General features: G+C 35.9%; 2 protein-coding genes and 1 non-coding gene across 3 annotated transcripts; 2 read left to right on the forward strand and 1 right to left on the reverse strand.

The window, feature by feature from the left end:
• The first annotated feature begins 32,098 nt into the window (after window positions 1-32,098).
• On the forward strand, window positions 32,099-113,139 carry RANBP9 (RAN binding protein 9). The gene is made up of 14 exons (XM_039857802.1): window positions 32,099-32,991; window positions 45,267-45,378; window positions 78,731-78,783; window positions 79,722-79,889; window positions 84,465-84,487; window positions 91,625-91,809; window positions 94,239-94,351; window positions 95,865-95,973; window positions 97,146-97,336; window positions 98,469-98,613; window positions 101,904-102,025; window positions 103,719-103,870; window positions 109,107-109,218; window positions 112,143-113,139. The coding sequence occupies exons 1-14, from the start codon at window positions 32,418-32,420 to the stop codon at window positions 112,271-112,273; spliced, it is 2,190 nt and encodes a 729-aa protein (XP_039713736.1). The 5' UTR covers window positions 32,099-32,417; the 3' UTR covers window positions 112,274-113,139.
• On the forward strand, window positions 94,647-94,779 carry LOC120599222 (small nucleolar RNA U109). Its single transcript, XR_005651832.1, has one exon. It is a non-coding gene; the product is annotated as a small nucleolar RNA U109 (small nucleolar RNA).
• A 714-nt stretch (window positions 113,140-113,853) lies between the features above and the next one.
• On the reverse strand, window positions 113,854-117,959 carry NOL7 (nucleolar protein 7). The gene is made up of 8 exons (XM_039857808.1): window positions 117,574-117,959; window positions 117,435-117,495; window positions 116,744-116,805; window positions 115,263-115,294; window positions 114,921-115,008; window positions 114,480-114,601; window positions 114,325-114,402; window positions 113,854-114,037 (listed from the first exon to the last, which is right to left on the reverse strand). The coding sequence occupies exons 1-8, from the start codon at window positions 117,954-117,956 to the stop codon at window positions 113,961-113,963; spliced, it is 903 nt and encodes a 300-aa protein (XP_039713742.1). The 5' UTR covers window positions 117,957-117,959; the 3' UTR covers window positions 113,854-113,960.
• Window positions 117,960-118,912: the final 953 nt, after the last annotated feature.

The raw sequence follows: 118,912 nt of genomic DNA on the forward strand, positions 1-118,912 counted from the left end.
AATGATTGTATTCTGGTTGTAACTAGCCTGGGAACTTAAACTTTTTTTCAATTACAATTGACATACAATATTATATAGTTTCAGGTGTACAACAGAGTGATTAGACATTTCTATAAGTCTAGTATCCATCTGATACCATCCACAGTTATTACAATTTTATTGACTATACTCTTTATGCATACTTTACATCTCTGTGACTGTTTATTTAACTGGCAATTTGTACTTCTTAATCTTTTCACCTTTTTTCTTCCATTTCTCTGATTCATATCCCTGATTCATGTAATTGGCAATCATCAATTTGTTCTCTGTATCCATGAGTTTGTTTCTGTTTTGTTTGTTCATTTTTTCATTTTTTAGATTTTACTTCTGAGTATTTAAAGAAATCCGAAACACTAATTTGAAAAGCTATATTCGCCCCTGTATTCATTGCATCATTATTTATAATAGCCAAGATATGGAAGCAACCTAAGTGTCCATCAATAGACGAATGGATAAAGAAGATGTAGTACATATATACAATGGAATATTACTCAGCATAAAAAAAAAAAGAATGAAATCTTGCCATTGTGACAACATGGATGGATCTAATTGGTACTATGCTAAGTGAAATAAGTCAGAAAGAGGAGGTTAAACTTTTTAATTTTCTAGTCCCACGTCAATGCCTGGATATACATCAGCTTGTTGTGCATTGCTACCTGGACATACACCAGACCTCCAGGTAACCCTCTGATCACGCCCCTGAAGGACTCACATATCTAAACCACCTGAGATCCACCTGACATTTATCATACAAAGCCCCTGACATCTGACCGATAATCATCCTGTTTCAATCCTAGGGCTAGGAATGCAGGACTGATCATTCTCAAGAATATACTTTTTACCATAAGAACTCAACTTTTCTTTCTTCTTTGGAACACTTCTGGGGTTTTTTTTACCTAGCTGTGTTCCCAGTTTGCAAACTTTAAGACCCTTGAGTAAATCTTTATTAATTTTTAACCAAAGCCTCCAGACTCAAAAGAGTTCATTTGACATAGACCTTGATAAAGACAGGCTTTTATTCTGCTTGAGGTGGGAAGCCATTGAAGGTTTTACGAAAGGAATGCTAAGCTCTAACTTATGTTTTAACCTGATCACTCTGGCTGATAAGTGGAATAGACTGTAGGTAAGGAAAGAAGGAAAGTGGGCAGAATCTTTAGGAGATAATTACAATAAAGAGGTAATGATGGTTTAGAGTAGACTGCACTGGTGGTGATTATGAAAAGTAGTTTGAACTGGATGTATTTTGAAGGTAGAGCCAATACGATTTGCTAATGGATTGATTGGATGTGGGGTGTGAGAGAAAGGAAAAACAGAAACAACACCAGAGTCCCTATGGAGTGACTGAAATGAAGGAGTCAGCACTCATTGACATGGAAAAACGTGTGTGTGTTAGCTTCCTATTGCTACTGTAACAAATTTCCATGAACTCGGTGGCTTAAAACAACATGAATTTATTATCTTATAGTTCTGGGGGTCAAAAGTCTAAAGTCAAAGTGTTGGCAGCATTATGTTGCTTCTGGAGGCTTCAGTGGGGAATCCATTTCTTTGCCTTTTCTAGCTTCTAGATGCTGCCTTTCTTCCTTGCCTCATGGACTTTTCCTCCATCTTCAAAGTGCATCATCCTAACTTCTGGTTCTGTTGTCATATCAACTTTTTCTATCTCTGACTCTGATCCTCCTGCCTCCATCTTATAAGGACCCCTTGTGATTACATCATGCATACCCACATAATCCAGGATAATCTCCTTGTCTCAAGATCCTTCACTTAATCATATCTGCAAAGTCCCTTTTGCCATGTAAGGTAATAAATTCATAGGTTCTAGGGATTAGACATAGACATATTTGAGAGGCCATTATTCACACTGTGCAAAGAGCCAGTTTTGCAAGGTGGAATCAGACCTCAGTTGTGGATTTGTTAAATTTGAGATATCTTGTTAAATATCCAAGTAGTGGCTTCAAGTCAGCAATTGGATAAATGAGGCTGGAGTTCAGAGAAGAAGTCCCAACTGAAATATGGATTTGGTAATTTTCACCATATATTTAAAACCACAGGAGCAAAGATATCACCTAGGGAGTGAATGAAGAGGGAAGAGAGAAGAAATCTGAGGATTGAATCTCAGAATATTCCAATGGTTGGGGGTTGGGGAAATAAGGAGGAACTAGCAAAGAATAACAAGTGAGGTGAGAGGAGAAGCATGAAAGAGTGGTGGTCCATCAAGTAAAGAAGGGGTTTCACAGCAGAGAGAATAATCAGCTACTGAGAGGTTGTGTAAGATGAGTGCCCATGAGATTTGGCTGGTGACCTTGACAAGAAGAGCAGTTTCAGAGGAGTGGTGGGGTAAAAGCCTGGTTCAATTGGGTTCAAGAGATGATGGGAGGGGAGGAATTGGAGACAATCAGTATAAACGACTTTCTGAAGAGTTTCCTCGGAAAAGGGAAGCAAAGAAATGAGACAGTAGCTGGAGTGGGTTTGGGATTAAGAGGCCAGTGAGCCAGGAAACTTCCAAAGGCAGCTCCGGTTTTTGAATCTGAGCTGGGTGGAGTCTATGTGTGAGCACGAAGAGGGCCCAACTGAAGGACAGAGATTACAGAGTTACAGGAAGGGGAAGCCAAGAAAATCTCAGTGTGGTTAAGTGGAGGGAGGGAGAAAGGAACAATACAGATGTGCCTGTTTTTATACAAGGAGGATCTTCCTACAGATGCTGAGAAGTTGGCTCTGAAATGAATTTTTAAAATTTTTGATCTTGTTCTAACTACAGTGTAGAAATTATTTACAGGAAAGTAGTGGTGATTTTCTAATGTGACAAATCCTTTCCGAATATAACTGGCTTATGAGAATTTCCATGCATTAGTTTTTCCAAAAACTGGGTACACCTATCATTACACTTTTGGTTCTCTGCTATATCTACTACGAAAGTAAATATAACTATATGATATTTTCTTCAAAAGATATTAAACTTTTCTTAAAAGCTGAGGCCATGAAAACATAACTGAGATTATAGAATGGCATGTAGTTATAAAAAGCTAAAGCATGGAGGAGGAAAGTCATTTTCCAGATGTCACTAAATAAGCCTGTGCATGCCTGGCAATGAAGCAGGAGAACGGGAATTCAGGGCCAGCAGGCTGGTCGCCCTCAGAGCCTAAGGGAGATAGATACACATCAGAAGCTATGAGGAGTAGTTTCAAGGCTTTGGGAAAGGCTTAAAAAATTAAAGGACCAGCATCTCATATAAGCAGGACCCTGAAGAGCAGCACAGGGCAGAGAGACAGAAAACACGTATATTCTAGAATACCTGCAGAGTGGATGGGGCTACCAGCTTTAGCTGGCACGAAGGAGAAGGTGCCCACCCTGTGCTTAGAGATGCAAAGCTGTAGAGTATGACCTTGGATGTAACATCTTCAAGTTGAGTGGGCCACTTCAGGGCCTTTGACAGCACGTTTACTCTGTTTAGACTACCCTGCCCTTCCCTCCACCCCAGCTGTCTCTTATTCATCCTATAGATCTCATCTGAAATGCCACTTTTCTGAATGCCAGCCTTTTCTGAATCCCCCAGCCAGCCTCATTCCACCAGATTCCAGTGGTGGGGCTAATTAATTTGAAAGCTACAAATATTCCTTCCAGCATAATTTTAGAAGACAATGAAAAAATTTTAAAAAGAATGTCAGCATCTCATTAATTAAGGTATCATTGAGGCCATGACAAGTGCTTTGTGAGCTATGCCAATTGTGTGATGCTAAAGCCCACAGTAATAGAAGTTTCTGGGCCCTTCTAGGCCTCCTGTGGTTATGGTCCAACATTTCTGCCTACAGCGCTTTTTCTACAGAGGTCTGCAGAACCCTTCCTCGAGGACTCTGCTACCCATTATCAGAGGCGGCATTCCTGAACACTCTATACAAAATAGCAAGTCTACCCAGGCCACACCATCTCCATCCCTCTTACCTTACTTTATGCTTCACCACAGTCTCTGATGACGTTTTCACACATTTATTTGCTTATTGGCCAACCTCCTCCTTCCTATGAGGGCAGGGAGTCTGTGTTGTTCACTGTTGTATCCTCAGAGCCTGGAAGAATGCCTGGCGAGTTGTCATGGCTTGATAAATACTTGTCAAATGAATGAGTGGATCAATCAATATCAGATGATGGAGAGGGCAGGCTGCCAAGGCACTGACCTGGCCCATCACATCCCAGCTCCAAACTAGGAAAAGCCTCCTGACTTCTCCCACCTCCTTTCATTTCTCTTTCTATAGTACAGATGGGATCGCCTGGCTTCTCTGTTTCTTGGTTTTGGTGCACCTGCCCTCCTGGTTGTCCTCTCACCTCGTGCTAGGTCTGATTTCCTGATTCCTCTTGGATTAATGCAAGCCCCTGACAAATAGCCTGTTCACACACTGTGGTATCCAGCTGCTCCCCTCTGCCTTGAGCTGCCCATTTGAGGTCAGTCCCAGTTGTTTTATGAGATAGAGCATCTCAGCAGCACTATATCTAGTTCCTGAAAAGATGCTCACTTGCTTGCTAGTTATGCAGGGGAGAATGTTTTAAGGAAGAAACTTCTCACTCTCCTGACTAAATAGTGATCACAAAAGGTTTTCCTGCAGAAAAATATTCCAAATAATCATTGAGAAGCACTTTGTTGTTTGTTTGTTCGTTTATTGAAGTATAACTAACATATAACATTATATTAGTTGCAAGTATATGACATAGTGATTCAGTATTTGTATATATTGCCAAATGATCACCACAAAAAATCTAGTTAACGTCCATTGCCATACATATCTACAAATGATTTTTTCTTGTGATGAGAAGCACTTTGATTTGTGTAGAGGTTGCCCTTAAAATTTCCCATTGTTTATGGAAACCTTCCTGTGTAGGATATTAGGTGACATATTTTCATGAGGCTTTGACTAAAGACCCAGCAGAGAATGAACATATGGGAAGACTTCCCAAGGTCCCACCTTGTTTACCAGTTCAAATGTTCAACCAGAAAGGGAAGGACAAGAGAGAAACAGAAAACCGGAGGTTACAGTATTGCCTTCTAAGGCTGCCCCATCAGTGCTGTTGGCTTTCCCTCTCCATAATCAGGTCAAGACACAGGCCATGTGCCTTCACAAGAAGAATGTCCTACTCTGGAAACAAAGCACAGGCACAAAACTTTTGTATGTTTGCTGAATTTCCACCATGCTTTTTTCTCCCAAAAGACAAACATGGCTAAGACACTTCGTACCCTACTGGCCAAAGACATTCCACGGTTTGGATTTGAAGTCCAAAGGCTGCTTCCTGGAATGCCAGGGACCACAGAAAGCCTTCACTCACCAAGACCACAGCCACTGTTTGCTATACCACTTTAGGTACAGGGCTCAAAATGCCAGCTGCTGCCAAGCCATCCTCTGTTTGCATTTTGAGAGCAACACCACCACAGATATAAGAACAGATGAAAATGCCCTTTCAGTTAATGAGGAATTAAGTTCCACCGTTACTTCTATATCTTTACACTGGTAGATGTCAGAAGCCTCTTTCCCAAAGACCTTTAATACAGTGCTATTTAGTCAGCATGGGACTTTTTTCTGAATGAGCCTCATCTGAGGACACAAACTCTCTTTATTCATTGTCATACATCCAGAACATTCAAGGATGTCAGACCCAGATAAATATTCTTTGAATGAATAAATCAATAAATAAAAATTTAAGGATGATGTTTGGGGATAGATAGGGCTGCAACTTACTAGGTGAGTGACTTCAGGATATTTACAGAGCCTCTTCAAGCCTCAGTACCCCAGTATGTCAATGAAGATGAGAATAGTACCTATTTCAAGGTTATTATTAGAGATTAAACAAGATTGGACAAATGGCAGATAACACACTGGACACAGTGCGTAGAGTATATGGTAAAATCTCAACACAACGTCCTTATGATTTCCTGTTTCACATTCAACCCTATTCTCCTCGTAAGGCCTAAAATTCTTGAATCATAGTTCAGGAACCAAACAAGAGGAACTACTCTTTTGTATTCTAGGCACTGTGTTCAGTATTATCTAAGTATTCCTTTTCAGTTTCTGTAGGTAGGAGCTTCTAAGATGTAGAATGGGATTTAGCTAATATAGTTTTTCAGTCATAAAGTACTTTCTGGTGGAAAATGATCCCTTGCTTATAAATTACTGCTATCTAATCAGTAAAGATCTTATAAACAAATTCAAATCAATGCATTAATGACTAGTGATAGTATTTGCACTTTGGGAAGCAGTGTAAATGGTGGAATTTTAGGCAGCTAAGCATGAGCTGTAGAATATTTTTCTAAGGCATTACTGTTTTCTAAGGCATCCTTGCACCAGCAGCATTGAGATTATTTAGGGCCTCGTTTCAAACACAGAAACTCAGGCCCTCGCATACTTACTGAATCAGAATCTGTAGTTTAACGAGGTCCTCAGGTGATTCATATGCATTGTAGTTAGAGAAGCACTGGTCTAGGGAACCATGAGATTGGAATTGCCGTTCTATCTATATGGAAAACACACTGTGTTAAAAAACTAAAAAGGGCAGGTGGATGTAGCAGAACTCCTACAGGTAAGCACCAATTCCCACCTGTTTCCATTGCTCTGCCTTCCTTCCTAGTCTAAAACATATCTGTTATCATTATCAAGCCCTTCCCTCCACACTACACACACACCTTACCTAACAATGCTGACAAAAACGCACTTCCACATACCATCAATGGTGAATATTGTGAACCTATTTATCTATTTTCACATTTTTATGGTTCATTTGTAAAAAAAAAAGTTGGATTAAAAAAGTCTGTTGCTGATTGGCTCTGATTTTTATAATAAAGGGAATAAACTCAATTATTCTATCATTCTAAATAAATGGGATTTATTTAGATTTTAGGATTGTCTTCTCTGAGTTGGCCTAAATTAAAACAACTCTAATTCCTGCATTTTTCACACATATATTATGGCAGAAATTGGTCAATACTCCTCACCCTGATACCCATAAAAAAACTGGGTGGGGGGCGGGAAGAACCAAAACCAAATTCACCATCATGCTACATAATGACAAAAAGAGAAATTATTAAACATTTTGGGGTTTTGTGATACCTGCAAAATCTGGAGGACAGGAGAGGGCTCACAGCTTTTCTGCAGAGTCACGAGGGGGACTTATAGTTCCTGAAGAATAAAATCGGTCATGCTCAATGGAGGAACATTCTTTCCTTGATATAGAATTTGATTGAGCTTGAACTCCAAGGAAAATTGTCTCTGTAGTATATCTACTTCATAGATAACTTAAGAAATAAGCCATCCATAGCTCATAGCCGGAAAAAGAAATTAAAATCAGGGGGCTCATATTTAGCTTCTATCATGGGAGCTGTATTAGGCAGGATTCTCCAGAAAAACAGAGCCAATAGGATGTGTGTGTGTGTGTGTGTGTGTGCGTGTGTATAGAAAGAGATTTATTATAAATAATTGGTTCACAAGATTAAGGAAGTAAGAAGTCTCGAGGTCTGCATTCAGCAACCTGGAGACTCAGGAAAACTGACAGTGTAAGTTCCAGTCAGAAAGCTGGCAGGCTCGAGACCCAAGGAATAGTCGATGTTTCAGTTTGAGTCTAGAGGCAAAAACCGATGTCCCAGCTCAAGGCAGTCAGACAGGAAGAGGTCTCTCTTCCTGACAAAAGGGCCAGCCTTTTTCTTCTACTCCAGAGTTCAAATGCTTGGATGAGGCCCACACACATTGGGGAGGACAATCTACTTTACTTAGTAGACTCAAATGTTAATCTCATCCAAAAACACCCTCATAGGATGTGAGAACGATCTGGCTGCCACATCTGTCGCCCCATTGATCATTAGGGTTGATTTGGCTGATCTGGCTGGCCAGGTGGGTGTCCTCTTCCTCCCTCACCACTCCATGTGAGTCCCTCACGAAGCTGTGCACTCGGTCAAAGAGAATGACCTTCCCCAACAGAAGAGAGGACCATTCTTCGGTCAAGGGCATACAAGTAGCTGTACTCCCTGCTAGAACCTCCAAACAAGCTCTCAAAAACGCCCTCATGGACATACACAGAATAATGTTTGGCAAAATATCTGGGTACCCCGTGGCCCAATCAAGTCAACATGTAGAATTAACCATCACAGAAGCATAGACTAACGATGAGCCAAAGAAGCATGTCGATGTTGGAGTCACTACTTGGATTTTCTGGATGACAAGAAACCTAAGAGGGAAATCTCTCCTTGTAAAAAGGAGTATGACTTTTGAGTCATGCCAGCTTTTTTTTTCCAATTAACTTTTACTAAGTAGACATGTTTTATGTCCAGGCTTCTCTTCTCCCCCTTTCCCCTCCCTTTACCCGCCATGTGTTTGTGCGTCACTTCCCTCCCATTTCCCCACCCTCCCTACCTTTTTCTGTTTTCCTCCCTCTGTTTCTCTATTTTTTTCTTTCTTGTGACTCAAAAGCCAATGTATTAACACTCCCCCAAACCTGCTCTACCAAAGGTCGCAGTGACCTACTTCCTCATTGCCTATTCCAAAGAACTCTTAAACATTCACCTTACCTGAACTGTGGGCCAAAGTCAACACTGTTAACCCCTCCGATTTAATAGAATTTGCAGCCCTTCACTTCTGAAACACCAATCTGTCTCATCCTGCCTCCCAGACTGCTTTGCCTCAGCCTCCTCTTTTTCTCTTCATCCTTTCCACAGAGATTGACAAATGTTTTCTGTAAAGGGCCAGATAGTAAATATTTCAGTTTTCATGGCCATATGTTCCCCATCACATATTCTTCTTTGTTTTTTGTTTGTTTGTTATATTAAACCCTTTCAAATGTAAAAGCCATTCTTAGATTGTTTGTGGATTTCCCTCTCAACATGTGAGTTCTTCCTGGGCCATTCTACCCACTGCCCTCACTCCAACACCCACCTGTAACCTAGCAGACTATACAGTGATGTCCTTTAAGTTTTACCTTTCCATGAGACAGGCGTTAAGGATGCTTTACTTTCTGCATTCCAGGAAAAATTGTAGCTGTGCAAATGAAAAAGGGCAAAGTACATGAACAGATGATTTCCAAAATAACAAATGTCAGTGGCTCTAAGCATATTAAGATTCTTAGCCTCATATGTTATAAAAGAAGGGCAAAGTAAAACCACGATGAGATGTGTTTTTTAATTTTTCAGAATAACAAAAATGTAAGAGTGATAACATAAGATGTTGAGGTATTAGAGAAATAAGCATCGTTCTTCTGGGTGGACAATTTAGCAATATCAATCACAATATCAAATGCACATGCCTTCAGAATCAGCAAGTCAATTTATAAATAGTTATATGAGAAAGGCAGAATGGAGAATACAAGTGTGGCATGTTACTTCTTGTATTAATAAGGCATGGGAAGAATACATGTATATACAACAGAATGTTAGGAGTGGTTAGGGTGGGGCAGAAACTAGAGTGCTGGAAGAGTAGGGAGAAACTTATTTTTTTCACTGTGCATCTTTTTATATTGTTAGAACATTTTTATTTTATTGAATTATTATATTGTATTTTTACCCCCAACATAACATTAATAAATGAATAGTTGGATAGACTAGATAGATTAGATAGATAGATAGATAGATAGATAGGAAGGAAAGTCTTATAAACAAAGGTGAGGAATGACTGAGATGAAAGGGGCATTAAATGTGTCTAATCCAACACCATCATTTGCTGATGAGGAAACCGAACCCAGAGCAGCTCTGTGACTTGACTGAGATGGAACTTCAGTCCAGGCCTCCAAATTCTCAGTCTGGCAGTTGTCTCTCTACATCAAGTTACATCACATCTCTTAGATGACCCCCTTGATGCAAGAAATTCATCTATATTTTTGATTTTGAGGAATAAATGAAGGCATTTATAAGATTGAATATTTGCAATGTATTTTCTTTTTTTAAAAAATGTCCATTCTTGTATTTTAAAATTACCAAAGTATTAGATGCTTTGGTGTCTAGAGAAGTTGTTACCTCAACGAACAATCCACCCCTCCCCTATTATAATTGATTTGCATGAGACCAACCCCATTCCCATCTCCAGAGGACACACTGATTAATCAGAATAGGCCTCCTTACCACAGTGATTTATTTAGAGTATATAGGTCCAAGACAATCAACAATCCTGGACACAGGGGTTCATTCACAGTTCATCCAATCAGTATTCGATCAGAAGACTTGCTGAGAATTATGAGATACAAACATGTCTCTGCTTCTGGATATCACGGAGATACATGTATGAAGCCTAGAACTGCTGTAACCTTTTTGCTACCATGAGGGAATCTTGCCTAAGAATTCAGCTGACACAACAAAAGACAGAGTATAGAGATGGAAAGAAGCCAACTCCTCGAAGACATTATTAAGTTGCCAATTCACACGAAATCTGGCATTGTCAAAATGACAAATCACAGCAGACCTCTGAACCTTCCAGTTATGTGAGCAAAAGCTCCCGTTTCGTATCTAAGCTAATTTGAGTTAGACTTTCTGTTACTTACTAGGTAAAAAGACCTAAATGATACATATTTAAAGTAGAAGTAGAAGTCTCTCCACCTCCACACCAAAGGAATAACCACTGTAAATAACTTGGTGTACATCCTTTTTTTACATACACATGTGCATGCATGTAGTATATATATATATATATATATATATATATATATATATATATATATATATATATATATTTAATAATCATCAATTACACTACTCACAAATTTTACAGCTTGCTTTTTTTCCCACTCAATTATATGGCATGAGTAGTTTCTCTATCAATACAAACAAAAGTACCTACTAGCTGCATAATAGCTACAGTAGGTCTTTAACTTATTTATCAAACCATCCTTCTAATTTTAGAATTTTAGATTTAGTCGCTGTATTATATATGTATATATCCTCATGCACGTTTGTGAGACATATTAAGGGAGTGATTATATGTATAGGCTCTGGAATCAGACTGCCTGGATTCAAATCCCAGTTTTCACTAGCTGTGAAAACTTACCTTCCCTAAGCCTCAGTCTCTCATAGAAAATGGAAGTAATCATAGGCCCACACTCAATAGGCCATCTTGTGAAGGAGGCTAGGTAGGTGTTCCATGTACTGTACCTGGCATGGAAACTGGCACATAATAAGTGCTCAGTTAAGGTTAACTGTTGTTATCATTGTAATCAATCTCTGGAATTATACTTTCTGGGTGCAAGCACGTTTACCTTTTAAATTTTGGTAAATGCAGTCAATTGCCTTCCAGAAATAAACCACGTTACCCTTTCCTCCCAGAGTGCCCTTCGAACCTTACCTTTACCAATACCAGGTTTTTGACAGTACAGTAGGTGAAAAAGTTACTCATTGCTGTTTTGGTCTGCATTACTTGGATTGCTAGCGAGTCCTTCGACTGTCTGTAAGCCACTTGTGTTGCTAATCCATGAATTGCTTGTTCATCTCCTTTGCCTCTTTTCATTTTGAGTTTTGAGTTTTTCCTCTCTGGCTCATTGTGTGGGTTTAGGATACTAAACCTCTGTCTAATATACAAGGTGCAAATATTTTATTCTAGCCTGTCATATGTTTTTTAATTTTATAAAATGTCTTTTTATTTTGAGAAGTTTATATATTTTTTTAATGTAGTTAAATCTGACCCCCGCCCCCTCCCCAGCAGGGGCTTCTGGATTATGTTCTTTTAGGATAGTTTTTGTTCAAGATTTCTGATGCACATTTGGCTTTTCTATTTAGATTAAGGTTGCTCCTGGGTTTGGCGCCTACTATTTTTTTTTTTTTTTCTTTTCTGGAATATTTTGGGCTTCGTGGACATTATTATAGGCTACTAAATCCTTGGTCTGAAAAAGGCTTATAAGGCCCATTCTTGGAACTGTGTCCACAGTGCCCTCTCCTGGGCACCATAGGACACCCACTCTAGAAAGGGATTCTTGATTTGAGGAATGTGGGATCTCTGGCCTTCAGTTCGTTTCGTATTTATTGAGTGTGGTATTTAGCAGTGAAATACAAGAATGATACAGGATATAGAAATGATATAGTTCCTGCCCTGGAAGTGCCTGGTGGGTAATGAAGAAAACCTACACAGAAACGTAATTTCGGCTTTTCTGCTATACTTGATGAACAGTCTACTCAGTCTTCATAAAACATTTCATAATTGGTAGTGATGTTAACTAGCTTACTTCATTTGGTATAATAGAATTCTACTCTTAAAAAAAAGTGGATCCAAGGAATTATGATCTAAGATTCAACAATAACCAAAACATTACCTTCTAAATGAGACTAATGAAAATAGCCTGGTGTAGATGGAAGCCACTTGAACAAGGGTCAGTTCCTTAAATTCTCACCTGGGTTGTGCCGGGAACAAGCCCTGTGATCCAGGGTACTCCCTAAACCTCTGGGCTTGGTCTTTTCCTAGTCAGCTCTCAAGATCTTAGGGTAAGGAGAGTTTTGGCAAGAGGAGGGCAAGGAAAGGCAGATTTGCATAAAGATTGTTTTGTTGCTGTTTTTGTTTTGATTTTTAAATATCACAGTGAAAAATCCTGGCCTTTAGATTAAACTCCTATTTGTTTTACAAAGTACTTTGTAATCTGCCCTTGTACCTACTCCAGCTTCATCTCACCCTCCTTTTCCTGTTCCCCAATAACCCTGTGTTCTCTAGTTTCTGTGAAGCCTTATCATGTACTTTCCTGGCCTTCTGCTCTGTTCTTCCTTTCATCACTTCTTCACTCACTGTTATGGAATGAATTGTGTTCCTCAAAATTCATATGTTGACATCCTAACCCCCAGTACCTCAGAATGTGGCCTTATTTGGAAAAAGGGTGTTACAGATGTAATTAGTTAAATTAAGATGAGGTCATACTGGATGGAGTAGGGTGGATCACTAATGCAGTAGGACTGGTGTCCTTACGAAGAGGAGGAAAGTTGGACACATACACAAGGAGAGCCCCATGTGAAGATAGGAGTTATCCTGCCACAAGTCAGAAGATGCCAAAGAGTGCCTGTAAACCACATGACGCTAAAGGAGGGGCCTGGAACAGATTCATCATCACAGCCTTCAGAAGAAACAAACTGTGCAACACCTTAATTTTGGACCTCTGACCTCCAAAATATATAGAGACGATAAATTCCTTTTGCGTAAGCCACTCAGATTGTGGTACTTTGTTACAGCAGCCCTCAGAAACAAATGCGCCCATTTCAGGGCTGTTCTCAGGCATCGCCTGAAGGCCTTTCTTGGCTCCCACAGTCTGGATGACCCAATGTTCCCAGGGTCTCACACATCACCCGTGGATTTTCTAAGACCTCAGGTGGACCTTTTCACTGCCCTTAGATGCCACACCCCACATCCTATTATATATATTAAAAGGCATCCATATCCCAAATTAAATATAATTTTATGGTGTGATGATTTTTGAAAGAATTTGTTTTATAATGTTAATTAGAAATTGATTAATTATTTTAATTTATAATATTTATATCAGCAATCATTGCATATATCTAGAAATTGTAGGAAACTGAAAAAATCTAGTTTACAAGTTGTTTTCAGATATAATAACTTTTTTAAATGACTAATTTGGATGTGCTTGACATAATGTTACATTTTGTAGACTTTCAATCACATATGTATTTGATATTGTCATTTTCTTTCCATATCTTGGACACTATATATTTTTTTTATTCAGGACTCAAACATTTTCATAGGTCCTGAGAAACTTACAGGCCTTAAGTTTTACCACCCATGGTGCCTAAACAATCCTGAGCTTATTTCTGTTGCAAGATCTAGCACCCTGGGGGTAACTGACATTTCCTTGTGTTTCTCTTGCAAGCCAATAAATTCCTTAAAGGCCAGTCTCCATCTATTTCTCTTTGTATCCCACCTAGCACAATGTCTAATATGCAGCTGGCTGTTCAGTTGACTCATTTAATGTAGGGGTCCCCAACCCCTGAGCCATGGACTGGTACCGGTCCATGGCCTGTTAGGAACAGGGCTGCACAGCAGCAAATGAGTGGCGGGCAAGGGAGCAAAGCTTCATCTGTATTTGTAGCTGTTTTCAAGCACTGGCATCACTTCCTCAGCTCCACCTCAGATCATCAGGCATTAGATTCTTATAGGACCATCAGTCCCTAGTGCCAAAAAGGTTGGGGACCGCTGATTTAATGAACAGATGAGCAATTTTTTTACAAATTCCACTTTTTAAAATTACTAAATACAGCAACAATATTTCAACTTTAAAGTTCAGAAGCAAAGAATAACTAAACATGATGCAAAGAAAAACCCAGGACACATTTTTATGTTTGAGTATATTTACATTATGATGACAAACTTGCATTTTACAGCATGAGGACAAAACGCCTGTCATTTTGCTAATCCTGAAGAGTTGATGCTAAGTGTTGGTGAGTAATCTAACTGGACTTCTGTCTGTCTTGGCCTTTTCCCAGGGCCTTGGTTCAAGGGGCTGAATCTTGCATTGGGTTCAGCTTAAGACTTTGAATAAATGCTGGACTTTAGAAAAGGCCAGAAGGAGAAAAACATCGACATCACAGTGGTGGGAATGAGTCACCTCTGGAAAGAAGTGGGCACGTGGGGACGTGGAAGGCAAAGTGGAAGGAGAAGGCGGTTGCCTGTATAATAATGATGCTGCTGATGATATCATAAGCAGGTGAGCAACCAAGCACGTGCTGAGGGTTTACTGTTGCCTCCCAACAGCTCTGCGATGCAGTTATCATTCTCCCCACTATGCTGATAAAGAAACTTGCGTTTAAAGAGATTAAGCTGAGGTGAAGGTGAAGGTCTTACAACTAGTGATGGCAGAGCTGGGACTTGGAGTTCATGTGGCCCCACACTTAACCGACCACCACCTCTCCAGCAAATTGTTTTTGTGTGTCCATCACTACGTTACGCACCCCTTGAAGGTGGAACTGTATGTCCATCTTGTATTACAAGTAGGTTTTCTGATTATTTTTAATGACAAGATATAATAATTGCTTACTGAATCAATTCATTTTGATTGAGGAAAGCACATAACACTCTCCAAATTAATTTTCTTATTGTTCATCACAATATTTATTTGAAATCAATAATTCCTTGAATCAAGACCTATTCTGTTAAAATTATCAGTGCTTATTCTTCACCGGGCACAGTTTCAATAGCCTTGTATATAGTAACTCATCCAATCCTCTCAGGAACCTTGCAAGCAGAGCAGCAGCCTACAGTTATGCAAGTTGTAACCAGTGCCCCCCAAAATTATGCAATTCCCCAAATCTGCACAACCACATGTGGTGACTATGCCAGTAACCCTTAATGTGCCCATTTTATAGGTGGAAAAACTGAGGCATAGAGATGTTCAGTGAAACTGTCTTAGGCTCAGGGTTTAATCAAACTTGTGGTAACTACATAACACGGTTCAAAATTTGGTAAGATAAATCTCACTAATTCAGTCCAGTTGCAAGGGAGGGTGTGAAAAGGTGGTAGAATTTACACTACTTTAAATGTATATGAATTACAGTTATTTCTAAGAAAATCAGTGTGAGTACATTAAATCATTTTCAACCAATTAGTTAAGCGCTACCAGATATCTATCAAGAAGCACTGTCATGTTCTGTTAACGAAGATTGCTATCTCATTTGCAATCAGGAATGATTAATGTACAAAAATCCTTAAAATTAAAAAGGGGCTGGCTTTAGTTAGTCAGTCAAATATGGCCCTTTACAATTCTATTGACTAGCTTGGCAATTTATTTACTAAATAATTTCTTCTTAAATTACCCAAGGACTTCACCATATTGCAAATGAATGTATTAAAATTTACAATTGAGTTTAACTTAGTAAGATTTAGTATATTGTTAAAGTTTGAGTTAGAAAGGCCTAAGCAGAAGCCTCAAGAGAAAAACATTTTTAACTTCTGACAGAATAACTCTTAAGCCAATGATAAGATAGAATATAAATCTGGCTCATGGCCAATTTAATATAGATTAATATTGATTTTGGAGGGTATAGTTTCTAGAATAAACTGTCCAGTTTAAAAAAAAAAGTCCATAGAATTTCTACGAAAGCTTCCCCATGCATATATTAATATTTGTTACTATTCTTATAAAACTGCCTTTAAGTATTGCATAGTAGTTTGGACTTCAGTCTTCCCAGTCTTCAGTGTGCACAAAATCCACTGGGGATCTTGTTATCCTGCAGATTCTGATCCAGTAGGTCTGGGGCAAGGCCAGAGAATCTGCATATTTAAATGCTCCCAGGTGAAGCAAATGCTGAAGAGTTTAGAACTCAGACTTTGGGAGCCAGATAGCTGGAGCTAGATGAAAATGCTAGCTCTACCACTTATTAGATCAGTGTCCTTGGCTAAAGAACTTAACTTTTTAGTTTCCTCGTTTGCAAAATAGGATAATGATAATAACATATACATCATAGGGTTTTGTGAAGATAAGGTTTGTTAATAAAAGTAATGCAATTCAAGCAGGAAAAAGAAAACAACTGGCTTTAGACTACACATACGATTGCAACTTGCTCTTTTCACTTAATACATCCTGAGCATCTTTCTATGTCAGTAGAAGAAAATCTACTCCATTCTTTCTAACAGCTACATATTATTCCACACTTGGATATATCTTGATTTGCTTCATGCCAATGGACTTTCTTATTTTTTAAATTGGGGTAAAATACATATAACATAAATTTATCCTTGTCACCATTTGTAAATGTACATTTCAGTGGCATTAAATACATTCACACTGTTGTGCAACCATCGCCACTGAAACTTATACCCATTAAGCCTTAACTTCCCATTATCCCTAACCCCTGGTAACCTCTATTCTACTTTCTGTCTCTATGAATTTACCTGTTTTAGTTTCCTTGTATAGTGGAGTCATTCAACATTTTCCTTTTGTATCTCCAGTAGATTTTGAAGGGCATATTTTCCAATGGCCCTTCCTGTGAATCCTGACTCTCTGTGGAGCTGGCGTTGTCCTTCTCCATGGCGGAGGCAGGAATTAGCTTTGATCTGCTGACTTTTAATCATGTGTACCCCCTGCAGGCTTCTGACTCTATAATTAACAAAAGTACCATCACTTCAATTCCCTTAGTACTGCAGAATGTTCTGTGAAGATGGAAAAATGACCCCCATTTTGCAGATGCAGAAACTGAAGATCAGGGAGGCTAAAGGACCTGCCTGCTGTTAGTTAGATAGGTACAGAAGTGGGTTATAGTTAGGCCCAGCTCCAAAGCCCATCCCCTTGCCAGGCAAACAAAAAAGCAATTGTTTCCAGGGTTTCTCAACAATATTCTGATTAATATAGGTGGAATATAAGTAAGCCTGATCATAGAAGATTCAGATATATAGCCAAAATAATTAGAATACTTACTAAACAAAAGAATTCATCACAGAACCTGTCTTGAACAAAAGCTTCCCAATTTTTACTCAGTTTTCCAGATAAGGAACATTTTCCCACTGTTTTTGTGTTTGATTAGATTTATACTGCCAGCTATTGTCCAGCCTCCTTTTTCAAGGGGTCTTTCCTCATCGTGAGAGTGTATTTATTTAGAATGGTAGTTAAACAAAGGACTAGGAGAACCTCAAGAACAGTTCCTTACACAGCTAATCCCATCTTAAAACACTGAAGCCTTTCTCTTCAGTGCTGCAAAAGGAACAAGAACACTCAGAGGCAACCACTGTGATCCCTGACACACATAACAAAAGTCAAAATGGGCAAGTGGTGTGTGTGTGTGTGTACACATGTGTATCCAATTACTTTATAGAACTGAACTCAAATATCTATTTTTTAAAAAGCAAAACATACTTTTAAATTCGTTGGAAAAAAATCCTCCCAAAATGGCTGTATCCATCCCATCTAAAAATTTCATTTTTTTTTTCCTGTGAGATGTCTTTTGTCTCTTGTTTTTGCCAAGAAGCAAGAGCGCTGTTTACATTTTGCATCACTCTCTTCACGTGCTCCAGTTTAGGATCCTCTTCGCCAGGCTCACATGTTGTTTTGGCAGTCCGCATGCATTCTTTCCTGCTTCCACCCCTTAAAGGAGCCATGTTCAGCCAAACAGAACTGGAGCCGTCACCCCAGCAGTGGCGGAATGGGTGTACTGCATGCTGTGATTGTGTGATGTTGTGCTTTGTGTCTGTTTTGATTAGCTGGGTTTTAGATCAGGGTGTTTAGAGAAGGCTTGATGATATCTCTTAAATCCAATGTACAATCCAAAGCCACTAAATTATCATTCATTGTGAACACACATACATATACACACAAATGACAACATCCACAAGGACTCTTGGAAGGTGTTCTGGTCAGAAGGTCAAGATTTTCCAGGTCTGATGCTTTTTAGTGACTTGGGTCAAACTCGTTAATATTTCTGTGATAATGACTCATATGCACCACCTACACAGTTAGTAAGGAATTTATTATAAGACAAACTTTTGATTTGTTATTATAAATAAGTCCGAAATTCAAATCACATGTAGCTCCATCCACTGAAAAGCTTTGAAGGATCCACAAGAAGCAGCTCCCATGGCTGTGACACATCTCACGCTAGGAAATTATTATTTTCTTATTGAAGCAAAGGCTGCCGCCTTTCTTAACTCACACTCTATACCAGAAAATGATCTTAATCTTTGATCCCACTCTTTCGATAGTTTGTAAATATAATTGTGCATCCACAGTCAGTGAAACTCCTCTAAATTATGGGGTTTGTATTATGTACAGGATCCAAAAAAACAGGAGTATAAATAAAGCTATCCCTCTACTTACCTATGCATGTCTTTGACCGTCCATTTGGGATAGGTGAAATATGATGCACATGGCTTCTGGGATCCATGTATTTTTGAGAGGTTGTGGTTACTGTATGTGCTAAATTATAACTTGGTATAATTTATCGAACATTTCGATGTTGTGCTTGACTTCAGTCAAGAGAACAAGAGATGAAATAGCTAGTGCCCACACTTCTGAAATGGTTCCTATCTTTCTCTCTCTACCTCAATATCATGTCCCCACACAGGGTGGCTAGTTTAAATCACTCAATAAGCAATGAAGTATATCTTTAAGGAATTTACTGTCTAGTTCAGGAGAAAAGATGCGTGTACATAAAAGAGCTAGAGATCAATACAAGGTCATAGAGAATCAAGCACTAGAATGTGGTAACAAAGACACAAGAATAGATTGGAATTTTAAAAGGGGATAAAATAGCTGGACTAAGGTTAGTGAGGGTCTTCTGTGGTAGAAGGAACCTTATGAGCTGGCCCTTGGATGAAGCGGGGAACCGACTAATGTAAAGAACAAAAAAGTGGACATTTTGAACTGGAAAATAGATGAGCTCAAGCAAAGCACAGAGGTAGAATGAAGACTGCACACGCATGTTTCCCTTTGTCCTTTATATTTTTTTTCACTGCTTCACACATTCGAGTTCCTTCAACTCCAGCTAATAGGCTGCAAATTTATAGAATAGCCACTTGCATTTTACACCATCTGTTCAGGGAATGTTTTGTACCTACTCTCCCATCTTTGGGGGAGGGGAGGAGAATTGTATTTAATGAGGAAAAAAACGGAATCATTAAAGAGAAATGAGCTCTTTTTCTTCCTTCTCTTTCTTCCCAGATTATTCAGTCTTAAAATGTTAGATGAGCAGAGTGAGGTGGACATCCATGGCGTGGAGAGAGAGGGTTCACTGTGGCGCGTCAGAACCCTAACGAGGTAAAGAGAGCCTCCATGAAATAGGAGACCCGACTTGGGAGTCAGAGTCAATAAGAGTGATGGAGTATCCATGTACAAGTGGCTCTATGTGTGTGTCAGAGTCTGAGCATGATGACCAAGCCATCCCCATGTGACCTCAGCCTGACTTGGGATGTCAGAGCTCCAGCAGAGAGGAAAGGAGGGGTAGCAGTGGAGATAGGAAATTGATCAAGTAAACAAATATATGAAGATTTCTCACTGTCAGAGACCAGACTTACAAAAATAGAAAGAGAAAAAGCTAAAACAATTAATATGAACCATGATTTTCAAGTTAGAAAGATAGATAAACAAGATAGAGTAGATGATAGAAACATGAAATTAGATGTACAAATGCACATATATATTGTAGCAGGCAGACTTGAACATAGCCCCCAATTATTCACTTAGGGAGGCCTGGATCTCCCTTGCCTCTGCCACTTGGAAAGGTGATTGCTATAAGACACTCCTAAGATGGTCCCCAGTGATCTACACCTCCTGTTATACATGCCCTTGTGTAATTCCCTTCCTTCAAGTGTGGCAGGATGTATGACTTGCTTCTAACCAATAGAATACAAAGCAAAGATAATAGAATGTGATTTCTGTTTTATATTACATAAGATTATAATGTAATCTTGCCTGGACACTCTCTCCCTTGCTAGCTTCAGTGAAGCAAGCTGCTATGTTGAGAGTTGCTCTGTGGAGAGGCCCACATGGCAAGGAACTAAGGGCAACCTCTAGTACACAGCCAATAAGAAACTGAAGCCTTCAGTCCAACAAATCCACAGGGAACTGAATTCTGCTACTACATAAGCTTGGAAGAGGGGTTTTTCCCCAGTTGAGCCGGGAGATAAAACCTCAGCCCCAGCTGATACTTTGTGAGACCCTGCAGCAGAGGAGCCCCCTAAGACATGCCAGGACTCCTAACCTCAAAAACCGTAAGAACGTAAATGTATGTTGTCTTAAAGGCTGCTAAATTTGTGGTGATCTGTTACGCAGCAATATATATAATACATGTACCTTAGCTCTCAGTGAGAAGGCCTAAGGGCGGCAATACTCCAATAGCAATAAGCACACCCAGTACCCAGATTTGGGTTTCAAATGTCATTCTCAACTAAAGGGAACCATGGCTCCTTGGAAAAATCACTGATTCCTAGGGTTGCAGCATGGAAAGTACAAGAGGAATCTGGAACATTTTGTTGCGTCAGAAAGTAAGGAAGTGCCCAAAGAATAATGGGGACATGTCAGAAGGACATAGAAGCCGAGCTTGAAAGGGCTCCCATAGGCCAAACCAGGGATAATTTCAGCATCAAAAATAAATGATAGTAGTATTAGATTATGAATTTATTGAATAAATTAGGAAGCCATGAGTCCATGGAGGTGTAAATAAATAATCAACTGAATAAATTGAAAGATTGATAAGAAACAAGATATTTAGATCATTTGAAAATATTTCTCCACGAAATATTTGTTAATTACAAAGAGGAAAAGGAGTAACTTTATAGTAGATTAACCTGGCAGATGTCACCTTTATTAAATAAAAAAAAGTCAACATCATCACTAATGGGATCATTAAAATTATGTGACACCTGATAGGATGTATTGAGACGAACACAGAGACATTTATATAATATTCCTGCCCAAGTTGCATACCTTGCATCTATTCATGAGAAAATATCGGACAAATCCACAGTGGGGGACACTCTAAAAAATAACTGACTCTTGATCTTCAAAAGTATTGAAGAGGAATTTCCCACTCAAATGGCTAACCTTGTAATCAGCTCTTTGTTCTGCTTCTGTAGACATGCTTACCGCATAGGCCGAAGGGCAGGGTGACCTGAAGATCAACTGAAGACTCACTCTTCCCTTTGCTTGTTCTGTCTGGATAACAGACGTGTCCCCTTTGCTTGTTAAGCTCTATGAAAATAAGGTTACCCTTGAGCTCGGGGCCCAGATCTTCAGAGAGCTGGCTTTTCTGAGACCGCTGGCATAATAAATTTGAGTTCTCTAACTCTCTGAGTGCTGCTTGCTTTCTCACCAGTCTGATTTTTTTGCAATAGTATCATGGTCATGAAAGTCAAGGAGAGACTAGGAACTGTTCCATGGCTACAGAAAAGATAACTAAATGTTATTGGGGTAATTTGAAATTTTCGAATAGGTTGTGAAGATTAAATGGTAGCAATGCATCAGTGTTCCTTTCCCGGTCATGATGGTCATACTTTGGTTACATAGAATATCTTTGTAGGAATCCCACACTAAACTATTAGAATTGTGATGGACATTATGTTGGCAACTTATTCTTAAACGGCTCAGTAAAATAAAAGTTCTTTTATTGTATTTCCAAATTTTCTGTAACTTTGTGATTGTTTCAAAATTTAAAAAATAAATTTAAAAAAGGAGAAATTCTGGTCCAGTGTTTCTCAGAGTTGTCCCCAGATTAGAAGTATCAGCTCTACCTAGGAATTTGTGGAAATGTAAATTCGTAGGCCCCACCCTGGATGTATCCTTCAGGTGATTCTGAAGCATTTTTAAAGTTTGAGAACCACTGTACTAGTCCATTTATTCAACACATAACATTCAAAAATCCATTTCTTAGCTAAGTGTAACTCCAGCTATTGAACACAAGTAATATTGGTCTTTTCGAATTGCTACCTCTGTTTCCATTGATGATCCATTATAAAGCTGACAAAATTGATACAAGAAAGTGGAATAATAGACTTTAAAACTATTTTTAAATTTTTCAAAAAAGAAGAAAGGAACTGCTTTTTATTGAAAGCATCATATGCCAGGTTTCATGTTAGGTTCTTTCTGGTGGGAAAGAAAATCCATAGATTTTTCAGGATATTCTCCAGAAATTTAAAACGTTAAATTGATCAGACTCCCCCACCTTAATTCACTGAATATTCTAGTTTTTTAGAAATCTATTTAACATTCATTCAACAAGCATTTATTGATCACCTACTATGTACCACACAGTGAGAGAAGCATCGAAAGTCATACCATAGTAGATTCACATGAATGATATTTGGTGGCTATGACATAAACCTTCATAGTACATATAATCTTTTTTTAAATAACAGCTTTATTGAGATATAATTCACATACCACATAATTTATCCATTTGAAGTGTACAATGGTTTTTAGTATATTCAGAAGTTGCGCAACCACCACACTGAATTTTAGAACATTTTTATCACCTTAGAAAGAACCCCTGTAACAGTCACTTCCCATCCCCTCCTCCTCTCAGCTCCTAGCAACCACTAATTTACTTCTGTCTCTATGGATTGGCCTACTCTGGACATTTCATATAAATGGAATCACAAAATACACGGTGTTTGCGACCGGCTTCCTTCACTTAGCATAATGTTTGTAAGGTTCATCCATGTTGTAGCATGTACCAGCATGTCATTCCTTTTTATTGTGAAAGGCTGTTCCTTTGTATGGGCATGCTATTTTATTTGTTCATCTATTAGTGGACATTTGGATTGTTTCCACCTTTTGACTATTATTAATAATGCTGCTATGAATATTTGTGCATAAGTTTTTTTGTGGACATATGTTTTCATTCCTCTTGGGAAAATACCTAGGAGAAGAATTGGTGGGTCATATGGTAACTGTTTAACCTTTTGAGGAACCACCATAGTGTTTTTCATAGTGGCTGCCATATTTTGCATTTCTACCAGCAGTGTATGAGGGTTCCGATTTCTCCACATCCTCGTCATCATGCTATTCATACATGTAATCATGGCATCATAATCAAACTGTGAAAAACAACATTCTTAGAATGAAAATCATGGGGTGGATTATAAAGATCCAGAATCAAGCATTATGAAACTAGCTTGTTCATAGCATCAGGAAGTATTTAAGGAGTGCCTACTAGATGTAGGGCACCACAATAAGAAATGGTCTCTTTTAAGGTGTTTCTCATGGTTGCATTAAGTAATGGGGCATCTATGACTCAGATTTCCCTGGCAAGACTGAAAGTATCTGAAAATCTCGAGGTCTGGTTCTACAGGCAGAGCAGCATGACTGAAAAAATTCAGTGCTTCTAATCATCCACTGTGGGCAGAGGCAAATAGTAACAGTTTGGGGCTCCTCAGTGAGCCAGGCAGAGATGTAAGACTGCAGAGCACATACAGGGCATCTGTATTTGGCCTTAATTCCAGCTCTGAGCTCAGACCAGTCTTTAGGCCACTAACTGGTGACCCATTAGCTAGATATGACCCATAGAAGTATTTTGTTTGGCTTGTGCTGTGTAGTGTTTCAAACATTCTGATGTGAATTCCTTTACACTCTCCAGTCTGTTACAGCTCCCACTGCTCTCTGTTGTTTTATACCTAACCTGGTTCACTCTTTTACATGATCTGTTTGGCTCCTGGAGATATATGAGCGTGTATGTCCTGCTTAGGATGATGCCTGAGTCATACGGTTAAAGCCTGGGCAATTATTAAGTAGAACATCACTGTCATCATCAAAAAGCAAACAGTCAGGTGTCTATACTGCATCACCAACAAGAAGTAGTTAGTTATTAAGCTGATAATTGTGCAATATTCTACATAGAAAACAATAAATGATTGTGACCTGTACCTGTTAGGACCTTACAGACTAAAATAAACCACACTGACACAGACAGACATTCATGGAACCAAGAGAGAATGGAAAAAGACATACAGAGCATGAAAATAAACAGGATGGAGGTCAGCTTTAAGCATGGCAGCACGGCAGCACAGCCAAACTTAGGGCTGTGCTCCTGCTTACATGTACATGCTGAAACTAGATTTCTTTACAAAAGACTCTCTTAGATTATTCCTATGAAAATTTGCAAGTATTTGCTGATTATAACTCCATAATATAATATGCAAGACTCGTGAAGTTCCAACTCTCTTTAGTAATGCAAACATTTTTTTCTTTCAGAAAATTCTCTTACGCAGAAGTATTCACTAAAATGATCACAGCTATGTGATTAGAAATGCCATTTGAAGCAGAGTCCGTTCATCCCTAAAGGCTATTGGTATCCTGACCAGTTCCCATTATCTGCCAGTTCACCCATTTCGGGCTGCTGTGTTAGCTGCCAATGCCTCATGCCATACCCTTCTCCAGAGGGATTGCTCTTGCCTGAAGGGAGCCTCTTTCCCCAGAGATGCCCAGAACGTTAAGCTCCCCCAAAGAGGTAGGTGGTCTGCAGCTAATGAATGATTAATACAGGTTATAAAAGTCCTGGACTCTTGCCTAAGCTGAGGCAATTCTGCAGTGCCATACACTCCAGAGCTTCCAGTGGGTTCCAACTGAAGCCAGACTTCACTGAACACTTATCTTTACCTGGCTTCTTACCCTGCACTACCCTGCTTCCCTTATTCTCTTATGGATTTCACTTAGGAGCACTCTCAAAAAAATCACTTATATCTGAAAAATCACCCTCATCTAAGGCTTTGCTGCTAGAAACTTGATGTGAGATACCTGAGCTATCCCACAAAGTTATCCTTACAGAGTCAGATTTTAAAGCATAACATACATGATATTAGGCGTGTAATGGTTAAAAAGTAACAGACTTGAGCTGTGGCAGCCAAGGTGACCCTCTAATAATATCCTTAAGGCAGTTTTATGGTATTTATGCTTCTGCCAAGTGGAAAAGCCATTTCAGTCATACTCAAATCGTAAAATTATTTTTCCATCAAACCAGAATGCTTATAATTCCTTCCTTTACTGAAGAGAGAGAGAGAGAGAGAGAGAGAGAGAGAGAGAGAGAGAGAGAGAGAGAGAGAGATATTGTTATACAGACAAGTAGTAAACCTAGATTTGCCCTACGGATGTATACAGTTTACATGACTCATGAGCTCTGAATGTTACAGAAAAGTACATTCAAATAAAAAGATTGCAATTTCGATGTGAGAGATGTGTTGATGCATTACTTTGGCTTCCAAAAAATATATTTAATCTTCTTAACTTCACACAACTTTTTTTTCCCTGATAACCTAAAAAAATTTGAAGTGTGACTATATGTACATTGGTTTTCTATGGCTGCCATACCAAATTACCACAAACTTGGTGGCCTAAAACACTGGAAATTTATCCTCTCATAGTTCTGGAAGCCAGAAGTCCAAGATCAAGCTGTCGAGAGGAGTGAACTCCCTTTAGTTCTGTAGGAGAGAATCCATTCTTTGCCTCTTCTAGCTTCTGGTGCTTGTTGGCATTCCTTGGCTTGTGGCTGCATCTCTCTCTCTCCTCTGTCTTCATCTGGTCTTCTCTGTGTGTGCCTTCTCATCTATCTCAAATCTCCCCCTGCCTCTCTTTATAAGGGCACTTTCCATTGGCTTTAGGGCACACCGGGATAATCCAGGATTATCTCATTTTGAGATCCTTAATTTAATCACATTTACAAAGAACCTCTTTCCAAATAAGGTCACATTCACAGGTTCACAGGTGGATATTTGGGGAGCCATTTTGGGGTCTACGACAGTGTTTAGATGTGTGTGCTTACACAACTACACCAAGATAAAGAGGGATGTACACATTAGAAGAATCTGATCAGGGCAGTACTTGCACACTTATATTCACATTGAATACCCAGTCTTGACTCCTTAGAAGCAGGCCAGAGGTTCTTGTCAAAACTCTTGTTCATAATTTTGCCAAGCACAAGTTGCATCACATATGTGATGAGGTTATTATACTTCATGGAAATATGCGCTTGGTCATTGAGAAGCCTAGCCAACCACTCAATATCCACATGTTACTATGGCTTTGTTAATTGTGTAGGTTTTCATTATGCTTATGGAATTATATAGGGTGGCATAACATGCTATGATGGGATTTGGGGTTTAAGAATTAGAAAGATTTTAAGCTTCTTCAGAATGCTGATGAAGATCAATTATCTATGAGAAGTTTTCAGATGGACAGTGGCGTAAGGCACATATGAGGGACTGAAACAGACCAGTAACCCCACAGCCAATGCTGCTCTTCTTTAAATTATTGATATCTATTTCAAAGTTAAATATTTGTAAGATAACTAATTATAGTCGAAGGCAGAAAAATACTAAAGAAGTCTTTCAAACAGTTTATGCTGCTTTTAAGATATAGATGTTCTGACATCTTTGAAATATGACAATTTGGAAAAGCCTCATATATTGCTGGGCATATTTTCTCTTGCATATCTCTAAAAGCACTTAGGGAAAACAAAAATGTTATAAAAATTAATAACCAAGCATAAAATGAAGAAAGTGAATTGTGACATGAATTGTTTCACTAAGTTACTTTCTTTTGATATTTACTTAGATTGAAAATTAGGCCTTGCACCTTCTTTAAGGACTATAATGATAAAAAAGGATGTGTGTGTGTGTTTGTATCTCCATGCTCTAACCTAAGTGCAAAGAAGATTAAATTGAAAAATTAATTCATTTTACCTATAATAATGGGTTAGAATGGAGAATTACTTTTCCTAGAATATGGTGCTTTTTGTCTCTATTATATAGTACTTTTCCCTCTACTCTGAGAAATTGGTTGTGTAAATAATATCCTTTCCCACAAAACTATAAACTTTTTGAGAGCAAGGACCTTAAGTTCCTCTTTTTCTTTTTCTTTTTTTTAATGTCCATCTGCTGCTTAGCACTATGTATTGCATATAGTAAGTACTCAGTAAACCATGACTGAAATGCAGCTCACATCTCAGAAAACACAAGGCGGCTAACCCCCAGTGGGTAGGCAAGTTATAACTTGCAGTAATGTCTAGCACTTTGGGGAACTAATTATCATTGTCATTTAAGGACATATCTTTTATTCCTCTCTCATATTTTCTATTTCCAACTTTTATCTTCCTTTTTCCTGTTTCTTCCCTAACTTTGTAGCTATAAACTAAAAATTTGTGTCCCTCCAAAATTCATAAGTTGAAACCCAATCCCCAATGTGATGGTATTTAGAGATGGGGCCTTTGAGAGGTGACTAGGTTATGAAGGTGGAGCCTCATAATGGGTTTAGTGCCCTTGTTAAAGAGATTCCAGAGAGACCCCAGTGAGAAGACAGCCATTTATGAACCAGGAAGCAGGTTCTCACCAGACACTAAAAGTTGCTGGCGCCTTGAGCTTGGACTTCCTAAGCCTCCAGATCTGTGAGAAATAAACATTTGTTGTTTATAAGCTAGACGGTCTATTTTATTTTGTTATAACAGCCTGAATGTACTAAAACCATGCCTTTGGCTGCTTGCACATTTTAGAATCCACTGAACCCACGGCCATTCCTAGGCCAGTAGGTGGCATTGCCTGGAACTCAGAGAAATTCTAGGGCAGCCTTTCCATTCCATGATTCCATCAAGAACCTTATCTGGCCTACCAACACTGACGGAGACAGCACAAAGGAAGTGAGTTTCTATTTGCTTCCTGTTGTTACTCCATTTTGGGTGCATTTTTTGTATTGCTATAAAGAAACAAGAAAGAGTGAACATAGAAATCAATATGAAAGAAAAAGAATGTGAGCTTTGGCAAATGAAAGAGTTACAGTGAACTAGAAAAAGCAGAAGGAAAAATTAAGAGGAAAATCGAGAGACCAAACATAGATTAACTAGTTAAATAATTGTTAGCTCAGGTTCTTTAAGCCAAAACTCCAATTTTTGTTCCAATTTTTCTAAAACAGATTAACAAATAGCTTTTTTTCTAAATTTAATAACTTTTGGATTTTCCACATGTATTTTATTAATACTGGGTTGTAGCCATTTTATTCACACATGAATATGGAATTGTGCTTTTGTATTATTCCATGTGAATCTGCAGATTCCTTTGCCCTGAACTCTAAGCCCCAGGAATACTATCTCTTTGTCTGTTTATAGCCAGCATCACCTTCCCAGACTGGCCAAGACAGCATGAAAGTCCTCCCTCGTTAGGCTTTGTCTATCTGGCTTTGGACTCTTTGAAGCCCTTGTTTCTAAAGAGCATTAACTGTTTCTCTAAGTCCTTGCTATTCAAAGAATGGTCCATGGCCAAGAAGCAGTGGCACCACCTGGAAGCTTGTGAGAAATGCAGAATCTTGGGTTCCACTCAGCAAATCCCCACTGCTCTAATTCATGTGTTCAGCTTTGTAATCCCTCTTTCCTCTTTTTCTTATTCCATGCCCAGAATCTAACGCAGGGTTCCCCTACGTAATAGGTACTTAATAAATGCGACAGTGCACTCCCAATTGGGACTCCCTCCTGCTGTAGTTTCTTAGCACTGTTCAGTCATTTGCCATGCATTTCAATTTACCACACATGAGCTGCCAAAATATCCTGACTCTATTCACACATGGTAGGCTTGTCCAGAACTCTAGGGTGCAGCACACATTCTTAAAATAAAGTGAACTTATTGAATGCTGGAATTTCATTGCCAGTGACTTGGTCTTGTCATTTAGTGTTGAGAATAGATTATAAGGGACATTATTAAATTGGTCTAGAACAGGGATCACAAACTATAGCCTGTAGGCCAAATCCAGCCTGCTATCTTTTTTTATAATAAAGTTTTATCTGAACACAGCCACATCTATTGGTTTACAAATTATCTATGGCTTCGTCCACAATGACAAAGTTGTGTAGTTGTGACAGGCACTATATGGCCTGTGCAGCCTAAAATATTTACTATCTGACCCATTACAGAAAAAAGTTTGACAATTCCTGGTCTAGAGCTATATTTGGTGTGTGTGTGTGGCAAGTCCAGTTCCCCTGGGTTCACCGGAAGTTGCCACAACTCTGTGATAGGCAGCTTTCAAAGATGGCCTGCAAGATCCCCACTTTTTGATATTCATGCCCTTTATTATCCCCTCCCCTTGAATGTGGGCTGGTTGTCCAGTTTTCCGGTCAATTCTGAGAATCATCCAATATCTTTCCAATAAGTTCCTACTATTTAAGAAAGCCAGAATCGTCTCCTATTGTTAACTACTGAGAACCTCAGCAGATATATATCAATATTATAGCAATACATAGTAAAGACCGAAAACAAAGGTGCAAAAAGAGTGTGAAGAAGTTCAAGGCGAATAGATTTTTACCACTTACATCTCTATGCACAAGTCTACTATTTCATAATTAAATTTTGGTTTTAATTATGTATCATAACCGTCCATTATAAAAATATTTTGGGATTTTCTTTCATGTCTTTTTGGTAACAATTTTAGCAATATATAACTATTGTATAGCCTTGTTCCATTTAGCACATCTAAATCACTTTTCCATGTATTCAAAGCCATTTTTTGAGGCCATATAATATTTCTTTCAGCCTGTGCCTGTGCAAGAGGCCTGGAGAGAGTGGGTCTGAAATAGAGTCCAATATCCACTAAGTCAAGAGGGAAGAGTGTCTTTTTCTAATTGGTTGGTCTCATTCTTTTGGCAATTCTGATTTCCAGAGAGGATGCATTAAAAAAAAAAAAAAAATTCAAACAAATGTGTTATATGTGCTCCTGCAGTCTTAATTCCATTGAGTGGTGTATACAATGCTTTCTTCCAATGGTCTCTTCATGTTGACCATTTAGTTTGCTTCCGTATTTCATCTATCAGTACTTCCTGTTGAACATTTTTAGGCCTAAATTTCTTCCACATTTTAGCTTTTCTTGCTTTGTTTTGATTTTTTTTTTGTAGGAATTAAGTCGAAAAACATGAACACCTTCACATCTTTTTATAAATATCACCAAATACATACCTTTCTAAAATGACATTATCAACGTTCTCTGACACCTTCAGTATGAGTGGTGCCCACTTCACAGCATCCTTCCCCAAACTGAAATCATTAATTTCTTGAGATTGTTTGTTTGGAGAACAACCAGCCACTCTTATAATAAAAGCTTCTGACAAAATGTCAGATACTTTTACTCTCCTAATCATTCTTAGAATATGCAGAGTTCTAAGTAGTTTCTAAGTAAAGCAAACAAAAAAAAGTACACCTTCATAAATAAAACCTTGACGATTTCAAGAAAGTTTGCTGAGGCTTGGAGCCCATTTATTCTACCTTGGCTAGCCAATATTTAAATAGAGATTGGCTTACATTTAACTCATTGTTATGGTAATATAAATGAAAGTTTTAGCACAATTAACTACAATGACATCCTGTAATTTAAAGCGCAATGGCTTGAAAGAGTCATCAAACAATAAGTTAGAATTATTGTATATTTTTATTAAAGGACAAATGGGCATCTAGTTGTCTGGGAAATTGAGGGAGAAATTAGACTATATGACTATTAGTTCTGGCCAGATATTGAGAGCCTTGAGTTAAATCACCATTTACCTACCGTCATCAAAACAAAATAAATCTCTATTCAGCAAATTGTTCCTTGCTTATTCGGCTAAACAATTACCATCATATTTTTAGAAGCAAACAAAATACCAGAATTTACATCGTGTAGTTTGCACGTGTGAAATTCAATTTTGCCAGCTAAGGAACAGATAACGTAAACATAGGGAAGTGGTGAAAACAAAATAGTAATGCTAGGATGGGTCAGAGAGCAACACTTGGCAAATTGTGCCCAAATAGTCGACCAAGCAAAGAACTCTTCTGGGAATTGCAAAGTAGGAAGTCCTATTTTTGACTCTGCTGACCTCAGTGAATATTCCCTGTTTAAAAAATGGGCATAATTCTTTGCTACCTAACAAAGAGGCCTGTTATGAAAATTAATGAGTCTATAAAACGTTCTGACGTCTCTAGCCCTTCCTAACTACACACTATAACTTTCTCTTCATACAGCTCACGTTCCTGCTCTTTGAAGATATGCCAGTCTTTATTAGTATTCCTGTTACACCTCCCACCACTATAAGTTCACTTTAAGTCCTCATAAAATTAATACAATGCTCACTATTTTAGGTGGGATATTTTGCCTCTTCGGAAATGGTTTCCACTCGTAGGATAACGTTAACGTATTAAATACTGTGAAGCAAGAACAGCAGGTTCAGGAAGAGGGAGGCAGCCAACAAGAACCTGTCCTGGGGAACCCGCGGGCACGCTCCAGACTGCTCACCTCGGGACCCGGTTTGGGCCCCCGGAGCCGGGCTCGCGGCGGCCCCAGCGGGACTCGATTACTTTCGTCTGGGCGAGGAGCAGCACCGACACTCCAAGGGGAACCCTACGGTGGGGAGGTGGGGCGCCGACAACAAAAAGAAGTAAAGTAGGAGGAGATTCTCCCGGGTAGGGTCGGGGCGAGCTGGGGGAGGCAGCCGGCTCGGGTAGGAGGAAAGGACCCCGCGCCCGGACCCGACGTCCCGTCCGCCAGCGGCTGGCGGGCCGGGAAGGGGACTCCGCCGTTCCGGCCGCGCGCGTCGCCCCCCGCGCTCCCCCGCCCACCGCACCGCTCGCGCGCCCCGTCCCCGCCTCCTCGCCCAGCGCCGCCCGCGCGCAGCGTCTCGCGCCGGCTCGGCCCGCCCGCCGGGAAACAGCCGCGAGAGCAGCGGCCGCGGCGGCTGCCACCGCGCCTCCTCCGCTCGCGCTCCCGCCTCGCCCCCGCCCTCGGCGCCTCGGCTCGCGCCCGCGCTCCGGCCAACGTTCTCTGGGGCCTCCCCGGGCCCGCAGCGCACTCCCGGTCTCCGAGCCCCCCAACCGTCGCGCTCTCCCTCGGCGCGCGGCCCGCCGCCTGCTTCCGGGGCGGGCGGACTGGGCGCCTGGTGCCGGCGGCCGCAGCGACAGCGCCCCCGGGACGCCGAGGAGGAAGGAGAAGAGGTGGAGGTGGCCGCAGGCTGAGTCGCGGCCGGGATGTCCGGGCAGCCGCCGCCGCAGCAGCAGCAACAGCAGCAGCTGCCGCCACCATCGCCGGCGGCCGTAGCCCCCGTCTCCGGAGTCGTCCTGCCCGCGCCCCCGGCAGTCAGCGCCGGCTCTTCTCCGGCCGGCTCGCCCGGCAGCGGCGGCGGCGCGGGCGGCGGCGGCGGCGGCTTGGGGGCCGCCGCGGCCGCCCTGCTCCTCCACCCGCCGCCGCCGCCGCCGCCGCCCCCGGCCACCGCGGCCCCGCCGCCGCCCCCGCCGCCCCCTCCTCCCTCCTCGGTCGCCGCCCCCGCCAGCGCGCCCCCCGCACCCTCGGGTCTCGCCACGGGCTCCGGCCCTGCAGGAGGCGCCCCGGCCCCGGCCCTGGCGGCGGGTTGCAGCGCCGCGGCCCCCTTCCCGCACGGGGACTCGGCCCTGAACGAGCAGGAGAAGGAGCTGCAGCGGCGGCTGAAGCGCCTCTACCCGGCCGTGGACGAGCAGGAGACGCCGCTGCCTCGGTCCTGGAGCCCGAAGGACAAGTTCAGCTACATCGGCCTTTCGCAGAACAACCTGCGGGTGCACTACAAAGGTACTGGGCGTTTGTCCTGCGGTGGGAATGGGGCCACTGACCCGAAGTGTCTCGCCCGCCACTGCCTACTCCCGACCTGCTCCCGACCCCCTCCCTCCCGGGGCTGGGTGCCCTCGGAGGTGACTCGCCGCCGGTGCTGCTTCTCCGAGGGTGGGATTGGGGTCGCGGTGAAAGGTGCGAGGGGAAGGGGCCAGATGCTTGGAAAAAGAAGGTGAGTATACTGCTCCTAGGTATAGTGGAGCGGGCAATCCTAGGCCAGGAGTAGGACACCTTGAGGGAATCCAGGATGACAGGACACAACTCGCTTTTGATTTCCCTTGAAGATAAATCTTAGAGCTTGGATGGAGGAATCCATGGACTCGGAGTTGGATTACATTGTTCTCCAGGTGGCGATGGGTCAGGCGTTCTCTTCTTACATGGGGAGGAAGAGAGGCACTATTCTGAGGTATAATTTCTCATTAAGGAAATATAGGGGGAGGTGTGATCAGTGGAAACTAGTAGGGCAGAGATTGTCAAGGGGGACAAAAGGACAAGTGACCCAAGTTTGCCATCGGTGTCTCTTATTAAAAGCAACTGGGAGGGTAAGAGGTGAAACCTCAGGAGTCCGCGTTTTCTTCGGGGAGCGGAAACCTACCACTACTGATTGGAAATGCCCTATATTTACATGTCGGCATTGTATGAAGTCTGGTTGAAAAACAAGGATTTTTTAAAATGTTATTTAGTATTTTAAAGAAAATTGGTATGTTTTACACCTGCAATTAAAAAGCCTTAGGCATGTCTCCCTCCTCCCTCACCTACCTCTGCTATGTTAAAACAAAGCTTTAAGCAGATCAGTTGAATGTAAAATTATAACTTGCTATGATAATTTCTGAGATGTAGCCCAGATTAATAGCATGCGTCAAGTTTACTTGTCTAGGGGGCGGGGGAGGGAAAGGAACAATCCAATGTATTGGTCTGTCTGGAAACATATCCAGGTTTTAGGCCCCAAACCTGAATCAGGAGCTTTTACATTCAAAGCAGCCTCATTTTGATTGGCTACAAAGGGAGGGTTTTCTTCAGGTCCTAGTGACAGAGCTATAGAGGGTATAAACAATCGTTGTGGTTAAATTCTTAAAGTGTACAGGACTGAAATTTGAGAAGAACCTTGATAAACAAGTTACTGTTTAATCAGAAAGGAGAATGGCGACAGAAATGTACCAAATAATTTGACACAAAAGTAGGCCTTGTTGAATATTCTTTTTATCCATAGATCCAGAGACCAACTGTCATATTTTAAATTTGCTCCTTAACCTAAATGGCTGAAAATTTCAAAATATCTAGCCTTTGATTTTTTTCTTAAGTTAGGACATTTTGTTAAAACCTGTGAAGACTGTTATTTAATTTTGTGTTTTAATTTGTGTGAACAGTGCTTACTTTTGACCTGGCCACCAAAAGCTTTTTGTTAGTCTTGACAAAACTTTATTTTAAATTTATGGTTGATGGTTAATAATTAGCTTATAAAATCAGAGGCAGAAAAAAATGAAAGATGATTGAACAAAGAGTCCTGCAAAATCATTTGTGATTTTAGGCATGTTACAAAACAGGGCCTCAATTTCTTCCTCTGAGTGATGAGGGAGCCGAGCTGGATTGTTGGGAAGGAAATTTCCAGGTCTGAATTTCCATGATACGTGATTAATGATTACAGTTGATTTAGCACTATAATGTGGCTTGATTAGTTTTACTACTTTTACATAAAATTGATGATTTAGGTCAGAGAAAAGTACATGCGAAATTGGTTGAAGTTTGAAATATTTATGACACTACTGTCTCAATTATTTTTCCTGTTGGCCTCTTCATTAGTTTCTGTTGTGTAATACTAGGATTCACTTTCTGGCAACCTCACTCTTATAAACATAAACCATTATTTCCGGAAAAACAGATTTTGTTGTTTGTCGTCCTTTTTCTGTCCCTCTCTTCTGTCTTTCTTTTGTCTCTCCCTTTCCCCTGTCACAAACACAGTCTCTTTTTCCCCTTTCTACAGCCTCTTCCTCTTATTTTAATGTGTTGGGTGGTTTTTTCCTGTTGTTTTTCTGTGTGCCTTCTGAGTGAACTACATCAAAAGTACTGGGCAACTCCGTCCCAGTAACAAGGGAAGGGAATAAAGGGGAAGTGTCATAGGTAGTGGGTAATAAAACTTTGAAGTCAACATAAGAAGGGTGAATTTTATTTAACCTGTCATTGCACTGCATTGTTTTTACCTGAGTATTTTGAGACACTTTTTTAACATTAAAAGCCACTGTTCACAAAGTATTTTTGCATATTACAGAATTTCAAAGGATTGATGATAATTATTTTCCAAAATGAGGATTTCCCTTACCTTTGAAATAGAAATAAATATCTTGGTTTCTTTTGCTCTGACCATATTCTGTTTTTAAGAGGTTATTCTAAGTTGAAATTACTGTTTTTAGAAGCAGTATGATTCTTTAAGTGATTTGAAGGGATTAATGTTAAACAATATGGGACAAGCAGAGTAGTTTGGATTGCAGGGGACTAGCAGTGTGTATACTAAAATTTTTAAAAAGACCTTTTGCTTAGCAGTCACACACCAACTGTTGAAACACTCAGGCATGTTTCTTTCTTTTTATTTTTAAAGTTCTTTTCAGCTTTGACTAAGTACAAATGTGACAAGTTTAGACTTAGTTATAAGGAGTTATGATAACTTTATTCTATCTTAAAGCATTTTAAGGAATATGAATTTAGATTAATCTAAATGTTTCAGTTACAGATTGCATTTTTTATATTTGTGAAGTTATCACTATTTGGATACTTTAGAAAGCATTTTGATACAAGTGGAAGTTGGACAAGATGGTGGAATTCTCATTTTAGATGTGAGAAAGTGGGAATACGTGGAGGTTAGGTTGTCCCCCATCACAAGCCAGGATTGAAAACTAATTTTCACTGATTCTAAATTTAGTGCTCTTTCCACTATACCGTATTGTTTATTTCAATTTGTGTGAGACTTAATTATCTCAAATAGGTAAAATCCATTGATCACATTTAGAACTTTTTGAAGAATAGTTGACATTAAAAGTACTTCCTTTGGGGGAAAAGTGTCACCTGGAACACACTAATGCTATGGAAAAGTCAAGACATCTTGATTATACTGATTTAGGGCGGCTTAAAACACAAGGTAAGTGAAGGTTGGGAATGATGGGAAGCAGTGAAATAGTGAATTGTACTTTTTAATTGAAGCATTATTAATAATAGTTATCTCATCAGATAGGTTGAACTTTTGGTATGCCTAACTCCCCTCTCCCTCCATATCACCAGTCATTAGACCTTTAACACTGATTTCTTGCACTTCTTAAGGTTGAACAGATATCTCAACAAATATTTGCCTGCCAGTACAAATGTCTTAAAAGAATTATGTGGGTGATCGCCTTTTGAGCCACGCTTCTCTTGCTCAGGCCCACTTCCATGTCTGGAAGTGTATTTTCCCTTCTAATAAAACTTTTCTACTGTAAAAAAAAAAAAAAATTATGGGGGTGATGTAATAATGCTCCTCAAAATCAAGGAATTTAAAAACCAAACAGCTTTTCTCAGGGATCCCTTTGCCAGAATTTTGGGAAATTTACCTATAAAAATGCCAGTTGGTAACTGCAAGAATCATGTGATCTAATAATCCTATTTAACAGAAAAATAGGCAATAGTAATGATAATTTATTGAGCAGTTGCTCTGGCACATGTTCTGCTAGATAATTTGTATATATGCCTTGCTCTCTATTTATTTATTCTTTCATTTATTTGACAAGTTTTTGGTGAATGTTTACTTCGTGCCAGGTTCTGGGTACTCAAAGGTCCATGAGATACTGTCTTTGAATTCAGAGAGATCAAAGAACATAAAACAGTGAGTGTAGTAAGGGAATTGTTACAAAGAGTACTGTGGAGGACAGGAGCATCTACACCAGGCTGACATAAGAAGGGATGAAGTTAGTGGATCAGGTACAGCTTTAGGAGAGGACGAGGCCAGTGGTAGTCTTAAAAGATAAGTGGTCTCCAGGGAAAGAGGAGGGGCTGGGCATTACAACTGAAAAGACGTAGAGAATTAAAGCATTTGTTTGGATCTACAAGCAGTTTGGGGTTGTTGAGATTTAAGTGTGTGACAAGGAGCAGCTGGAAAAAGATCGTGAGAGGCCTTATAGAATATTTCATTGAGCTTAGATATTTTTCTGTAAGAGATGAGGAATCATTAAAGGATTTTAAATAGGAAGCAACTGGCTTATTTTCATTTTTGCCAAGATTCTACAACTAATTAGAAGATAGATTCAGGGGGTACAAGACTGGAAAATAGCAAACTCATTTAAAGGCTGTTGAAACAGACCATATCAAAAAGGACTTGAACTTTGTCAGTGGTAAGGGCGGAGAAGAGCAGACTCTTTTGTGATGTTTTATGGTAACACTGTCAGGATGTGATAGAATGATGGAGAGAGAGATCAATGCTGATGCTTGTTTCTAGTCTGTTAGGTTCTTGCAATGAACCATGAATCAAATAATGATTGCAAGGAAGTATTACAATATATTTGGAGATGAGTAAAGATGGGAATTTTAGCCATGTGATAATCTGACTTCATGGAAACAAGAAGCAGCCAAAGAAGCAGGGTTTACGGAAAGAACAGAAACAGGTCTTGTGGAGTTAAGGTGGCTCCAAGTAATCACAACAGCTGGAGTTCATGACTTTTCACTTTATCCTCTTGCTAAAATGACTCAGCTACAGTCACTAGTGTCTGGTTTTCTTACTTTTCTTTTCGCCATTGACTGGCTTATCCTTTCCTTCCTAATTCAGATTCCTAAGAGACTTACCAAATTGGCCTCTACCTAATTGTCATCACTCTTACAGAGCTTTTTATTATATGCTACGGTGTGAATTGGTGGCCTGATGGCCTTTACGTCAGGTGCTGACCTTTGTCGAATCAGGTAAAGGGGTGTGAGATTAGTTATGAAATACAAAACATCCTCCTGGCACGAGGATGGTCTGGGCTCCACTTCTTTTCAGTAGGGACAGTGTGCGAGGCAGATTCTCCTAGGAAGATTGGCATGGACCATAATTGCCCTGAGCTTGGGAGATATCTAAATCATAACTGATTTGGGAGTCACCTCTAGGTCGTAGTTGAAACTCAGTGTACGAGAGCAGGTGAAGTGAGAAGAGCAGTGGGCCAAAGATGGAACCCTGAGCAACACCAACATCAAAAGACTAGATGGAACCCAGGAAGAAATAGTTAAGAGGAGAGTGTGGTGTCACAGAGGCTGAGCAGAGAAGTATCAGAAATGAGGAAGCGATCTTTAGTGTCAAGTGCAACAAATAGGTTTAGTGCTATAGGCACAAAAAAATTTTCCACTGGATTTGGAAATTAGATTATCATGACTTTAGAGAGAACAGTTTGAATTAAATAATGGGGCAAAAATCAGAATAAACAGAAGGAACCAAGCAGAGAGGATAGCGAATATAGATTACTCTTAATAAATATATGTGAGGAAAGAGATTAGGCAGTATCTAGAGGGGAATGGAGGTTAAGGCAGGATTTTTTTTTTTTTTTTTAAAGTGACTGGCTGAGAGTGGAGTTACATAGTACCTGGAAATTAGCTTTTAATGGCAGCATTTAAGATGAAAATCCACAGAAGCAAAATTATCCCTAAAAATCCATTTGGAAAGTACTGTGTTAGAGACTATTGTATGATTTCTAAGTAAGTCTCATTTTAATTCGGCTCTGTGGGTAAAACTGAAATGACAAGTTAGATGAGAGTATGCTGGTGTAAGGTATGGAGTCCTAATAAAAGTCTACAAAATTTAACATATTTTAACAAGCCAGGTAAATGTAACTATACCTGTTTTATTACCTTAAAGTTTTTTAAAAAGTTCATTATGCTTACCACCAACCACTGAAAAGTATACATTTTTGAGATACTGTGCTCTTATAGATTGAGGAGAAAGGATGAAAATACAAGCTTGGAAGACTGACAGTAAGGGCTTGGAGGGAGGAAAGCAGTTCAGGAGCATAGGATGGTCTTGGAGAGGAGAGTACATCTGTTTCTCTGATAATAGTGGTAGAGTGAAGATGGGTATGGACACAGACTAGTTTGTAGTAGAGTGGAGAGTAGAACGTGACCATATATAATGGTGGAGTCCCACTTAAGTCCCGTTTTATGATAAAGTAGGCAAGGTAGTTTACTCACTGAGTTCACGTAGAGGACTTAAAGCGAATGATGAAAATGTGGACCAGCCACCGAGGGGAATGGGAAACAAACTAAAGATTTCTGAGTGTATTGTTGATAATAGCAGTGTGACAACCCAACTGACATCATTAGTTCATAGTGGTGGCTATTTGCAAGATTGTTGGACTTTATTCATCAGAGGCCAACTGCTCAGCTCAGTGCAGGAGTAGGGAAGGTAGATTATGATATTGATCTAAGGCTGTCGTTTTGCTGGTTGGGTTGGATGAAAGGATAGGCATATGAGGGAAATCAAATTTATTTGGGAGCTTTAAAGTAATTACCAGGTAGCCCCTTCTGGATGAGGAAAAAGGAGAAAAAAAAACAAACCAAGAAAGGGTGCAGGGAATTGGAATTCCCTTGATGTTGAAGAGAAAGGGTAGAAGTGAAGTCTTTAGAAAGGGGAGAGGATAGGATGTTGCATCCTAGAGGAAGGTATAGGCATTTCTGCTATAATGCCAAAAATGTGTTGCTGGAAAAACCAAGTTTTCCACAAAATTGCACTCTAAAAGTTGCAAGGCTTATGGGAAAAATAGGGCTGGGCAGACCACTTAAACCTGTGGAACCTTGTAACCAGAGTGCTGCAAAAATAACAGCCCTCATAAAATACAAGCCCAGTTAAATTTCCACTGGCCTTTGTGCCCAATATTACAGGCTGCTGATTCTTCACATCCTTAAGCCCTGGGGTTTGGGCTTCCTTCTTAGAGATATGAGTGCTTGACAGTGCTAATCAAAAATAAAAATCTGATTCAACATTTAGCCCTTTTTCCGCTTCTTTTTAAACAGAGAGGAAATGCATACCTTTAGCTATTAGAATGGCTGAAATCCAAAGAAAACCTGACAATGCCAATTGCTGGTGAGGATGCCGAGCAACAGGAACTCTCAGACATTGCTGGTGGGAATGCAAAATGATACAGTCACTTTGGAAGATGGTTTGGCAGTTTCTAACAAAGCTAAACATAGTTTTAAACCATATGATCCAGCAGTTGAGCTCCTCAGTATTTACCCAACTGATTTGAAAATTTCATGCCCACACAAACACCTGCAGGTGAATGTTCATAGTAAGTTTTCTCCTAATTGCCCAAAACAACCAAGACGTCTTTCAAAAGGTGAATGGATAAACTGGTACATTCATACAGTAGAATATTACTCAGTGATAAAGAAATGACCTATCCACCCTTTCAAAGACAAAATGGGTCTTAAATACATATCGCTAAGTGAAAGAAGCCAGTCTGAAAAGATTATATACTGTATGATTTTAGTTATATCGAAACCATTATAATTGGCTTTATGGAAATTGACATTATGGAAAAGGCAAAACTATGGTAAAAAGATGAGTTGTTTTCAGGGGCTTGAGAGGAGAGAGGGTGGGATTGGCAAAGCAGGGGATCTTTTAGAGCAGTGAAAGTATTCTATATGATGCTGTAATTGTGGATACGTGACACTGTGTTTATTTATCAAACCCATAGAGTTTTATAGCCTGAAGAGTGAACCTTAACGTATACAAATTAAAAAATTACTTAGAAGAGAGGGGAAAATCCCAGGAGAGAATGCACATGTGACCACACTATCTTTTACAATTGTATGAAACAGCCTCAGAGAAGGCGAGGGGAAAGGTGCTGACCTAAGTAACTAGAAATCAGTGGAGTCTGTAAAACTAAAGGTAAAATAAACTACATAAGCACTGAACCCTTGTTGATAAAGTCATATTCCATGGGGATATGAGTTAACATTTCTGATACTGCTATGCAGTTATACCAGAACTGAACAATTAAATAAATGGATGGCAGCTGGTGGGAGCTGGGTCTCTTACCGTGGAGTGGAATTTTACAAATAAGGAAATTGAGGGTGGGGAGGAGGTTAGAATGATGCATATGATAATGGATTAGAGTTGGAGACAAAAGTATGAACTTGTATTTAGTTTAATATTGACACAGATGATTACATATGGAAATACAGATATGTGTATATAGAGGGGTTTAGTTTACATACATATATTTCCTTGCTTTTGTCAAAGAGAGGACCTAAAAGTAACAACAAGCACGCCTAGTACCTTGAGCATGCATTCTAATGCCACTTGGCAGTAAAAAGAGCCAGGGCTCCTTGGAGAAATGGCTGATTTTAGTACTGGGACAGGAAATATACAAGATGAGCCTCTGGGACAGGAAATATACAAGATGAGCCTCTAGCATCTTATAGTACCAGAAAGTAACAAACAAAAAAAACACATAATGGAAGTATGTTGGAGTGCCAGAGGAGCCAACTGAAAAAGCTTCCAGTAGCTTTTGAGCAACAAAATAAAGTAGTATTGAATTATAACTCAAAGTATAAAATAAATATGCATGAGATGCATGAGTCCATACTGATCTAAACAAAGATGAACTATCTTAGCACTTTTTGATCTGTACTGCATTTGAATTTTCCCCAGATGGCTTTAGATAGTGGTAGGTATAGCAGTTTCTGAAGCCACTAAACATTGGGCATTATAGGAATGTACTTCTGTAGGAATCCCAGCCTTTTTTGACTTAGAGCCTTTTATTTTATTGCTAAAATTTTCTCTTTAATTCATTAATGTATCGGGAAAAGTTGTGTTATCAACTAAATGACTTCTTTATTATGCTGACATCATTCCCGTATTTATCAAGTGCATATGAGCTAATTTGTATCAAGATACACAATTTGTATTCAAGTGTGTTTTGTAGCAGAACAGATTTTATGAGAATTTATTTCTGAGGTGGAATAGTTTCAGGTGATGTCAGAATTTAGAGTGTGGCTCCAGGAAGGAATGATTGAAGTTAGAGTGGATGTCAGTAGGAATTAAAATGCAAAAACAAAATCACAAGTATAAAGTGTGTTAATGTTTAATATAGGAAAGAAGCATTTTGCTATGAGAGCATATAAAAAAGAGGTTAGACCAAGGCTGAGAGGTTAGAGAATGAATAATTGAGGAGGTGAAGCTTGGGCTAAGATCTAAAGGATGAGTAGGACCTAACCAGGCTGAGAAGGAAGGGTAGAGCTCTCCAGTAGAGAGAATTGTTTGAGCAAAGACTGGCCCAGCAAATGTGGCTGGAACAGAAAGAGTTGGACAATGCAGGAGGATGGTGAGATCAAACAAGGTTTTCAGGAAGTTGATCTTTTTCGTAGGCTTTTAAGAAGGAATTGCAATTGTATTGAGGGATAGTAGTACAAGGAAGGCTGATTTATATCCCGAGAAAGGCACTTGGCTGCATGTTAGAGAGTGGAGAGGGATGGAAGGTGGGCTTTTTATTCAGATCATTTTCATTTCAGTGAAATGCAGTCTACAGGTTATTTGAATAGAAAGAGCTAACCTTGCTGGCCTTAGAGTTTTGAAACAATAAATGTATTTTCTTCTTGAGCCATGTAGAAAACACTTAAATTGAAGACTTCGTGTTTTAAAAGTTTACACTTTAGTAGTGTGAGGTTGTTTTTTGGTCACTACAGAATTTAAGGTAATAAACCTCCTGCTGATGAGCATTATTAGAAATAGGCCCCTCATTCTGATATTACTGGTCTCACCTGAGAAATAGTATGAGTCCTTTTAATCTGGCATCCAGACTTTTTCCTAAGTCTTTAAATTTAATTTAAAAATGAAACAAATCCTTTTAACATTTTTCTACAATGTCTTAGTAGAGCATAATAATGAATATAATAGAACCTTGAAGATTTATGATTGTGTAGTTTTTTACAGTTATTTTTGCGTAATGGAAAAATGTAGGGGATTTTAATTCGTACGTGGATTTAACACATGATTCTACTAATTTTGGGCGAGTTATATAACCTGTAAGAATCTTTCCATTTTTAAATATGAAGTTAATACCTATTTCATAGCTATCGAATGAGAAAAATCTGTACAGAAGCACCTAGTACTTTTGAGAGGCTGTTTACTCTAAATATTTTCTTTTCCTTTTTCCATAGAAGTAGCAAAGATAGGAGATGGGAATACATATGAAATGATCTCAACATCCTCATTGTAACTAAATCATGTGGGTTCAGAGCTGCACTGGATCAGGCTTCTTGAATTTAAATCCCAGCACAAATGCTGGTTTGGAATTCTCACACAGCAGTATGACCTTGGACAAGTTGTTTTATCTTCCTTTAGTTTCAACTGAAATAAAAATAAATAATACCTACTTAGTAAGTTGTTTTGAATACTAAATGAGTTAATAAATATAATTATCTTAAACAGTGCCTTTCACATAGTATTAAATGTATGTTAAATATCATTTGTTCTTATTGTTATTATTAAGTAGACCTTGAGTTTACCTTATCCCTAAAAATTTTGGTTACTTCCCTTCCAAAAAACCAAAACCAAATATAAAAGCTAGTTAGTTTAGGACTCCAGGGTTAATTAAGGTTTTCTTTGGATTTATATTTGACTGTCTAAATTTTTAAAATGCATTTAGTATACATGACCTTTCCCCAGGCTACTCAGTTATTTTAACATATTTTTACTGAAAAAGATGTTTTGCTGAAACCATGATTTATTAAATGTCTATTTTTAAAAAGTGACTGGTGTCATTCTGCAAATTTGTGCCGTTATTTTTATTTATTTTTTTACTTAGCTTGGCGTATATCTATTATCTGCATATTTTAAAGCAGTTTTAGGGGTATCTGTATATTGCTGTTTCCATTTTTATCTTCCTAGCCAGGTTTACTGCTTCCCAGTGAGTACTTACTTATGCTCATGGTACATGTACTTAAAACATCTATGAACACAAGTTTTCATGGTAATAGAAAGGAGTGGTTGAGTTCAGTCAGTTTCTTTTAGGCTATGTGAACATGCGCTTATTTCCATTGGAAGTGTACACTTAACCGTTTAATGATAGAGTATGCATTGGTAATTTGATAAAGTATATGGTAAGGGAAAATATGTCATTGGTTTGTGATAGTTATTATATGGATAAGACATAATTTTTGACTTAAAAGGTTTATTTTTGAAACAATCATGGTCGATTTTAAGGGCATTCGGCTACTTGTGAAGATATCGTTATAGTATGACTGAAAGATTAATGAAATCTTGGGTAAAACACATCTAACTAAAACACCTGAATAATGATTTAGAGAATTGTTTCTCATACAGCCTTTTTGGGAATTGTGGAGGCTTGTCTCATTCACTCTCTTTGAGTACTTTCTGACCAGCGACTTCAGCTTCTGTCTTTAATCTTCTGTGGTTATATGGGCATATTATCTCTCGTTTACTTGATTTTGATTACATGCTAGCTTTCAAGGTAATTTGTTGCTTGAGCAAAAGACAGGGAAGGTGATTTTGAGTGAAGGAAACCCTCTGGGATAAAAAGGAGGAATAGCTAATGTAAAAAGTTTAGAAGGCATTATCTAAGATTTCCTAAAGATGTCAGCAATGGTATGGTGTTATATTCTTTAAAAAGAAAGAAAATACAACTAGAGATCAGATATATTTCTCAGGCTACAATTGACCAAAGAAATTTTATGAATCAGGCTCTATATAGAATTAATGATGATATGTCAAAGAACAAAATTAAAAATTCTTAAAGTAAGAAAGCGGTGTTGCCAATTCAGTCTAATTGTATAAAATTTCACTTAAAAATATACTCTATGATACAGATTCTTCTGGCTTAAAAAGGCCATTGGGCAGAAGAGTGTTTAGGAATTTTATAATAATATGCAAATTTTGTTTTAATAAAATTAAGATCATATTCTCATCATGTTCTTCAAATGCAGCCTTTTTTCCTCTTAAAAATTTGTCTATTCTAAAATACTTTAATTTTCATAAAGGACTGCTAGGTTTGGTGTGTTCAGATTCTGAAATTTTATTAAAACTAGTAATGTGTGAAGAATTCCATGGCTCACTTGGGCTATTTTGCATATTGGTTTAATTGTGATGATAAATGTTTCATTAGTCTTTAATTATTTGTATTGATCGAAGCAGAAATGTATATATCATTGTAAAAACTATATTTGTTCCCGAATTATTTAAGATTTTCATTTGAATATCTCATTTAATTTTTTCCTTTCTGTTTTATATGCAGGTCATGGCAAAACTCCAAAAGATGCAGCATCAGTTCGTGCCACACACCCAATACCAGCAGCCTGTGGGATTTATTATTTTGAAGTAAAAATTGTCAGTAAGGGAAGAGATGGGTAAGTGTAAACTTTGGTGGGGAAAATTGTTGTTCTTGGGTGATTATTTTTGTTTTGATTCGTGATGTTTATGATGTAATTGGAAAATTGGAATCTTGGAAATTTTGGTAATTGGAAAAGTGGAATCTGAATATGCTAGTATAACAGGTTGGATCTGGTTTTGGTTATATACTAGTTGAAGCTAATGTTTGGTGACATTAACCAAGTTTTTTCTGGTAAATTTGTCAGTAAAATGGAGAATTGGAATTAGACAATAGACAGTGACTCATTTTCCATGCCTTTTCTTACACCGTCTTTTTTTCTGAAGTCTGCTGAGAAGTTAAATCTTCTTAAAGCCAGCTAAAGCCCAGAAATTCATGGCGTTTTACAGGGGTTGGGGTTTAGAATTTCAGGTTTAGATCAGGAAAATGTGTGTTTGTACACTCACAATTGGAGGCAGTTTCTGAGGGTTAGGATGTGGTTTAGAAGTTTCCAATTAGGACTCCTTATAGATCCTGGAACCAACTTTTATATCACTGCTTTATAACTTGTAATCAGTGTGTTGTCTTTGTATCTGTTAATGAGAATCACTTATGGGACTATTAAAAATAGTTTGGGCCTTACCCTCAACGTTCCTGGATCAGTATTTTTCAGAAGTAGAGCTTGGGCAAGATAGCCATTTTGAGAAAGCTCCTCAAGGAATTTTGGTACATATCTCTGGTTAGAACTAATTACCCAAAATCATTGGATCTATCCTGTGGTATTTCCTGATAACTTCATTGTGGGATTGGAGGTCCTTTGATTCCAGATGTAATTGGGGGATCAAAATTCTCTCCTCTGCCCAGGCTTCCACTGCATGACTTGCAGTTTTGTTCTGTTGTGTCTGAAAAACAATTCAGTATCTTGTTAAAAACAGGATAGGGTCAGTTTGAGCTAGTTCTACGATTACAGCTTTTTAGCAGGATTCTTCATGAAAACTAACTCCTTTCTAATTTTTCAGTCTTATCCCTTTGTTGCTGGGATCCTTTATTCTTTTTTTTCTTTAATTTTTAAAATTAGGTATATTTCACGTACAGTAAAATTTATCATTTTTAGCATGTAAGTCTGTGAGTTTTTTACACGTGTACAGTCATGTAACTGCCACTACAGTCAATATATAGAACAGTTCCATTATCCTGCCCCCACCCCAGATTCTTCCATAACCCTTTGTAAACAACTCTTTCCTATTTCTGGCCCCTGGCAACCACAGATTAGTTTTCTGTTTCTTTGGTTTTGCCATTTCTGGAATGGTTTATAAACGGAATCATATAGTATGTAACCTTTTAAGTCTGGCATCTTTCACTCAGTAGAACACATTTGAGATTAATCCCTGTTGTTAAATATATCTTGGTAGATCAGCCCTTTTTATTGCTGATTTGATGAACCAACCACAGTTTGCTTATCCAGTCTTCAGCTGAAGGACTGGGTTGTTTCCAGTTTTTGGCAATTAGGAATATAGCCACTATAAACATTTATAAACAGGTTTATATGTGAATGAGTTTCTATTTCACTTGGGTAAATATCTAGGAGTGGGATTACTGGATGCGTTGTTAGGTGCGATTTTAGCTTTACAAGAAACTGCCAAATTGTTTTGCAAAGTGTCTGTACTAGTTTGAATTCTCATCAGCAGTGTATGAGAGTTCCTGTTGCTCTGCCTCTTCAGTAGCACTTGCTATTGTCATGTTTTTGTGTTTTAAATTTTTAGCAATTATAATAAGTATCTAGTAGTTTCTTGTGGTTTTCATTTATATTTCCCCAATCAGTAATGATGTTGGAGAATCTTTAGTTTTTATTTACCCCCACCCGCCCTTTTTTCCCCAACAAACTCAGTAATTTGTTTTGATAGTAATCATTTGTTGACAACAGTGGAAATGGTTAAGAAATCACAATCTATACCTGCAAAAAATGCACCTGGTAGCTGACAGGTATGTGGTGCCATAAGGTCATGTTTGTAGTTCTCTGACCGGACATACTGGCTCATATTTCTGGTGCTACTTCTTATGTTCACCTTCTCTTGTCTCTTACTCCATTTGCCTAGCTTAACTACTCTTCGAGCCCTAGTGCAAAGGTACCTTTTTTGTGGCACCTTCTCCTCCCTAAAATAGGATTGTGCCTTTTTCTATGCTTCCTTTACATTTTGGGCAAGCTAATTATAACATCTGTATTGTTTTAATTGTCTGTCTTTTGGTGATATATAACTTCACAGATTCAATGGCAAGGGACTATTTTATATTTCTGTAACTCCAGTACTTAATTTATAGCTAGCATTCATATGAATGAATAAATGAATGGATGAGAAACAGTACCTACCTCCTGTATATTCTTGGAGAAGTCTGTTGTATTTCTTTGGTCAGATTTTATTTCTCTCTCTTGTAAACTTTTTGAAAAAAGTTCTAGGTCAAACCCAATGCTTTTGGAAGGGAAGGACAGTAAATGCGTAGAAGAAAAGCAAGTCCTTTCTCTAATTTTGGCCAAGTATATATTTCTGGAGATGTATTTAACTGTATCAAGAGGTATTTTGTAAAGAATGGACCAGAAAGAGCAACTGTTGGTCACCTTTCATTTGTAGTGGTGCATGCTTATCTGAGAGCTTATTATACTTAATTTACAATTGAATTTTCTTTTAGATAGTGTTTTTATCCAAGATGAGGACAGGTAAATATATATTTGGGTCCAAGATCTCAGTTTTTTAAAGAGAAATTGTCATTCCAGCAAATTTTCTCATGAAATAGCAAAATTTGTTTATGAATTGCCTCTTTTTTTTGATTATACCACATAAATTTTATGCTAAAAGAACAAAGTAGCATCTGCATTCTAGAGAACATTCATGCTGTACTTGCATCTACATACACATGCACACATATATATCATATGTACACTTATAAAACTATAGATATCGATTATATAAATATATAGATGGTACTATTCAGTATACTCTGTAAATACAGAGACTGAAGTGAAGTCAGGTAAAATTAAGTGACATACTGTCTAGGTTCTTACAGTGAGTAGTGGTAGAGCAGGACTACAATTATCTTCTGACACCCAGCCTAATGTTCTTTCTATAACCCCATGCTAACTTTAAAGGAAAGTGGAGAGCTTGCCCTTAACATTTTCCTTAAAATTTAGGATCCCGTTATGTCTCTGAATATGCTTATCATTAGGAGTGTTTATTTTTATTTTCATTTTTTTAATTAAATTGTTTTATTAGTTTCAGGTATACAGCACATTAGTTAGACATTTATATAGTTTATAAAACGATGCCCCTAAATTGCTCCTCCTCTCCTCTAGGTTTCCACCTAGCCAATATATTAATGCTAACTGCATTTCCTATGCCGTGCTCCCCATCCCCGTTACCATCTATCAACTACTAATTTGTACTTCTTTAACCCTTCACCCCGTTCTCCCCCACTACTCCCTTCCCCTCTGTCCGTCACCATATTGTCCTCTGTATTTGTGTTTCTAACTTTGATTAGTTGGCTCTTTTTGTTCCTTAGATTCTGCATATGAGTAAAATCATATGGTATTTTTCTTTTTCCGTCTGACTTATTTCACTCAGCATAATAACCTCTAGGTCCATGAATTGCCTCTTAATTTATCTGATATGCATTATTTCTAGGTCTGCCTTGGAAAATTAGGAATATAACTAATGATTGTTGCTTGTTTTTGTTTATTGCCTAAGAAATAAGGCTTGAAGGAAGTTGCTTTTGAGTGAGAGAAATAATGTTTTGTTTTCTGCCTTGAATTTTCATTTAACCTAAATGTAATTTTTGTATATATTTAGCAAAATAAGCTTAATTTTTTTAGGACAAAGTAGCTTGTTTAAATGTGATTAATTTAAAAATAAAGTTCTAATTCATTTCACAACAATAAAAAGGCACCTTATCTGTGTAATATTTTTTAGGAGACATATTTAAAGGGCATATATCTATTTTGTGTTCTTGTTGGTGATTGTTCACTGTCAAAGTGAATTTCTAAAAGAAGTCTGTGTCTCATGAATGTACTTTCAATTCAGGAGTTTCCTTCAACTTTTAAATTATGCATACTAATAAAGGCAGTGGAGATACAATTAATTCTAAATGTGAGAGAAAATAAATTTTTTATTTGAAAATTTTTAGAATTAATATTTATGATGAGTACAGTATTTTTAGCTCTTCAAACAAAATATTGATGCTACTCTGCCAGTGATTCAGGAGAAACCAGCAAGTAATCCAGTATCTGTTCTATTCCTAAATAATTCTGCTGTCGATAAAGGGCAGTCTTCAGAGTGTTGCTTCTGTGCTTGCTAACTTTCTGGATTATTTCTTGGGGATGTGGAAAAAGAAATAAAAGCCTTTCTCTCCATCTAGCTCTACAAGGCTTTAAAGGGTCTTCTAGTTTCAATTGATAATAAGCAGCAAATGGAAACACAGATGGAAAATGTGAACAAAGACATTAGGAAGCGCGATATATTAACAACAAATATCACTGAATGTGTAACTGTCACAGCTGAATAAGTGTAAATAAGAAATTATTCATCTCTATCTTACCCATAGTTCCTAGTAGAGGATCTGGCACTTAGTAGAAACTCAATAAATGCATTCAGTGAACTGAATGTTGGCCCTTGCCTTCAAGGAATATTGAATCCATTATTTGGAGGGTACAGTGGGGCAGGGCATGGAGCAGACATGCAAATAACTCTAGATTAAAATATACTAGTACTGTAAGAATGAGAGAGTATAGGGGAGAACTGAGGAGAGAATGATTAATTCTAGCACAAGGAAACAGATTTATAAAGGAAGTAGTATTTGATAGAATTTGAGAGGCTTTGTAGGGGAAAATTACTGCGAACTGTGATAAATAGCTGGACTAGTCTCATGGGAACTGTATGATGTCTTTGGCTGAGGTATGTGGCTCATTATTGCTGGAGACTTGAATTATAGTGAAGAGTTTACGGGAGAATTGAAGCCTCGATGATAGTTCTAAGGTGGAATACTTTATAGGTAGTAGGAAGCCTTTAGTCTTTTTGAGTAGGGCAGCAATACATGTTATAGAAAGGCAGTACTGGGTGGGGAGGGCATGCAGTTGTGATGACAATGTGAAAGATGCCTAGAGATAGGAGTTAGGCTATAAGAGTAGGCATGGATTTTGATAGAGATAAAAAAAATACAAGAGGAGGAGGTGGTTTAATTTGTTGGGTACCTATTATGCGCCAGGTATTGTGCTAGTAATCTAGGATTTACAAGGATGAATTGGCCAAGACAGAGTCCTGCCCTTCAGAAGTTTGCAGGTAAGAAGGGAAATCAACAGGTCAATAAATAAATATAATATAAAATATACATAATGGAATAAAAAATATATAATAATAGATATATGATCAAACTACAGAAGAAGTATGGCGGAGGGAGTAACCAACTCTTTCTGAAGATGAAGTGGTGATAAAGGAAGCCTCCATAGAAAGCTTGCATACAGTTATGGAAGAGGAAGAAAGTAACAAGTCTCTTTCACTTCCCTGTCCTTCAGCCACCCATTTACTCTCTTAAGACTAAGTTCCTAGGAATCCCTCCAGATACAGTCTATGAGCACAGTTTTTAAAGATGAATAAAGATGAATAGCTGTTTTAGACGCTGGTTTGTTCCATTTGCTAAGTAATATAGTGAAATACTTTGGGATTGAATAGATGGAGATTTGAATCATGTGTACCACTACTTATACCGTCAACTTAATTGGCTCTGCCACGTATTAGTAATGTGGCCTTGAACTTTCTGACAAACTGTTTCCTCATCTGTAAAATGGAAATAATAGTGCCAGCCTCATAAGACTAGATGAAATAATTCATTTAAAGGACTTTATTAGAGTGCCTGGTGCACATACTTAATGCTGCTGTTGCTGATGAAGAAAGAGCAGCAAGAAGTTTTGTGGAAGGAATTTGTTGAGGTGATCATGAGGGACTTCTAATGCTAATGGATAATACCCTTCATCTTTTAGGTGCTAGTTTTAAGCAAGGGAATGATAACAATTGGATTTGCATTGTAGAGAGGTTATTGTGATGGTAATATGGAAAATAAGTTTGAGACTGACATCGAAGATGTGTCGGGCTAATATTTTAAATTGAGGTCCTAATCTGTGTAGTGGAGTTAGAAAAGTAGACAGATTTTTAGCTAATTAGGATGTTTAAAAAAACTTGATTAGGATGTGGGAGTGGTGAGGATAGCTGTTTAGAGAGAGAGTTAAGGATGACTTCCAGATTTTTGGCTTAGACAATTGATTAGATAGATGGTGCTGTGGCTTATAAAAAAGTACTGGAGGGAAATGGAGCTTCGAAGTTGCAAATGATGGGAATAATGTTTGAATTGCTGTGGGACATTCAGATGATGAATTAATGGCAATAGCAAGCCATTGACTAAAAATAAGTAGGATTGAGGGGAGAGAGCAGAGTTGTAGGTGGATTTTGGAGTCATCAGAATGTAAGTTATGGAAGAAATGGGAATTGATATATAACATTAAAAAAGAAGAGGGTCTAGGATGGGCACGAGAAACACCATATTTATAACATATATAAGAGGAGAGAATTTAGCCAAAGATTCTGAGAAGTAATGGTCAAAGAGTTTAGAAGGAAGATCCTAGAGAGTATTGTGTGTTGGAAGCAAAGGAAGTCAGTTAAAAGAATTGAAGTGTCTGCTGGTTTGTCACTTAGAGATTGTTAATCCTTATTATAGCAATTTCCTAAAAGATGGGATGGAAGCGAGTACAGTGTGTCAAAGACTTAGGGTAAGGAATGGAGATAATGGAGCCAGTAAACTGTGTTATCTGTGTTGCTCTTGTGGAAAACAATAATTCTTGATCCTTTCAGAAAAATAATACTGCCAGGTAGGATGTAGCAATGAAAACCAACTTTTGTGAAGAGAAGCAGGAGGGGTTTTTGGTTCATTTTGTTCAGTACTGTATCCTCAGCGCATAGAACAATGTGAGGCACAAAATAGATGCTGGATAAATATGTTGACTGAGTGGAGCTGAGTAGCGATAACATCTTTTCTTCTGTATACCGCCAGCTCTCTGCTTGTACAGCGTGTTGGTACTTGCTATTTACGTAATGAACTGAATCTTGGATTCTGAGTACTTCTTTGCCTGTGTTTTGAAACCACCAAAGATGGTAGGAGTGGCATTTTTGGTGAAGAAAATATAATTTAACAAAGTACCCTTGCTCATTCCCTTGCTTAAAACTAGCACCTAAAAGATGAAGGGTATTATCCATTACAAAGTACTGCACTTTGAATGTGGGAAAAGTGGCCTAAAGTTATGAAACCATCACATTCTTAAATTATACTCTAGTTGGTTATCTTTGTCGTTGAAATCCCAAATCACCCTTACCCCTTACTCCATCAGTTAGTTATTTTATACCTAGCAAATGAATATGGATTTAAGAACCTTTTTTTTTTATAATTAAAAGGTAATGCATTCTTAATGCAAAAGGGGAAATCAAACAAATCCTGTGAAATATTAAAAAGTGTAACTATTTTTAAAAGCATCTGGAATCTTTTAACTATTTTTAAAAGCATCTGGAATATAGTTTAGTATGTACCACCCATACATAATAAACTATAGTCGACATTTTGGGGTATATTCTCTCAGCCTTTTTTCCTCTATTCAAAAAAATTTTAACATTAGTCTAAAAAAAAAGAAAAATTGGTTTAAGATGTATCTGAATCACATAAAATAGATTTTTAAAATATATTAATCTCATGTGTACCACTACTTATACCTTCAACTTAATGTATTTAGTTTAAAAATTCAGAGAGAAAAATCTCATTTTAATAAGGTTCTTGAAGATACCTGTAAACCTTCAGTATAACCTTAAGGTTATATAGCTTTGTTAATAACGAATATATTACTTGAAGTCATATTTCAGTTTTGCAAACCCAGAAAAGTAGTTTTTAATCAGTCTATTTTTGTTTATCTCAAAATATATCAGATATATCAAATGCTTGCTATTTGCATACTGCTGGAATCAGGTGAAAGTAAGTGTTCCAAAATAAAGAGAAATGGTCTATTGGTTCTAAACCTTTTGACTTTTCATGGATGATATGGCAGTTGGGTAGGTTTTTCTGGTGAACTAATTGAAATATTTAAAATGATTATAGAATAGTATTGGTTTTGGGGTGGAGGCACAGGCTGGTTAAGAGTTGAAGTTCATCCCAGCATTGCTCTTTTTGTGATTTAGAGCAGAATCTAAGCAGTTTTCCTCCCCAACATTTTCAAACATACAGAAGAGGTAATACAGTGAACTCCTGTATATCCACCACCTAGATTTTAGTTAGGATTTTGCTGTATTCGCTTTATCCCAAATCTGTTCATCCATCACTCCATCTAATTGTTTAATGCATTTCAAAGTAAATTGCAGAGTTTCCAAATCAGTTTTACCTAAATTTTCTAATTTTACACTTGTATCTCTTTTTTTCTTACTCTGAAATTCTTTGTTTCTAATGTTACTGACATGATTTTTTAATTTGCTTTCTCCTAGAATGTAACTATATATTTCTAAATTAAAATACCAGTATTATTGCTAAAAAAAATATTGATTAAATACTATGTGATTTTTTTTTTTTTACGCATTTATTATATTCTTACTCTTATAATGCAACATTCTAGATTTGGTTTTAGCTTTTTTTAAGTGACATTTCACAACCGAGTCAAACTACATAATTAGAAATTACATAGGCATATAGAAGAATGGAAAAATTATAATCTTTGGTTGAAATTTAATACAGTACCAAGTCTAAATAAAAACTTCACATTTTAATTAGGAAAAAGTAGAGATTTGTGCCAACAACTTTTAAAAGAAAAATGCTGCACTTTTCTCATGGCTTTTTGAGGATTCAGCATTTATATTCATGCATATGATTGATTTACAGTTTTTTTGTTTGTTTTTAGAATATATTCCACTAAAGATATATGGTCAAAATAATGTGCTTTATGGTCATTTGAAGTAATTCTTTTCTCTACGGTTTTGCAGCCTATTGGCATATTATTAGTGTCACTGATTTCAGTTTATCTTTCATTTTTAGAGATTGCTGTTTTCTTATGTAAAACATTTAAACATTTACATTGTTCCTAAATTAAAACTACAAGATGGCACATCACCTAAGACTCATTTCATCCTTACTGTTTTTTTTTTTTCCTGCTTCCCCATACCCTCCTCAGCCAGTAACTATTTTTATTAGTTCTTGATTAATTTCTTCGTTATTTCCTTTTGAAAATATAAGCAAATAATGACATAGAAAACTCTGAACGTATATCACAGGTAACTGGTGACACTAGTGCTTTTAAAGGAAGAAACTTTAAACATTTTTGTCACTTTGAATTTTGTTTTTTTCTGATGTGGTTTATTTTCTTTGCTGTATAGTGGGGGGAAAGTTAGTATATTTTTACGTTTAGAAACTTTTATACTAATACCTGCAGTTCCCCTCTTTTTAATACATTCTCTGTTATGAACAGTAAAGGAATTAGAGTAACCTCTTTACTTACGTTGCTCTCTGTTTTTTTGGCATTTAAAAATTTATTATTGATTTACGTGCAGTAAAATTCACTTTTTTGAGAGGGATGTGTAGTTTTATGAGTTTTAACAAATGCATACAATCATGTAAGAACCACCACAATGGAAATATAGAATAGTTCCCTCACTTCCCCAAATTCCTTCTTATTGCCCCTTTATAATCAAATCCTCCTCACACCCCTAACTCCTGACAACCACTGATTTGTTTTCTATTCCTATAGTTTTTATTTTTGAAACCAGAATGTCATAAATGGAAATGTCATATACATGTAACCTTTTAAGTATGGTGTTTTTTCATTTAACAAATGATATATTTGAGATTCATTTAGATAGTCCAGTGTATTGATAGTTCATGCCTTTTTTGGTAAGCTCTCCTCTTCTCCATCTTGTTAATTGTATTATATCTATATTGTAAAAACACATAACATTTTCATGCACAACTCTGTTACCTCATCATTTAGTGTTAGTTTTAAATTCTATATGTTTAATAGTTACCACCAGACCTTTTTACAAAGCTTCTTTTAGGTTTTTTGGTTGTCTGAAGCTCATTCTTCACTAGAGAGCTCAGGAAGAGCTCATGAGAACAATATTATTTACATTTTCCATAGTTCATAACTGCTTGTGATTATTATACCCATTATATTTGAATATAAAATCCATGGCTTACATTTTCTTGTGAGCTCTATGGACTTGGATATGAAAAGTTGTTAAGCCATTTTTTCCTTACAGGAAACTTGGTCTTTTGTTTAGATGCCCAAAGATTTTTTTTTTTAAAGTATCAGTACTTAGAATATGTCTTGGTGTTAACCTTCATGTGTGGCCTTAAATAACAGGTTGAAGTTTTCTTTTTTTTTTTTTCCAGAAATGTTTCTTGTATGATCATTTTTAACATTTGTCCTATTCCATTATATAGATTTCTTTTTGGGGAACTCCAGTTAAGAGTGTTGTATGTTGGATTTTCTTTGCCTAACTTCTATAGAAAGGCAAATCCCATTTTTTCTCTTCTTTAAAAAATTTTCTCTATTCTGTTACATATTTTTCCTGTGGTGTCTGTTCAGTCTTGTGTTCCACTTAGTTTGTCTTCATTTTTGATATAATTTTTCTTTTTCAAAATTCTTATATGATACAAATAAAGACACTTTTTCTACTTAATATTAAAAATTGTAGACTTCCTATGAAAAAAATCTTAAAATTCTGATATAAATTTTAAGTTATAACACTTGTGAAGAGAAATGTTATCGCTGAAAAACCAAACAGTAAAATATATCTTAGTCTCCATAGTTGGTATAATGGATAGTATCTGTGAAGTTTAAACAATTGAAATGTGAAGCAGTTTCTTACTAACTTATTTACATGATTTAGAATTGCTGCTTTTCATTGTTCATTAATTTTGTAGGGACATACTGAAAAATAAGAAGATTTTAAATATAGATTGCAATGTAAAGAATTTTATTAACCAAAATTTTTACTTTACTAGAGTCATAAATTAGTACCTATGAGGTAAACAGTAGGATTTGTTTTATACATATTATGTAATAAAGTCTTTTCCTTACCCTACAATTAGCAGTACAATGGGCTACTTTAAAAAGGCAGGAAACCAAGTTATGTTTATTTGTTTTTGTTGATGTAATTAACTGCAGATGACATTGTTTAACAAAGTTTTTAGAGGAACCCTCAAACTAGTAGTATGCTTTTGTTGATCTTAGTTTTATTGTCTTAATTATTATGTAGAAGGCAAGACAAATGAATTAAATGAAATTGAAGGCCATTTTAGTACACATCGCCAGGCCTTAATTTAAGATCTTGTGTATTTATATAGCTCTTTGAGAGATTACAAAACTGAAGGGGTTGATGTATTATTGTGGACTTTCTAGAGGCAAGAAGTAGAGCCTGATTTTTGTTTTCTGATATCCTTCTGCTTTAGAAGGAATGGAAGAAGAGTAGTATAGTATATAGAGAGATAAGTAGCTGCTTTGCTGTCAGTGTAGAATTAGAATTGGAACAAAATTTTGTATCACAGGCAAGAAATCAGAATGCTTTAGGTTTGAATAGTAATATTGAGAAAAAGGATTTCCATTTTATGTTAACTTAAGTTGTAAATTATTTAGCTCAATTCTGTTGGCTCAGATAATCATCTAGTGATTAGTACTTAATTTATAATATTTTGGATATCCATATTCTTGAATTTGTTTTGTATGCTAATAGTAGCAATTCTATGAATGTATGTGTTGGATATGGTATGGTAAATTTGTTTTGGCCACACGAGGAAACAAGAACAAGACTTGGAAAGAAGTTTATTATACTCACAGGTCCCAGAGAGGGGATCATGCATGCCACTCAGGGTCACAGAGTGTAAGCATTAGGTTTTGGTCAGGTGGCAGAAGATGCGAGTAAGGAGAAGGCCTGGGCCAGAGCTGTTATTAGGGTATTCAAGGGAAAGGCAAGGCAGGGCAGGGTGAACAGTTTAGGATTGGCATGCTTGAATAATTCCAGCAGGATTTAGTCTATAGGGGTGGTCTCTGGTTGTCTGGTACCTGACCCTGGGATGATTTAGGGCAGGAGAACCACTGGTTTGTGTGTGAGAGTTAGATAAGGAGATGGCTGGGGCTGTCGACTTGGAATTGTTGGTTTATATATGAGACATACTCCTGGCCAAGTCTTTTGGTATCTCTAAGAAAGGGCTAGTCTTGGGATGAGCATCTCTCCCTGGCCAGAAAACTTTTTAAGATGTCCAAACATCATGTAAAATACAGAAAATAAAAAACAGTGGCCAAATAAAGTTTTATCGGCTTGCTGTAATTTCTGATGTGTTCATGATCTTTCAGAACCTTAGCTCTCTAGATGATTGCTTTCTTTTTGTTTGTTTGCTTTTTTTTTTATAAGTTCTTAAACCTTTTTGGTTAGTGTTTGCTTATTTCTTTTAACCCTGAAATATGTATATTTTAAAAACCTGGTTGTAATATTTTCAGAGGAGCATCTGTAACTTTTTATGAAATGTTTTTGTTTTAGTTTTATAGCACTCCTGTATGAATCATCAGTTGGATATATGTCAGCACTTTACTTTTAATGTTTGAAAGCAGTTATATTGGTTTTTTTTTTCCGTATGAAGAAGAAATGTATGTTCATAAAGATATGAAGTGTTTTTAAGTGTTTAAGATTGGTAGGTTGTGAGTTACAGATGAATGTGTTGGTTCTAATTATTTCCCCCATAAGCATTTTTGCTGAAAACATTTGTGCTGCACAACTAATTGGCCATAAGGCAGTTTCTCCAAAAATGATAAAAGAATAAAAAATAAAAGAAGGATATTAAAAAAGATGTAATGAAATTTGAAAGATTAATAACAAGATGTAAAAACTTGCAAAAAATGAAAATATATTGTCTTCAAAGTCTTTAGTACATAATATAGGTTGTTTTTGCTTGTTGATTGGTCAATTTGGCGTTGCACTATCTTTCTTGCTAAAATTTCTTCATTAAGAGAGATGTCAGTTTCCAACTAAAGAACTGATAATTCTTTCCAACACTGTTGTGAATTAGTAGCCACCTCTTTTATATTTGCCATAGCTTGGTAAACTTACGGAAGGATTTGCAAACCAAAATACGTTGTCATTTTGTACTATAGTATGCAATTTGGTTTTACATGTTGCTTTGCCGTCTGGCTTTATACTTTGTTGTTATCCACTATTTTAAGACCACCACGTCTACTCTCATCGCTGTAGACCATTATGAGGGCTGAGATTTATATAATATAAAAATGAGAGTACTGAGAGAACTTCATCAATGGAGAAATGAAACCAAACTGTCAACCAGATATTTTATCATCTACAGCAAAATTGCCTTATGGCCAATTAGTTGTGCAGTGAAGATGCTTATGGCAAAAACACTGTACTCAAAGTATCCTGAGTTTCTGTGTATGTGTGTTTGTGTGTGTAGAGATAAGATATATATACATATATACACCTGTGTGTCTTGCAGCAATAATTATCTTTTGCTGCCCCTAATCTGTCATTTTATTATATTCATGATGCCATTTCTCAGTAAGAAGGTAGTAAGAAGTGATTTTCAAGTCCTGTAAGACTAAAAGTCCAAGACCCCTCTTGTACTTGAAGAAACTGTTCAGAATTTGAATATTTAAAATTCAACAGCAAGCAAGGAATTATATAGATAACTGCTATGCCCATTAGATAAGTCTTACTGAGCAGTTAACATTTAGTATAATTTGAAATTTTTTTTTATAATTTGGGAATTTCAGAAATTCATAAACACTTGTGTTAAGAAATCACATTCGGGTAGATGGGGGCGGGGGAGAAAAAAAGAAAAAAGGAAAAATATTTAAATCATTTCTTCAATTAAAAAAAATAAATCACATTTATAAAACTGCTTTTAGTTTTATTGTTTCCTTGTTCTTGTGTTTCTGTTTATTTTTTATTTTGTTTGGCTTTTGTAGGTTTTGCCTCTGGTTCTTCTTGTTTTATGTTATATACTTCAGCTCTGAATCTTTGGTGTGTGGTTACCATTACGAATATGAAAAGGATAGTTATATATATACAGTCATGCATTTTCTTCTGTGTGTGCCTTATCTCCATTCCCCTTTGGGAATTTGGATCTTTGAATCCTCCCCTTTTTAGTCGTTGCTGTCTCAATTTATCCCTATGTATGCTGACCTGTTCATTACTTTATTGTTGCAACAATTCACTTATTATTTAAGCTATAATGCCCTGTTCTTAGTAAGGGTTGCGTTCCTCTGCTTCTGTTTGCCTGATAGTCACTTTACTCCTAATTATGTATTTTTGTTGTTGTTACTTTGTTTTAGGTAAGGTGACCCCTTTCAGTATTTCCTGTAGTGCAGGTCTTGTATTGGAGAATTCCCTCAATTTTTATTTGTCTGGAATAGTCTTAATTTCTCCTTAATATCTAAAGGAGAGCTTAGCTGGATGCATTATTCTAGGCTGGTAGTTCCTTTCACTTAATAGTTTAAATATTTGATTCCATTCCTTTCTGGTTTATAAGGTTTGTGCTGAGAAGTCTGATGATAATCTCATGTGTTTACCTTTATATGTTACCAGTTTCTTCTCCCTGGCTGCCTTGAGAATTCTATCTTTGTCGTTTATTTATGATAACTTTAATACAGTGTGTCTTGGTGAAGGCCTTTGGGTTGAGATAATTGGGTGTTCAGTTGACTTCTTGAATTCCAAGCTCCAGCTCATTCCTTAGATTTGGGAAATTCTCGTCAGCTATTTGTCTGAAAATGCTTTCTAGTCCCTGCTCCTTTTCCTCGCCTTCAGTAATGCCCATTATTCTTATGTTTCCTCTACTGATGGTATCAGCTAGTTCTTGTGTTTCTCTTTCATTATTTTTCATTCTTCGGTTTCTTTCTTCTTCCTTCTGATGCATTTCTAGATTTTTGTCTTCGATATCACTGAACCTTTCCTGCATTTGGTCATCTCTATTTCCCAAGCTTGCTATTTCATTTTTCAACTCTTGCAGTGTGTTCTTCATTTCCAGATTTGGTTCTTTTTGAGGGTTTCAGTCTCCTCGCTCTGCTCATCTTATAGTTTTTTCAATTCCTAAAGTTGTTGATATGATTTGTTTTCGATCTCATTGAGTTTTTTCAGAAGTTCCATCCTAAATTCTCTGTCATGAAATATGGCTCACAGCACTGGTCGCCTCCTGGGAATGGAAATGTAGCTTACAGGGCTGGCCTCTTTTGCTGCTATTGGAAAGGCCACTCACAATGATGGCCGCCCTACTGTGAACCCTTGGTTATGAATTACTTGGAGCTGAGCTTGGCAGCAAACCAATACCTGCCCTGGGCATTCTGCAGGTTGGGTGGGGCGGGGTCTCAGAGAGACAGTGGTTGTCAGATCAAAATAGCATCAGTCTTCCTGGAAATTTGGTAACTGTTGTAAGTTCCCACAGATGGCCCAGATCACAGCAAGACCAACTGCTGTCTGAGGCTGGACCACAAGTCCCCGATATCTGCCCAGATTCGTGTTGGCAGCAGTGATCTGCCTGACCTTATCTCTGAGATGGGGCTCACAGCGCTGACCGCTGTTACTGGGATTAGAAATACTGCTCGCAACAATGGCCGCCCTGCTGTGAATACTTCACTCTGAATCATTCAGCTCAGGTCTTGGCAGCCAATCATAAACAACTGCTCCTGGCAGTCTGCAGGTTAGCTGGGGTGGGCCGATCCCCTCAGACCAGTGTCTCCTAATGGCTCTGTGGGAGGGGTCTGCACAATCAAGCTGGTATGGTCTGTAGGGGAGGCCGGACTAAGGCACAATGATGGCTACTTTTCCAGCCCTCTTTCTGACTCCAGATAATGGAGACTTTTTCAGAATGAATCCCCACGAGCCTCAGACCCACTGCTCATGTCCCGGGTGAGTATCCACAGGTCAGAAAACCTTTACGTGGGTCCTTCAAAGGGATGTCTAGTGGCTCAGTTGCCTTCCATCTCACCCGGACAGCTGGAATCCTCTCTAGTTTCTACAGTCAGAGTTATTGGAATCTCCTCTTCCCTGGGCTAGGGAGCCCCCAGATGAGACCAGGACTCCCCTCTCCTTCAGGAGAGCCTCTGTAGCCTCGCTCTCCCTCTTGATGATTCTCCACCACCCACAGGTATGGGTCCAGCCCGATGTGGGACTTTGCCCCTCCTACTGGCTTTGATGTGGCTCCTTTATATTACCAAATGTAGATGTTATGATCAGCTGGACTTCAGGTGATTCTCCACGCTGATTATTTTATAATTTGGTTGTAATTTTAGTGCAGTCCTAGGAGGAGATGAACTCTGCTTTTACCTAGTCCGCCATCTTCCTGCTTTTCGTTTTAAATAAGATACTGGTTAAATGAATTATCTAGTAAATTAAAAAGCTAACTCCATTACTATAGAACAAAAATGTCTAGCTCTCCAGTCTTCTAAAATTGCTAAAAATTGAATTATTTCATATCTATCCTCCATATTTACCCTTTTTGAAAACATTGTTACTTTACATTTCCAACAAATGTACAAGCTGTTTTACAACATGCTTTTCCCCCCGTTATTGTCTTACATTTTTACATTTTATTAAATACTGTTTTTATAGCGGCATTTATAATTGCCATATAGATTTGTTTTGTTTCTAAGGCTTTGGAGATTCTAGCAGGGTCTGGCCAAAATTTGATGGCTTCTCGGTTGCAGAGCCATCTCTTTCTTTAGCCCTCGAGTTTACGTAATAGGCAGGGCCTGGGTAGGTCCTTCATGAGATGGTAGAAGTGCCACATAATTTTAATGTTTGCACATATAGTGATTTGTTCCACTTATTGGTTAATCCTGGTTTTTATATAACATAAACAGCACTGCGTTGAATGTTCTTGTATCTATTTTTGCATATACTGATGATTATTTTCTCTAGGATATGTTAAGTGAAAAATGGTTTGCCATTTTAAGGAGAATTTCTTTGATTACTAGTGAGGTGAAATATTTTTTATGTTTATTTTAATTTGTGGCTTTTTTATTAGAGTATTTTCTTAAAAATTTTTTTATTAACATACAGTAAAATTTATATTTTTGTTTGTACGCTTTTGTGAGTTTTGACTAATGCATTGAATTTTAAAACTACCACCACAATCAAGATACAAAATAATTCCATCGCTACTTGAATTTCTTTAAAAGGAAATACCCCTTCATTAATCTTCCCTACACTTGTAACTTCTGACTGCAACCAAACCATTCTTCTTCCAAAGGGTTTTCTTTTTCAAAACTGACATATAAAAGGAACTGTGTGGTATGTGACCTTTTGAGACTGACTTCTTTCATTTAGCATAATTCATGTTGATGCTTGTACCAATAGTTTGTTGCTTTTTATTACTGAATAGTGTTCCATTGTAAGGATATACCGCAGTTTATTCATCCCTTCACCTGTTGAAAGACTTTGGGTTATTTCCAGTTTATGTCGATTATATGTTTAGATTTACAGAAAAATTAAATAGTATGGAGTTTTCCTTCTTTCCCCTCCAGTTTCCCCTATTAATATCCTGCATTAGTATGGTACATTTTTATAATCAATGAACCAATATTGATGCATTATTATTAACTAAAGTCCACAGATTACATTAGGGTTCACTTTGAGTTATACATTTGTACAGGTTTTGGCATATGCATAATGTCATGTATCCACCATTATAGTATCATACAGAATGCTTTCACTGCCCTAAGAATCTCCTGTGGTCCATCCACCTCTCCCTTTCTCTTCCCCGCTCTACCCTCCATCGTCAAACTCCTGACAACCACTGATCTTTTTAATGTCTCTATAATTTCACCTTTTCTAGGGTGTTATAATTGTATAATCATACAGTATATATAACTTTTGCAGATTGGTTTCTTTCATTTAACAATATGAATTTAAGATTTCTCTACGTCTTTTCATGGCTTGATAGGTCATTTCTTTTTATCAGTGAATAATATTCCATTGTATGGATGTATCGCTGTTTATCCATTCACCTATTGAGAACCATCTTAGTTATTTCCAATTTTTTGACAGTTATGAATAAAACTTCCATAAACAATTGTGTGTAGGTTTTTATATGGACATAATCTTCAGCTCATTTGGTTTGGGTAAATTCCTAGGAGCATGATTGCTGGATCATATGGTAAGATTGTGTTTAACTTTATAAGAAATTGCCAAGTGGCTTTCAAAGTGACTATACCATTTTACATTCCCATCAACAATTAATAGTTTCTGTTGCTTCACATTCTCACTAACAATTAGTATGTGTTTTTTTTTTTTGGATTTTAACTGTCATTATAGGTGTGTAGTGGTATCTCATCATTGTTTTAATTTGCAATTCCCTAATGACATAGGATGTTAAGCATCTTTTCATATGCATTTATATGCCATTTGTAGATCTTCTTTGGTAAAGTATCTGTCCAGATCTTTTGCCCACTTTTTATTTGAGTTGTTTGTTTTCTTATTGTTGTTTTAAGACCACTTTGTATATTTTAGGTACAAGTCCTTTATCAGTTATGTGTTTTGCGAGTATCTGGCTTGTCTTCATTCTCTTAATACTGTCTTTTGAAGAACAGAAGTTTTTACTTTTAAGTTCAGCTTATCCATTTCTCATTCACAGATCTTGCTTTTTGTTTTGTATCCTGAAAGTCATCATTGAACCCAAGGTCACTTAAATTTTTTTCTGTGTTCTAGATGTTTTATAGTTTTGTGTTTTATATTTAGGGCTGTGATTCATTTTGAGTTAATTTTTGTGAAAGATACAAGGTCTTTTACAAGTGGATGTTCATTTGTTCAGTACCGTTTGTTAAATAAAAAGACTCCTTTTTCGTTGACTTGCCTTTGCTTTGTCAAAAATCAGTTGACCGTATTTTTGTGGGTCTATTTCTGGGCTTTCTATTCTATTCCATCGATCTATTTACCTTTTCTTTTGCCAATATCATGTAGTCTTGAATACTGTGGCTTAATGGTGTGTCTCATGTTTGAGTAGTGTCACTTCTTTGGCTTTGTTTTCCTTTAATACTGTGTTGGCTATTCTGGATCTTTCACTTTTCCATATAAACTTTAGAATCAGCTTGTTGATATCCATAAAATAACTTACTTGGAATTTGAGTGGGATTATGTTGTATCTGTAGATCAAACTGACATCTTAACAATACTGAGCCATCTTGTCCATGAATGTGGAATATCTCTCCATATATTTAGTTCTTTGATTTTGTAATCAGTTTTATAGTTTTCATCATATAAATCTTATACATATTTTTGTTAAATTTATATCCCTTTTTTCTTAGTGCTTATGTAAATGGCACCGTGTTTTTAATTTCAAATTCCAGTTGTTCACTGATAATATATAGTGATTGACTTTTGCATATTAACCTCATATTCTGCAATCACTTCCTATAATCACTTATTAGTTCCAGGAGTGTTTTGTCAATTCTTTGGGATTGTCTACATAGATATTTTTGTCAGCTGCAAACTAGGACAGTTGTATTTCTTCCTTTGCAATCTACAATCCTTTTCTTTCTTTTCTTGTCTCATTGGGTTACTAGGACTTCCATTATGATGTTGGAATAGGGGTGGAGACATCTTTGCCTCATTCCTCATCTTGGTCGGAAAGCATCTAGTTTCTCACCATTAAGTATGATGCTAACTGTAGGTTTTTGTAAATGTTGTGAAGATGAGAAAGTTCCTTTCTATTCCTAATTTACTTAGAGTTTTAATAAGAAACAAATATTAGATTTTTGTCATGTGCTTTTTCTATATCTGTTGTTATGATCATGTGATTTCTTTAGCCTGTTGATGAAATAGACTATATCGATTTTCAGATGTTGAACCAGCTTTGCATACTTGGAATAAATCCCACTTAGTTGTAGTGTTTAATTCTTTTTATACATTGTTGGATTTGATATGCTAATATTTTGTTATAGATTTTTTACATCTATGTTCATGACAAATAAGGCCTATAGTTTTTTTTGTTTGTTTTTCTTTTTTTAATAATATCTATCTGATTTTAGTTAGTATTAGTGTAATGCTGGCCTCATAGAATGATTTAGGAACTATTCCTTCTGCTTGTATATTCTGGAATGGATTATAGACATTTGTTTTATTTCTTCCTTAAATGTTTTAGATTCACCAATTGGACTGTCTGACCCTGTTTTCCTTTTTGGAAGGTTGTTAATCACTGATTCCATCTCTTTAATATACAGAGACATTTTCAGGTTATCTATTTCTTGTGTTTGTGAGTCTTGGTAGATTGTTTTTCAAGGAATTGGTCCATTTTATCTAAGTTATTAAAGGTATGGCACAGAGTTGTTTATAATATTCCTTTTAATGTCCATGGGATCACTAGTGATATTATTACTGATAACCATAATTGCTAATTTCTTTCATTCTAATGTTAATAATTTGTCTTTTTTTTCTTGGTTAGCTTGGCTAAAAGATTATTTTATTGACCTTTTCGAAGAACCAGCTTTTAGTTTTTTTGATTTTCTGTTTTCAGTTTCATTGATTTCTGCTCTTTTAATTATTTTCTTCTACTTGTTCTAGGTTTATAATTTTCTTATTTCCTAGTTTCTTAAGGCAGAAGCTTAAATTACTGATTTTAGATCATTGTAACATTCAGCACTATACATTTCCCACTAAACACTGTTTTTCACTGCATCCCACAAATTTAGATAAGTTGTATTTTTATTTTCATTTAGTTTAAAATATTTTAAAATTTCTCTTCAAATTTCTATGATCCATTTGTTATTTAGAAATATGATGTTTAATTTCCAAATATTTGTGACTTTCTAGCTATCTTTTATTGATTTCTAGTTTAATTCCATCGTGGTCTGAGAGCATACTTTTTATTACTTCAGTTTTTTTGTATATATAATTAGTTTCGAGTACACAGTACATTGGTTAGACATCTGTATAGTTCATAAAATGCTCCCCCTAATTGCTCCTTCCCTCCCCTGACCCTCCAACTAGCCAAAGTATTAATGCTAACTGCATTCCCTATGCGGTGCTCCCCATCCCTGTGACCATCCATCAGCTACTAATTTATACTTCTTTAACCCTTCACCCATTCTCCCAGTCTCCCAAACTCCCTTCCCCTCTGTCCTTCATCAAATTGTCCACTATCTCTGTGAGTCTATTTTTGATTAGTTTGTTCTTTTTGTTCCTTAGATTCCGCATATAAGTGAAATCATATAGTATTTATCTTTCTGTCTGACTTAAATACCTTCTAGGTCTATCAAAGCAATATCTTTTTCCATTCCCTTCCTTTTCATATGTAGGGGTCTTGTTTTCTTATCTTTTCAGTCAATCTATCTTTTGGTTGGGGCACTTCATTCTTTTCCATTTAAGATACTTATTGATTGGAATGTAGTTGTTACCATTCTTTATTTCTGTTTTTGATACATGTTTTTTCTTCTTAAAGAAGTCCTTCCAACATTTCCTGTAATACTGGCTTGGTGGTGATAAATTCCTTTAGCTTATTTTTGTCTGGGAAGCTCTTTATCTGTCCTTCAATTCTAAATGATAGCTTTGCTGGATAAATTATTCTTGGTTGTATATCCTGGGTCTTCATCTTGTCGAATATTTTTTGCCAAGCCCTTCTGTCCTGCATAGTTTCTTTTGAGAAATCAGCTGTCAGTCTAATGGGTGTTCCCCTATAAGTAATTACTTGTTTTTCTCTTGCTGCTTTTAATATTCTTTCTTTGTATTTAATCTTTGGCATTTTAATTATGAAGTGTCTTGATGTGGGCCTCTTTGGGTCCCTGATTTTTGGAATTCTCTGAGCTTCCTGGGGTTTTATGTCCATTTCGTTCACCAGGTTAGGGAAGTTTTCCATCATTATTTCTTCAAACAGCCATTCAGCATCTTGATTTTCTTCAGGTATGCTGATCAGACGAATCTTTGGAGCCTTTATAGTGTCCCATAGGCTTCTTAAATTATTTTTATAATCTTGGCATTTTTTTTGTTGCCATTCTCATTGAGTGTCCTGATTGGCTTTCCTGTCCTCCAGATAGGGCATTTGATCTTCTTTATTTACTTTGTTTATTCCATCTAATGTACTTCTCATCTCAGATAATGTGTTCTCCATTTCAGACTGGTTCCCTTTTATAATTTCCATTTCTCTTTTTATGTTTTTTATCTCTTTCTTGAACTTCTCATTGAATTCATCTACACTTCCCAAAAGTTCATTGAGCATCTTTATAACCAGTGTTTTGAATTCTGCATCTGTTAGATTACTTGACTCCATTATATCTGGATCTCTGTTCTGTTCTCTCATATGGTTTCTGCTTGTCTTCCCATTTTGGCTGCCTTTCCGTGTCTGTTTCTATGTACTAAGCAAAGCTCCTAAATATCCCGGTCTTATTAGCATTGATTTGTGAAATAAGTGTCCAGTGGCACAGTCCTGAGAGGAATTCAGCTGCAGACCAAATTTAGCCCAATCCTCTACCCCTCCCAGGACACCTGTTAAGATTCAGCAAGCAATTCACAGATACTGTGCTTATAGTTGCCTCAAAAGGCCATACCAGAAACCGAGGCCAGCTGCCTCCACCAGTGTGAGTTTCAGCAAGGAGCACCTGACTCGCTGAGGATACACCTGGATGTGGCTTGGGTGGGACCCCAGTTGGGTAGCAGGGGTTTCAGGGAATCCTCTGGGCGGAGCGACCTCTGTTATCCAGTTTGATGATGTCACGGCTATGGAGGCACTGTGTCCAGCGCACTGGGAGCGGGGAGGGCTCAATGGAACAATAGAGACTGCTGGCACTTCTGTAGCGAGTGAGTCTCACCTCTGCCTGCACTCCGACAATGTTTCCTTGTAAATCCTTGGTGCCCCTTGCGCGCACCCTAATGGGCACTGGTGCTCCTAATGAGCAGGTCCGTTCACTACGAAAATCCGCTCCCAGATGTGGCCCCTTTAAAAGGCGTCTGCCGCTGCCGCAGCTTCTCACTTAGACGCTCAGGACCAGACAGCCCCATGTCCTGGCCCTGTCCTACCTTCTGCTGTTGCAGGGTGATTTCTTGGATTTCTCTCTCGTTGCACAGCTTGTTCATCCCAAGCTATTTTTCCTTGCTGCTGCTCCTTATTTCTGTCACATCTTTGATTTGGTCACCATAAGGATGAACAGCCTCTATCGTCTACATCATTTTTTCTCTTCCTACTTCAGTTTTTAAAAATTGTTAAGGTTTATTTATGGCCCAGCATGTGGTCTGTCTTGGTGAATATTTTTATGAGCTTGAGAATAATGTCTATTCTGCTGATACTGAATGAAGTATTCTGTAAATGTCAGTGAAATCCAGTTGATTAATGGTGCTATTGAGTTTGACTGTTTTCTTACTGGTTTTCTGCCTGCTTTGTCCGCCGATGGCAGGTTTGGTGTCTCCAGTTATAATAGTGGATTTAACTGTTCTTTCTTGAAATTCTATCAGTTTTTGCCTCACATCTTTGACACTTTGTTATTAGGCACATAAACATTAAGGATTGTTATCTTCAAGAATTGACACTTTTATAATTAGGTAAAACTCTTTATTCCTAATAGTTTCCCTTGTGAAATCTGCTTTATCCGAAACTAGTATAATTAGTCCAATTTTCTTTTGATTAACATTAGCATGGTATGCCTATCTCCATCCCTTTACTTTTAATCTACCTGTGTCTTTGTTTAAAGTCGATTTCTTGTAGACAACCCGTACTTGGGTCTTGTTTTTTTTTTTCCATTCTGTCAGTTTCTTTTAATTGGTGTATTTAGACCTTTCACTGTGAGAGTGACTATTATAGTTGGGTTGATATCAACTCTATTTGTAACTATTTTTTATTCATTGCATTTGTTCCTTGTTGCTTTAAAAAATATATCTTGTTTTCTTCTCTGGTTTTAATTGAGCATTTTATAATTGCATTTTCTCTCATATCTTAAGATATCAGTTATACTTACTTTTAAATTTTTTTGGTTGTTGCCCTAAAGTTTGCATTAGACAGTTTCAACTAATATAAGTCCATTTTCAAATAACCACTTTACAAGTAGTGCAGGTGTTTTATAACATCATAATCAATTCTCTTCTCCCTTCTAATATTGCTCACTCGTTTCACTTATCCATAAGCTATAATTACCCATTTATTGTTAGTTATTCTTTTGAACAGTTATCTAAGATCAATTGAGAATAAGAAAATTAAAATATTTTATCTTTGTTTATTTCTTTCTTACCCTAGGCAGGTCTTTTGGCAACAAATTGCCTCAGTTTTTGATTATCTGTTAGAGTCTTGTTCTTAACTTTTGAAAGAAAATTTTGCTGGTTATTGAATTCTAGATTAGTAGATTTTTTTTTAACACTCAGTTCACTCCAGTCTCTTTTTGCTTGCATGTTTTCTGAAGAAAAATCTCATAAAATTCTTACCCTTCTTTCTTACCCTTAGCCTGTTTCAGGGATTTCTGTTTGACTTTTGCAATTTGAATATAATAAGCCTAGGTGTAGATGTTTTGCTATTTATTCTCTTTAGTGTTGTCTGAGCTTTCTAGAATTTTGGTTTGGTGTCTGTCATTAATTTTGGAAAAATTCTTAGGCATCATTTCTTGAAATACTTCAGTTTTTCTCTTTCTTCGCCTTCTAGTATCCCCATTACATGTATGTTATACCTTTTATAGTTGTCTCACAGTGTTTGTATATTCTGTTCCAATTTTTTTTTTTTCCCCTTGACATTTCTGTTTGGGACATCCCCATTGACATATCTTCAGGCTCATGGATTGTTTCCTCGGTTGTATTTAGTTTGATGATGAGCTCATAGAAAGCTTTCTTGATTTATGTTAGTGTTTTTGATTTCTAGCATTTTGCTTTGATTTTTAAAGCCCATAGCATTTTAATCACAGCTATCTTAAATTCTTAGTTTGATAATTCCAAAAATCTCTGCCATTTCTGGTTTTGGTTTTGATGTGTCTCTTTAGAATGTAATTTTTCTTGCTTTTTGGAATGCAGTGTAATTTTTTTTGTTGAAAACTGTACATGATTAATTTTATAATAGGAAATCAGGTAAATAGATCATTACTGTGAGGTTTTATAATTATGTAGCTAAAATTTATACTATGTTTATGTTTGCTAGGTGTTTGTGTTGTTTGTAGGTGTCAGAGACTTCCTTTTTACTCTAGTTTCCTTGTCTTCCCAGTTGTTTTGAGTTTCCCTAGAAACTCCTTAGAGTGTGTCTTGTAGCTCTCTCACTTGTAATCTACTCTTACTATACTGGAGCCCTGTTAATGTGGTGATAAAGTACTGGAGAATGAAAGTGTGTTCTATAATGTTAGGATTAAATCTTTGTTGTAGTGAACCAGAGGTCTTGGGCTGTGGTCTTCAGAAGAGTCTTGATCTTTTTTCCCCCTCCCCTAACCTCAGTTAGGAAGGCTAGCTGGGACTGGGGTTGTCTAATTGTCCTTCCTCTAGGTCAAATAAAGCTCTAAAAAGTATTTTCCCTTGAAGTCCAGTCTTCTTTAAGGAGAACATCGCTCTGGGCATATTTACGTTTCCTTTTCCCCATGACCAAAACTACAAGGAATTTTTTTCCTGATGATAACCTGGTGGAGCTCCCGAAGGTAAAACTCATAAATATGTGGAAGCTTCTTTAAGATGAAAAGGGTTTTAAAGCCCAAGCTAGTTTACACACAGCCTTCAGCAGTTCTTCATTTGCCTTTAAAGTCCTACCACTTACCTGTCTTTGGAGGCTCCTGCTCCTGGTAAGCTCTGTGTTCACTTGTCTCTTCAATTTTCCCGGAGGCGTTTTGCCTTCTGAACTCAATTTTCTGATGACTCTAAGAAGCATTGTTGATTTTCAGTTTGTTCACTTTTTTCCTTGTTGAAAGGATGGGAGTGGCAAATTTCAAGCTCTTTACATTTTGGAGCTAAAACCAAAGTCTTCATGTTTTTGTTTTAATGAGAGTTTTATTGAGACGTAATTCACATACCACAAAAATTTACCCTTAAAAGCGTACATTTCAGTAGTTTTTAGTGTATTCACAGAATTGTACAACCCTTACCACTGTTTAATTTTAGAACATTTTCATCACTTGAAAAAGAAATCCTGTCCCCATTAGCAGTCACTTCTCCCAGCCCTATGCAAGGCAACCACTTACTTGTTTTATTTCTGTGGATTTGCCTATCCTGGACATTTTATATGAATGGAATCATATAATACATGACCTTTTGTTTCTGACATATCTTTTAATGTTTTCAAGGTTCATTCATGCTGTAGCATTTATCAGTACTCTGTGCCTTACTGTTGCCAGTAACATCCCATTGTAAGGATATATCACATTTTGTTTATCCATTTGTCAGTAGGTAGAAACTTTTTTTTTTTGGTTATTATGAATAATGATGTTGCAAATATTTGTGTAACATTTTTGTGTGGATGCATTTTCAGATCTGTATAGATACTTCAGAGTTGAATTGATGGGTCATAGGGAAACTCATTTCAAGTTACGAGATTTTCTTAGCAGTTGTTCTGGACAGTTACCCAGATAATAACTTAAAACAATATAATTTGGACTAATGGTTTCTGATGAGAAGTCTGTTAATCTAATTGGGTTACATAGTATTGACAATATAGAGCAATAACAATAACCTATCTATAATAGGAAATGAACTAACCTAGTCTTCTAATCTCTGTTATTTGATATTTGGCACAACCATTATTTACTTAACAATGTTAATAAATGTATAATTTGAAATTGAGTTGATACTCATGTCTATTTCATTTTCTAAACATGTAGTACCACAATAATAAATTTCTTGTCCTCATATTTAAATCTTGCCACTCCATTCAACTACTGTTGAATTTGAGTGTGTTTTTTATATGTCATGCAACACTTCATCTACCAGCTATCTTGGTTCACTGTGTATTATGAGCCACACCCATGCACGTCTGGTGTTACAAATTTTCCCCTGTTGAATAACTCTCTTTTCACCGCTTTACAATAACTTCCAACCATCAATCTCGATGTCACCCATTTCCCAAGTAAGCTTCAGGTCTTTTTAGCGTAAAGTGCCATGTTTATTGTAGTATTTCTTAACATGTGTAAAACTTTTTATTGAAATTTTTTTAAATTAGGTTCTTTTTTTATGTGTGTGTTACTGACGAAGTTTTGACATGCTGTGATCTTAACCTCATTTTTCCCATAAGTACTGTGGTTTTTATTGCATGATTTTGTATAGTGTGATTTTAAGGAACTTTAATGTCGTAGTATAGCAAAACTGACTATAATTGCTTTATCGCATATCTGTCCATTTCTCTGTTCATTCATTGATTCATCTTATCTTTGATGCATTTCAAAGTAGATTTCACTCTTAATCACTACAGCATGCTTATCATTAATAGAATGTGATTTTTTTCATTCTTTTTAATTGTAATATTTACATACAGTGAAATGCACAAATCTTAAGTGTACCATTTGATTTTTGCAAATGCATAGACCCATGAAGAACAAACTCCTGTCAAAAAATATAGAACAATACCGGCATCCTCAGAAATGTTCTTATGGTATTTAACAGTCAGGTCCTGTCCTTGCCCTCTCAGAACTGACTGCTGTTTTAATTTTGCCTGTTTTAGAACTTTATGTGAAAGGAATCATGTGGCATATACTCTTGTAAGTCTTCCTTGATTCAGTATAACATTTTTTAGGTCATTCATGTTGTTTGTATATTTCAGTAATGCACTTTTCCTTTTTATTTCCAAATAGACTGTACCACAAGTTATGTACCCATTCATTTGTTGATAACCAGGTTGTTTCAGGATTTTACCTATTGTGTAAAAAGCTGCTCTGAACATATTTGTACAAGTCTTTAGGTTAGACATATGCCTTCTTTTCTCTTATGAGTGGAATTACTGGGTCTTAAGGTTGGTACATGTTCAGTCTTCCAAGAAACTGCCAGTCATTGTTCCAAAGGAGTTGTACCATTTTCAATTCCCACCAACAATGTATGAAAGTTCTTATTGTGCCATATTCTTGGCAACACTGCTGTTGTCAGTCTTTTAAATTTTAAACATTCTGCTGAGTGTATAGTGGTAGCTCAGTGTGTTTTTAATCTGTATTTCCCTGATGACTTAATTGTTGTAGCAGTTTTATGCGCTTCTTGGTTATTTGCAGTATCTTTCTCTGAAGTTGTCTATTCAGATCTTTGTCCATTTTTAAAAATTGGATTGTCTTACGTCTTTTAAGCAGAAGTTTTTAATTTTGATGAAGTCTGATTTATGAGTTTATTTTATGGTTCTTGCTTTTTGTGTCCTAATAAATCTTTGCTTTATCCCCAAGTGATTCGGATATTTTTATATATTTTCTTTTAGAAGCTTTATAGTTTTCACTTTTATATTTAGGACTATGATCCATCTTCAGTTGAGTTTTGTGTATTGTATAAGGTAGATATTGTTCGTTTTTTTCATATGAATATTCTATTACTATTTGTTAGAAGAACAATATTCTTACACTTTTGGATTGTTTTGGCACCTATTATGTAATATTCAGTGATTGTATAACTGTGAATCTCTTTTGGGGCTTTTTCTTCATTCGTTCTGTTGATCCTTATGCCAGTGTCGTGCTGTGTTGATTACTCAGTTATATGGTAAGTCTTGAGGTCACATTGTGCAAATCCTACTACTACATTCTTTTTCGAGCTTTCTTTAAATATTTTAGATTCTGTTCATTTCTGTTTAAGCTTTGGAATCAGCTTGTCAGTTTTTTACAGACCCCCCCAGTACGATTATGATTTGGATTGCATTGATTCTAAAGATCAGTTTGAACAGAATTGCAGCCTTAATAATAATGAGTCTTTCAATCCATACACATGATATATCTCTCCACTTATTTACATCTTTTTTAATTCTCTTCAGCGATGTTTGGTAATTTTTAATAGAGAGGTTGTGCATGTCTTTTGTTCAGTTCTTAAGTTTTTTTATGTTTTCTGGTGTTATTGTAGATGAAATTGTTTTTTAAATTTCATTTTCTTAGTGTTTGCTTCAGTATGTACAAATACAATAGGTTTTTGTATACTAACCTTGTATCCTGCAACCTTGTTAAATTCACTTATTAGTTCTGATTATTTTGTTGATTCCTTAGGACTTTTTGTTTTAATAAACAATCATGCTATCTACAAATAAAGTTTTATTATTATTTTTATTTATGCCTTCTATTTCTCTATTGCGTTATTGAAATTTGCAGTACAATTTTGAATATAAATAGAGTTGACATTCTTGCTTTGTTCTTGATCATAGGGGAATAGCATTAAATATTTTATTATTAAACATACTAGCTCGATCTTTTTTGTAAATGTAGGCTGTGGAAGTTCCCTTGTACTCCTAGTTTGCAAAGAGTTTTTATTGTAAATGGGTGTTGAATTCTGTCACTTTTTTTCTGTGACTATTTAAATGATCATATGTGTTTTCTCCTGATTTGGTAAAATACATTTGGTGTTTGAATGTTAAACCAACCTTGCATTCCTCGGTTAAGCACTGCCTGGTCTTCCATATATTATCATTTTGATATATTACTAGAATTCCACCTTAATTTACCTAGTGGCTTTTTAATTATATCTTTTTTGGGACATTTTTTAGTGATTACTCTAGAAATTTTAATATATATACCTGTTTTCATAATCTGCTGAGAATATTGTATCATTTCACATAAGATGTAGAAACTTGCAATTATATAGGTCTATTTGCCCCCTCTTGTCCTTTTTGCTCTAGTTGTCATATGTATTACATCTGCATATCCTACAAACTGCACAGTACATGTTATTTTTGTTTTGAAGAGTGATATGTTTTAAGAAAATTAGGAATGAAAAGTCTTTTATTACATACTCATCTGTATGCCATTTTGAGTGCTCTTCATTCCTTCCTGATAATTCTGGTATCTGTCTGATGTCATTTCCTTTCAGTTTGGCAGACTTACTTTAGCATTTTTCTTAGTGCAGGTCTGCTGGAAGCACATTCTGTTATTTTTCTTTTATCTGAAATGTTTTTATCTCACTTTTATTCTTGAAAGATGTTTCCTTGAATATAACACCCATTGTTGGCATGGGTCCTCCACTCCCATTTCTGCACTTTTAAATATTTCATGTCATTGTCTTCTGGAATTCATATTTTCTTGTGAGAATTCAGTGTATATTCAGCTCGGAGTTCCTATAGAAATAATATGTCATTTTTGTCTGTCTGGTTTCTGTATTATCTCTTTATTCCTAGTTTTCAGCAGCTTGACTGATTTGTGCCTACGAGTGCTTTTTTTTTTTAACCTGCTGAAGTTTGCTGTGCTTTTTGAATCTGCAAAAAAAATTTTTTTCCAAATTTGGGAGATTTTTGTCAGGTTTTTTTCCCTCCATTCTCCTTGTGGGACTCTGGTTATGTGTCTGTTAGACCTTCTCATACTGCCCCAAGAACTCTTCTTTTTATTCTCTGAATATTTTTTCTGTTTTTCAGATAGATTTGCCTTCGTGTTTACTTAATCATTTTGCCGTTTCCAATGTGCCATTAAGTACATTAGTAAATATTTATTTTATGTATTTTTCAGCTCCAGAATTACCATTTGGTCTTTTTTATTATCTGTCGAAAATTATTATTATTTCATTCAATACAAGTATATTTTCCTTTACAGCTTCGAGCATTGTAACAACTGCTTTAAATTCTTTACCTGCTAATTCCAGCCACTTGATCCTCTCAGGGTCATTCTCTTTTGTTTTTTTGTTTTTCTATTGAATATAGGTCATGTTTTCCTGTGTCTTTATATATCAGATAATTTTTAATTGTATTCTAGCATATTATATATGGATTATACATTTGTAAAAATCTGAATAGTATTTTTTTTACAACCTGTGAGTTAAGTTCTAGGTTGACAATTCTTTACTTTAAATATTTTGAATATATTGTGCCATTGTTCAGTGTCATCAGCTGCTGCTAGGGAGAAGTCTACTGCCAGTATAACTGTCATTCCTTCAGAGGTAATCTGCTTTTGCTCTTTGGAAGCTTTTAGGATTATATCTATTATTGATATTCTACAGTGTGTCTACATGTGAATTTATTATTATCTTTCTCAGTATCTGTTGGAAACTTTCAGTTCAACAACATTTTTCGCTTGTGAAAAATTACTAGCTAAATTATCTCAGTAACTATTGGTTACTGTATTTTTTTCGTGATAGTGATTCCTTTTTTCATTTAAAAATCCTAAATGTATTTTAAACAATTTTTTGTCATACTGTCCATTGATGTTATCTAGAATGAATTCATGTTCCAGTTGTATATTTTATTGGTCTTATATATATATACTTTTGGTGTATTTTAGAATTATGTTTTTGCGACCTCATTTTGATTGGAAATTTAAATTTTTTTCTGCAATTTGTTCATCTGTCTTCTTCTATACTTATTTTTTCTTTGTTACAGTTTGTACTTGCTTTCTAACTCCTAGGCCTCCAGTCTAAAATCAGGTCTTACATTAGTTTCTAGGTTCTTTCTTCGAGGTGATAATAGGAGTATTACAGATTTAGTCACTGATCACTCAGCTTCATTCAGATCCTAGTCAGGAAGCTACTGCTTTGCTTTTCTTCTCACATTGTCGTCTTGTGCCTGGAGTCTTTGTGTTTTTGTTTTTGTTTTTTAAATACTTACATTGTGTGTTGCGTTCGGAACAGAAGGGCTGAATCAGTACAAAATGAGTCTTCTTGACTAGACATTTAAATGTAATTTCTTAATATTTTGTCACTCCTGTCATGGCGCATTAGTAATAATGCTTTTATGAAGTCAGTTAACTGAGTTTTAATATCTCGTAGGACAAAAACTGTTATTTTATTTTTCTTTTTTGATCAAAATTCTATATTTTTATATATGAAGTTTAAAGATCATGTTTTCCCAATTTAAAAATTCTTTTGGAATCTGTCTCGAATCTCATTAAATATATAAACTAGAAAGATTGCCATTTTTATGCTGTCAAATTATCCAGATACATAGTATACCCATTTGTTTACAGCTTTTAATATATTGTTTTTGAGCCTTACTTGAGATCCTTATTCCTGTTTTATGGTTTCTGTAGTTATTGTGACCAGTATATGTATATATGTACCACTTCTTTCTCTAGCTGATTATTACTAGCAAAGAAATTAAAGTGGTTTTCTTATATACAGTCACTTGGTCAAAATACCTAATTAATTCTCAAAGCTTTTAGTAGATTCTGTAGTTTTTTATGTACCTAATCATAGCAACTATAAATAAAGGTAATTTTATATCTTCTAATCTTTATACAGGTTATTTAGTTTTTGTACTTTATTAAAATGTTCAAAACAGTGTTTAACCATTATAGGCATCTCCATATTCTGATTTTGATGGAAGTGACTTCAGTGTTTCACTGTTCAGTATCTTGCTTGCTGTTGTTGGATTTGGAAAAAAGTATGTCATATTTAAGTAGTTGCCTTTTATTCTTATTTTTCTTAAGTTTATATTAGGAATGGTGGCTGAAATTTGTCAAGTGCCATTTTAAATCTTGATGCAATCATAGTTGGTTTTTTAACAAATTGGATTCAGTTTGCTCTTTTACTTAGTTTTTCTTTTTTGCATCAATATTTATAAGTGTATTACTTTATACTTTTCCATTTTTTGAAATATGTTTATCAGATTTTATTAATACAACCGTTTAAAAATGAATTGCATACCTTAAAAATTACCTGTTCCTCTTGTTTTTCTTTCATGGAGGTAATTTTGTTCTTCTAGTTTTAAGAGTCCCATGTTTAGGTCCGTTTTGTCAATTTGCCAAAACACTTTTATAAACCAATATGTAGATACCCCACATACACACTTTTTAATATAATTTTATTAAGTATTTGAGATGTTTTTATATGAATTTGACTTTTTTCCCCCCAGATATGTATCCTTATTCTTTTTTTATGTGTGTCTGTGTGGTCTGCATTTTTACTCTATCCTTTTGGAAATATATTTGTTCCTTATTTAACATTTCTTTATTTCTTCTCCAAGCCCCTCTATACTTTTGTTATACTCTATCCTAAATATTTATGTGTAGATAGATTGGGAAGGTTTTTATGATTGTTAGTAGAATGCATAATTATTACCAATACTTTGAATGTACTTATGAATGGTTATTATAAGAATTTCTTGTGATCTGGGTTTTATTGTTGCTTAATATTGCCCTTTTTGCTATTTAATGAATCGCAATAACTTTTTTTTATAGCTAACCTATGAATTTCGACTTGGGCTTGGTTCTGATAATGTTTGAGAGTGTTTGGTAATTTATACATACACGACCATAATAACCTGTTTTTCTTTTCTTTCTTTCTTTCTTTCTTTTTTTTGTTTAACAGTTACATGGGAATTGGTCTTTCTGCTCAAGGTGTGAACATGAATAGATTACCAGGTACAGTTGTAATCAGATTATAGTATAGTCTTATAGCTAACTCTTTGTGGCTAAAATTTTTCAAGTAATAAGTTGAAAAACTTAAATACATTGATTTTTCTGTATTTTTAATTACCTGTGTTATGAGTTCAAAGTAGAAGCTGAACTTCTAAAAGAAATTTAAATTTTATGCTGTTTAGCAAAATATAACTTCTATACCATGTATTTTTGTTTTCTGTTTTTTGCTTGGCCTTTTTTTTTTTTTTTTTTTTTTGGATTTTTAACTTCCAGTACATAGTCATATCAACTACTTTAAATGTTTTAATGTGGTTGGTTCTGTTTGTTACCCAACACATGCTTGGCTTTTAACTCATTTTCAGTTGTTTAATATTCTGGGAATGTAGACTGATGTTAAAAGTAAACTAAAGAAGGTGTAAATTGAGATGGCAGAAGTGTTTCTCAAAACCATTAATCAAAGGGAAGTAATTCTTGAATTATATTTTCTGATATTCTGTTTACTAATATTAAAAATTAATTTTGGAGGAAACTTTTTGAAAATAGAAAGCAAAATAGTGCAATCTATTTTATATTAAACTGTATGTGTGTGTGTGTATGTGTGTGTTTGTAAACCAAATCAAAAGCAAAATTCCTTTGGTCTATTAGCGAAGGAAATCTACATGGAAAATGTGTCTTGCTATGTTTTTTTTTTCCTGGTAGGAGTCCTCTCTATTTAATACATGTTTTAGTGTTCTGTGTGCTGAATTTATTTTCCTTAATGTTGTAAATAGTGTTGTAATACAGAAATTGTGTAGTGTAATTGTTGAAAATTTAAATGTACATTTGGGAATTTTATCTTTATTATCTGTTGTACTATTCTTATTTGTCATGATCTAAGTGACTATCTCTAGTACAGAGGAACCTTACTTTTCACTGTAAATATACTGGAACTTTCTCTTTAGGCTGGGATAAACATTCATATGGTTATCATGGGGATGATGGACATTCATTTTGTTCTTCTGGAACGGGACAACCTTATGGACCAACTTTTACGACTGGTGATGTCATTGGCTGTTGTGTTAACCTTATCAACAATACCTGCTTCTACACCAAGAATGGACATAGTTTAGGTACTAAGATAATGTATTGCATGTAAAATAACCAAATGTTGTGATTATTGTACTTACAGCATGGTAGTCATATTTATTATGTAATTCTCCATTATAAATAAATGCCTTTGGAAATTATTTCTTTGTTCCTTCCAGGTGGAAGTTGAGGAAATGATGAAAATTTGTACTCTGTGAAGGCTATGTTGTATCACATGTATAGGAATGACTGTAGAAGTAATTCCCATGCTCAGATATTTATTCTAGTAATAGAAATGCTAAGTGTTTTCTGCTTTGCTTTAAATAAAGTCCTTCACAGTATGATTCAGTTCTCTAGGTAACAGTGCTAAGAAAAAAAGGGCTGTCAGTTTTTAGTGCAGCATGAGAGTAATAAGGCAGGGAAAGCTTGATGGTACCAACCAAGTGAAGGGCACTGACACACTAAAAGGCAATGCCTGTAACAAAGATGGATAAAGGCTGGTGACCATAAGTTCTGCAAAAGGGAGTGCAATTAAAACAAGCAAATAACAGCAAAACTTCCAAGAATAAAAGACAGGTGACTAATAAGAAATAAATAGATTTATGAAAACATAAAGATACCTATTCAATGTAAGACTAATAGAAAATTAGGGTTTTTAGTTAAATGTGCACTCATAATATTTGAAATTTAAAATTGTATATGGTTGGTATACTTTTCTTAGAAGTTTTTTTAGTTTTTGTTTTTTATATTACGGAAAATACAAAGGATAGCAAGATGGATGCTTTAAAAATAAAAAGGCTTCACATTACTTTTACTGTTTGAAATGTCCTGATTCATAGCAAATTATTTCTGATGAGATAAAAGTGAAAACAGGCAAAAACTAATGCCAGAAAGCAGAAATTTCAGTTTGCTTATAAATAGTATTTGTAAATTAGACTGCGAATAGTATGCTACACATGTAATAGATGGTCTTTAATATGACACAAAAACTTTTCTCATTTTATGGTAGAAAATTCTAAATTTCTGGCTCATTGGTAATAGTTATTCTTAGTGTCTCAACATAGTCTTAATATAAAGTTAGTGTCTTCTTTATATTTGGCTTAAAACATTTTCTTCTGATTATTAATATTGATTGTGAAGTCATGTGTTATCTGACTTAAAGGATGTCCCAAGTCCACAAAGGATTGACCCTTGAACAACACAGTTTTGAACTGCATGGGTCCACTTATATGTGGATTTTTTAAAATAAATATGTACAGTACTGTAAATATTTTCTCTTCCTTATGATTTTCTTAATAACATATTCTTTTATCTAGCTTTATTGTAAGAATACAGAATATATATACATATATATATGTATATATATATAACTTACAAAATATGTGTTAATAGAGTTTATGTTATTAGAAAGGCTTCTGGTCAACAGTAGGCAATTATTAGTAGTTAGGCTTTTGGGGAGTCAAAAGTTATATGTGGATTTTCTACTGCACAGATGTCAGCACCCCTAACCCCCACTTTGTTCAAGGGTCAACTGTATTCTTAATGGTACAAGAATGTTAAGGATGCCATGCAAATTATATGTATATTTGTAATTTGATTGTTGTGGCTAACTGCTTTCTAGAACGATACAGCACCTTCAGTTTATTTGTTGTTACTATTCTAGCTTTGACTTATCAAAGCAGTTAACTGGGATAGTCTTAGCTGGCTTGACTACTTAAGATATTTAAGATCTTCCACCAGGAGGAATCTTCTTTTAGGTATGACTTTTGGTTCAAAAATTCAAAAGACGTGTTTTTAAAACCCAGATTAGTCTTTTTACAGTTTTTTAAACTTTATTCCAGAGAAGGAATTTTATTTTGGGAGCTGGGAAAATCATAGGTGATGTGATTTTTTATGTTTTTACTATTAGATTTTTAGACATTTAAATTGAAATTTTCTCTTGAATAAGAAAACTATTTTTAAAATGGGAGATTTTTTAAAGAAAATGGTACCTAATGATGGAATTACATTCTAATTTTAAGTAAGTTTAAAACATTTGGCATTATTTATTCATAAATTAAATATTAAGCACATAGGCGGTATAACCATGGTTAGTAGGGGTTCTTTATTTTCCTGGATTTGTTTCCTGATTAGGCCATGTGACCTTATGCAAGTTACTTAACATTTCTGTGACTCAGTTTGTGAAATGGGATCACTAGAATATCTACCTTATTAAGGTTGTTAAAGTAAATTGAAATGATGCATATGCAGTTCTTAGGGGACTGCCTGGCACATTGTGAGTACTCACTAAATGTTGTTTATTGTCATTGTTTGCCAGACTCTGAGCTAGGTGCCAGGAATGTAGTGGTAAAACATTGGCGAGCAAAATTACTCATTTAGAACAGAGGTCACCATGGGCCAAATTAGTCTCCTGTTGGTTTTTTAACTAAAGTTTTGTTGGAATGCAGCCACATCCAGTTTTACGCACTGTGTATGGCTGCTTTCTGCTACTATGGCAGATTGAAGTAGTTGTCCCAGAGACCATATGGCTTAGAAAGCAGGAAATCTTTACTCTCTGACCCTTTACAGGAGGAATGTGCTTACCTCTAGTCCAGATTCTAGCACCCAGAAGATAAAATGTTATTTATTTATTCAGTTACTGTTCCTTTGTTACTTCCCAAAATGGAAAATTTTTACCCCAAAGCTGATACATCTTTAGTTTCAGACTTAGGTTTTCAAAAAATATATATTTTTTACCATATAAGGCAAAATGGAAAGATTTTTATTTAAGAAATAATTAAAGGAGAAGCATTTCAGTATCTAGGTTAACTTAATTTGAAATTTTTTGACTTCGTTTCATTGAATATCATTTATCAGTTGAAGGTCACTTTTCAAAAAGCTTCTTGACAAATCAGGAAATTAGATATATAAAATATTTTCTATGAATTTAGATAATTATACCAACTTGATAAAGTGGCATCTTTTTGTAGTCTGAATATGTATAGGCTGTGGTAGCTATATTTGGCAGTGGTAAAAATATTAATCTATAAAATTAAGTTGGAATTTTCCTTAGAGTTTTTGGTAAAGAGTGAAGATTTCAGTAATGACAAAAGAATTTTTGCTAAAACAATATAAATTTAGGCAATCTTTGTTGTAAAAAAAAAAAAAAACTTTGTTGTAAAATCTTTTTCCTCAAAAAAAAATTTGAGAAAAATAATTGATTAGGCTGTTATGTTAGGAAAAACAGTAAAGATATGTATGGTAATATTTTATTCAAATATTTTATTTTTTATTGTTTTCTGTATCTTTTTTGGTTTTTTGAATTTTTTAGAATAAATGTTTCATATTTATTTGGCTCACAGTCACTTTGCTGTATATTTATTAATGAGGTTAAAAGTAATCAAAATATTTTACTGGAGTTGAGGGCAGGGGGACCTCCAACTTTTCTTGTCTTTTGACAAGCCAGCATGAATTTACTAGTTTTATAAAAGGGCTTTAACGACAAAGCATTATTTTTACATATTTATTTAAAAGCATATATAATAGAGATTTATAGTCACTTTGTCTTTTAATTTTATTACTTTAATAAATAAAGATAGTCTTCTAATGGTATAGCACAGATATAGAGCCATAGAATCTCAAGTAGGAAGGGATCTTAAAGATAAATAACGGAAATGCCCTCTCATTTAGATGGTGGTTGACACTGTACGGGTAGTGCTGGTGTGGTTTTTTTGTTTTGTTTTAAAGTGCGTTTATACTGGAAGATTTGAGATTAACTGACTCATCAACACCACCTCCTGCCATTATTCTAGAACTCTGATCTTTTTAAACATGGGAATGAGGTCCTGTAGAAATATTTGGTTTATTTATTATCTTATTTTCAGCTAAGTAATATATTTTAATATTTGCAGGGAGATTATTAAATCGTTACTATGGAATGCCAGTAGACTTATTCCAATAACATTAACATTTTTCAAGTGCATTTGGAACATAAGTGTTGAAATTACTGTCAAAAGACAGTCAAGAGAAATTCTCAACTGTGTAAATCTTTGCACTTTGAACAAGGAATTTTTTTTTTCTCCAGAGTAGTGGAAAGTTATTCAAGAATGTACTTTTATAAGAAATTTTAATTTTTTAAGAAACAAAAATACTATATATTCCATTGTTTACTTTTTTATTTTTTTTAATAACAAAAATCTTTTTCTGCCCTCTGAAATTATTTAAAAGCTAAATCTAGGTGAGGACGATTAAATGATAAGGCTGGATAAAGCACTTTGAGTATCGGTCAAGAATCAAATGTGACTGTTTTGTAACCAGTTTTCTTATATAGTTCCTAACGTGGCTTTGAAGATATATCTAAAATCATTTCAAAAATGCTGGAGACAATAAAAGTACTCCAAAAATAAATTGGTATGTGACTAATAAGGATGATGATCTTAAAAAACGGATCAGCATTTACTCAAAGCTGTTAGTGTTATTGAGGAAAAAAATTACTCTTGTTATTTCATATTTAGATTTTTAATTTTTTCCTTTTCTGCTTTTGCCATTCTTTTCCTTCATTTTCGTTAGAAATTTAGCATGTCACCATAGTCTGCCTTTGAAAAACAGCTGTTAATGCCACTTTTTTTTTTTTTTTTTAGGTATTGCCTTCACAGACCTACCGGTAAGACATTTTTTTTTAAAGCAGTTTTGCATTTTTAATTAAATGAAGTATGAAGAAACTAATACTAAGCATGTTTAGAATGCATTCTTATTGACATTAAGTTTACATGCCATATGGAGAATAGAGATCTTACTCTAGGCACTGTTGGTGTAGACCTTCGGAAATTAAACTCCAAATTGCACTGGACACCATTGCACAAGGGAACTTTGTTGTAGCTAAAAAATAAATAAGAATTGATTATTAAAATACACTTTTTAATGTCACTCTGCATCTATTTGAAATGTTTCTTTGATATCGCTGTACTTTTCTGCAAGTGATTGTACGGTAGTTCTAGTCATTTATTCAGTGTGTGTGGCAGGTTCTGTGCATGGATACATCATTCAGGAAAACAGGTAAAGGTTTCTCTCCTCTCGAAGTATTTAAGCTGGGAAGTTAGAAAATAAACTACATTAAAAATAAGTAAATTATAACATTTTTAAAAGTTTTGAGTACTTTTCAAAGAAAGAAAAAATAGAGCATGGGAGTACCAAACGCAGAACACGTCCTGTGCAGTTTGCTCACCTTTGCTAATGTAAGACTGGAGCAGAGACTTTTGAAGAAGTGAGAGAGTTAATTAAACGGATATGTAGATCAAGAATGTTCCAGGCAAAGGGAACAGTTAGGGGAACCATACTAAAGCAGGAGCATTTCTGGTGTGTTTGAAGTCAGGTAGAGAAACGTGAAGAAGGCAGAGGGTAGTAGGAGAAGAGTCAGAGCTATTGATGGAGGTAGGGGAGCTGTATCATCTAGACCCTGAAGACCATTGTAAGGACCTTGGCATTTACTCTGTGCATAATACAAAGGCATTGCAGAGTTTTAGTTATCATGATATGACTTTAGTTTTTAAGGATCACTGGTTGCTGGGTTGAAAAATTGACAGTAGTGCGGAGTAAGGGTAGAGGCAAGCAGAACTGAGGGGGGGCTATTGTAGAAATTCACGCAAGAGTTAACCATGACCCACATCACTAGAGGTATGAGAAGTGGCTCTATTAATTGTAATATGCATCACATATAACACTAGGAGGGGTGGGGACGACCAAACTATGATAGTGCTTTCTTATCACTTAGAATTTTTATTTTACATTTACCCAGTGATCTCAGGGTATTTAAATATCAATATTAATCAATATCACTTATTGCACACCTAAAAATGATGAAATAAGCATTATAAATTAAGGTGTTCCTCAAACTTCTTCATGTTCAGAGTCCAGCCTTTTAAACTACTTTTTTTAGAGTTGATGTTTATAGTTTTCTACATGATGTTGTCTTCTGTGCCATCAAGAACATTTCTTAAGAGTTCTCCATTATGTCTGGCATTTTCTTCAAACTCCTGATTGCATTGTGCAGGTTTTGGTGCTATTACTTTCTTTAATACTGTTGGAAGTTATTAACCAAAGGTTTTTTTGACAATAACCAAAATAGACTCTGATATTCCTTTCTCAGTTGGCTCATTTACTAAAATGTATTAGGGGTTGCAGTTATCCAGATGTTTCACCAGGAAAAATAATCAAGTTCCAGAGTTTTTAGTGAGCTCATTCTTTAACAAATTCATACCTGTGTAGGCAGTGACAGTTGCATCCTGACAGCTGCCTGGCTGGGTGTAAGGTGCCATTGATTATAAGACATTTTCCAGTTTCAGAGATGTTTTGAGATGACAGGAGACTCAGAGGCAGGAATAGACATCCAATCTGTTGATTGTTAATACTCTTGAAGAAAATTTAAGAAAAACAGAAGAATTAAAGTTATAATAGAAAACAACTTCTAAGCCAAAGAATATTCAGAGTCTACAGATTAAAATTACTCACCAAGAAGCACTGTTTAATAAGTGGTGATGGTACAAGTTTTTATCTTTTTGAAAAAAGAGATATAATCTTAGGATTTTTATCTTAAACAAAAGTAAGTTCCAGATCGATTAAAAAGTTTAAATAAACAACAAACCAGACAAACAAATAAGATATTTTTTTAAAAAACCCAGCTGAGAACCAAAAGAATTTTCTGATGAATTGGATGTGAAACTGTGAGAAAGAGGATCTGATTTAAAGATTTTTGGCCCAAGGAACTGGAAGAATAGATATAGACTAGAGATGCCACTTACCGATACAGGGGCCGTATGTACATCGAGCAAGTTTCGATGGGAGAGATTTGGAGTTTAATTTTGGATAAATTAAATCAAGTTGTCAAATATGCAGTTGGCTATACAAGCCTGAAATTCAAAAGAGTGATTAGGGTTAAAATTAAAATTTGGGAGTCATTGGCATTTTTGGTGTTAAGTAAGAAGAGTCATGAGACTGGATGAGATCAATGAAGGGCAGAGAAGAGAAATGGACCAAGGCAGAGTTCCGGCTCATGCCATTTTTGGGAAAAGAGAAGGAACGTGCATAGAGAAATTGAGAAGGAGCAATCAGTGAGATAAGAGGAAGACTAAGAATTGGGTGTCCTCAAAGTCACACGAAGGAAATATATCAAGAAGGAAGGAGTAATCAGCTCTGTCAACTGTGGTACATCACGGAAGATAAGGACTGAGAATCAACCAGTGAATTTAGCAGAGTGGAGGTTACTGGTGACCTTTTCAAGAAAGTTTCAGCAGAGTGATGGAGAAATCCTGACTGAAAAAGGAGTAGAGGAAGAGGGAAATTATAGCGGATGGATAGCTTTGGAGAATTTCGACCATAGTGGGAGTAAAGAAATGGGATGTAGTAGCTGGTAGTGGAATTGGGGACAATAGATTTGTTAAATTTAGCAGGATGTTTGTTTGCTGATGAGGAAAAGTAACAAAGTGATCATACCTTTGAGTAGACAACTGGGGAAGTAATTGTGTAAGTGGAAAGGGATATGCTTTAGAGAAGAGCATCTGTGGTGAAGGTGGGGGAGGGTAGTGACGTATGAGTGCAGACGCTGGTAGATGGGTTAATGTGGTTTGGAGCCATTGCAGAGGCTTTGGTAAGACTTCATTTGGAATTGGTTAAAGGGCTTAGTAACTTTTTTGTTTTCTCTTTCTGTGGCACTAAGCAAGTAAAACCATCTTATCAGAGCGAGCAGATTTTTTGTTCATTTTTGTTCCTCATTGGTAGATAGTAGTGATCATAACTAGGCTTAGCTAGTTATAGACATGTTGACTGTTTTTGTTACCTTCTAATTATTTTTTGTCCTATTTTAGAATCACCAGTTATATTTTGCCTTGTCTTTAGTTAGCCAATGGTGATATTCAGCTTTCTAACAGTGGGTAAAGTGGTGGTTATGCTGGTGGTTATGTTTCCTTTTAGTATATTAGTTCTCAGAGCTCTTTATTTTTATGACTGTGAGACCTTCTGGGACTTTCACATGCAGCATATTATTCTTCTACTGAAAAAGGAAGGAAAAAGTTAGTCTTAAAGGAACCACATTCTATACTGTGATCTCTCACTCTGCAGTTGTAGCATTAAATCCTGGTAGAGAGTATATTTACAGAACAAAAAAGTTTACCTAGACTCTGTTATACCTATTATGGAACATCGAGTGTTATACATCTTTGAAAATCTTAGATCTTCTTCAGAATAATCTTTCTTCCCCAGCTCACCTCACCAGTTTGAGAAATGTCTATCTACAAACTGACTAATTCAGTTTGAGATTCAGAAATTCCTTTTGTTATAGAAGCTAGTCTCATGCTGCTTTCTAGTTCCTTAGGCTGATTTGAAATCTAGTTTTTATAGATACATTATTTGCTTTCATTTTCGTAGAAAAAAATCTTTTAAATATAAAAGAATGAAACTATGCTATTGAGAATAGGAGTTTATTGTGTATATTTAGCTTTTAAATAGTATTTTAATATCTGTCTTTGTTTTTTTAACAGGGTAATAGAAATGAGATATATTTTTCTCTTCATGGAGTCTTAAATTATTTTTCCTTTTGTCTAATTCTACATAGACAGGAGTGATTTTTATGTGTATGTGTGAGAGAAACAGTTTCCTGGGAAACATTGTTTTACATAAACCAGTAATCTAGATACATGCTACAACATGGATGAACCTTGAAAACATTATGCTAAATTAAAGAAACCAGTCACAAAAGACCATATATTGTATAATTATGTTTATGCAAAATGTCCAGAATAGGCATATCTGTAGAGTCAAACTAGATTGGTGGCTGTCAGAGGTTACAGTGATTTGGGGGAGGAGGACAGGTATTGCTATTGGAGTGATGAAAATGTTGTAAAATTAGATAATGGTTATAGCTGTGTAACTCTATGACTAAACTTATACCACTGCATTATTATATTCTACTTTTAGAAATATATATAATCTAGTAAGTTTAAAATTTTGTTATATTTATTAATATAGGTTAGCCAGTTATGTCCTTAATCCCTTTCCCTCAATTTTTTCAGTTTTAAGGTTGAGTGATATGAAAATTATAGTTACTTTTCACTGAACTCCAACTGACTTTTTCATTTTCAGTTTTTTATCACTTTCTGATTATATAGTGATATATAGTGTTTTATATGTATATGTATATAGTGTTATATATAGGATTATAATATATAATGTTATATATTCAAATGTATATTTATAACATATATTATAAACATGTATAATATATTGAAGTAATATACAGTGCTAAATATTCAAATATTAGAAATGTTATAAATACAGAAATCCCAGCCTCTTTAGATATGATGACTGTGTTAAGTTGAGTGTATTTCCTTCCAGATCTGTTTTTAAACTTTGGTTAGCCAGTATATCTATTATTTAAATGCTTACAGAAAAGATGGGATCATAGTTTATGCACTATTCTATAGCTTGATTTCTTCATTTAGTAATATGTATTGGACATCTTTGTATACACATTTTTTACTCTTTTTTTTTGCTTGTTTTTATATCTTATTGTATGATGTACTTCCACAATTCGAATATGCACATTTTCCATATTTTAACATATATGAAATAAAGATACAACTTAGAATCTATTTTCTTTTGAGTTTATGGGCACTGATTTTGTTGTAGACATAGACTAATGGCCTATCTTATAATTGGAGTCTGATCTTCAATGAATATGGTATGTAATACCACCTGTAAATGGACATTCTTCTTAATTTTTTATTGAGTGAGGTTAAGTGTCTCTTTATATTTTAACTGACTAGTAATCTTTGTCCTCCTTTGTTGTGAGAATAATTTTTATATTTGGAATAATGATCCTTTCTTACATGTGTGGCAGATTTTGGTCCTAAAAATCCATTTGTCTCAGCCATAAGTAGAGGTGAAATACTGCCATTTGCAATAACGTGGATGGACCTTGAAATAATCATGCTAAGCGAAATAAGCCAGACAGAAAAAGTTGAAAATCACATGATATCACTTATATATGGAATATAAACCTAAAAGCAACAAATGAACAGGACAGAGACTCATGGACACGGATAATGGACTAGTGGTTAACAAAAGGGAGAGGGGTAGGATAAGGTAGATGGAGGGGGGGAATTTAAATCATTTCTTCAATTAAAAAAATATAATTAAAAAAAATAAAAAGAAAAAAGTCCGTTTGTCTTGATGTTTATGGTATGACATATCTTGTCACAGGGAAGTCTTAAACTTTTTATAGCACATTTTTATCAGAATATTCATGAATGTTGATTTTCTTTTATCATGTTGATGTGAGTTATTTTAAAGTATGTCAGTGTTTTGTAATAGATTTTACTGGGAAGTATACTGTGCTAGAAGTATTGAGACATGAGTTTTTTCCTTTATCATTGACAAGCTGTGTGTTTTTGGATAAATCCCTTAAACTCTTCAGGTCTCACTTTTCTCATTGGTGAAATGAGGAGGTATTGTAATAAGTATCTCACTTGTCTTTGGCTTAAAATTCTATTAACTTGCTAGTTTTGTTGATTATTAAGAATCAGTGCATTTAGGTACATTGCATTATCATTTTTTCCCTAATCCAGTGCAAATGGATTTCTCAATATTTTATCATAGTACTACTCTTTTTGTGTCTGATTTTGGTTGCTTGGTTTTTACCAGTTTTTTAAAAATACATCCTCTTAGCTTTTTGCTGTAAAATCTATTTAATCATCTTAATTTACACACAAATTATTCTCTCTTCATCTTTACCTAATTTTGTACTGAAAACACTTGTGATAACCATTAAAGCAAAGAAATAAGGCATAAATACAGAGAATGAACATGAAGTAGGAATTGGTGTTCCAGGAAGAAAAACTGAGCTTAGAATTGGTGGGATCTGTTTCAGTCCCACCTCTCCCCCTACCCCAATCCTCAATTTCTATATTTTTTGTAATGCAAATAATAATTATTTCACAGAACTATTATGATGATTAAACCCTGACATTTAGTAGGCATTCAGTAACTCATTCCCCCTTTAAATGTAACAATTAGCGTTAGAGCCAAAAGAACTCCAGTATTTTTTGTGTAGTTGAAGTTGTTAAACTTGATTGTTTATCCTCAGAATCTTGGAATATATCTAAATGCATTTCTTTATAAATTTGAATATTTAAATCCATCCTTTTCCTCTCCTGAAATGTGTACATTTGAGTCTTTCATTTTTATATAGAGAATCCCCACTCTTAATGACATTGTGTTTTGCTTATAATTATAACCATCCCTTTTTTAAAGGCATCCCAAATGTACAGATAAGTGAAATTAGTAAACTTAAAATAATACATGCCCAGTTAGGATTGTAGTTCTATGATAACTAGCTTAGACACATGCAGTTTCTAGAAATGTATCACATATATCATGTATAAGTAAGGATAAACCTGAGTTATGTGTTTTTACTTGAATCTCTGTAGCTACAATATGGCATATTCTTAAGAGCAAGAATTGTGTCTTCATTTATTAGTATATTTTTCACATGGTCTCTAAATAAAGTAGGTAGCTTAAGTTGTTTCCTATTTCTTCTTGATGATTAGGTTACATGTGATATTTTTCAACTTACATACATTGTATTTTAGATCATTTGCTTTAGTCTTTCTCTACTAGTTTTGGATTGAGATTTTAAAATATTCATGAAGTAAACTTGTACTTCTTTTACTTTAAAGGTAGCATTTGAAAGAATGAATAAGTCTTTTAACATAAAAGGGATAGATACTTAGTGAAATGTGTTATCTTACAGCCAAATTTGTATCCTACTGTTGGGCTCCAGACACCAGGAGAAGTCGTGGATGCCAATTTTGGGCAACATCCTTTTGTATTTGATATAGAAGACTACATGCGGGAGTGGAGAACCAAAATACAGGCACAGATAGACCGGTTTCCTATTGGAGATCGAGAAGGAGAATGGCAGACCATGATACAAAAGTAAGTCAATTTGAATTTGCATTATTCAAAAGAAAATTTTTATAAAACATTTTATTCTTTTGGTACAAAAGAATATTTGTCAAAGCCTTTTAATCTACTAATTTATATCCTAATCTTAATGTATCGATTACATTTTAATGTTTTAAAAGTAACTCACTTTATATAAACAATTAAAAATAATGTTTGATTTAGTGACGCACATACAGAATTATATTTTAGTCTGACTGATTAATTTGATAGAGAAAATAAAGTGACACTAGATCACAGGTTAGGGTAATTAATTTGCTATCCTTAGTAATAGGGTTTAATGATTTCCATAGGTTACATGATTCAGCTGTTAATAGTACCAATGCAAAAGATAAATGCAGAAAGGTAATTTAGATTGTATAATTCAGGATCTTGTTTTTGGACGTGACCCTGACTGTGCTGTTTAGCAGTGGTTGAAATATTTATGGGGAAAAAGAATTAAGAATAAGCATCAGAATAATGGTATAATTTATATACTGGAATATAGACACAATATGAACATTTCACCTTCAGGATTTGGCTAAATTTTTCCAGAGAATGAGTTACCTTCTAAGAATAATATCGACCTTTTTTTTTGCTTTTTAGGATCTATTTTTTGCTAAATATATATCATACAGATTCAGGAAGGTTGTAATTGCCTTTATTCTAAATAAAAAAGTATGACCAAAAGCTTCTAGCTTAAGAAATTTTTAAAAATCTAATTATTTTTAATGCCATTTACTTGTGTGTGCTGTTATTAGACATCTAGGAGGACATAAGGGAATGAAGACCAATGAACAGTGAATATGGAGTTAGGATTCCTAAATGCAGATAAATACTTAGGATCCAGTAATAACAGTGATGGAGGATGGGCAGCAGCAGAGCACACAATGGGTGTCAGTAAAAGTACTATAAGATGAATAGCCTCTATCTCCACTAATCCTTTACTAAAATTTTTCAATTTTTTTTTTTTTATTAAGGAGCTTTTTATGAAAAAGTAGAATTTTATTATGGAGGTCAGCAGGAAAGTATAATTCCTATGACAGTCAACATTTTCGGCTATACCTTACCTTTGCCGAAAGACTAGAGATGACAGACACCTGGATGTAATTTTTGAATGGTAATTCTTGAAGCTTAAAATAGTATAGACTTAAAAATTAAATACCAGTAAGTTTAGTCACTTTCACTACTATACTCTAACTCAAGAAAATAGCACAGGCTTTTAGATACCATCAGTGATACAATTCATCTTAAATGTCTTTGTAACTGCTTTGAACAATCTTAATTTTACAAATCTAAGCAAGCTTTGTGTGTATATTTTTTGGAGAAGATAATTAATGATTAGAAGATATGATGATTCTGAAAGCATTTTCTTCCCTAGAGCTATAATCTGGTATTACAGAGATTCAACACTAGTATTTTTGTCCAGCACAGTTGAAAGAGTAGTGCACCCTGACTCAGAGTCTCATAGTAGTCATGAGTTAGAGCCAGCGTGGCTTGCTTTTTTGGGGTAACATCTCTTTGATGCTTTAAAAATGGTTGCCACCGAGCATCATGCCAGGATAGTAGTAGAGGGAACATTATTTATCTTAATCCTATAGCCAGAGTTCAGTGAGGATCCCACTCCCTACCCCATGCTTCACAAAATTGACACTTACCATGACCTCCTGGAAAGTTTGTTTTGAAAAGTTCTTTACTACCCGCTTAAATGAATTTGAACAATTAGATGAAATAAAATGAAAACTGTTTTTTAGAGATTTTCTTCCCTGCCCCTTTTCTTGAACCACAACTTCCCACTATTTTTTAACAGGCTCTTAGTAGTGCCAGATAGAGGTAGGTTTAAAAGTTGAAGATTTGGATATGTTGATTAGTTGGGTTAATATTGCTGAGTCAGCAATTTTCTTTTCTTTCTTTTTTTTTTTTTTGTGGCTAGATGTAAATATGTATTTTGACCACTTGGTGGCTTTTAAAAAAATAAATTTGTTCCTTTAAAGTGTGTCACTTACATGTAAATCATATTTGAGTGATTAATCTGTGTATAACCATACTAATTGATTTAGACTAGAAGGCCAGCTTCCTATTGATTATTATTATCACCCTCATAGATTTTTTTCTGGAAGATCTCTTTCCAATTCACTTTAGTATTTCTTGTGTTCACACCTTATGATCCCATTTAATGTAACTGATGAGTAAAGAAAGGGGTTGAACTCTGGAACACAAAGAGTTAATCTGTTATTTTAAATTTGTTTTATTTTACAAAATGCCAGCACTTTACTGGGATAAGTCAGATGATAAATGTGAAACAAATTATGATTAGTAGGATTGAATATAAGGATGGGACATAATAGGAAAGGACCGGGAGTATAAATTGTACTATGAAGCATGTATTCTCTTGACTAAAAATTGTGTTTCTTCTTTTTAAGAATGGTTTCATCTTATTTAGTCCACCATGGGTACTGTGCCACAGCAGAGGCCTTTGCCAGATCTACAGACCAGACCGTCCTAGAAGAATTAGCTTCCATTAAGAATAGACAAAGTAAGGACCCTATGGTGCATGGCTAACACTTGTTTTCAGATTATAGGTTTGGTTATATTGATTTATAGAAATTTTATTTTCAAATTAGAAACTTTTCAAATAGATTAATTTAAAATTGATGGCTCTGAAATTTATTTTTATTGACATTTTTGAAGATTACCTTTTAATAGTTTATGAAAGTACTTTTTTAAAATTCACATAGGATTTTGTTAGTGTTCTGGATATAAAATTATATAATTTTGGAGAAATATTTGTAAGAAAGCTTTACCATTTTTTCTCAAAAACATTTTCTTGATTGCATGTGTATGTCTGCTCCTCATTCCTTTGGGAGCAAGAATACATCCATAGCATGCTACATTTAAAAAGGAGTTCTCAGGGCTGCCAACCTTACAGTAGAAGTGGAATAATAGTATATTTCTCCTACATAAAACAACAACAAAAAAATGTTTTCTTGAGCTTTCAGGAAATAAACATTTGATAAAATGTTTTTTAATTGATAAAGTTGTCCCGTGATTAGATGTTAGTGGAGGTAATAAGCGAAAGAAATTTAAATATCTTTGCATTTAAATTGCTATCTGAATTTAAGATAGTACTGTGTTAAGCATTTATTGCTTAGGTCCTAGTGCTTGTGGTCAGAGCCGTAGGGCCTATTCCAAAAAGTGTAAGTCACCATGATAACTGTTCCATAGTTAGACATTCTAAAATTTCTACAGTTAGCCCATCTGGGAGGGTATGACTTAATAAAAGTATAGGCATAAAAACAGAACATGATGGATGAAATCATGATGGATGAAAACAAAAATTTTTATAGTTCAGACTGCTGTAACAACACTGACCTCATTGTGTTGTAGCTATTGTATGCCTGTCTATCTTTCTGACTATGTTAAAGCTCTGGTGAACAGATGATCATTTGCTCTTTGTATCCTCATCATCTAATTTAACAAATATCTAACACAGAGAATGCTCAGTGACTGTTGAATTCAGATCTCAAAGTCTAGCATTCTTTTAGTACCAGGTTCAAAAGGTCATCATGTTTGATAAGACATTTTTAATATTATTTCTTTAATGTTCCTTATGGGCTTTTTTAAAAACTGCTTTATCAAGGTGTGATTGACATATTAAAAGCTATACATATTTAGCGAATATAGTTCGATAAGTTTGGAGATCAGTATATATCTTTGAAACCATCAACACTGTGTATACCATAAATATATCCATCTTTTTAATCTTAGTGTTTAATACTTTAGTATTGCTTTTAACAGGTGTTTTTTCTATATTACTTGTATGAGTGATCATTTTTGACTTTTTAAAATAGTTTATGAAAGTTTGTTTTTCTAATTTTTTGTCTGAAATTTTTCCTCAATCACCTAATAGAAACTTTGATTCTAGAAAAAGAAATTAATCACAATAATGCACTTAAAAATATTTCACTAAGTCTTTCTTTGTTAAGAGTCTACTAAGTTTACGTTTCTACTCTTAAAAAATTAATCTTTTCCTTTCTTTTTCTAATTAGGAATTCAGAAATTGGTGTTAGCAGGAAGAATGGGAGAAGCCATTGAAACAACACAGCAGTTATACCCAAGTTTACTTGAAAGAAATCCTAATCTTCTTTTCACATTAAAGTGAGTTTGTTTAATAAAATATATTTATTGTATATATGTATGTTATATGTAACCAAAATTATTTCCATGTTTAATTTTTGTTTTACCTTGTTTCAAATATTTACATATAATTTTGTAATATAGCACATTTCAGTAACAGGTTATAAAAACACTTGCATTGAAGACTACAAGCAGATGGCATCTTTTGCTGTGTGTTTGTTCTTCTGTCTTTATGTTTCAAAATGTGAAAATCTTATTTAGAAGGTGAGAATCCATTTTTCCTTCTGCAAAATACCTTATAATAAGTCTGTAACAGTTTTAAAAACTGTGGTAAATATACATAACATAAAACTTGCCATTTTTACACATAACAGTTCAGTAGTATTAAATACATTCACATTATTTTGTATCCATCACCAACTGTCTATCTCCACAACCTATTTCATCTTCCCAAATGAAAACTTGGTACCGGTTAAACACTAACTCCTCATTATTTCTCCCACGACCTCCTGGCAACCACCATTCTATTTTCTGTTTCTGAATTTGAATTTGACTATTCTAGGTACCTCATATTAATGGAATCAAAATATTTGTCCTTTGTAAAGTGGCTTATTTCCCTTAGCATAATGTCCTCCGAATTTATCCATTTTGTAGCACATGTCAGAATCTCCACTTCCTTTTGAAAGCTGAATGCTATTCCACTGTATGTATATATCACATTTTGTGTATCTACTCATCTATCAATACACATTTGAGTTGCTTCCACTTTGGGATTTTGTGAATAATGCTGCTATGAATAAGGGTGTAGTAGAAATATCTGCTGGAGTCCCATCATGTTCTTATGTACTATTTGATTTGTTACCAAATGCAAATATTATTTTGATTAAATTGTTCTTAGCTTAAAAAAGGAATTTATTTTGATTTTATTACAGATTTTCATTTTCATAGTAAATCTTGATTAAAGGAGATGTAGTGTCTTTTGCATTATAGTCTCATTGTTCTGGAAAATCTTAAATTCATTCTAAGTAGTGCAGTATATAAAACCTATTTAGTATTTTTAGCATACTAAGAGCCAAAGAAAGTTATTGATAAATGCAAGTTCTTAAAATGTCTCCTTTCAGAAATCTTTTGCTATTTAATAAATAAACAGCTATTTGAAGATATCTAAGTAAATTTTTTTTTTTCTTTTTTAGAGTACGTCAGTTTATAGAAATGGTGAATGGTACAGATAGTGAAGTACGATGTTTGGGAGGCCGAAGTCCAAAATCTCAAGACAGTTATCCTGTTAGTCCTCGACCGTTTAGTAGTCCAAGTATGAGCCCCAGCCATGGAATGAATATCCACAATTTAGCATCAGGCAAAGGAAGTACTGCACATTTTTCTGGTGAGATTCACTCTTAATGGCATTATTTTTACATTTTTATCCTTCTTTATATTTTTGTACCAAAATAAAAATTTTTTAAATCTAGATATATCTGTGTAGCTGTTTTGCACATGTGTATACTTGATCTCAGGATGTTATGGAACAGAATTTGTAGGTGGATCAGATTCGTGTATTTTTAGTACCAGGAGCTTGAGTTGTTTCTGAGAATAGGTTATTATAGCAGATATTCATAAATGAAAGCCAACTTTCGAGTTGTCTCTAGAAATTAAATCACAGATATCTGGTAATGAAAAGGTAATTGTGTGTTGTAATAAAGTATAAGTGTAAAGGTGGTGGTGATGTGGCTGTGATGGCTTATGCCACCAGTCACCAAATCTAGCTGGGCTGCCAGCTATCTCATTCTTTCTCGGCCAAGCTTCGTTTTCTCCTATCCCTTTTATGGCTCACTAGCCTTAGTCTCCCAGGCTTTTGGTATTCCCTTAATTAGAATTCTCTCCTTTCCTGGTTTTAATGACATCACTTCTACAAGTTTATTTCTGATCTTTAAGTTTTTTTCTTTGTTTGTCTCTTTCATTTTGTTTTCTCCCCAAGGTGTTATATTTCCTCTGTATATTTAACTTTCTAAAATGGAAGTTAAATATTGTTTCTCATCCTTTATAGAGTAACACCTTTGCTTTTTCTCACTCAGCATATACCTTTCTGCATTACTACCACTCTATTTACAGCATCATCCTGTATAATATAGATGATTCTCATGTTTGTATCCTTAGCCACCACCCCTTTTGAATATCATAGTCATTTCAGGCTTAGACAAATTCTTAACCTCAGTATATTCATATGTAGAATGGAGGTGATGGTAATACTACCCTCATAGGGGGTTGTGAGAATTAAATGAGATCTATAATCTAGCTTTTGGTAAATGTTAGAGGAGGCAATAATTACAGCCTACAATTCAGTGTACTTATATCCTTTCAAAGAAATTAGTCATTTGTTTACTCTTAAGTCTGTCGACAGTCCTATATTATTAAAGTTTTAAATACAAAAATCAGAATATGGATACATTATTTATAAACTAATAATAAATTAGTGTTTGTTTATATTTTCATGAACTGTCTTTTTTCCTTTTTTTCAGGTTTTGAAAGTTGTAGTAATGGTGTAATATCAAATAAAGCACATCAGTCATATTGCCATAGTAAACACCAGTCATCCAATTTGAATGTACCAGAATTGAACAGTATAAATATGTCAAGATCACAGCAAGTTAATAACTTCACCAGGTAAGTGATTTCCCTATCTTTTGCATTATGGTAAACAACTTAATTACAGGTGTCATCATTTTTAAAGATTTGGAAAAATTGAGTTATATGGCCCATGATGGAGGTCTGGGAATTCCCAAACCCCCAGAGAATAAAAGGGTAGGGAATAAGTTCCCCAGAGCTTTTCAGTCTCCCAGTAATGCACATAGGCTCTTTCGTTTGTTCTTTCCTCTTACTCTCCATTCTCTCTTCCCTCTAATGGTGTTATAAGGCCAAATCCAGTCTTCCTATCCCCAGAGACCTATACAGATGATGACATAAATGTCATTTGTTATGTTTCCAAGTTAAGACACAGTAGCGTAGTTAACCTCTAGTATTAACATATGAAATGTTTATAACTATTTTTTCTCTGTGCATTTTTTGATGTAAATATGTAGAATGTTTCCTGAGTTTCAAATAACTAACTTTACAAAGACTTTCTGAGATCCTATCTTTAAATAGCTGGAATATAGATGTGGTTAAGTCATTCAGTAAACTCAGAGCATGAGGCTAGTATTAAGGACTTGTTGGATGTCAAACAGTCTGCTAGGCAGGAAGAATGCCTCTCTGACTTCAAAGAGCTTTGAGAGAAGAGATGTCTGTATCACGGTACCATGACATACTCAGGTTTAATGTTCATGAAACCTAAAGGTTCCTGAAGTGTAATCATTTGAATAGTAGTGTGTGAAAGCAAGTTCTTATGACTTCAACTTGTCCAAATCATCCAGCGTCTGAATCTTAATTTGGTTCAGGACTAGTAGGATGATAATTCTTTTTTCATAAAAATAATGGATAAATTTTATCAATTCGAGGTTGTTTTGGTCTTTTAACCTGAATTGGTCACACTGCATTTGAGGGGGATGTTCATCAGTGCAGAACTTTCTCAGGAAAGGAAAGGGAACCTAACTTTTAGCATGGAATCTTAATGGAAATACTCTGGAGAAAGGAGTATATATATAAGTCAGTGTTTGAAAATTTGGAAATTTATCAGAATTTCCAGGTTATGTATCGCAAGTGACAAAAATTTACTGAACTAATTGTATCTTGTGGTATTAGTTATAATGGAAGTCCACAGAAGTGGTATGAAAAGAACAGAAAAAGTGACTGTCTTTTGTTGAGGAGGTCAGGGTAGTCTTTCATGATGGAGATGACATAGAAGATATAAAATTAGAATATTGTAGGAATGTGTATTTGGAAATTTAAAAAGTTAAGCCTTTATCATACTTTATGGTACTTTAATACTTTATTGTTGATAGAGAATTCTGCCATTTTTTGAGGGTAGGATTGCAGTTACTTCATGGATTTTTCTCTTAAATACTATGCTCATGGCAGGAAGTTGCTAAAGGGGGACCTATTATTATCCGAGTTCAGAGAAGCAAGCTTAACGGAAGGAGTTGATGACACAGCATACTCCTTTGCAGTATAGAAGGAGAAGAAAGTAAGCTTTTAAATTCCTTAAACTGTTAAACAGTAACAGTTATTTTATAGTTGACAATGGCTTTACTTAAAACAATACTGTGAAGTAGGCAAAGATGGCATTAACAATTAAAACCATTTTACAGATGTAGAGCTGATTACTAGAAAAGTAAATGGCTTTTTTTAAAGTCAATAATTAGCAGCTAGTAAGTTGCAGAACTGAGACTACTTACCAGGATTTCTGACTTCCAGACTTGTGTTTTTTCCATTATACGTCTCTCCATCCAAAATCCTCTTCTCCTGACTCTCCATTTTCACCTTCACGTCTGTTCAAGTTCAGATATTACCCAGGATGTTTTTCTTAATTTGCATCCCTACCAAATGTTGTATCACTCCTTGTGATTAACTCTTATCATAGTACTGATCCTCTGTAATATAATAACTTGATTAGCTTTTAATAGGTTGTTTGCTCCTAGATGGCAGAGGCTCTTGAATGTGTGTTGAATGAAAGAATCCCTTTCAACTGGGGATTCTTTCATTTCATTTATATATAAATACTAAATATTATATTGAATTGTCAAAAAAAGGTTTAGTGTATTATTAAAATCACTAAAAGCTACGATTTTAGGGGTTTCCATTAAATTAAACATAATTTTTAAAGTTTGATTTTTCTTATCAATTCTCAAAGTTTGTCAAGATAATAAACAAGCTTTTCTGACTGGGGGAGTCCTAGGGCCATTGCCCCCTTCTTCCTAGATCTTTCTCTGTCTTTTTCCAGAATAGGTTTTACTGATAGAAGTGTGTTTGCCCCTGCGCACCCACACACACGCTTAAACTCATACAATAAAAACTCACCCCAGCTTGTTAACCAGTGGCTACCTCTGGTGGCATTATGCATAGAGTGCTTTTCATTCATCTACATTCAATGTTCTTTTTTTCTACAAATAAATACACATTGCTTTTTTAATGAGAAAAGATAATTTAATTAAATATTTTCAAACCATTTGCATCAAATATTTCCTTCTGAGTGCTGTATAATCTTTACCTGGGTTGTCATAGGAGAATCTTAAAGATTAGAGTGGGGATGATCTGAAGGGCCTACATCGACAACTTCAGTATGTGCAGGTACAATTATCGGCACATTCATTCAGTAAATGTGAAATGAGTGAAAATTGGAAACACCCTAAATATTTGGCAATACTTTGTAATCTTTAGCCAATAAGAAAGCCTGTGAGAGAAAAATAGTGTTGGGTGCTAGAAAGGTCAGGGAGGACGAGACTGAGTAGTTTTTAAGATTATTTACCTTTGAAAGAGGGTCTATTTTTAAGTAGTGAGGACAAATGCCAAAACGTCAAGACTGTTAAAGAAAAAGTAGTCTAGAAGTGAGTTGAACGTGAGGACGGAAAGGAGGTGAAGTGGGCTCCAGGAGTAGTTTGTTTGGAGAGTGAGGTTTTTTTGCCCCTACTTGCTAGAGATGAATGCTGGGACGAGGGTGGTGGGTTCTAGGGCAATAGTCGATTAACAAAGAATGAAGTGCAGATCTAAGTTTGACAAATAGTGGGAAGTATGTGCCGAAGTATGATTTCTCCATATTGACATAAAGTTATGAAACCACTACATTTTTAGTACATGTGTATTTTCTCCCTTATCTCCTCCAGGAGTACAAATTTGTTAGAAGTCAGTGATATATTTAGCTTTGAATCCATTCAAGATTTTAACTAAATAACTTTTTTTGCAGATTACTGTTGCATTATGAAGTCAGTTTATAAGTAGGCTATGTAGTCGAGTAGTAATTTATATTAAACTAAGCTGCAAGTATACGATTTCTAAAATTAGGTTTGTTTTTTCGTTTTCAGTAATGATGTAGACATGGAAACAGATCACTACTCCAATGGAGTTGGAGAAACTTCATCCAATGGTTTCCTAAATGGTAGCTCTAAACATGACCACGAAATGGAAGATTGTGACACCGAAATGGGTCTGCAGTGATATTTCTTACATTTTTAATAAAAAATGATGACTACAAGGTTATGTTTTTACTTGTACTGATTCACAGCTGATGAGCATAAATCAATTTAAAGATGTATGTGCTATTGGATTTGACAGTAATATACATTACTTAAACTTTTGTAGGAGTGGGTTGCTAGACAGCAAAGTTAGTTTTCTGTACTTTCTCAAGTGCTACATAGTTTTCTTTGCTAAACTGTTTTGGCTCAACTTCAGTGCTGTCATTAGTGTAGCAGTACCAACTTAACTAGTGTTAAATATCCTTTAGGATATTTAAGGCTGGAGATAGGAAAAATTTTTACACTTATTTCACTATAGCCAGTAAAGGCTAAATGGGTAGAGATGATTTTATAAATTTTAATCGAACAATTTCTAAAATTTATTTAATGTGAATATATGTGACTATGCACAGTTCAGTGCCTGGCACATAGTAGGTGCTTAAGTATGACTCACCCTGCCACCCCACCAAAGAAACCAAAATTAAGTGGCATGCTTCATTTTATTTTGTTGACTTGTATAGTAAATTGTACCATAGAGTTAAACTGTCAGCAAACTTTCTAATCAATTAGAAAGTGAAAATTATTGAAGCTTATAAATTCTTGTCAGAATTCCTTGGCAACATTAGATTTCTTAGTATTTTGAGGTTAAAGGTATTTTTTCAAATTGCTAAGAGTATATTTAAGAAACTACTTTATCAGTGCAAAGTTCTTTATTATACAACTACTTTGTCGAGGATTATGTGTTCTAATGTATAATTCACTTTTTCAAGCAAGGAATATGAGTAAAAGGTAGCCTAGTTTTATTCTTTCAGATATCATAAATCTCAGTGTCTTTTGAAAGAGTAATTTAAGCATAGTGATTGTGAGCAAAAGTTCTAGAGCCAGATTATCTGGATTCAGGTTCTGCAACTGACACTAGCTGTGTAACCTTGGACAAGTTACTTAAAAGCTCTGTGCCTCAGTTTCTTCATCTGTAAAATGAGTATTATAATAACTGCCTCATAAGTCATTGTGAAAATTAACTAATCTGTGAAAAGCTAATAGCACAAAGTAAGTGCTTAATAATTATTAACTCATTAGTGATTTGTGTTATTACTAATTATTTAAATGGTTAGATTATTGATCAGTGATTATTGTCAACCAAGTTCTATAAAATTATTTTCTAAAAGTATTTTTCTAAAAGTAGTATAATCCTTTTTTATTAGTATAATATGGTGTCTTCTGTGTTTTTATTGGAATCATTTAGATGCTCTTAGCTTCCAAAAATCATTTTATTGTGTTTCTATTCTGTGTCAGTTAAAGTAGCCCAAGAGGCAGTTACTTTTTTTTTTTCTTAATGTTACTTAATATAGTTTTAGAGAATTGTGCTTATTAACTTTTCATAAAATTTTCCCTGACATAGGTACATCCTAACACTGTGAGAGGTTGTCACCTGACTTTCAACTGCATGCTAGATTTTGGATCCTAGACTCTTGAGACCTAGATAAAACATACTTTTTAGCTGCAAAATTCCATATTAAATTAAAAGTAAATCTGCATATTTAGAGAAAATATTAGGTAATAGTCCCTAAATGAAATGTACAAAATGTTATAAGCAATTTACGTTCATTTCTCCATTGCACTCCATTCAGTAGGTAATAAAATACTTGTTTGTTTTGCTTACAGAGGTTGATTCAAGCCAGTTAAGACGCCAGTTGTGTGGAGGAAGTCAAGCCGCCATAGAAAGAATGATTCACTTTGGAAGAGAGCTGCAGGCCATGAGTGAACAGTTGAGGAGAGAATGTGGCAAGAACACAGCAAATAAAAAAATGTTGAAGGTAAATTTTGTTTTCCCTTGAAAAATTATAAAGGAATTAAAATGTAGTTTTGTAAAACATTGAGCAGTGCTAGAAGTTCTTGTTGGGGTACTTGGACATAAACTCCTCCCCGGCTTGCTGCCCATTTGAGAGTGAAAGTGTTCCATGGGGTTGGGCAGCTCTGCTCTGCTGGGAAGAACACTGGACTTCAAGTGAAAAATATGGATTCTGTCCCAGTTCTGCGACCTGTCGGCATTGTGTGCACTTTCTCAACTTTCTTAGTTTTCTCAGCAGTAAAATTGGCAGTTATTAGGAAAAATGTGAGTGTGCTAATAAAACTAAATTTGAGATTTTTTTGTTAGTAAACATTTTTTCAGGGTTGTAGCATATTGGATGTATAATACATGGTTTTCATTTTGATAATGATTGGTGAAGAATTTGAGTCATCCTTGAAGCCAAAATAGTTAATACATTTTTACATTTTTAGTTTTTTTCTGGATTGATGATTATGATAGCGAGTTAGATGGATCAATTTAAACAGTTTAGTAAGTTAGCCACAATTTTGTGTATCAGTTGAAGATGGAGTTTTCCCTTACCTTAAGTCAGCATTGAAATTACTTGTAGAGATGTTATCACTCTTAATTTTTTTTTCATACTCAAGAAAGCAAAAATAATATCTTAGTGTTATTATGAATATAGTTTCGACTTTACAAAGCCCCCTGAAAGAGTCTTGGACCCAGGTGTCCCTGGACTGTACTTTGAGAACTGTTGTTTGAGGGGATATTTGGGAATATGAAATGTTTTTAAGAATTCATAGACTTCTTACAGCAGGTCATCTATTTTCTTGTTAAAACTTTATGCTAACTGAGCATGATGAAGGAATGTGTGATTTATGTTATGCCTGTGAAAATTTAAGATTTCACTCAATCAGCTTACTGTCTTTGATTTTAATTTACATGAAGCTCAGAAAATGGCATTACATGGCCTATTCTCAAAGATATTTCTTGATTACATATTGAATTATGTGAAAGTGTAATTTCATCTTCTTCATCTAAAGAATGTAGATGGCTTTGATTTTACATCTGACTTCTAAGCAAATGCCAACTACTTTAAGCGACTCCATTAATATTCTGAGCTGCTTCCTTCCCATTCCCCAAACTTTTCTTGATCCAGATAGAGATGAATAACTGATCTAACTTGGAAATATCTAAAGAATAAGGTTGGAGAATTTGAGGGCAACATGAAGAATAAATGTTTTCTTTCCGTAGTTGGGAAGGTTTAAAAACTATTCCTTTTCCTTTTACTCATTTCAAGTCACACATGATTGTAGTGGTTTTTTTTTTTTTCTTCTGGATTTATATAAACCTCTGAATCATATATACATACATAGAAAGAGACTGATTTGGTTAAAGTTGAAGGTAAGATGTAGCTAAATGCTTTATCGTAAGGTACACGTACATTTTGCTTTCTGTCAGTCATGGGATAACTGCATATTGCAGCCCATTAGAGCAGCCCACCTGTGGTAAAATGGTAGGAAGTTCCTGCATCAGCCCACAGTTTCTCTTAACCTTTTCTGTAGTTTTTTCAGTCTTCCTTTCTTCTTTCCCTGTTGTCTTTTTGTTCGTTACCTGCCTGAGTCTGCCAGTAGCTCTCAAGAGAACTACCTGACTTTGTTCAGCAGTTGTTTATTGAACCTCTGTAATGTTGCAAGGCACTACTGTGGGCACTGCTGAGAGTCAAATACAGATGAGCAGCCCCAGCCAACAAGGAGCTTTAACTCTAGTAATCGAAACAGAAACAAAGCCATTTAGACTCACCCTGTTTAGAAACTGCTATAGTTTTTAAGCCAGAGATAAGTACAGTTTGAGAATCATACTTAAATAATGTCACATTTCCTTCCGAAAATTATTCCCACTGCAGTTATTTTTTAAAATAAAAAGTAACCCATAATGCCATATTTCACAGATAGTTTCAGTTTTATGCTTTAAATCCCATATGCATATATATTTTTTACCTAGTTAGTAATTTTGGTTATCCTATTTTGTATTGTTTTATCATAAAAAATTTATTTCCAGTCTTTATGCATTATTTACAATTATTTTTAAAAGGCTACATTATATTGTGCTGCTGTATCAGTTTTAAGAAGCACTGTTCTCATTAGTTTTGCCTTTATTCAAATGCTTTAGTGAACACTTTTATACATATATCTTTGTTTCTTAAAATTATTCTACTGAGATAAAGTCCTGATTGAATCAAAGAATATATTTATTGTGGCTCTTGCTACATATTGATATAGTATTGCTTTCCAGAAACCTACCAATTTAGCAGTAGTAGTACGGTGGCATTGCTACCTTAATTGCATTCCTTTGGTTACCATTACCAATTAAGTTTTTACAGCAGGATATAACATTAATGTTGCTTTGTCGATTTCATTCCCTTTTAAAGAAAACAATTTCTCCATATTTGCTACTGAGAACTTGATGCTGTAAACTTTTTTTAAAAGGTTTTATTAGTTTTCTTGCTTATAGCTTCACTATACTTCCAAGTTATGTTTCATAGTATTGCTGTGTGATCCTTCTATAATCAAGTCTAATCCATATCACTCCTGTATTTAAAGCTCCATTCCCTTATTGGCAAAAAATTCAAGCTTTTCAGTGTGGCTTTGGAGGCATTTTAGGATCTAACCCCTTACCTTTGGTTCCATCCATGCCTTTTTCTCAGCCTCAGTATCCATGTAGCTTGAGCCTATTTCTGTAATTGTGTCATGTGACAATACACTGTACCTTATTAGCAATACACTGTATGTTATATATTTACATGGCTCTCTTCCCCACAAGATTATCTGAGTTCTTGAAACAGTGACTAGGTCCTGGTAATTGCTGTATCCTCAGTTGTTTGGCTGCTCTGTCCAATAAATATTTGTTCAATTATACTGAAAATATGAGAGAAATTTAGACCTTTTTCCTTTTAATATTTAGATAATTATAAAGAACTGCATCTGACTAAAAGAAGTACAGTACTAGCTTGTGATCTTAACCTCTTATTGCCTCAGTTTCCATCTCTGTATGATGGGCATGATAGTATCCACCTTGTATGGTTATTGTGAGGATTAAGTGAGGTGATCCACATTAGTGCTTGAAACACACAGTACTTGCCTCACACAGTACTAGTGCATGACAAATTACTACCATCATTTTTATGTTTTTGTTTTAAATACTAGAAAATGTAAATAGAAAAACAGAAGAATGGTCTTAAGATGTGGGACATTTCACCTTTTCGGTGGAAGCATGTCTGGATATATAGACTCAAGAGGATAGTTTTTTGCTTAAAGTTTTTATTTACCAATTATTCCTTGAACAGTTCTGTAGCATATCTTTTTAAAAATTTTATCTGTAGTATGGGGATGGTACCTCTTTAGATGATTGTGGGGTAAATTAAGTCTTGAGCAAAGCTTAGTCTTTAGAAGTAATGTGATCGATTATAGAGTTAGTTTCACAGTATATAGAATATTAATATTCTTTCCATCAATAAATTTGAATCATGGGCAACCAGGAAATAAAAACTGGTAGGTTTGTGGGATGCAAAAAGTATCTTAAAAACTTGAGAATAGGTCTTGTGTCAGCAGGTGTATGAAGCTTCTTCCTTGTACCCAGCACTTACGAATAGCTGGTGATTCAAAATAGTACAATAAGTAATTTTTTAATCTTCATAGAACTTTCAGTATAATATTTTGGTCAAGAAGTCTGATGTGAATGAAATACTTAGCAGTATAAGAGACTGGAGGAGCCACATGTGTTTGTTTAGAGGCACATGTATTCCCTAGTATGCTTTGCCGCATACTAGGTAAAAATATATATAGGTAAATGGGTTTAAATGTCACAGTAGTCTAGTACTTTAAAGACATTTTATCTGTTTCTCAGTTATAACTGGTGAGCACGGAGAGGGAACTATTTCAGTTAAAAACCAAACTGAATGAGATGGTATGTACCATTTCTGGCCTGAGCCACCCATATCACAGCTTCTGCCATGCTTAAGATATGGGCATAAGGTGCTTCCAAGTGACTTGGGAATGGCCCATCAGTTTCAACCCTTGGCGTCAAATTATATTTGCATTATATCCCATGTAGCCTCGGACTGGCTGCACAGCTTTGCCTTACAGGCAGTTCTTCTCTTATCTGCACAATGTGGAAGGCTAGTTTGGGTGAGAAAGGACACCAGAATAGTGGACCAGGAAGACTTTCCCCCACCTCTGCTCTCAGAACAGTAGTACCTAAGAGATAATATTCTTTAGGAATTTCAGTCTTCCACATGTCTGTAATTAGCATTTTGAAAGTTTTCTTACTGAATTCACTGATTTACAATTTTCTCAGTACCTCTCCACATATGCTTTCTGAATTGGGAAGGTGTCCTGTATCTTAACTTTATTTGTATCTATATTATAATATTACTCCAGATTAGGGAATTGACTTTTGGCATAATAAGACATTTATTGAAAGATTAGAATGAACCGACAGTGCTAATTTCATTTAGCTCAGTTAGTTCTCATATGACTGTGAAATATGACCTCTTATAATCCTCATTATATAAATGATGAAACTGACAGAGAGGTCATTACTTGGCACAGGCCACACTGGTGATGCGTACTGGTGATCAATGCCAGTGTCTGAAACCACTGTAGTATGTGCCTCCCATAGAAGACAAAAGGAGTCATTTGAAAAGATTACTGTGTGTGTGTCGGCTACTTTAGGAAAGGTGGCTTCAGGATGGTTGCAACTGTTAAATATTCCTGAATGGTGGGAGCCATTTTAATTTTCTAATTACTTAGTTTGAAAAGATGACATCCAGTGAAATGTGTCTAGTTCCTACATCTGTTTGAAGAATATATAGGCAGGCCCTACTCTTTTAACATCAGATTTCTATCAAATGATAATAGATTGTAAGTATTTGAATGTTTTGTCTGCTCTTTACCTTAACCAGTATTAACCCATTTCACAAGAATTTTCAGTTTTTAATATTTTTCTCTGCTCTGTTTGTGTTGTAAAGATAAGGGAAAGATAATGAAAATGGCTTTTTACAAAAAGAATAAAAACAAATTAGGCTTTGCCGCATACTAGGTAAAAATATATATAGGTAAATGGGTTTAAATGTCACAGTAGTCTAGTACTTTAAAGACATTTTATCTGTTTCTCAGTTATAACTGGTGAGCACGGAGAGGGAACTATTTCAGTTAAAAACCAAATTGCTATGTTTTCAACAGGATGCATTCAGTTTACTAGCTTATTCGGATCCTTGGAACAGTCCAGTTGGAAATCAGCTTGACCCAATTCAAAGAGAACCTGTGTGCTCAGCTCTTAACAGTGCAATATTAGGTAAGTAAAGGCTAAAAGCCCAACTCCAACTAGATTTTCTGAACATTTGAGATGGTATTTGTGCTGGCATTTATATTTTGGTAAAATTATAAGGGAAATGTTTTCTATATTTTAAAAATTAAAATTACCTTAAAATATAGAAACCTTCTCTATTCTTTCAGTTCCAGGTTAAATGGGTTCAAGTGGAATAAAAACAATACATTGGGGTGCATCTGGGGAAGTTTGTAAATTAGTCTTCTGTGTGTGTATGTACCATTTCTGGCCTGAGCCACCCATATCACAGCTTCTGCCATGCTTAAGATATGGGCATAAGGTGCTTCCAAGTGACTTGGGAATGGCCCATCAGTTTCAACCCTTGGCGTCAAATTATATTTGCATTAAAGTTAAGCACATTCAGCTAGATGCCCTTACCAAGTAAAAAGGGTGGTTGGGGAAAAGAACCGCAGTTTAAATAGGCTTAGCCAGGGGTGAGCATGAAGTGAGAAACTGGAATTTGCTGTTCCCCTGGTTGGTTGCCATTCCTGTGAGCGACTCACTAGAGTATAATTATAGTGTTTATGTAGTGAACAATACTTTATATGAATTCTATAACTATTTTTTGTGCATTTATATATGACCTCGATAGGGTTGGTTGATTACATAAAACTATATTTTAATTTCTGGGCAATTATTTTCAAAGGTAAGAGTAATTTTTTAGTTGACTTGATAATTCAAATCCCCGGTAAAATGGGACTAGTTTCGAAGTCATTTCTGTGCTATTTGGCCTTATTAGGTTTGGGGCCATGATTCATACCACTTTTGGTAGATTAGAAAAGTACCAAAGAGTAGATTAGAGGATATTTAAACAGGGAGACTTGGAATGAGGGCCTGGGCTCATATGGCCAGAAATGTAAAAGGAAGCAATTAAAAGTACTCATATTTGAGCCTTAATCTGTTTCTTTGCCCTTATAAAATTCATTTTTCTGTGTCTCATACTGAAGTTTTGAAAATAGGGGTAGTGTCTTTTGTGTTGTAGTTTTCCTAAATTTAGAATTTGTGTATAATAAATAATGTGAATTTTCTTTGTGTTAATGTGTTGTATTTTCTTTGGTTATACTAAATTCCTTTAGCTCTATTGGTAACTCAGTAGCAATGTTGGGATTGTGGGGTAATGATAGTTTACTGTAATTGTACTTTTGAAATTACTTACCCTATAGAGGTAATCATACAGCCTTACTTTGTATTTAGATAATACTCAGACTTGGAAAACATTTTTGAAGAAAAGTGAACAATTATTTATATCTTGGGATCTTCAAGGGAATTAAATTTTTAAATATTAAGTTGCTTGGGACCATTTATCCAAGATATATGTAATCTTACATACTATGCTACGTCTTATGTAGGTTCAGCTATAGTGCTTATTAAATTATATTAAATGTAATTCCTGCAAAATTAATGACATTAAATTGCTGTTGGGAGGTCTGTGTGCATATATATAAATACTATAGTATATAATCTATAAATAGTGCTTAAAGTTATATTAATTGTAATCCCTCTAAGTTTTGTATCCAAAAAATTTAAATGCTTATAACCATATGCCTCCCTGGCCAGAATAAAATTGTAATAAAGTACCCCTAGATGATTTCCTTTGAGCAAGGTTACTTCCCTATAAACCTTCAGGAGACATTTTTGAAAGGATGTTTCCGTTTGAGTTTTAATTCACTGTTATGTTGATTTTGTATAAAAATTAAATTGTTCTTAAGGCAGAATTAGTTTAAATTATAAAGTCAATCCTTAGTCAGCAAAAACATGTTCATCACTATCAAAATTTAGCTAAATAACATTTTGCCACAGAATAGCCAGTACTTTAATAATCATAGACCACTTTTCAGACCATACTTTTTCACCAACCTGTGTATCTTTTCTTGCATATTTTTATTCTTGTATTCTTAATCCTACTTTATTTCCTCTTATACTTTAAATCCTGAACTTGCTTCCTTTTTGCTTCATTCCTTCTGGAACTTTTCTTTCTCCTACCACATTGCAACTTCAGGATCAAGAGTAGAATTAAATCACATGGAGCCTTACTAGTCACATATCACTGCTTTTGCCTTTTGTTGTCAACTATGTCTGTGAAGGACTAATTAGTAATTTTATTAATTGGGAATCTGCATAAACTTAAAATTTGGATATCTCTCAAGGAGAAATTATTAGCTCCTGTGAGTTTAGCCACTTTTACCATTGGTTCATTTTTTCTCTGGAAGAAAACAAATTTTGGTAATTACTACATTTGTACTACAGCTGTCTGACAAATTTCTGGTGTGACAGACCCTTAAAACTTTATTGGCAATTTTTTAAATGTTTGACCTGTCAGTTGTAAATTATCCCTCTAAAATTATAATTCTGCTCTATCATCTCTCATGGTCATCACCACCCTTTGCTCTCTACCAGCTCACATAACATTCACCAATATGCCTTGGAGACAATTAGGCGGCCTCAGTTGAATCCTCTTCCTCTTTCCCGCAGAAGAGGAAGAAAGCATCAGTGAAACATTACTGAAAACCTGTTGCCTTTTTCTGTTTTAGCCCAACTGACCTTGGTCAAATAGAGGAGGAATACTAAATATTCCTTATTCCCCCTCTGTAACTGTCAGCTAAGAAATTATGTTTCCCATCATAATTAACACAGAATTAAAAGATTTAGAGAATCTAACACTTTAAAAGTCTAATTCTGCAAAAATTTTTCTTATAATTGGAATACCCATATTACCCCATCAAGAGTAGTACCTCCAAGGCACTAATCATTTGCTTAGATCTTTGCTAGTTAGGTAGTTAAGAGTGATATGTCTATTGGTAATTTTGTACATAATGCAATATTTTCCTGATAAGACTTTTTTTTAAATGTCTTGCTAATTGCTATTTCCATTTTTAATCATTTTTCCTCAGAAACCCACAATCTGCCAAAGCAACCTCCACTTGCCCTAGCAATGGGACAGGCCACACAATGTCTAGGACTGATGGCTCGATCAGGAATTGGATCCTGTGCATTTGCCACAGTGGAAGACTACCTACATTAGCTATGCATTTAAGGAGCTCACACTTATATTGTGGCATATAGTCAACATGGAAGTAGACCAGCTCTGCTGATTTGAAATTTAGATTTTTTTTTAATTATGTACTGGGGACAGGTTTTTGTCGCTTTACATTGCTTCCTAGTTTACAGCATGATGCAAATGATTTTCTAACTTAGTGTTAGGAGAAATTATTTTCCATCTTTAACCTCTTAGTTGTCTAAGAGTTAAATATTACTGAATCTCAGACGTTTAAATTGATCATCACAAATCCTTTAAAACAATTAACCTAAAAGAAACCAAAAATCCTGCCTTCTTTGTTGGGGGGGGAGAGGGGGGAAGGAAATGGAACAAGTTGTGTTGTGTTAGCATGTGGGTGATGTAAACTTCAAATTGGGAGATGTTCCGACCCCCCACTCCCATATAAGCATTCAATCAGTGTAACTTGCAAAATGCATAAACATCTGACAGTTTGAATTTATAGTGTTGACGGAAGAAATCATTTTTAATGTGTACTGTAAAACTTGAAATACTCAGGAGCTGAGTGAATACGTTTGTTGCTACTTACAATCCCAACCTGTTAGTCCCAGTAGTTTTGTTTTAACATGGTCTTTTCAACTTTGTTTCCTGTTTAACTACCAACGACTTCTGTTGTAGACTCACAAGTTTAACTGTTGTATTATAACAGTATTACATGTCAGCGGTGTGGTTATGACCTTTATTTATATAAAAACCAAATATTTAGTCAATTTACCGTGTCTTAATTTAATCTTTGTACACCTTCCATTTTTAAGTGCTTAAATGAGTACTATATTGCAATAAAAATGTAGTGATATAATTAACCAGCCATTAAAAATTTACTTCTACAGATACTAGAGTGTCAGAACTGAGTTTATATATTAGGTACTTACATACTTATGATTAATATAAAATTAGCGCAATTAAAATGAATGATTTTTACTGTAAATCTGAGTTCTGCAACCTAAGATTGCCTTCGGTTTACTGGCTTCCCTGTATCAGGTCAAACCTGATACTGTGAGTGACGAAGAAAGAAAAGGAGAAATTAATCTCCTTATTGTTATAATCATAATTTACTTACCAGTAAAGCAAACCCCTAAACTGGCTAAAAGTAAAATTTGAACAAGCTGTTCAACAGGATAAAACCATATCCTTTGGTTACCTATTTTGTACACTGAGGCTTAAACCTTCCTTAAGAATAGATTTACCTACATTTAGATATTGTACTCCTTCACAACTATTACTCTTTCTCATTCCATATTTTGTGAGACAGATTCTCATCAGTACATCTCAGACTAAGGCATTTGAAAAGACTTTTCCTGGATGTCCATTTCTCCTCCTCCTCCTCTCTGCCATTCCTGTCACACACCCACTACAGGGTTGGCGGAGGGACAGAAGTGCCATTACTTGTATTCAATTAAATGGATAAACACTTAGAAATTTAAAAAATTCCTTTTAAACTGCTGTTTCTTCCAGGACCCTCAAAGACTAAAGGCACAAGTATAATCCAGAATGATGAAATATGATGGGGTACTTCCAAATCAAAATACTTATTTTTGTAACGACCCTTTAAAATGATTTATAAATGATTTATTAGATTTCTAAATGACAAATTAATCTTCTAAACTATAAGTCCTATAAAATACAAAGCTCTCATTCTTCATTTAGCTTTGATTTACTTCTTAGAAGTTTTCATCTTTCTGACCATCCACCGTCTTTTAAACCTCTTGGCATTTTGTTTTTTCTGGATTCCTAGAATAGAAAGTTTGTGCAGTAAGACTATTAGAGATACAAAATCCCCAAGAAACAATTTAAAATTTTTCAAGATCCTCTATATGAATATAAATACTAAAATTAGGTCTATTAAATTAGATTGTATATTATATGTATACATATTACACTGGCCTATTTTTCAGAAGCAACTTTAAAAGATTAATATAGAAGCCATTATAAAAAGACACTCAATAATTATCTCCTTTAAAAAAAAAAATCATTAAATATATAAATCAGAGCCAAGAAAACAAAGCTGTGGACCTTACCCCAAGCATTATTTAAAAACTGGGCTGCAGCCTTTTTCACTGGTAACCTCTTGTTGTCAAGAGACAGGAACTTATTTACTAGAAAAGAGAATTATTTATCATTTCTTTGTTTATCTGCAGTAAAAAGTGAGGAAAACAGTCCATAAGGAAATTACCAGTAGTTCTGTTGGTTCCTGGACCATATAAAGAACTTTGTATGAAGGCTCTGGCTGCTTGTTGCCTTGAATCTCTCAGATCTTGATCTTTTAGCCTTAGAGCCAAGTAGCTTTTATTCTGGCTGGTGATCAATACAAATACAAAAGGTCAAAACGAATCGGGTTGATACCGTGCTTCCTTCAAAATAAAGTATTTTTGTTGTCTCAAAAAATGGAAAAAAAAAATCTTGATTTTGTATATGCACAGACTAACAGTCACATAACAGTCATTCATATTTTAGTAGAGCAAATATTTTGTTTTTATATAAATATTACAATTGGTTATTCCACCAAGGATCCAATCTTGAAACTACTACTAATTAAAATACTTTCCCACATAAGCCAATACTTTCTCTCAAATGGTCACCTTTATAACCTACATGAAAAAAAGACTCTTCTTACCCAACAGACTGTACTTTTTGTACTTTTTCCTTAGCTTTCTTGGAGTCACTTCCTTTATCACATTCTTCATTTTTCTTTGGCAAATTAACTGAAAAACAGAATTTTATTTCTAGTTAGCACTTATGTAAAAACAAATCAGGAACATTTACTGGAGTTCATGTTAAATACCCACTACACATTAATTTGGATGCAATTTTTATTTGTAAGAAATACAGAGAAGAGGCCAAGCTAAACTTGGCCAGCCTTATTCTCATGCTAAGGGCCAATAACATTTGACTGCAAATTTGTGCAAATGCACTAGACACTTACATGAGAAGTTATTTAAATTAGAATAGGTCATACCTTCTTTTAATTTTCCTGGTGATTTCTTTATGCTAAGACGAGAACAACAAAAACATTGATTGGAATGGAAGACAGCAAAAATTATTCAACTTGTTACACAGTTTCATCTGGCTTTACAAATAAGATATCCCTCCTTTCATTACCATTATGCTCAGTTTTTACTTAGGCTCTTTAATCAGTTTTAGAAAGCAAGTCACTCCCCAGTGCACTGCCACCAACTCTTAATCAACAAACTAGTAGATACCTGGATGGGAGGATCGTCTCAGAATTTAAAATTTGAAAGCATATTACTAGGCTTCCAAAAAAGCAGACTGCTGTGGTTAATGAAGTTAAAGTGAAAGATTTAAAGAATCAGTTACATAATATGTCACTTGAAATATGAAGTGAAAGGTGGTAGGCCCATCTCATTTGAAAAAAACACAAAGGATTAATAATTCAACAGTTTTAAGTGCAAGAGACAAGGACTGGCCTTGAGGAATCTGTGAGACAAATGTAAAGTGACAAAACACAATTATGAGATGCCTAAACAGAAGCACTTGCACAGCAGAAAAGCTATATATAAAGTAGGAAGTAATGGGGTAGGTGGAGTGAAAACAAAGAGGTGACTTGGCCTCATTTTAAAAGATGAAAGGGGAATTTGCCACCAAATACATATATATGGGTGGTTTTTTTTTATTTCTTTTCATGCCTATAGCACCTGGTCTTCTTAGGCGGTCTCCCATCCAAGTACTAACCAGGCCTGACCCTGCTCAGCTTCCGAAATCAGACATCGGGTTTGTTCAGGGTGGCATGGACACAGACCATGGACCATGGCTCCACTGGGGCGTGAACCCAGGAACTTCTGCATGTAAAGCAGATGTGCTAACTGCTACGCTATGGAACCACTTCCACATACATATGTTTAATCAAGATCTGAATAACTGGGAAAGTTCTACAGAAAATTTGAGAACCACTGGCCTAGGTAAAATTACAGGGCTAAGCTGAACATAAAGCATTAAGGGAGAAGACAAGGGGACAGAAAAATATATTTAGAAGTTTGATTCCATGGGATAGATGAGGAAGAGGACAACTACAGACAGCATTTGGCTTTAAACATTCAATGGGTGGCAAAACTGCTGCGTTTTAGGAGCCTGTGGATAAGTGTCTGCTACTCCACTAAATGATAAATTTCAAGACACTTTTACCACCGTCTACGCTGCGCCGAGGTAACAATGACAGTCACTTAACAATTTACTGAATAAATACTCTAGGATCAAGAACTTGGAAGCTAGAGTTACCAATGAAAATGAACAAAAACAAATGGCAAAAGACTTAAAAGGTAAATACTTCCTTCTGCCTTTCCTACTAAATTCAAATATCTGCTGTGTAGCTTAATTTCAGCCTTATTATTTTTTCAGTTTACGGATTCAAATAAATATACTAGTATGTAATTCAAAACTAGGTGTACGTAAGCAAGCAATATAACAAGATCCAATACTTACTTATTAGCCTGTGAAGCTGTAGTTAACTTCTCTAGAATAGTGTCTGGCAGGAGTTTCCTTTTCTTGGATAAAGACGTTTAAAAAGTCAATAAAAAGGTACTGACAACACACCCACGTTGCTTCTGAAGTTACAAGATTTTAAGGACAGCCTTATATCCTAGGCTTAGGCTGACCATTACCCCCACTATCTCTAAACTGTGTCAAAATTGGGATCACAAAACTCAAAACCTATTCCACATTCTTTGGAACACCTGGTGGAGAACGGAAAGGGCGCCCACTGTACTCCAACCCTCAGGTCACTTATACATTGAAAGCAGTTAAGCCACATCCATTTGGAGTCAGTTCCCTATGGCTAATCTGCCAAACATCAGATAGCAGATCAATTATACTGTACAGCCCTTAGAAACCCAGTTGCAGATAAAGAAACTACCTCTGCGATGCGAAATGACCGTGGGTCCCGGCGAGCTGAGTGTCAGAAGTGGAATGAACCGTATTTCAAATTCACACCTTTTCCCATTCCCATTTTCAATCGGTGGACGGCAAAGAGTACAAGCATCTTTGTTTTCACCGATGTCAGAAGAAATATTAGCGACTTTTAACCCACTCCCGTATCCTACCAGCTTTAGCATCAAACGTAAGAATTCGACCGCAAGCCGGGTTGTTTTAAAGCGGTGCCTCCCTACATTCTAACCTTTTGTTCGATGAACAGCTCCTCGCGTCGCTTCCTCTTCTCCTTCAGGAGTGTTTTATCCCTGGGAGAAAGCGTGACAAGTCAGTGCGGGGAGAGACAAGCGGGGCAGGAGGGGCCGGTCGCGCCTGGGGCTCCGAACCTGCGCACCGTCTCCCGAACTCGCCGCTCCTCTTCTCTCGCTTCCGCCTGGGCACTGGCGAAAGTCAGCTCCTCCGGGGCCTCGTCGTCAAAGTCGTCATCTCCTTCTTCGTCTTCCTCCAGCGGCTCGGCGGCGGCGCCGCTGCTGGGCTGCCCGAGCAGCAGGCCGTGCTCCGCCTCCTCCTCCGAGGTGGGCTGTCCCTCGTCCACCATCGCCGACGCCGACGCCGGGGTGCGGGACGCGCGCGGCCGAAGCTGCACCATGGCCCACGCCGCGCCGGACCGCCTGACCTTTGACCTGGAAGCAGCAGCACGCAAGTCGAGCGTGACATGAAGAGCAAGCGACGCTGGTTTCATCGCCCCCTGCAGCATCGGAGGTGCCATTAAGCTATAGGACGAGGGAGATGGCCCCACGATGAGCGGAGGCGCATGCGCAGGGCGGGGAAGGGCGTGGCCTGAGAAAGCTTGGGGGTGTTTCCTGCCACCCGGCGGTGAGGCTGCGCCGTGGAGGCTGCAGGATATTCATCCACGCTCGCAGCAACCGAGCGCTAGCTGTGAGAGCTGGTGAGGATGAGGCTTCTTTCCAGGCAAAGAAGATCCATCGTGCTGCCTTCCGGGATGGGGTGCTGACAGCAGGATTGGCTGGGTCTCCGCGCTCCTCGCGGCAGATTGTCGCGGGTCACGTCATTCGGTTCCCAGAAACTCGGTGATCGCGAGCCCCTGTGCCCCCCCGACCCCCCACCCTCCCGCCTTTTTTTAGCACCTGTATCCTCTTGGTCGAGCCAGTTAATCAGTGTTTGTAGGTTCGGCTCCCCTCACTCCGCCCTCCCCGTAGAAGTGGCGTTTCAAAAGGAAGGAATGCGCTGTGGCGGCAGGACCTCGATGCCTTAAAGTCCTGCTGTCACCAACGAAGACAAGTTGACAGACACAGGCTTAAATCAATGTTCTGCACCAGATGTGTGTGTAGCGACCTCGGCTTCCGTTACTTGGGCTTCCCTGATCTCCAACGTCGCGACCACGCCTGTCTATGCCTCTTCTGTGTTCATCACTGACACCCACCGGAACAGTTTAGTGTCTGACTCCCTGTACTCACATTTGACTCTAAGCTCTGTGGGAGTAAGGACGCTATCTAGTTAATTCCCTTCTGTAACCCCAGAACCTTGGACAACGGCTGGCCCATCGCAAATCCTGAATCTGGTCAAAGAATGACTTCACCTTTACTTAGTGAATGCAACCCTAGTACTATTTATTTTCTCCCAAGTATATTTCATTATTTTGGCACACAAGGCTCTTTGTGATATGTTTATCTTATCCCACCCATTATACAATACTAAATGATT

Source organism: Pteropus medius, unplaced genomic scaffold (assembly GCF_902729225.1).
Source record: "Pteropus medius unplaced genomic scaffold, Ma_sr-lr_union100, whole genome shotgun sequence".
Taxonomy (NCBI): Eukaryota; Metazoa; Chordata; class Mammalia; order Chiroptera; family Pteropodidae; genus Pteropus; species Pteropus medius.

Coding starts and splice junctions, on each gene's coding strand:
- RANBP9 (XM_039857802.1), top strand. CDS start 32,418: ATGTCCGGGCAGCCGCCGCCGCAGCAGCAGCAACAGCAGCAGCTGCCG. Junction 95,974..97,145: donor AATCTTCTTTTCACATTAAA/GTGAGTTTGTTT, acceptor TTTCTTTTTTAG/AGTACGTCAGTTTATAGAAA. Junction 103,871..109,106: donor CAAATAAAAAAATGTTGAAG/GTAAATTTTGTT, acceptor TGTTTTCAACAG/GATGCATTCAGTTTACTAGC.
- NOL7 (XM_039857808.1), bottom strand. CDS start 117,956: ATGGCACCTCCGATGCTGCAGGGGGCGATGAAACCAGCGTCGCTTGCT. Junction 117,496..117,573: donor GTTCGGGAGACGGTGCGCAG/GTTCGGAGCCCC, acceptor GCTTTCTCCCAG/GGATAAAACACTCCTGAAGG. Junction 114,403..114,479: donor AGGAACCAACAGAACTACTG/GTAATTTCCTTA, acceptor TCTCTTTTCTAG/TAAATAAGTTCCTGTCTCTT.